This window comes from Tachypleus tridentatus, chromosome 8, assembly GCF_004210375.1.
Source record: "Tachypleus tridentatus isolate NWPU-2018 chromosome 8, ASM421037v1, whole genome shotgun sequence".
Taxonomy (NCBI): domain Eukaryota; kingdom Metazoa; phylum Arthropoda; class Merostomata; order Xiphosura; family Limulidae; genus Tachypleus; species Tachypleus tridentatus.
Window position 1 is genome coordinate 128,267,932 of NC_134832.1, and position 134,723 is coordinate 128,402,654.

Genomic DNA, 134,723 nt, shown 5'->3' on the forward strand with positions numbered 1-134,723 from the left:
GACGTATTTATAACCAAGTTATACTTCTTATTGTTTTCTATCACTGATCGGTAATTCCTGTTTCACTCTGCACTTAAGCTTTGTAAAGGAACAACACGTTGCTATAAAGAAGCTAATTTCAAGGTATAATAATAAAATCATACAGACTATAATTTTCTGAGGCACAGCATGGCCAGGTGGATAAGGCGCTCGACTCGTAATTCAAGGGTTGCGGATTCGAATCCCCGTCACACTGAAAATGTTTGCCCTTTCAGCCGTTGAAGCGTTATAATTTCGTCAGTAAATTTCAGTATTCATTGGTAAAAGAGCAGCCCAAGAGTTGGCGGTGGGTGGTGACAACTAACTGCCTTCCCCCTAGCCTTACAATGCTAAATTATAAAACGGCTAGCTCAGATAGACCTCGTGTAACTTTACGCGAAATTCAAAAACAAACATTTTATTTTCCTAATTACTGCTAAGTTAGTTATGTTAGTTATCACAATTAGATTCCATCTAGGAACATACGGCCGCAATCGCTTGCGGGTTCTTCAACAAGTATTTAAGTGAGTAGGTTGTTAGCCGATTGCACTGAGCGGTCCCTAATTTAGCAGTGTAAGACTAGAGGGAAGGCAGCTAGTCATCACCACCCACCGCCAACTCTTGGGCTACTCTTTTACCAACGAATAATGGGATTGAGCGTCACATTATAACGCCACCACGACTGGGAGGGCGAGCATGTTTGGCGCGACGCGGGCGCGAACCCGCGAATTACGCGCTTGGCAATGCCAGGCCTAATTACTGCTAACTATTAACAATACTTTAAAAAAATGGATGCTATATTTAAAACTATGTTATCACAGTGAAATTGGTTGGCATCATTGTTTTGGTTTTTGAGCTACAGCGTAACAAACAATAACAAGAAATTCAAACGTTTTGCTGTCATATTTACAGATATTCCCGGAACTTGTAGATATTGTTATAAGAGGAAACACTGTACATTATTATAAAATTATGATGACCTGTTGAGGATATATTTAATATACTTCGATGAACGGTTGGCCTGGCATGGCCAAGCGCGTAAGGAGTGCGACTCGTAATCTGAGGGTCGCGGGTTCGCGTCACGCTAAACATGCTCGCCCTCCCATCCGTGGGGGCGTATAATGTGACGGTCAATCCCACTATTCGTTGATAAAAGATTAGCCCAAGAGTTGGCGGTGGGTAGTGATGACTAGTTGCCTTCCCTCTAGTCTTACACTGCTAAATTAGGGACGGCTAGCACAGATAGCCCTCGAGTAGCTTTGTGCGAAATTCAAAAACAAAAAACAAACAATCGATGAACGATCCTTGCCATTCCTACATTGGCAGTGCTACCGCCTGAGGCATTTTATTCAATAAAGAAAAAAAAAGTACAGCTTAGTTCAAGCCAAGCTTCTTAATTTCGAAATGACGCTGTAACGTAATATCATAGAGTGTTCTAACATCGTACTCTTGTTAGATTACCTAACAAGGAAATGAATAACAGGTTTAAAGAGTTGAGAAATAGGCAAGTATAGACAATAATATACATATAATGTAAAGATTAAAGATAGTTCTTTTACTAACAAAAATTTCGACTATGAAGCTAACCTTTTACCAACGAACAGTGGGATTGACATGTGTATAATGTGATGACATTATAACACTCTAACAGCTGAAAAGGCGAACATATTTGGTGTGACAGGGATTCGAATGCACGACCCTCGGATTACGAGTCCAGAGTCTTAACCACCTGGCCATGCCTAACCCACACATGGTTTGGAAACATGCGACGTAGTTGAAACATTAAACACAGCACTTTAGTTGTCATTTCACCTAGGTTATACATTTCTTTATAAATCTTCTGGAATTTGAACGAAAATAACATTCCTCGCGTTAATCTCTTTAAATCATCAAAATAAAGCTCACGTCATATCAGTTATGTTAGTTATGGCTGAATATAGTAACAAAATTTAAAGTTAGAAACGACACCATGTTAATTACAAAATTTATTGATTACCAGATTCGTATTAATTGAGATATGTTTGGAAACGTTTGCTTTGACTGAAGAGAAAATATTTTGCTTTAGGCCTAAATCGGAATAATTAATTTCGCTGGCCTGTTTCGGTATCAATTTATTACCGGCGGCAGAACTCTACGATTGACAGCGACAAACAATATGATGTTTCCCCTCTCACGTATATGAAAATAAACTGTTCACTCGACAAAGTGATCAACAAATTATATTGTCCCTGCGTACAGCAGGTCAATTAAATATGTATTATTACTTTACGTTATTAATGCACTCGCAATTTATTAAATCAACTTTTTGCAGTATTTATTTATAGCAAAATTAGCACAGTGTGTACTTTTCGGCATATTTGCCTATTTTTATTCGAATCTTCTTTATCCTATTTTTGTCAATTAGAGATGCGTAACATTAATATTATTTATATGAAAACAAAACATTCCCCCTACCAGTGTAATCCTCTCTCACTGTGCAATAAAATTCTTTCTTTTCTTTTATAAAGTGCAGAGTAACTTTACAAAAACATGTGAACGTTTTTAAATTTAATTTAAAACGATCGAAGTGCATTCTGGTTAAAATGTTTATTAAATTTACTTAATCTCATATTGTAATAAAAAAGTTGATATTGTTGTTTTCACACATACCCATGATAAATTATTGTAAAAATATATTTTCGTGCAGGTGGTTATCTTGACAAAATAAAAAGGATATTTATGAAAATACAATATCATGAACGAAATTCCAACGAAGTTAGCGTCACTTATTGACGTTTTAGGTACTAAACATTTGTATTAAATTCCCTTTTCGCTTCCACCCTCTAGTGGCATAGCGGTCAGTCTCTTTCTGAGGGGGGCCTGGCATGGCCTAGCGCGTTAAGGCGTGCGCTTCGTAATCTGAGGGTCGCGGGTTCGCGCCCGAGTCGCGCCAAACATGCTCGCTCTCCCAGCCGTGGGGGCGTTATAATGCGACAGTCAATCCCACTGTTCGTTGGTAAAAGAGTAGCCCAAGAGTTGGCGGTAGGTGGTGATGACTAGCTGCCTTCCCTCTAGTCTTACACTGCTAAATTAGGGGCGGCTAGCACAGATAGCCCTTGAGTAGCTTTGTGCGAAATTCCAAAAAACAAACAAACAAACTCTTTCTGAGGACTCATAACACTAAAACCCGGTTTTCAATACTCCTGGCAGTCACAGCACAAATAGCGTATTTTGTAGCTTTACGTTTAACACTAAATAAAACTACTTTCCTGAGTAATTAATAATATTTGATTTCTTTTAATTTCCAAGGGGAGAATATCTTTCAAACGACTTGCTTGTCAGCTTTTATTATATTTTTCAATTTCATCAACACTGCCATGCAAGAACTTTAGTTTAAGTGTATTGAAAACTTAAAATGTAAGTCTGCAAAATTTATTTCGTTTTAAAAAATCTTTTTAAAAAGTGTCGAGAAGGAATTTTTCGAAAATAGTTAAACCTTTAAGGGCAAATAAATTATAATAACAACGAAAACAGATTAACACAGAAATTAAAGTAGATTAACATAAGGAAATAATAACCAGCGAGATAATAGAATGTTTTAACACTTTCTTTACGTTGAGGTAAAGGGCCTACGGTATTATGACATGATATTTGTTTGTATTATGTGCATTGAATCGAAGAATTAACGGAAAATAGTCTGACCTTCTTTCCCTGTATTCCCGCTGTACTGAAATTGTCTTGAATATATATATAACGTATCCCAAGGGAATCCCAGGTATTTTAACAACTATATTAAGAATTGTATAGATCACATTAAAAATTAAAAAGTCATGTGACTACGAAATATCTCCAGCAGGATATATATATATATATATATCCATGTGTGTGTGTGTATGTGTTGTGTTTTCTTAGAACATTTGTTCGGAAGATCGGTAGAGGTCAGTAGTGAACAACTGCATCCCTTAGAGAACTGTGGTAAAAAAAAAAATAGAAAATTTAAAGATCTTAATAAAGCATGACTGTTATTTCAGGACGGCTGGTATGGATATTAACACTTTTACTAATAAAGTAGAGACAACGTTAAGTTAATCTAAGAAGGTCGAAACGTTATATTCTGTTTTATTAGTAAAAGTGTTAATACTCATACCAGCCGTCCTGAGATACATTTTTACTTCGAGGTCTCAGACTTACTGCTGAGCCACTGGGGAACAACTGTTGTTTAGAGAAATTTAGTAACATATATTTCATATACCCAGTATTTGGTAAAGTTTAGTCAGTTCTTCCATCACCAACCCCCACCCCGAAATATTTCTGGCTACTTCACGGGGAATATATCATGAGAGTTCTCTTACATTCACTGCTTTACTGCTACAGCTGTAATTTTTCATTTAACTTAACCACAGACCCGGATTTTAGCGAGGTAAGTCAGGTAAATTTATTACTGATTCACAGGAAACTAACGTGTTATACTATGAAATAATAATCAATCTATTTTAGTGGTTTTAAAACAATGTGGGAAAAAACAAAATTATAGAAAAATTACCAAAAAATATTTATATGGATTAAAATAACACTTCTGCGTTTGTCAAAAGGTTAATTTTGTTTGACTTCGTACTATACTCAAAGAAAAACCTAGAACTCGACAATATAAGACGAAAAACTACACCGTTAATAAGACATTTTGGTAACAACTATTTGTTTGGTTTAAATTTTGCATAAATTTATACGAGGGTTATCTGCGCTAGCCGTCCCTAATTTAGCAGTGTAAGATTAAAGGGAAGGCAGCTAGTCATCACCATAGGACGATCATATTTTGTGCGTCGGGGATTCGAACCCGCGATCCTTATATTATGATTAGAGTACCTAAACCACCTGGTCTCGCGAGGCCACCGATGTGTTAAATCTTAAACCCTACACAAACCTTATCTATGCCTACTGATTATGACGTTTCTTCGTGGTGGTCTCTTGTTATGACTTCAAACACGGTTCATATTCAGTGTTCTTGAGAAGGCGCTTCATTCTTCAACGTAGAGATTACTCATGGTAGTGAACTGTGATGATCATTTAGGAATACAAAAACCTGACTTTGACTCTTTGAGAATAATTTTTTATTCGACTCTTAGTGATGCCTGTTTTATTACAATAGATTCTGGTCAGTGAACTGAGTAATAATTTACTGGCAACAAATTCTATCGATGGCCCTTTTCACGAAACATTTGCTAACACCTGGTGATGGCACTTGAGCATGGAACTTGCTAAAGGAACCTGATGACGACACCTGGTTACGGCTTCTTGATTATGACTTTTGGCAATGATTATTGATAATGGCTCATGACTACTAGTGGTTATGACTGGCAATATTGGATAACAATGGTTTAATACAAGATAATGACTCTCATTGATTATATTTGGAAATGACTCTTAGCAGTTTCTCATATGTCTGATAATTATCCTTGGAGATTGTATTTAGCAATATTTTTTGGTAATGACTCTTCTCAGTAACACTTAATGTCGACTAGTGATGCTTCTTGTTATACGTTGTGTTGATGACTTCCGGTAGCAGAGTGGTATGTTTGCGAACCCATAACGCTAGTAATCACGTTTCGATATCCGTGGTGGGCAGAGCGCAGATAGTCCATTGTGTAGCTTTGTGCTTAACTACAAAAATCAGACTCCTGTTAAAAAGACGAAGCCCCGAAACTCGGCGATTATAAGTGTGTTTATTGAACTCGATTTTGATAAATTTATTAGCGACTTGAGATTATAACTACGTAGAAAAATAAAACACTGTACAAATATCCGTAGTAATTATAATAACACCAAGTGTTTACAATAAAAAAAATTAACTAAATCTACTATATGAAGATAACAGGGCTTTTGTTTAAAACTTAATTACAGTTAATTGCATTTATATGTATAATATTTGATATTTCATATAATTCGTATGTCAACTAGAATCACAGGGGACTAAGCATTGCCTCCTATGGCTGAATACGAGTACCAAATCGATTAGATTATAAACTATCTATAAATTGTATCTTTACCAAAACATGCCTTTAGTACACATTATCATGAAGCTATTAATCATATTAATTCCTCATAGGTTTATAATAGTAACTTAATAACCATCAGCGAATATTCAGTGCTAAGAAGTATCGGTAAATAAATATACACTTTTATATTGTAATATTAGGGTTACACAGAAATTCAGCTAGATGTCATAACGGACCACGTAGATAGACTAAGAATAATCTGAAAGCATTCGTCATTTCTACTGCAGTAAAATGGCTTCAATGCAGGAGTAAAGTAAACGTTTAAATAACTGCTTAAAAAGCATACCTTACAACTAACAATAATTAAGGCAGTTGGGATTATGCCTGCTCCCCAATGGCACAATTGTTCGTCTGCGGACTGACATTGCTAGAAACCGGATTTCGATACTCGTGATGGGCAGAGCACAGATAGCCAATCGTGTAGCAACAAAAAAACTTGGTTATGCCATATAGGTGCATATATGCGGCAAATATTAATTTAACGAAAGAGCATAAATTAACTAAACCATAAACTACGCAGGTACGTAATTTTATTTATTTCGCGCAAAGCTACTCGAGGGCTGTCCACGCTAGCCGTCCCTAATTTTGCAATGTAAGACTAGAGTGAAGGCAGCTAGTCATCACTACCCACCGCCATCTCTTGGGATACTCTTTTACTAAAATAGTGCGATTGACCGTCACATTATAACGCCCCCACTGCTGAAAGGGCGAGTATGTTTGGTGTGACAGGGATTCGAACCCGCGGATTAAGAGTCGAGTGCCTTAATCATCTGGCCATGCCGGGCTTGGCACGTATGGTAAGTTAAAAATAAAACCATCAAAGTGAATAAGTCGTATTTACACGAGAACAAATAAAGAAAATTAGTTTAACTCACAAAATAAATTTACAGGAACAAAAAAAACGAGCTTGTTCTATTTGTTGTTTGATTTTAAACGCAACGTGGATATCGAACTCCAATTTTTATCTCATAAGACTTCCTTAATTTTACCGCTAAACTACTGGAGTCAGGGCTTGATCCGCTTTCACACGACAACCAAGATAATGTATTTTTGTCTTCCTACTTGTTTCGAATTGGTACACAAACTGTAAACTTTTCCACAACACATGTTTGAGTCTGATCGGTGTTACACCCTGAAAAAAAAACCTTCAAACGGCACACATAAACTTAACATTCTTCACGTGCCAAACACTCACTATGTGTCCGAAGTTCAGGTGTGTCGTGAAGCAAATTACATTTTTGGTATCATCAATTTCTTGAGCTTATCAGAGCTGGTAAAGCATTTCCAGAAACAGATGATTGATTACGAGATGAGAAACCATACCCATCTATGTAGCTTTCAGACAAAGGAATGATTTTTTTTTTAGTCATCGTGACAAAGTATTCATTGATCTAGATTTTTATTTTTTGCGCATAGAAATCATTGAATGACAGAAAAATCTGAAATACCTAGAAAAAAAAAGAGTCGAATATATGTATAGTTAATTGTCACTCAACCAGTTAAGTAATTAGTTCTTTTTTTTTTGTTCGAATGATTCAAACCATCTGCATGATATTTCCCAAAATAATATAGACAATAGATAATGAAATACTCATAATATGGAATTTCCAAGAAATTATAATTGGCAAAAAAAAACATATAACAGAACATATGTTCATATTCTTCCTTCTATTATTTAACCAAAGGTTAGAGAGCCATTGACGTTAAAACTGGGACTTTTTGGAGTAGGTAAAAGAAATCTCAGTCGCTATGGATTAGTAGGTTTGGTCAAAAACATAAATGTTCAGTTTTTGAATCTGTTCGGTTCCATGTTCACGTTTGCAATGTAATTAATAAATGGTTAACTTCTTCATTACAGTAGAAATGGGCCTGGCATGGTCTGGTGGTTAAGGCACTTGATTCGCAAAATTGCGAATTTGAGTACTATCTCAGAACAAACACGCCCTTTCAACCGCAGAGGGAGAACGTTATTTGCGCCCTTTCAACCGTAGAGGGAGAACGTTATTATGTGACTGTTAATCTCTCTCTTCGTTTGCAAGATAGTAGTCTTAGAGATGGCAGTGAATGCTGTCTTTCCTCTAGTCTACCAAATCTAAATTAAAGATGGATTACGCAGATTTTTCTTCAGTTGCTTCGCGCGAAATTCAGAAACAAACAAACAAACAAGCGATGGAAAGGATCTAGATCTTTAGGAGGAAGAAGTTTAGATTGAACCTGACTCTGTAAGTTGGCGCAAAACGCGACCATACGCCGATCAACTTCCTGACCACGTGTTTATTTTTTGGGTGAATATTTTCTAATTATTTTGTTCATATATTATTACAATGTTGCGGTTTCAACTATATATTTTCAAAACACTATTTATGGCTTCATGGTAGAAGACGTTGTTATGTGACGTTATATTCATTTATCTTTTAGTATCCCGCAAAAATTGCTAGCGAGAGATTTTTTGGCTTACTGCTTTTCAGTTACTTGGTTTATATATCTTGATAATAAAGCACACTTTCCAACTATCTAGTATTTAGAACGTATTTCGAAAAAATCTTTGGGGCTTTTGTGGCATTTATTACTTTTATTTTTTTTAGATAATACGGAGAGAAACTTCGCGTACACGTGAAAGAATTGTTTATTCTGCTTTTTCTTTAAGCTTATGATAGAGAAACGATGATACACCGTCTCATAAGTAAAGCTATAAATGCCAAAGGTATCACAGGATTTACTGAAAACTTCTGTGAAAAGAGGTTATCCTGCTAAAAATATATAGTATTCACATGTCTTTGTCGTGTGAACTACACATTATATAACATAACTACTAGAAGCCCTGTAAACTCCTCTGAAACGCGTTTTTTGTTGTTGTTGTTTTTTTGCGACCAAACCAAAAGTAAAAATAATAAGGAAATAATGATGTGAGTATATTTTCAGTAAGTGTTACGGTATAATGTTCATTTACAAAAAATAAGATATGCCATGTCGTATCCCTATGTACGACTCAAAGCAGTGAAAGGATTAAAATTAAATAATTCATTTTGGTATTGCAACGCTTTAAACTAGCTTCTTTCTGTGTATTTTTTTTTACCTCTCGTGCAGCTAACAACGCTGTAAGTAAATAGATATACGTAAACCGTACATTATGAGACATTTTTCTCGAATTTAAACCGAGAGAACGTGAATTTATGAATAAGATATTGTATAAATATCGACTCGTGTTACGCGTAAATACACGTGCGTATTGCATCTGGGCTAGAACATCAACTGATCGTCAATTACTTGCATCATCTTTCTTACACATTCGTTGGTGTCGTTTCGTTTAATTACCCTCACACATAAAGTTCCAAATCTGGTAATTAACTTGCTAATTTCAACATACTTGGAGGTCTCTTATAATTCACAGCGACACCTGACATTCAAGGAGGGAAGCTATAATAATGCCAACTCTAGAGAATTATTTCCGTAATTAGTGAAGTGATGTACTAGATGACACGTTGTCTCACTACCTACACTAAATATCGCCTGTTTTATCGGCTTTTTGTTTTCAAGTAATCACCGAATTAAACAACGCGCCCTCAAATGCGCGAGATAAAATATTATTATTAGAACTTTTAATGATACCAATTAAAAACATAATAGTAATTCCAGTACAGAGAAGTCGAGACATGTATTATTGTCATCTCAGTAATGTATTTTACATGTATAGGTGGATGTGAAAGTTCTGCATCTGAAACACATTAGGTTGCTCTTTGAATAGCAGGAACACTAATGGATTCGTACTTTATAATGTATATAGATTTATACTATAATATGTAGAACGTTTGACTGTTAGTTCGGGATATATGCTATCGACATGCACTTGTTAAGCTAGTTGAAAGCTCAACGACAATATTTAATACCCTTGCTACACCAGAAATCACATAAACCTAGGAAAGGTCTATATTTATAGTGTATAAAGTTATAAAAACAAAAAATCTCAGTTAAGAGTTTCACTATGCAGCGTTTTGTGAATATGTTCTTCCCATTAAATATTCCTGCCATGCTTTTAAAGTTACCTTTGATACATTAGCGAACACAGTGCTTACACGTCTAGGAAGTTCTCGTATAAAGTATATTTATATACTGAGCGCCATTTTGATTATATACATGCTTAGCTTTCAACTTCACTTTGCTTCTTTTTGAATACGTATTCAGGCTTGTTGCACGCAATCTTTCTTAGTTTTAAGGTGTGTGGTGCAAAGTAAGCTAATAACATTTGTCACTGTTTCGGATGTCCTTTTGTTTGCTTTTATTTTTCTTATATTTAATTAGTATAATGCTTATTATGTTACATTGAGACCAATCAAAGCAACTTTTACAACGAAAGACAACATTTTCAAGGAAGAATTAACAAGAAGCTTTTGAAAAACAGTGTCAGTTATATTGTTTGTTTGTTTGTTTTTTGAATTTCGCACAAAGCTATTCGAGGGCTATCTGTGCTAGCCGTCCCTAATTTAGCAGTGTAAGACTAAAGGGAAGGCAGCTAGTCATCATCACCCACCGCCAACTCTGGGGCTATTCTTTACCAACGAATAGTGGGAATGACCGTCACATTATAACGCCCCCACGGCTGAAAGGGCGAGCATGTTTGGCGCGATGGGGATGCGAACCCGCGACCCTCAGATTACGAGTCGCACGCCTTAAACACTTGGCCATGCCGGGCCCTGTCAGTTATAAGTAGTAGAGAAAATCACATACAGGTATATTCGTCAAGGATTATAAATCGTTTACAGATCTTTCGTTACAAACTTTGATTTGTTGGAAGAAAGTGTATTTAAATATAACTATTGAATTAGCCCCCCAGTGGCTCACCGGTGTGTCTTCGAACTTACAACGCTAAAAACCAGGGTTTCGATACCCGTGGTTGGCAGAGCACAGATAGCCCATTGTGTAGCTTTGTGCTTAATTAAAAACAACAACAACTATTGAATTCCAGCACCTAGCAAAAGATTATTTTCCTATGTTATGTACATACGTATGATGAATGCAAGCGCGACAGGCGAGTATATAAGAGTAGAGGGTCTAATTAAGTATTTACGTATTCGAAACACGTAATTATTAAGTATATTCTTTGTTAATATTTATCGTTAACTTGTGTATAAGTAATATATGGTTTAAAGTAGGAAGTTGTTAATTACTTACTTGTCAAAGTATTTTCGTATTTCGTATTTACTTTGAAACCAAATATTTTTTTATTCTTTTGATAGGCATTATACGACAAAAATAAACTAAATGCAGTGTTTCATTGAAAATTCGGTGTTTATGTAAACAAAGACAGAATATTCTGTTTATCGCTTTCTATCTAAAGAATTTTAATTAGTGGCATTGAAAAAGAAAAACACCTAAAGAAAACATAACTGTTTATAGGAGAAGACAACTGTCAAATAACACACTAAAACACGTTACTTTATTACAAGTAACAGCTTTTATTGTAAAGAAGAATATTTTCAGAACAGGTACGACGTTTCGATCACCAGTACGACCATTTTTTGACAGTAATTGGATTTTTGTTTTCCCTCAGTTCCGTAAAGGTTTTATTAATCAATATTCAACAATCTAACAACGTATTTAAATTTTAGACTTGATCGCGGCTACTTTTCATGTGCATATCAATTTGAGTGAATTGACAGATTATTTATTTAGGGCTGAAAGGAAAAGTAAAACAAAATATGAATAAAAACATGAAAATATGGAATTTATCATGTGAAGTATTTGCATAACGTTAGAAATGCGCGGGAAATAGGAAACAAAGACAAATACGGAATGTTCCTGGGTATTTCTTAATTATATGATTTCTTTTACTCTTCTGCTGCTAATGTTAGGTTCATCCTGTAGTATAGTAACATTCTGTTGAGAAAAAACTCTTCATGGACTTGAGAAAGCAGTTTCTGATTTTCTCTTAACTTGATCTACAAGTTATGTCTTGTTTTATCTATGTAATATATTGGACTTAGCTTGTGTTTAATTTTTATTCTAGGAGTGAAAATAAGTCTTTACGTTATGTTAAGTTTATACTTATGTGCTAGACTTTTCCAAATTTCTAATAGAGGTATGCTAATATTTTCTATACCTGGAATAGTGGTAGTGATTAGATTTCCTTTATTTTTTAAGTTTGTTTGTTGACTACTTTAGTAAAAAACTGGTTCGCGTTAGTGAAGCATTGATCAAGTGAGCAACTCCATCTACGAAATGTTTTTTTTTATTTTGGTATTAAAAATTATAAATATTTGTGGTTGGCAAAGCAACAAGAGAGAAAAAGTGTTAAAGTGGATTTAATTCTTATAAATTGTGTTTTAACTAATAAAAATAGTATTTTGTTGATGATGCTTTTTGAGTTAGGCCTATAAAAGATAAATTTTATATATGGTTTTGAAATGAAATTTAAAATACTGTTTTAATTAAATATCTAATATAATTAAAATAAAATTAGCTTCAAGTGAGACTGCTCTTGTATTTGTTTTCACCATAACAAAGTTGGTTGAAAAATATTACATTGGTCAACAAATTCAAACTTTTCTCTTCTTTCTTTATTATAAGAAAATATTTTCACATTAATTCAACATGCTGGTTACAGTGAGAGTATATATTTGAGTGGCACGTATCGTTTCTGTGAGTTGAGCTAAGGATCTTTTCTTATATTACACTGAGGAGTTTCAGGGTTCTTAAGAAATTAAATTATACATAACAGAAATATTACTTGTTTTGCTTTATTTGTGCTAAATAGAAATATTTTTATTATTTTATTTTATTCATAAAAAACGTATTTGAATTGTAACTGTGGCCAGAATATCTCATGCAATGATTTTCAATTGTAATGTGCATCAAGGTTTTCTCTCATCAATTCCAGCAATAGTCAGCCAGCAAACATATTTGGATTCCACTTGCTCTGGTAACACCTTTCTATGGCAACAATGTCTTGGTGAAACCTTTTACCATGCTCATTACTAGCTTCACTAAGATTGAGTGGGAAATAATCTTAGTAAGAATGTAGAAAGTGGATCTTCAATGGCATGTTGAATCTCGCTATTTTATAAGTTATCCCTGTCATACATACCATGCTTGCCCTTTCAGCCATGGGGCGCTATAATGTTACGGTCAATCCCACTATTCGGTGGTAAAAGAGTAGTCCAAGAGTTGGCGGTGGGTGGTGATAAATAACTGCCTTTCCTCTTGTCTTACACTGCTAAATTAGGGAAGGCTAGCGCAGATAGGCCTCGTATAGCCTTGCGTGAAATTCAAACTAAACCAACTTTATAAGTTTGAAGTATTTTCTTAACTTATTGTTTGGAGTTTGGAGCCCGTTTATTTTTGAACGCATTCCATGTAGCACATTCAGTTTGATTCAGGGCTTCAACAAAGTCACTATCATCCATCATTTCTCTGATCTGTGTACCAACAAAAACACCGTCCTTTATCTTGAAATCACTTATTTTTGTAAGTTTTTGTTTGAGATATATAAATCCATAACTTTTATAAAAGATTTCATTGATCCCAATTCAATGTGAAGTGGTTACAAGTAAATGGTATTTGGACAAACTAAAGGAAGATAATTTACATTTTTTTTTTTTGTCCAGGAATCAAACTGAGAAATGATGAATCAATAAAGAGTAGCCATTGATGTGGGTTATGTTTCAGAGTCATCACCAAAGCATTTACATCACTGCAATGACCCAAATTTTTACTTCTAAGGATAATGAAGACGAGGTTTTCTAACAATTTTTGAAGATAGCAGTCTGAGTGTCCCTCCAGTCTATACTTTAAATACGCTTAACATTCAAAAAATATAAATGCAAGATGAGATCATTTAGTTAAATTTTATTGATTACATGCAGTTCAGTGGATATAATTGGCTGTACTTCTTCACCTGAATCTATTAATATATCCAGGGACTCATTTACAGAAGAAGTATCTTTTAATGTCCAACTTTCCGAAAGCTTTGATATGAGAAGATTCCCGTTATTAGCTTCTGGCCTCATTGCAGATGGAAAATTTGAAAATTCAATGTTTTTCTTGCTCTAAGAAGAGAATTAAGAAACATTAATGAAATAAAAAAGCAGTCTGTGAGGTGGTCCTTTGTTTCAACCAACTGCTATGCAACTTGTGTAGTTAATCTCAGAACTTGGTTGAATGATAATCACAAGTATTTTGATCTCCAACTTTACAAAAGAAGTACAAATCATATGATTTTTATTAAATAAAACATGTTGTTTTTCTAATATTTAGAAGAAAATTATTCATATATGTAACAGAGTTAATATAAAGGGTTTTTGTTGTTAGAAATAACAACAAACTGTAATTAAATATTTAGCATAAATATGTATACAAAAGAACAGAAGCTATATTGAAAAACTAGAAATAACACAAAGAAAAAATAGTTAAAAACTATATTGTATTTTGTACAGAGATCCTGTTACTACTTTGAAAAACCGCTTTGATTTAATTATCGTCCATAAAATTGCATTAATATACACTGTTCATAATAGAGATAAACTAAGATAGGGCCTTGTAATTATTCCTCTTGAATATGTAGGGAATAATAGAGAGCTAATGGACTGCCAAAGGGTTAAATAATCCCTACCCTTTGCGAATCGCCCTAAGTCCAACTCACTCGACTGGTGGTATCTGGAATAGTCCTTTCTCAGAGTCATGATTAAAGACCATTGACGGGCCCAGCAGAAAATCGGTGGAAAAGGTGAAAGAGATAAGACTCCAGAAGACAACGGTTGCTTGCAAGCGAAGTATCTTTTGAGAAGAGAGGTGTAACCTTTATTAATCTCACTCGACAGATGGCAAGAGCAAACTACTGCTGTAAAAAGCCAAGAATAAACATGATCACACACTGAAAACACTTTCTCGACAGCAGAGATGGGCGTTGTACCTAGAAAGAGACAGAGGGGGTTAAATTAAGCTTCAATACAAAGTATTATACTCCAAATAACTCGACATTATTTACAATTTCATTGCTTATTGGTGCACAGCACTTTCAAACACTCGTTTAAATTGCTTCAACCACATCTTTCACTCAGGACTCAATTTCTGAACTGTATGCTTCAGAATGCGTTTATGCCCGACATGGCTAGGTGGTTAGAACGCTCGAATCATAATCCAAGGGTCACGGGTTCGAATCCTCCGTCACACCAAAAATGCTCGTCCTTTCAGCCGTGGAGGTGTTATAATGTGATGGTCAAATATATATGTAAAAACGGCTAGTTTGGGTTGAGAAAATTTTTACGTAGAGGAGCGAACAACTCTTCAACCTACTGACGGTGACCGAAAAAGGTCGAAACGTTGTTCGCTCCTCTACGTTAAAAATTTGTTTCTTTGTTAATGCTTCCCTCCAGCCGTTAGTTTAAAACAATGCATTCTAATCAAATAATTTTTCATATTTTTCTCAGGAACTCTGAAGCCTACAAAACTCACTTATTGTAGACCATTATAATCGGTATTGAAATATATTATTTAAAATTGATATTGTAATTGAAAGAGTACAGACAATGATAATTTTGTTTGATGTTTCTCTCATAAGATGCTTTTAGTATTTTTGTTCATTATTACCCAATATTTTCTTTATTAGTAATTGTGTTGTTTTGAAAATCTAAATACAGGTGGCATTCAATTTGTTTACATACGGCTGTTAGATTATGGGAATAGGAAGTGAAAGTGGAAGTTATTTGAAACAACGAAATTTATCGCAGTGTCATTTCTGTTTTCATGTTCTGTTATTAGAAACATTAAAGAACCCATATTTTGCATGATGACTATAAATTTTATTGACTACTTTTGGGTAAGTATCTAAGTAATATACCCCTTGTTAGTGTTAGAAAATGTATAAAGTATGTTACGATATTAGTAATGTATGTATATAGTCTAATTGTTATAGACCTAACTATTTCAAACATTTGCGAATTCAGATTTGTTTTAAAAAATTAAAGTTTCATTAAACTTACTTTACTGTCGTTGTTATGGTTAGTAGTGCTAGGATAGCTTATACAAAAGTTCAAGTGTAATTACTGATTAGTTATATCTTACATTTGTGTAGTTTTCCCCTCGGTAGACTCAGCAGATAGCCTGCTGTTCCTTTGCTGTAAGAAACCAAACACACACACATTTAAGTAGCTAATCTGTTTCACCTTTGGAAAAGCCAATCATGAGTATGAGAAGGACAGCTTGAAAGTGTTTCCTTCAAGGTACTGTCACTAGTATTAGTAGTGACAGAGATTTGATACTGAGTCTTAATATTAGTAATAGTGGTTAGTTCTAATAAAGGAATCAGTGAAGAGATTACTCTTCCTAGGTTTACGTAGAGCCAACTAGAGGGGAAGGAATAGAAGTGGACACTATTAAATCTCAAGTTGAGAAATTTATATGGGATCAAAGCAAAAAATTGCCTATTCAATTTTAATTTTCCTGTTTTTCAAAATTTTCAAAAGACAGTGTAGTAGTATCACTACTTAGTTACAAAACCATTCATATGTTAGGGATATAACAGTTTCAAGTTTATTGAAATTTATTCCACCTGGCAAACAGAATATCCCACACTGCTAGAAGGGTTTATGTATATTCCATTTATCCTGGCTTTCTTCTTGAGAATTGACTTAGCTAACTTACTTGAATGTTTTCAAGAGTAAGTTTATAACTTTGGCTTGGACTAATACTAACCTTTTGTGATAATTATTTATCATTTAGATGGATGTAGAAGTTTTTTTTTAATTTTTATTTCTCTCTTGTGTAATTAACATCCCATCAATTTGGTATTGTTCCATTGTATTACATGATATTCTTGTTTTCCATTATAGGCTGTTGTAAATATATTAGTGCTATATGGTGTTTCATATTTACTGTGCTTTAAATTTCAACTTTTGTTGGTCTTTCTCCAATGTATTGGAGTCCAGATTCATAGAGTATATAGTAAATGGTGTTTATGCGCTCCATTTGGTCTTGAACAGGTTTTTGTTTACTAACACAAAGACAATAAAGACATTCATGTACACCTACCATGATAAAAAGTAAAAATTTAAACCCATCTTCTATTTTTGAGGAACTTGTATATTCTCTTCACAAAATCCAATAAAATGCTGGCTTCTGCTACTGAAGACAAATTTAACATTTAAACAGACAGAATAAGTTCCAATCATGATAGTTTTTCTTTTCTATTAGTTTTAGAATACAGCACAAAGAAATTGAGAAATCAGAGACTATTATCCCATAAATCCATTTATTAATATTGTAAACTTCATTAGAATCACCTCTTGCCTTTTCTTCTGAAGGGAAAATAAGTTAAAAGATCTAAAGTTATCCATATAAGATAATCAGTGTGAGACAGACACCTAATAAGTTTATTTTTTAATAACTAGTTAGCTCAATAATACTTCCTGATAAACTCGAAAAAATATATTGCCTTAGAAAAACATTAATATATCAAGTTTGTTATGTGAATGTTCCTTGTATTTTTAACAGTGTTTTATACAATCATGTGTATTTCTAGAAAACAAATTTTCACTTGAAATGAAAAAAATAAATCTGTAATGTTCAAATTGAGTTTTGACACTTCAGTGGGAATAGCACAGGTAAAACAAATAACGGCAATATTTTGATCACTTGGATAATAGGAATAATCAGAAACTGTGATTATAATTAGTTGGTTGTTTTTATGGTAGTTGATTTTATCATAATTTTGATTAATCAGTTGCTGGAGCAATTGCAAACAAAAGTAATACAGTTGATTTCAGTTAGTTGATTATTTCAGGTATCTGCAATTTAAAAAAAACTTCTTTTTCAAAGGGTAAAATGCTATAAACATTTACATGTCTTTCTTAAAAATATCTATTTGACCCCTCACCATCTTATGAGGTGAGGCTCATAAAAATCTAATGTAACTTTTATGATTTTGCTTTTCTTAAACAATGAACAACAGTACCAACTTTTGTGCTCAGCCAGTCTTTATTAGAAAGATGTAAGCTTAAAAAATAATAACACAAGAAAGAATGAAAATAATTGTACACTCATATAAGCCCAAATAATATTTATTTGTAGAGCAATAAAAGTGACATTTTGACCAAAGGGTCTCCATCAGTAGATAAAAAATACAATCATTTAATGATTAATAATAATGTTTACTTCAAGAAAGCAAACCAAGAAAGTTTAATTCAGTTCAAATATACTTGCAAAAATTAAGATCATATTTTTTGTGGATGAAATGTGATGAAACAAAAAGATTAGTATTTTTTTACTTTTTATTAATCTTTCATTAATATCTAAATACAGTCTTATCATATTTCTGTGCTATTCCTGTATAAAAATTACTTATCAAACTATTCACATAAATCACTTACTTTAGAAATGAATTTGACAGATCACTGTATATTTCATCGTGATTTCTATCAGCTTTTGTTTTTATTTTTGTTCTTGCTCCCTTTTAATTTATGCAATTTTATTTTGTATAATGTATGTGGATTCCACATCATTGATACCCACATTTTCTTATACATTTATTTATTGTATACGGTACATTAGTTACCTGTCAAGCTATTAGATAGAAGTTCTACTTGAAAAAGTGATGTGATGAAGTGTTTTTACCTTTATTGTTTACACTGAATTCAGAGGTCATGTTAATGCAGAATTCTGCAATATATATGTAGGAAATTTTAATAAAATATAAAAATACAAAAACAGATGTAGCAAAATCTACTGGTTCAAAATACCAACTGTTGTTCATGTAATGCAACATGAAAAATGTTCCACTGCTCCAAGTGTCTTTAAAAAAAATGACATGAATGTACATATGCAAAAACCAATGGAGTGAATTAGCCTTTTGTTATGCCACACACTCCATTTAAATGTTTATATTGTATTGTCACCACAATAAAATCAATGTTCTCATTATAATTGTGTTTTTTTATTATTCCTTATGTGGTTTTAAAACTATAATTATTAAAACTTTTATATCACAGAATATATTAATGCTATTTTAACTTTATTTGACAGATTTAAGACTATATGATGAAATTTACTAATCACTAGATACTATCTGTGATAACAAGAAAACCCACTTGTAGAGAAAATTACATATGTATTAAACAGAAAAAGTACTATGTAGAGGAGCGAACAATGCTTTGACCTTCTTTGGTCATTGTCAGGTTCACAAAGAAAGAAAGAGGTAACTGACCACTAGCTGCCCATATGTTTGATTATATTTATTAATATAGGCATAAAGGTGTTCCTTTGTATTGGTTTATTTTGGGCTTGAGTTACTTCTTTCTTTCTTTGTGAACCTGACAATGACCAAAGAAGGTCAAAGCATTGTTCGCTCCTCTACATAGTGCTTTCTCTACCCATACAGTGACCCGACATGACCAAGTGTGTTAAGGCATTCGACTCATAATCCGAGGGTCGCAAGTTCGAATCTCAGTCACACCAAACATACTCGCCCTTTCAGCCGTGGGGGCGTTATAATGTGATGGTCAATCCCATTATTCATTGGTAAAAGAGTAGCCCAAAAGTTGTCAGTGGGTGGTGATGACTAGCTGCCTTCCCTCTGGTCTTACACTGCTAAATTAGGGATGGCTAGTGCATATAGCCTTCGAGTAGCTTTGTGCAAAATTCAAAACAAACAAACTCTACCTATACCAGTCATTTTATCCATATATAATTCACCAAGTTCGATGTTATTGTAGTGAAATTATCTTTTCTTTCATGCAAAAAATACTGATAATTTAATTTCTGTGTCGTATGGTTAACCTTTATAAAACATTACAGCAATTGCCATGGAGGAGTTAAACCTTGTTGTTAACTTATTTTTATTTCTTCCTTAATGGCATTCAAACTTTGTAATATAAATTTATAATTATTTAAAGTTTTATAGAATTAGTATTCTAGTCTTTATATTGTTTTATTTTACATTTATGCAACTTGAATTTTCAAAATACCAAGTTTTGCTGCAGCTAAGTGTACATTTGCCTAATGATTAAAATTAATTATGATTTTTCATTTCCCTTGGTTGATTAAACTGCTTGTTTAGAAGGCCTTAGAGATTTTGTAATCACTATTCAAACATCTTTTTCCTTATGAATCTCATCTAATTTCTCCCTTTCAAAATTTTCAGCAACTTTTATAATACCAAAGCAGCATTATTTGCTAGTAGTAAAGCTAATATAATTTTGAACATATTCAGACATATTTTACACAACTTCAAAAAATAATTCTCTGCCTTATACAAATCATTAATTAGATCCCTCTTTCAAAATACTGCATACAGTTTTAGTCTCCTCATTTCAGAAATGATTTGTTTGTAAGAGATTAGAAGAGGGATAAAAGAATGATACTGGGAATAGGAGGCTTATCTTTTAAGAGATAAGTTCTCTAAATTTATTTTCTCATGAGAAAGGAAAGGTAAAAAGCAATCTTGTTGAAGTTTATGAGATTATCTAGATAATTTATAGGATAAAACTTTTAATTTGTTTATGTTGTATTCTGAAGATAACAGGATTGAAACTTAATATTTGCATATGACAGGCTAGATAGACTTCATGAAAGACAGCTATATTTTTATAACAAAAAACATGGTAATTTTGAATTGAAATGCTGTAGTCAGTAGTGGAAGCCAGCATTTTAGTGGAATTTAAGAAGGGAATTGTTGATTTTCTGAAATATAAAGGATAGATTTAAACTTTTGAGAAAATTTAAATAGCAATAGCACCAACAGATTATGTTGGAGAAGAAGAGCTAAGTACCAATGGAAGACTCAAGATAGAAATAATTAAAAATTAGTGCATTAATACATTTATCATGTAAAATATTACCTTTATCTAATTTTTATGCTTTCATTGATATCTTTCTTTAATTTAAAACAAAAATCATGCAAAAGTACTCACCAAATGTTAATGTTAAGTTTTAATAAAGCCTCAAATTGTTTTATTTACGGATGTCATTATTAAACTGTTTGATAACTGTTGAACTTCCCTCTGAAAGTTCTTTAAATTCTGTGCACACTATCCAAAATGAGGATTTGCAAGTTTTAAACAAGGTTATAAAACTTACTTTCTTTTAAATTCATAATTGTTATAAACCTATCTAAAAACTCTTTACTTTTTTTTTCACCTCAGCTAAACACATAAGCAGATTTAAAGGTTCGTTGGTAACAATGCCTACCTCTCTCTTCCCACAATGCCCATACTCCAAGCAAGATGCAAGTCATTTCTTAGTGTATATAAATTTGAGTATTACTACTGAATATGAAAAACACTACTGTCAGTTGTAGTTTATTATATTAAATACATTATAGTGTAATACATAATTATGTGTAATTTATTTTTTGTTTCCCATTTTACATTTTTTTACTCAACTAAAGCACAAGAAGTAAACATTTAAAATGGATTTCAAAAACTACCTGTAAAGACCAACCAACTGTTATGACTATATTAGAAATGATGTTATGTATGAGAAATTGGTTTCAGAAGTTAATAGTAAAAAATACTTAATTCTGCCAAAGAATTGACTTTTAGTTAAAAGGAATTTTATAAATATTTACAATAACTATAGACTGTGATAATGCACAGTACAATACATTTACAATAACTATAGACTGTGATAATGCACACTACAATACATTTACAATAACTATAGACTGTAAAATGCACAGTACAATACATTTACAATAACTATAGACTGTAATAATGCACAGTACAATACATTTACAATAACTATAGACTGTGATAATGCACAGTTCAAAATATCTACAATAATTATACACTGTGATAATGTAAGTACAATATATTTACAATAATTATAGACTGTGATAATACATAGTACACTTGTAGTGATGTTTATTTTAGATCATCTTTTACTTGTTATTAATATTGTAGTCAGTATTATTCATTATAGACTGGAGATGTAAAACTTATTGTTTATAAAATATACAAAGAAAAATTCCAAAACAGTACATGTACTTAATATATTTATATAGACAATAAAATTTCTTTTACTAACTTACTATAGTGAAGTTATTGTTTTTTGAAATAGAAAGTATCCATAGTTAGTTTGCTTGTCAACATGGAAATCCTTTGAAATTTTCCATAAGTTGTACAGCTTCATAGATTAAGAAACTTAAGTTTTTGTGTGAATCGAAACACTTTTTCTTTGAGTTTCAAACATGTTCATTTGTAAAGTAGTTTTGCAACAGTCTACAGATACGTGTCAAGTGTCTCACTAATTGGTATAATGTTCATTTCCCTTGCAGGGTGAGAAAAATGATGGTTTTGAAGTCTTGTACAACAACATGAAAAATGGCACCTCAGATTGTAAAGAGTTAGTGGAATTCTTTAAAGAGAGGTAAAGAAGGTTGCATTGCATTCTCTTGTAGTGATATTATTTTAAACTGTTTAATAGACTTCTTATCTAGGGGCACTTTTCTGAAAAGAAAATATTTATATCTGAGGATTACATATATCCTTAGAAGGTTAAACAGATTGTTGAAAACAACAATATACAAATGTATCTCAGAAAGGCTGGTATGGGTATTAACACTTTTATTGATAGGGAGAGAACAACGTTTCAACCTTCCTAGGTCATCTTCAGGTTAAGAAAGAGAGAGTTTGAATGTGACCTATGATGGACACATGTCTTAGGAACAAGAGTATAAACCGCTACAGGATTGTAGGGTGCATTGCAGGTGGATGCTAGGTTATTAAATAGTATCGGTATAAAGGTGTTCTTTTATACTGGTTTAATTTTGGTTTTAGCTGCTGTATAAGTAGGGCTTCTATGATTTTGCATTTGTTTATATTTGTTTCCCTACTTAATATCTGGGTTTTTTCTATGGTTATGTTGTGTTTATTTGACTTGCAATGTTCAAAAACGTGTGAAGGTGTTATTTTATGTTCTTTGAATCTAGTTTCCATTTTTCTGCTTGTTTCTCTAGTATAGAAGTCATGGGAGTTGTTGCATTGTAAACAGGAAAAAAACTAACTAAATAGCATTTCTTAATCACTTAATCATCTTAATCTCAAAATCACTAGAACTAATACACAATTCAAAAGATAAATCCACAGAAAAATCACCCATACTGGATTATACATTCCCTGGGACTCAGCATATGAAACAAAACAAAATCTCAACATGTTAAGAAACTAAATAAATACAGTCACAAAACTTTGTTCACCCTATAAAATTAACAATGAAATCAACAAAATAAAACAACACTTCATCAGCATCAAGAAATTTCCTCAAGAAATCATAGAAAAAATTATATGCACACAGCTAGACCAACAAGAAAGAAACAACAATAAATCCCAAGGTACAACAAACTACAAAACCTTACACTACTGAACATCATATGATCCCAACATCAGCAAAAAAATAACTAACAATTGGAAAAAAACTTATAATAAAACACAACATTCCAGTAAACACCAAATTTATTCAAAAACCAGGTACAAAACTAAAGTCCATACTAAGTAAAAACTATATTGACAAACACAACACCAACATAATTTATAAAATACAATGCAACAACTGCCATGACTTATGTATTGAAGAAACAAGTAGAAAAATGGAATCTAGATTCAAAGAACACAAAAAAACACCACACATTTTTGAACACTGCAAATCAAATAAATACAACATAACCATAGAAAACATCCAGATATTAAGTAAGGAAACAAATGTAAACAAACAAAATCAAAGAAGCCCTACTTATACAGCAACTAAAATCAAAATTAAACCAATATAAAGGAACACCTTTATACCTGTACTAATTAATAACCTAACATTCACCTGCAACTCCCCTACAATCCCATACACTCGTTCCTAAGACGTGTCTGTCAATGGTCACATTCAAACTCTCTCTTTCTTAACCTGAAGGTGACCTAGGAAGGTCGAAATGTTGTTCTACTATTATCAGTAAAAGTGTTAATACCCATACCAGCCCATCTGAGATACATTTTTATTTCAAGTGGGTTTCTCATCATCAAGAAAAAGACACAAAGAGAATAAGTTTCAAAAACTTCAGAAAATAATATAATAATTCTTATGGCTAGTTAAATTGTTTGATATGAACATGTATTTTGGTATCTTTCTTGGTAGAGCACTGGCCTTAGAATCACCAATATTAAAATTCATACTAACAGCCATCTTATGTGACTGAATGGAAAAAAATAAGTTGTGCTTGAATTCACAAAAAAAGGAGAGAGTAGGAAAGTAAGGATTGTTTTGTTTGTTGAAGTGTTTTGTGTGTCAAAATACATTCAGTGTACTACAACTGCATAATATTTTCATAACGTGCATAATTAAGTGTAGTGGTTTATTATAGCTCCTTTCTACATCTGAATCAGTCTTACTAGATACAATAAATAGATAACTGTAGTTTTTGAAATGCATTCTAGGTTATTTGAAGAAATAATTTAATGAGATCCTGGCTTTGTTTGGTGACTTTCTGTACTTTGACAAATATATATTAATATTTTATTTTAGTTAATGTGTAGAGCTCAATGTCTTGTATTGTTGCTCATTTATATTTGTGTGCAGTTATGGAAGGGTACAAAGTATGCGTGAGTGTTTTCTGATAAAGATATAAATTTCATAAACTATGTTATATCTGAAAACTAAAAACTCAACTAATTTCAGGATAAAGATTTCAGAATATATACCCTCACTTTCAGTGAATGACCTGTTGCTATTATCTTCTCTGATTGGACAGTCTTTAAACATTATTAATGGAGCAGCAAATTATGTATTAGCCTTTTTCCCTCCATTTTGAAAATACTATTCTGATAAGGTATGATTCTTACCTCCTCTCACAAGGTTATGCATTTTACAAACCTTGCTCCACCCCCCAAGTTGGAATTACACGACCCATGTGACTCCCTCTACCAAGTCCTCACTTCTCGTTTGGCAACATTTGATTTTCTAGATGCTTTTTCATTTATTTCTGTGTATTTCATTCTGTTTTCCTCACAAAATGGTTTATTTTAAATTTTGTTTGATATTTTCAACTAGATTTTTTTTTTGTACTTATCAGTTGGTTCGTGTCACTTTATTTCTGCACTTGAGATTTGTGAAATGCTTCTATGTGATACACTTTGAAGTTCACCTCACCACTTCAGGAGTCACAATGGCGACTAGTGTTTTATGGGCCTCAGGTGTGGACAATCCAATAATTAATTTTTTTGCTGTCTTGCATCAAGAAGACACATGTTACAAGACCCAACCTTTCTTCCTGATCTTTGCTACAGCTCCTACTGAAACTTCTGAGCATTTGCTGGCTGACTAGGACTTTATTAATCTTTTTCTGCATTTAGAGTTCAGCAATCATTCCATTCCCAACCTGTGAACTGTCTTAGTCCTGATTTATTTTCTTGGAACTTCTGTCTTAGGTTTGTGTCTTTTTATTCCTGAAACCTATTTCTTTTTCATTTCATTCTCCATTTTACATGTACTTTGCTTGTTTTATCTCCTCCCTGATATTCTGGTTATTGCTGTTCTGTTAACCTACTATTTTCATGAGGATAATAGCTTTTACCAACCCTCCTCCTGCTTATTGTGAGATTCTAGTTAATCTTATGGGTAGAGGTAAGTACCTATTATGAATACATTTTTGACCATGTGCCTACAAATATCAGAACAGTTTCATGGAAGAACAAAGTCTTGATTGTTTGGATAATTAGTCTCTTGAGTCATTCAGTGTGCTGTTGATAGTTTTAGAGCAAATAGGATTTTAGTTTGTATCTACAGAAGTATTGAGTACAAGACTAAATAAATTGTCATTTTATTGTATATACTATAAGTTGGACCACATTTAAAGAATTGTGTTCAATCTTGGGATTCTTCTTTTAGGAAGGACATAGAATTGTTAGGAAAAAAAATCAGAGTTGAAAAATTTCTCATAAGAGGACAGGTTAAGATCTTGAAAAATGCTTTCTCTTATAAAAAGAACAGTTAGAGGTGATATGACTGAGGTCTTTAAGATTGTTAATGGAATAATTTCCAAGACAATGCCTCACCTCTTCACACTGAGTAACTTTATTTCTTGCACATCTGCCTACAAGATATGCATGCTGTTAGCCATGAGCTAACTCCCACCTAAACAATCCTGTGTATAATGTGAACTACCCTAATGGATGATTACATCTTCTTGTGACAGTGGTCTACTTGCAACACAACGTTCTTGCACAGAAACTTCCCGTAAGTGTCCGTGCTTCAAATAACAATATTCTTTTTCTAACCTTGTCTTGAACAAACATTTTTTTTTACTCATGATACTTCAGTTTGTGAGATTTGCTATAATTAAAGAAATTTAATTAAATTTTGGTTTAATTGTTTCTTTCATTACTACATTATGGAAAAACAAACTCCATTATCTAATAACAGTAAGTTCTTCTTTGTCTTGATCATGATCAGAGTGATGATGATTTTGACCAGCTAATTCTCTCACTAGAATTTTCTTTTGTTTCTGCTTTATCATTTGAAGAAACTCCTCAACTTTCTAATCTTTCTGTAAAGATGATTTCTCATATATGTTCTATTCATTCACTTTTTCCTGTGTCCTTTGTTTCTTCTGTTATCTACTGCATGAGACCCAATCTAATGATTACTATGTCTTTCTTCCTTCCCCTGATTTTAGGTTCTTGCAGAATCATTTTTGGAATGACTCTTCACTGGTACTAACATGCCTTCTGAACTCTCTTCTCTTCACTTACAGCCATTCTTCTTTAAATTTCCTTGGTTCCCAATTTTTAGAATCTTTTTTTTTTTACCTGCTTGAGAGGAAAAACTTCTTAACTTATATTTTACTGTCTAATGCCCAGTTTTTGTGCATTTATCCTTCTGAAATGAATACTCACTTCCACAACCAGAGAGCTTCATTCCTGTCCAACTTGTGTATTCTGCCAAAGAGATTTGTAAGCCACTTGATTTCACAGGAAAACACATGAATTTGTACCACTGTATGATGACATGATTATGCAAAAGAACCCTCCACCAGTAGGAGTGTGACACACCTACATGCTTAATGACTCCCTCTACAGTTATACTAATAAATCTTCATTCCTTTCTCAGCACTGTAGTGCACTAATGTGTTTTTTGAAGTTGCTGAAATTTGTGTTTGTAAACTTTTACATGATTTCACATATTAATGTCAATATTTCTGAAGCCAATATGAGTGAAGAATTACCTCACATTGAAGAAATTAACATCATTTCTTCTGGAAGTTATTTTCCTGTAAAAGACATAATGGCCATCTTTTATGTGATGTAGTCCATTATATAGCTGGGAGTCCTTGTTCCAATCCCTACCACTCACTTTCATTCCACAGTTTCATGCCTGAAACTTATGAGAACAAAGTTGGCCACTGGAATTTATATTTCTCCATTTTTTTGTTTCTAATACCACTCCAAGTTCTATGTCCAGTAAACCATCCATTCTTCATTTCTCATCCTATTTCCATCCAGTCTAATTGCCAGTGATCATCTGGATCTTTTTTCCCTCTCTCGTTTGGTTCCAGTCAGTTGCCTTTCACCTCACATCTTATCCTGCATATTCTCAACATCTTGAGAGAATGATACTGAGATTATGAGAGACTTGACCATCTTGAGTTCATAGCCTCTCCCTAATTTTTCTCTCCCTTTTTTCTGTTTTCCTTTGGTGTGGATTCTTGTACGTGGTGAGGGGACCTCCCAGGGAAGGTTCTGTTCTTTCAGTTTACCTCCTCTGGGATTTAAACATCCACCGACGTGTTTGCCTTTTGTGGTTACCTGTGAAGGGGAGGATAGAATCCTGGTGGTTGAGGGGTCCAACCCTAGCACACCACTTTCATCTTGAATTCCTGTAGACAGATGGCCTTAGGGTGCCCCCTTGGGTCATTTGGCTGGTCCACTTGGGCTAAGTACCAGTGTTGGATGTTCTCAACAGGTGTTGTAAACATTATATCAGATGCTAGTGTTTGGATATAGTTCTCAAGAAACCCTAGTGTTGCTGCAGTGCCCTTGTTTGGCATTGTAGTGCATCCCCTCATAGGGCTCCATGGTAGGTGGGGTCAGTGGGCATTGAAATACCCCTTTTTTTTATCATGGATCTTCCAAATAAAAACTTAAATTCTGAGCAGCAATCTTCAACATCTGTAACACCTGTTGTACCTCGTTTTATTATCCTGCATTCTTTTTCACACAAACCTTTAGGGCAAATGTCTCCCTTTATCATTCAGAAGGGGCTAGAGGGACTTGCTGGCTCTCCAAAATCAATAAAAAAGCTTTGCTCTGGTGACATATTAGTGGAAACATCCACATCTCAGCACGGTGAACTCCTCTTGCATTCAAAGGCAATTGAGGATATATCTATTGAAGTTACACTTCATACTACTTTGAATTCATCATGAGGAACTATTGTTGAGATGGATTTTAAGAATGTCCCCAAGTCAGAGATTCTCACTGGTTTTTCCAACCAAAGAGTTTCTGCAGTGAGGCATATCTCCACTTGCAAAGATGGAACTATGATGCCAACCAATGTCCTCATTCTGACATTTACATCACCATGTCCACCTGCTACCATTAAAGCAGGTTATCTTAATTGTCGGGTATGGCCACACATTCCAAACCCTCTCAGATGTTTCCAGTGTCAGCGGTTTTGTCACTTGAAGACATCTTGTTATGGTTCCTTGATGTATGCTTATTGCAGTGGCAAGGACACACAATGTCTATGAGTGTGAAACAGACCCTCATTGCTTCGATTGCAATGGCTCTCACCTGCCATACTTTTGTTCTTGCCATAAATGGTTGGAAGAGAAGAAAGTGCAGTGTTTGAAAAACAATTCAAAATATCACTTAACCTGAGACTCAAATGTTGCTGTCCACCACTTCCTCTCAGACTTATGCTGCTGCACTTCATTCCAATACTACAGTGGGAGTGTAAATGGATCTCTCTGTGCCTCCAAAAAAATCATTCTCAAACCAAATGAAAAGACTTTTCACCTCCATAGTTAAAAACATTGATGAATTAACTTCAACACCCATCTCTATCCTTAACATACATTCCAGCAAATCCCAAGATTCACTTCCTTTGCTTCAAGGTATGGGCATTTCCTTGGGTACATCTTCTTCTCCCACCCCAAGATGCAAAATGATCATTCATTCATGTCCTCAGTAACTGGAATCCTCTTCCAACAGCAAAGACCTGTCCAGTCAACCCAGGGCAAGATCCATGGAGATCAATAGACCTCCCTCGAATAAAGACAATAAAGAAAAAAGATGTGATCGTAAACAAAAGGGTTCTCCACTCAATTTGCCTACACATAAAATAAAAATGCCCACCTTGATACAATGGAATTGTCAGGGTTTACATTCTAATCTGGATGACATCAAAATACTGATTACTTCCTACCATCCTGTATGTCTTTCCTTACAGGAAACATTTCTGAGACCTGCTGATACAGTCGCCTTTCAGTGGTTTTCTTTGTACAGAAATGACAGGACATGTGACAGATGAGTGCATGGAGGGGTGGCACTGTTAGTTGATTTGCATGTGTCAACCCTGTCTTTGCCACTCGACACACCCTTGGATGCAGTAGCCATCCATGTTTCCTTGGGTCATACCATCACTGTTTATTCTCTCTATCTATCACCTGGAAGAACTATGATCAATCAGACCTTGCCTGAGAGCATCAATGAAAGCTTGAACAGTTGCTGCCTCCCTTTTTAATCCTGGGGAATTTTAATGGACATCATCCCCTCTGGGGAATTGCTAATATTGATAGGAGAGGTCACTCTTTAGACCGTATGCTCTCTGATCACAACCTTTCTCTTTTCAACAGCAATTTTTCTACTTACTTACATGCACCTAGTCAGTCCCTTACTGCTATTGATCTCTCAATTTGCTCACCTTCACTATTCTCTCATTTTTCATGGAGGGTTGACAATAATACACGAGGCAGTGATAATTTTCCTATAATTTTGAGAGACTGGCCATGGTTGATGCCACCTGGCCTGCGTGCCCAGGTGGAAGGTGGATCAAGCAAACTGGTCCTTTCTCACTGCTCTCACAGAACTTGATCCTGCCATTGACTGTGTGGCAGCAGTAACTGACTGTATTATATAAGTAGCTGCTCATTGTATTCCTAAAACCTCAACATTTTTTTCATGATATCCTCGTCTGTGGTGGAATCTAACCTGCCACATGGCATGGAAGGCTCAAAAACAGGCCTGGGATACTTTTCGTAGGCATCACACACTCTCATACCGCATTGCTTTCCGACAGGTCCATGCACATGCATGGTGAGTAAGACATCAAAGCTAAAAGGAATCTAGGATTAAGTTCATAACCATCATGTCTTCTATCACCAGTTCCAAAGTCATATGGGACAAGATTTGAAAGATCAGTAGGCAATATATAATTCTGTCCCCCTCTTGTTCTTGCTTTCTGATGGCCAGGAAGTAGCTGATGCCTAGAGCATTGCCGATACTCTCAGTGAAAGCTTTTGCCAGGTATCTAGCACTTCTGATTTTTCCTCCACCTTCTTAGCCATCAAGACTCAGGCAGAGCAATCACCTTTTTCCTTTTGAGCTGATTGTCTCTGTGACTATAATTGTCTGTTTACACTGATGGAACTCAAATTGGTCTGGCAGTACATCAGTTGGACCTGATGATGTACACTATGAAATGCTGTGCCATCTATTTCCTGCTTCTCTTGCTATTTTTCTGATTGTTTTTAACCAGATCTGGCAGGAGAATGTTCTTCCTGATGCCTGGCACCAGGCTATTGTCCTACCTTTTTCTAAGCCTGGGAAGGAACCAAAGATTACTTCAAACTACCATCAATTTGCTTTGATGACCTATCTATGTAAGACCTTAGAGAGAATGGTTAATGCTTGTCTTGTTTGGTTCCTCGAATCAAACAATCTCCTCTCACCCACCCACTATGGATTTTAACAACAGCTCTTCACCGTGGACCACCTGATATGACTTGAAACGTCAATCAGAGAAGCCTTTCTCAAACAACATCTTGTATCAATATTCTTTGACATTGAGAAGGCTTATGATACTACATGGAGGTATGACATTTTGCAAGACCTCCATGCATATGGGTTACATGGCCATTTGCTCATTTTTATTAAAAAATTTTTAATGGACACAAGATTCCAAGTTCATGAGGGTTTGACACTTTCCCATTCTTTTCTACAGGAACTTACAGTCCCTCAGGGCTGTGTTTTGAGTGTCAGACTTTTCAATATAAAGATTAATGCCATCACTGAACCACTCCCTCTTACTGTTGCAAATGGGCTGTATGTTGACAACTTTCACATCTCATGTCAGTCGGGGAAAATGATATATATTGAGCAGCAGCTACAGACTGCTCTCAATCATTTACTGAAGTGGACCACAGCAAACAGCTTTCACTTCTCTCTCTCTAAAACTGTTTGCATGCACCTTTGCTGCCAACGGGCTATTCAATCTGCTCCTAAACTTTGTATCAGTGAAGTTGTGCTGCCTGTGGTTCCTGAGACAAAGTTTTTTGGGCTTATCTTTGACAATAAGCTGACCTTTATACCACATATCAAGCAGCTAATTGTACAGATCAAATGTACAAGAGCACTGAACGTTCTCAGTGTCCTCTCTTCCACCACTTGGGGAGTGGATCAGTGTTCTATGTTAAAGACATATTATGCCCTTATTCAACCAAAATTCAACTATGGATCACCAGTCTGTGGCTCTGCCAGGACCTTGGCCTGAAGGATACTGGACCTCATTCATCATCAAGGACTTCGACTCTGCACTGGGACTTTCTTCACTTACCCAGTTCAGAGTAAGTTAGACATTATACATTTTTTTTTAATGTGATTCCCTTTTAAGAACCAAAGTACATCTAGTTCGATTTAAAATTAGAAAATGGTTGTAACATCAAATAACTCAAAACCAGGACTGGAAAGGCCAACTTCATGTGACTAACGCTGCTGTTTGAACTACCCATTAATCATTGTGGCAAGTTATTATTAAAATTTTGCTGTAAGTATTTTAGAACTTTTATTACTTTACTTTCTGAAAATGGCCATAATGTTAAATAACTCGGAACCAGGACTGGAAAGTCCAACTTCAGGTGACTGGTGGTGGTTTTTGAACTTACATTTTTGTCTTCCTGTTAGTTATGATAATTACAATTATGCTACAGAAAGTCCTTTACAACTTGTATTGCTGTAGTTTTTCTCTTACTGCTGTAGACTAGATATAAACATTGGTCTTAATGTTTTTTTAACTTTATATATGTAAAAACTGCTGGTTTGGATTGAGAAAAATTTTATGTAGAGGAGTGAACAATGTTTCAATCTTCTTCGATCATCATCAGGTTCACAAAGAAAGAAAGGTAACTGACTCATGTTTGAAGATGGTTGTGTAATTGAGTGTTGGAATGTGAAGGGTGTGCTTAGATGTTTAATTATGTTTATTAATATAGGTATAAAGATGTTCCTTTGTATTGATTTATTTAGGGCTTGAATTGTTGTATAAGTAAGGCTTCTTTAATTTTGCATTTGTTTATGTTTGCTTCTTTATTGAGTAGAAACACAACATAACCATAAAAAACACCCAAATACTAAGTGCAAAATTTAATGTGGTATATACTGTCTCCTCTTTCTCTCCAACTATCTCCTCCATTTGAATGTTTTTTTCATTTCTGTAGGAATTTTTACTTCTGCCTATGGTGTTTTTTCAATCCATTCTCCATCTATAGGTAAGTGAGTGAGTGAACAAAGAAACACTTCTCATCTCACAATAACTATAGGATCCTGCTAGGTAACTAGGGTTGCCTTCAAGGAATACTTATCCAAAATTACATATCAAGTCAGGATAACAGTAAGTGATCATACCCTAGCTTTACAAGTACCCACTGTGAAATGGAATGTTCTGCAAAATCACTTGAAGTTCCCTTGTGCTATTTCTTACTCTACTTATATGTTCAGGCTAGACTGTACCCATTCTATGGATTATTTTGAGAAAGCCAGAATTTGAGTAGTGTTTCTACCCAATTTCTGGCTTGTGTTTGTAAATATAGGGTTTCATAGATATCTGTTGCACTGTTTCCAATAAAACATCTTTCCAGACAGAGAGACTGATGAGAACCTGGGAACATTCTCAAGGTTTTCCTTATGCAGATTTTCTCTCCATGTTGAGTGGAGTACAAGAGATCTTTGCCACTACACCAAGTTTGAGCTGTTGGGATAGTATACTCTCCAGAATCCTCACAAATTGGGACCTAACTACTGGTGCTACAACAAAGGGTACCTCTACAATGAGAAGTGGGGTTCCAATGACACCAGATCTGCCCCATATAACTCACTATAATACATTACAATTACATTTGAACCACGGACACCTCTGTTTCCATTTCATATAGTACTGAACACACACACAGTGTGTAGAAATTGATGGTCAAGTGATGATGTATATGTTATGATGTCTCCTTCTGCAGCTAGCATGGGGCCTATAGAGAGGATGACACTGGTGTTGAGGTGATCACATTGTATGTACCAGTGATTTATTGCTCACTGATGCCAATTGCAAGAGAAGGACATTATACTGAATCATGTCTGTAACACATACACCCTTGTGCAAATTAATTGAAACAAGATGGAAAATTATGATTTTTTCAATTTTTTGCATTTTATTTCTGAGAATCCAAAAATTACTAACAAATTAATACATGATATGACCACCTTTATTTTTCAGAAGATCATTAATCCTCTTTGGCATTGAGTCCACAAGTTGACTGCAATCTTTACTAATTTTTGGATCACAGTACCACACCTCAATTATGGCCTCAATTAGCTTATCTTTTGCAGTACAGTCTTTTTCCCAAAGTCTTTCTTTACAAATTGCCCAAAGATTTTCAACAGGATTTAAGTCCAGAAAGTTTCCAGGCCAGTCCAGCACCTTTATTCGTGTTGTAGTTCTAAAATTCTTCACAAGTTTCAATGTGTGGCATGGAGCCAGATCTTGCTGAAAAATGCCAGATCCATCTGGAAATCTCTTTTTCAATTCTGGAATGACTCTTCTCTGCAAAACTTCGATGTACTGTGGTCCTCGCATCATACCTTCTATGATATGTAAGGCTCTGATGCCATAGTAGCTGAAAAAGCCTCAAAACATCTTCTTCAAGGGATGTTTTACAAACTGATTGATGTGAGATTCTCAAAGTTTCTCACCTGGAAATCTAGGAACATGCAGACGTCTTTGACCCTGTACAAAGAAATGAGTCTCATCACTGAATAACACCTTCCTCCATTGTTCTTGCATCCAGTTCTTGTATTTCAGACCCCATTAATACCATTTTTTTCTTCATTGAGTTGGTAAGAAGTTGTTTTTTGACTGGTCTCTTTGCCCTTTTAACGTAATTTCGAATGATGTAATATTTCTCAAAATTTCATCATATATCCCAAAAATAAATTGACCGTACTGCAAAACACAGCTAATGATGCCATCTGTGTGAAAAAATGACTGTTAAAGGAAATCAGAGGGTCCAGTGAGTATACACTGGCTGCCATGCTGAAAATATTGTAAAATGGCCATTTGTTTTAATTAATTTGCACAAAGGTGTATTTAAATCTTTGTTTCACCATCTGTTACTAGAGGTCCTTTGTCTGACTTTGTAATAAAAGTATGTTACAAGAATGAGCAGAATAGGTGATGGCCATCTGAGAACTCACACACCAGCTGTTAGACAGTTTCTACCTTGTGTGCTCAATTCCTCTATCATAAGAACTCAAAGATTCAGAAACCAGTTGTGTAAGAGGAGTATTTCTAGTTATGTATCATGCTCAGATGGCCATTACCTATTCTGCCCATCCTTGTAACATACTTTTGTCTTTTTTCTTTTTTTTTACCTCTTCTTTCCTTCTACATGGGCAAAGAGTATACCTTGGATGAGATGTGATCTTTGATGGGTGTTCCCCTATGAAGCCCCTGGTATAGGGTGTAACATTCCATAACATTTCTTCAGACACTCTCTGAAGGGAGCTAATGTTGGTAATTTTTGCACCAGTACTTCTATCATCTCAACATTTGATTTTAGCTTTTTGCATGCAGAAGTGAGTATTTGTTATGGAATGTAACATTTTCCTTATCTAAAAATGTGTTTTTGATAATTGCTCACTTATTCACACATTTTTATCCATCCTCCCCACTTTTTTTAATGCCCATTTATTCTTTGCCACATTAAAGAATGAGGATTTGTGAGCATGAATGTATAGGGGATTATTGTCTGTTGTGGTGTGTCACACACCTATTGGTAGAGGCACAAATTCATATGCTTTCAGTTGAAATCAGATGGGAATTTTCTGTAACAGAACACACAAACTCAAGAGAAAAAAGAAACTCTTTGTGTGGATTTAAATATTGATCAGAAATATTTCAGGTAAGCAAAATCTTAACTTTTTTCACCATCCTTTTACATTACATCTAATTTCTTCATCTCATGTCTGAAGCACTTCATTGTACTTCTGGAAATGTTCCTGTCTTCTTTTTTATAATTTTATCCCATACTACTTTTTCACTCTGCCCCATCTTACTTGGTCTTACTGTTGTTGAGACTTGTTGGGTCAGAATGTTCTCCTTGATGTTTGCCTTCCTCCTTTTTATCTCTGTGATCTTTATCTTGAAATTTTCAAAAGTGTTTTTGATTCTCTTGATAAATAGGCTGAAGCCAGCCTGTCAGTAGTCTCCATTGTCTTCCTTAGTTTCTTGTCTTTATCTACTTTGCCCTTCTGTTCATTACCTGCTCCATCTTTACCTTCCCTATCAATTCCAGTTTTCCATCCTTCTTCTTGAGTTCTTCTCATCATGTTCTTTACCTCTTATCTCAGTTGGGCTCAGCCTTTTTCACTTCACTTCCAACCAATGGAATTTGCACTTCTCATTTGCACTTTACAAATAAAATTATTTCAGCTTTGAAAACTCTGGCCTCTCTGGAACAACTCATAGGTTTCTGTTGGATTTGTTCTCAGATGGGCACACCTCTCCTTTCAGAACTAAACTTCCACTCTTTTTCACCTGGGGTGTTGTCCCTTCATCTTCATGTGTGGGATTTGTCTAGTTTACCAATCTCCAAGGTCAGCTGCCCAGTCCTGTTGCCTTCAACTTAATTTGTCTATCAAATAATTGCATAACTCTGGAATAAGCAGACCACCTTAGTATGGTACTACCTTTCAGTCTTTTTCACATTGTTGTTCAACCATGGTTTGTGAATATCCATCATATCTGGTTATCAAATAATTTTGTTTACTACATTTCACCTTTTTTTCATTAACAGGTGTTTTCTTCTTCCATCCACTTCATCTTGTTCCAAACCTTCCTTGTTCACTGACCTCCACACCAAACCCATATCTGACTGGAACCTTAATGTGGTTTTGTATTTTCCTGCATGTGCCCTATTCAAACTGTTGACTTCTTGTTTTTTATATACAATCTTTCTCTCATGCATACTACTTCTCTTTCTCACTTGTGATTGTTATTCAAATGTCTATGCAATTAGTGCTTCCTGCACTTACTCTGACCACATTTTCTTAATCTATCCAGACTTGGTCTTTGTTCCTAAAACTTTAGCTGTGCATGAGAAGATATTTTTTTTTCTCTCCTGTCTCTCTTTTTTCTGTTTCTCATATCTAAATTCATTCATACTCAAATTATCTTCTATATACAATATTATTTAGCACAAACCTTGTCTTTTCTTCATTTCTGCAATTGTTTGTTTCTGCCTTTGAATCACATCCACTTTAATGTAGGAATTTCACTATTCTTTACAGAGAGGTGTAGTATTTCCTTGAAAGTTAACAATTCCCTTACCTGAAAATGTATTTCCAATAGATACTCATCTCATCACACCTTCCAACCAGTCCTCCCAATTTCTGTTGCATTTTGTTCTTGTTTTGGCTAAGAATGTAACTATAATGAATGAAATCATATAGGAAAGTTACTGTGCAAGGAGATTATGTTGCCCTACTATTGGTGAAGGGCTGTTGTTGCTAGCACATCTAATGTTAAATGTGATTTTTAGGTGGTAGTTAAGACAAGATTAGTGACATACAAATCTCATAAGCAGATGCTGAAGGAATGAAATTACTGTGTGTGTTGAGGTGTATGTACAGGAGTTACAGGAGTAAAACAAATGTAAACATTGATGCATTTTCTTTTATTTTGTGTGTGTATGTACTTTGTAGTGAGATTGGTACGACTAAGGATCACAAATAAATTTTGACAGGCTAGAATTAATTTTCCCCTAGCACACTTATTTTTCTAATAGTGTTGGAAAGAGTTGTCTTCAGATGTGGTGGATGCAGTAAATTTAAGGGAAGACTTATGTTATGTTTTGTTGCTTTAGTAGATGCTTGGTAACATTTACTTATCAAATATGTAACATCTGTTCTTTATTTATAATCATAAAAACATACAATGCAAACAGTTTCTTGAGTGTCCAGTTTTGATAACAAGTATTATATCAATTTTGTATGTATTCTAAAATAACATTCTTATTAATATTTCAATTTAAAGCAAAATAAATATTACAAAGATAATTCTGTGTAACTAATCAACCAGATAGGTTAAGTTTATTTTTAGTTACTGTCATGTAGTATGAAAGATCAACATTTAGGGTTGAAAAATAAGTGTAACGAAAAGAAACATAATACTTACTATAGTTTTCCAAATAAAATTACACAATAATCTTCACAAACAAAGTGTGAAATTTGCCTTATTACCAAAAATGATACACATATAGACTTTTGCAATACTGTAGTCCAAAAAAACTTTTTATTGAAAAGATTGTTAGTGTCCATATAATCTCTAATGACACATTCACCATAGTGCTTCTTATCTTTGCAATTGCAGCCAGCAGATGCACATTGTCAAAAGATTTGAGTATTTGTAAAATCATAAAAACAAGTTTGTATTAGTGCTTGTTATGTGGAGACATTGTGCCAAGTATTCAAGAATAGTGATTCAGACTCAGGATTTAAAGATTTTACTTTAAACAGTTTGTAGTTTTGAATATCAAATTTAATGTAGAAGTAAATAGTTTTATATTTCCAAACATTTCTGAGTTTGCATGTAAAAAAAATCTTTAAAAAATCACAAGACTTAGCTTCTTGATCATTTTATTTCAAAAAGTGTGTTTAAAATACTGAAAATGGACAAAAAGGAGAGATAATTTTCATATATGCCTTAGGAAGAGAGATAATTAATAAAGCATACCACCAAAATGCAACATTTTTAAATTATAGAAGTGTGCATTATCATATCATAAAATATGGTCTAAACTGGCTGTAAAATATCATTAAAAGTAAAAGTTTCTTACCATATATTATATGTATCCTAACTTCTATATAAATATTTGTGTAAAATATGCATATCATATTTGGAAAATTATAGTGCTGTGATATATATTTTAAGATATATAGTTTGTTCTTGAATTCACCTGCCAATCAAATATTACAAATTAATATTTATATAGAAGTAATTATAAGGTATCAAATTCTTCAAAACATATTTATTATACTATTTTGACAAATATTATGTGACCATATAAGCTATTTTTAAATAAATACAGTTCTGATGTTTTTGTACAAAACATATTAATACATTTTTCAATCAGACAAACATTCTACAATGAATATAGCATGAATTTTCTTTTAAAATTTATCTTTTTTGTAATAAAAAAACCACTAATGAATTTGAAGGAAATTGATATAATTTAATACCAGAGATATAGTGGGTGTTTAGCTGGTGAATGATGCTGCTGGTATGGCACTGATGCCATCAGTTACAGTTGGATAGCATGATATCTAAATCTACTTATAATTCCCTTGAACAGGGGCTGAAGGTAAATAAAATATGATGGCAACAATAATCAGTAAGTAGGACACTTAATGTACTTAGATGTTTCTTATCATTGAAAACTATTTTAATTTGGGACTTTCAGAAATTAATGGTAAATTAAGACTATAACTCTGCTTTGTCTGTAACTTCATGTGCATGTATAGTGTACTTTTTCCATAATAATTGAGTTTCTTGAATATTTGGTTCAAGATTTATGACTATCTTTTATACCTAATTTAACATAAGATGTATTCTTTGAATAGGTTATTCTAAATTTTTTTTATCTAAATGGTTTATTTTGTGGTGAAAAAGAAATTAGTGTGTCTGTGTGAGAGATATGGTTGGCAAGAGGCCATAGTGAATAAGGTTTTAAAACACCTTTGAATATCTTGTCATAAATATCTTTTGTCAACTTTTTCAGACATTTGATTGTTTCTTCATTTTCAGGTAGTTTATGAACAGCTCTGAATCTATATCTTCTTGGTTGATGGATCTTGTGTAATCTGTTTTTCTTTTGGGTAGGGTTTCTGCTCTATGATTTTTATATTTTTCCCATTAACTGACAGAGAGAAGAAGAAGGAAAATAGAAGTATTAAATATGAAACAAAGGAACTAAAATAAACAATTTATGAATTAAAACAAAGGGACTAAAACTCATCAAAACATAATATTTAAGGCAAGATGTATTATTAGTGAAACTCTTCAAATTAGTGTAAAGCTTTATACGTATTTTCATTAAGATGTTAATTGCACCACTGTTATAGGTTTGTCATAGAAGACTCTAACTCAAAAGCATTATCCAGACTTGCTAAACATGCTGGTAGTGGATTAACTCATGGGTGAGTAACATGTGAAACACTCACTGTTTTATTTTTGTTCTCACATTGTGTTTTCTACAATTTTGTAATGGAAAATACACATATAAACATAACAGTATTTTCTTAGATCTGAAGTATGCATAGTTAATGAAAATCTGGAAGATTTATTTGTTTCCAGGTAAAAAACAAACAGTTTCTGACTGGTGCTTGCATCTGGAAGTTTTATTTATTTTTGTATTTTGAAATTTCTACATCAGTTTCAAATAGTTTAATAGAAGTACTACTTATGCAAAGACTTGATTGATTATAAGTTTAGTGTTGCCAAATGATAAGATTGACCTTGCATTTGACATCAATATACATATGTTATGTATGTAAACTATTTTAGTGCTTGAACATCATATTATTCAGATTCTTCATAAAAACATTTCTCTCACAGGTTTCAGCAAATCTTTAAAATATAGAAGTTGTTTTATCTGGCATTATTTGTTTAATTCTATGTGCATGGGTGGAGGTCAGAAAGTGTGTTCCACTCTCTTTTGCAGAGTACTATTCAATATAGTATTATGTATTTGTTGTCATTTACAAACTATTCATTTTAACTTACACTGGTGATGTAGTGACAGTTTATAGTACAGGATAGTAAATATGAGATAAGTATACAAATAGTCCTAGATTACTCAGTAGACAGATTAAGCACATGCTTGGGGCACCAAAAAATTGAGATTTTCTTTTTCAAATCTGATATTTAAAAGAAAGCATCAAAGTAGTCGTCATGGGAAAAAATCAAGAATCTGAGTCACACAAAGGTTCTCAATTTACAAACATGTCTTCAGTACAAATACTTCCAATATTGTAGTCATTATGGGAAAAAATCAAACCTTGTTAGATTTTCTTACACCACTACTTACTCTGCTCCCATTTTTGTTTTCTTTTTATTACCTCTCTTCATGTAAACCAGATCTGCATTAATTGGTATAGAATTTATAAAGTATGTGTGTTTTCAGAGTATACTGTTTACAATTCTGTAATTTAGTACCACTTTTGTTAGTGGAATTATATCACTCATCTATGTGGGATCATGGAATTAGTGAAAGTAATAGATGTTACACCATAATCTTTTCAGTGCTTAGGGCCCATAAAGGTCCTAATCTGGCCTTGTATACAGAAATACTGAACAAAGCTGTAGATGTGCATTTTGGAGGTTCTCAAGTTTTTGCATGTGCAATAAGAACACCATATCAAGTATTTTTATTCTTCCCTTTCCATTACTTTCCTTTCATCTGACATATTAGAATCTCAGTCAGACAAAGGTCCTCAATTTACAAACATGTCTTCAGTACAAATACTTCCAATATGGTATGTCACCTCCATTCATATAAATAGTTCTCTTCCAGTGCTGTTCTTTTTATACAAGACTTGTTTGTACACATGCTACAAGCTGTTTCATTTCCCATCATGTGGAATTCACTGATTCCAATGAATCTTTTATGTAGATCATCATGTGACAACCCTCTACCAATAAGAATGTGACATATTTTCTTGACAAATGTGACTCCCTCTATTCATTTTTACACAACATCACTTCTTGTGTTATGGTGTTTGGTTTGTGCTCTCTTCATGTGTTTTATTTTAATATTTTTCCATATTTTTGTATTAATTTCTTTTAATAGGTATACTCTGTTATACAATAGTGATATATGTAACTTGTTGAGTTATTACAAAGTGAAATTATCTTTGCTTAAAAACATAATACCACATCCATATGATTATTTCACTACATAATTTAAAATTTCCACTGTATTGACTACTTCATTTTGACTTTCTTTATAGTTTATATTTCTTGTCCTTAATTATGCTTAATTTATAACCTATACTTCTTACCATTAATGTCATTTGTGAGGTTTCCTCGTGGGAGGAAGCTCATCCGATGTGATATCAATATTGCTTGCTTTCCTACTATAATGACTGGATCCATTTTAAGATGACCAAGATTTTGTTAATTTTTCTTCCTCCTTTATGGACCTCAACTGCAGAATGTGTCAGGCCTATCTACTATATTTTTTGACATATTTCCCTGTATATTCCTCTTCTCATGACATTGTTTCATGATGATCTTATTGTCTCCCTTTTAAGATTGGGTGATTGCAAGTTTCACCCTGTATGGGATGATACCTGTTATTCATTTTGCCTTAGCTTACCATCAGGCACACTTTCTTCCTGATTTATGTCAATTGCATTTCTGTTAATCCTATTCATTTGGTCTCCTAACTATTCTTTTTCTTAGTTTTGGTTTCCTTTATTGACACTCCTGCAGTTAATATTTACCTTCAATTTCCTTTCTTCAGTGTTCCACTTATATATAAGGATTTTTGCAGGATACCTTCTCCTTCTTCCCTTCATGTTGTGGTTATTTTCAATTTAAGATTGTTCTTTCCATACACATATTTTTGCTTTTAAGATCTTCTGTGGTTTAATGATGCAGTTTGTTTATCATCCACTTTGGATTTTTTCTTAATTTTTTTCCTTCCCTCTTTATACATATGTGTTGGTAGTTTAACAAATCCCCTGTGACTTTGGGTTTACTGCTTTCATTGCTTTTCCTGGATTGCTTCTCTTCTCTGATGCTAATCTCCAAAGATGGAAGGTGTGTTTCTATCAGTAGGAAGCTTTCAGGATAATGATCTCCAGTGGAAAGATCTACTAACTGTCATACCCAGACATCCCAAGGTGTTTTAGTTTACATTTTCTTCTTGTTTAGTTTGACTGATCCTGTTTCGTTTTGACTTGTTGATGGTGATGGCTTTTATTACTTAACAAGAGGACACACCTTCTTGTTCCCTTTCAGGTATGCAAGGGATTTTTTTTTTTAACCTACACACCTGACATATGTCTCCTGGAGGGTCATGTTCCAGGACTTTGATCTCATTACTAATTGAATTTCCAGTTCTGATACTTTCTTCCTTGGAGAGACCTCAATCCTCCTACATTTTGGTGAATCTACCTCCTGGGAGCTACTCTTCCATGTGAAGCTTTTTAGACTTTTCTCACTTCCTATTTAGTTACATCCTTTGATTTTGGTCTGTGGCTCAACATCCTCTTCCCCAAACTGTTGTGAAGTTCGGAAAGGTTTACAGTAGTTTTTCTCATTCTATTAGTCTTCTTCCCCAAAGTATTGAGCATCTATGCTATTCCAATTCAAGTCTTTCTGACTGATCTTTCCCAGATGGCACTGCTTTGATTTTACTTGGCTGTTTCAGCTCTATTTATTTCATTTGTTCTAAATCAATTTTACTAATGTACATTTGAGTGGTTAGTATGGTGTTTTTTTTTTTAATTTTTAATTTCTTACCATCTTCCATGTTTCTTCTCAGTGGGAACTGAATGACCTTCTTGGTACAGTACATTTCGTGGATTGTTTCACTCTTTTTTTATGTTTCTTTCCATTAAATCAACTTTCTTTCCCTTCCTTCCTTACCCATTGGGTTTAGATTGTGATTTGATTGGTGATTGTCTCCGTGTCTCCTTCCTATCTTCACTTCCCAGTGTTTTCACTCCTTTCATGCACCTTCCTTTTTCTTGCATAGCTACCCTGCCATCAAGTGGAAGTACTCTGTCTGTTTAACACTGAGACTACATCTCGTACTTTCACCTTATTCTATGCTGTGGGTTGCTGTTTCTTCCTTGTCAGGGTACTGTCATCCATCTGTTGCCATAATTCACTCTTTTGTGAGATAGTGACTAAGTTACCTTTTTGTATATATAACTTTTCTTTTTTGGGAGCATGTCCCTCTCTTTCACACTGGATCTTGCTCTGTGGTGTGTAGCATCTGACCAAATATTCTTTAAATGCTTAAATCCATCCTGTAAAGCCATTTTAATTTCCATATTATCATTTTATAGCAGTACAATGTGCATTGCAGGGATGGGATGTTTCTCACAAGATCATTTATGGGTTTATCCTCATGAACCATACTCACCCATAGACTACATGGGTAAAGCAGAAGAGGATAGCTCTCCATTCATGCTATGCCTTATATTGAGTAAATTGATATGGTCTACTTTTAAAAATATGGTTTTGTGGTCACCTATTGCAGTGTCTCAAGTGCTGTCTTTCTTCCAGACTCTTCATTTCATTTCACTCCCTCCTTTCTTCTTGTGGAGTTTGAAGAGTCCTTACCACTTTCCTGTTCCAAGCCACTGAGGTGGTAGACCATGGAGGCATCATTCTGAATAGGTTAAGGAAATACAAGTAAAATATAGAAGTGATTAGAAAACTATTCACTTGAGAGTATGGTTATGGTATTCTGCTGATGTAAATGATGGGATATGCCAGAAGTTGTCTGGTAATGATCCATTCCAATCTTTCTTCATTGATTTATTACCTCAGTCACCAGGATGATACCTATTTTACATCGCTCTTTATTCATACATTGTATCTTTTGGGAGCCACATGCTCATTATTCCCATCATTTCATGTCATGTTCCAGGTGCTGTCACTCTTGTTGTAAATCAGATTGCTGTCCAAACAGCATTTATGTGGGAGAGCAGTCACTTGATCCTTTTGTTTTACAGTGGTTTTGACTTCATTGGAGTACTCTCTCACTGAGGCTTTTGCTACATCCCTTAACCAGAAGTTGCCTTGCTTTTGGCCTACAATTCTTCATTTTCCTTTTCTGGGACCATTTTCAAAAATAGAAAAAGGTGAGCAGGGCCACTGTGTTTGATTCACTAAGTATTATGATAGGTCAATGAACAGAAAAAAAAATGAAAGGTTTTTATTTTATATTCTAGCTGTGTCAGTATTGGTAATTTGAGTTCCTAATTCATACAAAGCTATATATTTTTGTATTTTTACATCACAAACATCGAATTTGAACCAGTGCTGCATTCAACATACCACATGCCAGACAAAAATTAACATTTACATGTGTGCATTTTTAACATTTATTTTTAAATTAAGAAATTAAATAGTATATAACATGAAAATTTGAATTATTATCTACAGTTTTATACTGAAGTTGATGAATTTGGAATATTAGTCAGCAAATGCAGTGACATGACCTTTCATTTGTAACTCATATGGAAAGGGTTAGTGAAATACAAACAAAATATTAAAATTGTTATAAAACTATTCAGTTGAGAGTAGAGTGGTGGTGTTCTGCTGGTATGGAGGATGATGATATCCTCCAATATAAAACATAAAAACAAATCAGAGTGAGGCATCAAAGCTGCAGTTCACTCCTTTGATTAGGATCCATTATCCTTTCCCCACATTGATGTCAGTTCCCAGTGGCTGGATTTTGGATTTAAAGTATTGCAGATGGCTATATTCCTCCTTTATTTAGACTCCATTATTATTATATTTTCTCCCTATCTACTATGCCTCAAAATTTATTCAGAGGATATTAATGTGCTTGTAGTTGTTCTCATCAGTTTTGCTTTTGAGGGAGATGGCTTTACATTATGTAGGCATCTTTTTGGTATCAGATGTGTTCCCAGATTGATCTGTCAATTCATTCTATTCATATGTACCTTGTTCATGAGTCAGAGGGTATCATATATTTTCATGTCTCATGAATTTGAGATGAAAATGGTAAGATCCTTTTTTTTACCCTCAAATATATGTTAGTTTCTGGTGGCCTGGATTTTGATTCCAGTTGGCTTGTCAGTTGTATGATCCTCTTACCTACTCTCCAAATTTGTGTGAGTACCTGGCAGCCAGGTTTTGGATTGTAGCTGATTTGCCAACAATATTATCCTTCTTCTATCCCCATGTGGATGTTGGTTCCCAGTGTCATGGAATTTGGATATAGTTGATGTGTCATGTTACATTCCATCATGCTCTAGCCACTCTACATCTTAAGGGTACATTCTTTTCATTTTACCTACTTTATAATTTTTTGAGATTGAGTTTCATAAAATTTGCATGGTTTGGATCACTTTCCATCCATAGTTCTTTTCCAGTTGGATGTACTTTTCTGTTCTCACCTCATATATACAACATCTTTCTATAATGGACAAAGAGTACATGACTCAGAAGTGGTGTGGTTCCCTTCATCAGGTCTTAGAATTTGGCTATCTTGTCTTAGGAAGTGTCTAAAGGACATTTTCAAAGGATGCTTTTTTCTTTCCCTCACTTGTTCAGTGTGGGATTCTAGCTATTCATTTTCCTGTGCTAAAAATGTGTTTCCAATAGCTACTTATCTCCCCTCGCTTTTCGTACCCTTTCTTCCTACTGGAAACCAGAGCTTGCATCTCCTCTTTAGGACAATTAGTGATTTACCCTTATCATGATCAATCTAACCATGGATAACAGCAGAGAAATCCTACAACGAGTCTCTCCCACTTGCAGTCTGTGAAAATAATAATAATACAGGAATAACATCAAAAATGAGAACATGAACTTATTGCAGAAATACATATATCAAACAAATGTTTGATGTAAGATATGCAAGTGTGAAAAAATAAGGACTGAGAAGTTAAATTAAAAGATTTCTTCAAAGTGAAGAAAATAATAACAATGAAGAAAGCTCACTTTGGCAGTTCATTAAAATCATGATTCACAAGAAGTGCAGTGAAAGAAAAAAAATCTCTGAACATGAGTATTACTAAAGGAGAAGTATTAGTTTGGTAGATTTGAATAGAGGAAGAAACGTGTCGTGATAGTATGTTGCACTCTTAATGGGGGAGGAATGATGCATGATGATTTGCATGAGAGACACATTGGAATCGATCAAATCTGGGGGGAATAAGAGACTTGTGACATGCATAAGGTTTTTTGTTTTTTTGCATATAAAAGACAGCACTAAATGACAATATCTATATATGTGAAAGGATGTAAGTATCTAAAGGAAATATATTTTCAGTGTAAGAAATGAAACATAATGAAACCAGATTATTAAGTTCTTTGTTCTTTATATTCAAACAAAAAATGTCTGCTGTTTCTGTGAAATGTAGTACCAAAAGTAGAAAGAAATTTTGTTCTTTCTTCTTTACAAAAAGCATTAGTTTGTAGAAGAATTGATGGATCTTTTAAATATGCATGTAGGTCATATAGTACTCGCAAAACTTGCCTGAAGTTTGTTTTAAGAAACTCTATAATAGTCCTGAAAATGAATGATTCAGTGTTAAGTAATATTTATTTGCATGTATATTTATTATTATTTTTTCTTAATTATATCCATACCTTATGAACTTGATGTGACCTGAGAGAAAACTTGTTTCTAAACATCACTGTGAATTTTCTGAAAGGGTGATTTTATTTGCAAGATTACTATTATGATAACACTTATTAAGGAGTGAAGTTTCATAACTGTCACAGGGCCAACACTTGAAGGTCTAATTAGTTTCTGTGGTAAAAGTGCACATTTAAATATGCATTTCAATGGTTTGGGGAATGTTTTTTAAACATATTTTCCATCACTTCTACACATGTGACTAATTATTTATTGTCTTTTAACTAAAGAACATTTGGTCCCTTATGGCAAATGGTGAAGAGCTCAGCAGACAAACTGTCACACCTACACAACATTATGGTTGAAAGATTACAAGGACTTGTCAAAGATATCAACCATTACTGTGAAGATCAACAAAAAAAACACAAACAGGTAGGAATACCAGTGTTTTTTTTATTAATCTCTATAAAATTGAAATTTTAATTGTGAAATATTTTGAATAAATTATCAAAGTGCACATGGATGCCTGCAGAAATGTTCAGATGGTGGGAGGGGGGAAAATAAAAATGTTGGACCCATCTTCAGAGTTTTGCCATTACAGTCAATGGAATAGACAAACTTCCACAGTCATATTTAATGGCTTTAATGTTTATAAGATTAGTTTCATCTGTACTGCAGACTTGCAGCTATATGTACTCCATTACAATTAGACAACTGTAAAAGTAACTTGGACCCTAGCTGTTTAATTTAAGTCATTTTGAATATTATAATTTTGAAATAATTGATTAGTACAGATGGACTCCCTAAAAAGAATATACTAAGTAGTTTGAGGTTTAAAATACATTTTTGAACATAATCATAACAAAAAACATTGTTTTGTAAATCTTAGTTCTTTTTACAGAATTAGCTTGAGTATTTTTTACCTCATGATCTGATGTCTTCCAATGAAGTAAATTAGTAGCTTGTAAGTAGGTTGCCAAAAACTGAAGTAACTTGCTTGTAACAAGACCATTACATATGACATGACCCATGACACAGTGTTGCATTAGCAATTAAGGTGTTGATACTTTTATGGGTATGATACTGGCAGCAGGGTGACTTCAGCCATGCTGTCTCATGGGATGTCTGCAAGACATCATCAGTCTCTTTGATAACCTTCTGCTGGTATTAGCAGAAACAAACAAAATAAAAATAAAAAAAAATTTGTGGACAACCATGGAAGTACATGTTTAATTTTCAAAGAAAACATTTTTGTAAATAGTGCTTTATAACTTATTGTCTCTGAGTGTTATATCATTAGGTGTTAAAACTTGAGCTGTCTTCACTGCCATAGATTTGTCAGAACTGTTTCTTAACTTTTATCTTTTATTCTGTTTCTGTTGTAGGTGAAATCCAAACAGATGGGAACTGTAGATGTAATACAAGCCTTCCAACATATTGCTGCCACTGTGTTAAAAGTAGGATCTTTGATAAATCACTTGTATTAAGTGATTGCTGTCAATTTATGTGTGTTTGCTTTTTTTATATCTGATTTCTGTTCTTGTATAAACATGAATTGAAATTTTTCAAGAAAACAAACAACATTAGTGATGGTTTTCTCTTTTAGAAATGAAGATCAACAAAAGATTTACATATACAGCTATCTAAAGTTTTACACAGTTGTAAAATAAACAATTCATATATTAATAGCTTAAACAGTTTGAGATTCTTTTAAAGTAATTAAGCAATATTTCAAATGATATGTTACTCATCCAGTTAGTAGTTCCACTAAAAAATAATTATCATTTTTAGAAGGTCTCAAATTTATAAAAATTAACCCAATTTTCCCCCTTTTTTAACTGTGATGTTTCAGTTGAAATTATTAAACAAATCTTTCATTTTTAGTTATAAACTTTGTAAAAATGTTAGTTTAAAACTTTATAATGTTAAAGAGATTGATGTATGTTTTTACAAAGAGTTACTTTTACTACAATTCCTAATAGCACTTTAAATATCTTGCTATTTAGTGAAACTATTGTTATACAACTGTCTGTTTTATTGAAAGGTTGTAGATATATAATGAAGTTTGATGGAGTATATATGTATTCTTGCATCACAAATAATTATGGCATTTAGTGAGTTATTTTACATTTGTGATCAAGATTTTATATTTCCAGTAATAAAACTCTTTATACAAAAGCTATATACACATCCTAAAGTTTTAGAATTAAAATCAGAGTAAATAGTGTGAGGTTTTTAGTATACAGAGTTTTGTTATGTAAGAAGGTTATTAAAATGTGTTATATCAAATATAATGCCAAATGAAGTTTGTGGGTGCACAGTACAGTCAGCTGAAGAGCTTTGGTAGTGAGCAGTAAACTTCAACATCAAACATGTTTAATATCTAAAGCACAAAACTGAAATATTGTGAAATATTGCTTTGTTGGAAATTAATATTGACTCAGTAAAGAATGATATATGTACAAATTTTTCCAGTATTTCTCTAATATCTCAGTCATGATTGCTACCTTGCTACCATTCTTAGAACTACAAATTTATTAGTTTGTCGCATCACTTGATTACATTTGATATGTCTATCTACAGTTCAGTATAATGAAAATGTAATGAAAATATTATGTTTAGCTGTTTGCAGTGGTGTATTTACATAGGGGCAAAAGGAGGCTTAGCTCCAGAGCCCATGGTCTTAATGGGAGCCCATTGATAATTTTATTATATGTAAAATTACATCGGGTGTAGGGCCCAAACAACCTTAAATCCACCACTGGCTGTTTGCTTACATGTATGAAAATTTGAGACTGCTTCAAATATGTTTTGGAAAGAAGAACTTAACCTCATCAGTTGATAATTCTTTCAGGCCAAAGAAAATTGTTACAAAAGATATATTGAAGTACAGAAACTTAGAGAATGTGGTGCATCTAAAGAGCTTGAAAAAGTAGGTTATATCTAAGTTTGTTTTTGTAGACTAATGCTATGTGAATTATGTCTCTGAATTTTGTTGTGTTGTTTTCTTAATAAATGTTAATTGTTTCTATATGGCATTAAGCTTATTCTAAGCTGAATATTATAATTGAATTTCATACTTGTCTTAAAAATCAGAGTTTAATGTTTGTTCCTGGGTATTCATATTTGGGAAATTAGTTTAATATTTAAATATTATTCTTTGTACTAAATGTGAAGTAATGAACTGATGTCATATTAATGGGGTATATCATTCTTAAAAAATCCATGTTTGTTGTCATTTAGAATATATATATATATATATATATATTGGTTATTAAAAACAATTTACAAGGTTGTATACTGTTTGTGTGTATATACATAGATAGTAGTACTTGGAGTAATAAATATGTAAAACATGAACTTAACATCAGCATATGTAAATGGGAAAGAGTTATCAGTAATCACAAAGTAACTTAGTGAAAAATTTAAAAATCTTAAAATTTAGTACAAATATATGCTAAGAAAAAATGTGCAGAAATAAAAATAAATTAAAAAAAAGTACACAGCCTGTATTGTCAATGGTACACCAACATGAGGGAGAATATGTTGTTTCACAACAGATGAATAAAACTGAAATTATTAGAAGACCAGATTCAGGAGTTTGTTCTTACAGCTTCCTGAATCTAACTACACATTCACTCTCCGCAGCTAGCTACGAGAATGGTATTGTCTACTAATAAAATCAAAAGGTGAATAAATAACCCAACCAAAACCCAGTCTAAAGATTTCAGAATAGAAATGAATAAGATATACAATAGAAATTAAATATAAAATAACAAAGATTATGATACCCAGCCATAGTTAATAAAAAGCAGACTTTATCTCCTCCCTTGAATATAAAGTATAAAGCAGATGAAAAGAAAGCTGACAAACAGTAAGGGACTATGCAAATAATGAAAGTCAGAAATTGTTTTAAAAAGTGCTATAAGTATAAGAAAAGCATATGCCAGTATGAACATACTGAAGTATTCTTCTGTCACCTCAAAGTTGGTCATTCTTATCCTATTTTCCTGTAAATGATATTAAAATAAATTAATTTTAGAACAAAGATGAAAAGAGAATATTATATCTGTTCTTAAGACTGTAGAACTGAAAATTTTACAGAAAATGAATGCTGATGTGGGAAGTGAAATCACATGGTACATTTAACATGTCTCTATCATCTTTGAACATGAACCAATGCCATTTAAAAGTGATAGAAGGTCAACAGATTCAACAATGGGAAAAATCTTTTCAAGTATCAGTTATGTTATCTGGATGGGAATAAGAAATGTATTTATTTACTACAATATTCTATTCAAAAATAATCTGTAGATTTTGATTATGATAGAAATGCTATAACCATTAGATTTGTGCTTTTCAGTTAATAATTTTATGTGGAATAAAGTATTGAAATTTCTCATAGACTACCATAAATTTTTTCATTTGTGAAATAGTATCACCTTTAATAAAGGTTGTAAGGGTTACACTATTTACAGAAGGGAAATTGTGTACATAGAATCTAAAGCATTTTCTTTTGTTATAAATGTTTAAATTCAAGTTACCATTGGTGAATAAGATATCTAAGTCAAGAAAATGATGAAAAGTTCTCATTTCATTGGTCATATTAAGTTCTAGTTCCACATGGTAGATAGAAGAGATTGTTGTAAGAAACTAAGTCATTTATATAACAGAAAGTAAAACTATTTATCCAGATATAGTGACTGTAAGATGAATAATTGATTACAATGAAGGAGATTTATCAATGTTGATATGTAGCTAGAACATGTTGGAATTAGTAATTGGTGTTTATGAATATTATGGTTAAATTCAATTAATTGCTAAATTAATTTATTAAATACTTATTAAATAAGTATATAGAAACTAATTTGTTTTGTCTGTTGCCAAGTTTGTTTGTTTTTTTTCAAATATCTTGTATTACTTTTTGTGCTGCTGACTTCTGTCCTAACCTTGCCACATATGTATTTCTACAGTATGACTTGCTGTAAAAAACCTTTTAAGAACATGTTTTTTGTTCCTGTAACTTTCTTTTTTACAAAATAGATTGTTTGTTTATGTTACTTTGAATGACTCTTTCAATCAATGATGTATTATGTACATATTAAGCAGATGAAAAGAAAGCTGACAAACAGTAAGGGACTATGTAACTAATGAAAATGCTAAAGTAATCTCTTAGTACTATCAGACTCCAACAAGACAATTACTTAAATAATTTTGTTTCTATTAATGGTGTGTGAACCTTTTCATATCAAAATGATTATTCACAACCTATGGTAATAAGCTACATATTTGTTCAGTTTGTTTCTAGCTATCTTATTATAATTACAATGAAATGCAATGATCTGCCTAAAATGGACCTTTTCTACAAGGGTTACATTACTTTTTTTTTTTGAAGAAAGAATATCTCTTATGTTAAACCATATAGTGGAAGAATATTTAACCACTTTTTAATTAAAATGAACTAGAACACAGTAGTGTTTGGCAGGTGTGGAATTATAAAGATAATATATATGAGTTAAGACATAAAAGCATCCCTCATTGGGACAACAGTAAGTCAACTAATTTACAGTGTTAAAATCAAGGGTTTGATTCACCTTGATGGACACAGCATATAGCCCAATGTGGCTTTGCTGTAAGAAAAACACACAAGCACAGACATAAGAGCTGAGTTTACAGACTTTTCCCAAAGCACATAGCCAACCAGAAGAGCAACTGTGAAAACTGTCTAAGTGTTATCTAGCAGCATGTTACAAATTAAAGCATGTGTCTTTTTTCATATGTCAGGCTTTTCAGTAATACAGTATTTCAAAATATGGTACTTAGTATGTTGGGAAAATTTTCTGAAGTATTTATGATTGTGCAGTAAATGTAAGGAAAGTGAAGGAAAATGCTAAAGTAATCTCTTAGTACTATCAGACTCCAACAAGACAAAGAATACTGGCACTTGTCCAAGTCGATATGCAAAGTCCAAGTACACATTGAAATTTATTTTGTAGAATTTGCATGAATCTGACATCAGGGGTTCAATTCCCCTTGGTGGACTCAGCAGATGTGCTTTATGAAAAACACACACCTACACACATATCTCGCATCAACTCCTGTGCCTTTGGGTTGCTCAAATATTTCATCAAAATGTATCATTTTCTCAACTGGTGTATTTTCGAAAGTATTTAAATAGGAAGGACAACATTGAACAATAGTTTCTTGCAGTTGAAATTGCACTGCAAAACAATAGTCCATAACCAGAAACATAACTCAGAACATTGTTGATGGTGGAAGAATGGACAAAAGTACTTTGGCACTTATCTTTATACTATAATCTAAGATTACTAAAACCATGTGCAGAAAAATCAGTGTTACATGAAATTTTAATTTTGTTAGTATTACATGCATGTGGCATTGATGTTACATGGATCTTTTATTAATGTAGGTAATGAACACAGAATTTCAACAAAACACTGTTTAATTAATAGTTTGACTATATCTTGAAGTATTTTTGTTGTGTTTGTTTTAATTAAAACTAATATTTTGTGTATTTTAATAGGCAGAAACAAAGCATAGGAAAGCATGTAAGTACATAAAGGTTTTTTTTTTTTGACAATGTATATGCTATTATCTGTTTGCTATAATCTATCAGAACCTTGTGTGGTCTCACTCACACAGTAAAACAAAAAGTACTCCTTATATAACATTATCAAGAGGCCTTACCTTTAAAATACTGAAAGCCTTCGTTGTTGACTTTGCACTCATACTGTTACAGTATAAAGTAATCAATAGAGTGAACTAACTGAAGGTTCAGAAAATTTTATATTATATAATAAGTTTATCTTTAGTTCAGAATCCTTTCTGAGTTTGCCATGAATAAAGAGTTGAAACAGAGAATTATCAAAACAGCAATCTTCTATCAATGTTGTTAACACCATAACAAAACAAAGGAAGTCTTTGTGGTGGATGAGCTCAATTTGTTAGAATGGTGTTGAGAAATGTTTAATTTATTTATCTTACAAGTTCATGTAAGTCGTACACAAAATAGAAATGTACAAAATTAAAATAACATAAACAAATCAAAATAAAACACAAATACCTAACTTCTCAAAATTGAGCTTAAAGCAAAAAATGTTAAAGTTCAGATTTATGATCCAGTTAAGAATTTATTGCAAGAGAAAAACCAGCTTTAAATACAAATTCACAATCACATCAATAAAGCCAACTTTGCACATGTTTATTGTAATCATAGTGCAAGAAAATGGCATCTCTTGGCAAGTATCAGATTTACTAACAGAAAATAAAAAAGGCAAACATGTATTTCAAAATGTTATGAAGTGTTTTACAAGAAAAGAAAGGGCTGATTGCTAATTAGTAAATCTACATCTCACGAAAGATGAGTTATATCCAAAGTGAACTGATAAAAAAAATAGTGAACTTTTAAAATTTTTACATTCACTGCTTGCCAATATCTTAAGGCCAATGAACATAAAGAAAAATATGCATTTTGTGTTGTTAGACTCAAGTACTTATTTGAGTAGAGCTTAAAAAGATCAAAGTAAGAAAAGGGGAAATGAAAATAAAAAACGTTTTTAGCATTTAATAGGGGAAATGTGAACACTATGAAATTAGCCTAAATAGTAGCCTAAAGACCTTACTGGCAGAATTGTCGAGCTACAAAAACAAGGTATCTCTCAACGTGCCATTGCTGGTGAGATTGGGTGTAGTAAAACTGCTGTTGCATATTTCTTAAAAGACCCTGAGGGATACGGAACGAGAATTTCAAGTGGTTGGCTCAAGAAAATTTCACCGATGTTGAGCAGGAGGATTCAATGGGTTGTCCAGCAAGACACCAGCCAATTGTCAAACCAGATTAAGGCCCTTATCAATGCAGAATGCAGCTCAAGAACAATAAGACAGTATCTACGAGAAAAAGGCTTTAAAAGCCATAAACGTCTTTGAATGCCTCCTTCCACACCACGAAACAGCTCAGTTAAACTTTGCTGAGAAGCACCAAACGTGGGACGTAGAAAAGTGGAAGAAGGTTTTGTTCTCTGATGAGAAAAAATTTAACCTGGATGGTCCAGATGGCTTCCAACATTACTGGCACGATAAAGATATCCTACCAGAGATATTTTCTACTCGACACAGTGAAGGAGGTTCCATCATCATCTGGGGTGCTTTCTCATTCCATAGAACAATGGGGCTTCAGGTTATACAGGGGAATCAAACAGCAGCTGGCTACATTGGCATGTTGGAGAAAGCATCCTTATTTACTGAAGGCCCTCGCTTGTGTGGAAATGACTGGATCTTTCAGCAGGACAACACTGCAATCCACCATGCCTGCAGGACAAAGAACTTTTTCATTGCAAATAACGTGATTCTTTTGTACCATCCAGTGTGTTTGCCCAAACTGAACCCCACTGAAAATGTTTAGGGGTGGATGGCAAGGGAAGTCTATAGAAATGGACATCAATTCCAAACAGTGCATGATCTTCGTGAAGCCATCTTCACCACTTGGATTAACATTCCAGCCAGCCTTCTACAAACGCTTATATTGACTATGCCAAAATGAATGTTTGAAGTTATTCGCAATGACGTCCATGCAACTCACTACTGAGACCTCTTGTTGGGCATTTCCTACTCTGTTTAGGACTTCTTTTTGGTATGGTCTTAAACTTTTGACCAGCTAGTATTTAAACTAATTTCATAGTGTTCACAATTTCCCTATTACATGTTAAAAAAGATTTTTATTTTTATTTTCCCTTTTCTTATTTTCATCTTTCGAAGCTCTACTCAAATAAGTGGTTGAGTCTAACAAAGCAAAATGCATATTTTTTCTTTATTTTCATTGGCCTTAAGATTTTGGCTAGCAGTGTATGACCTGTATTTTGATCTAACACATTATACAGCATTGTACCACACCATTAACATTACAATGAAGAGCACTTATCACCCATAATTCTACACATAATACTTATTCTGATACAACTATTTGTACCACTATTGGAAATTTATTTTGGACATTTTACTCATTCAATTTGTCTTTAACATACAGGATGATCTTGAAGCTGTATTGCCTCTCTGCTTATTAAACATTTTTGTACTATTATGTACAGACGTTCATAGTAGGTATCACCATTGTGTGGATGCTCATGTTGTATAACACTTAACATTTTATTTTCTTTTTGATTAAGCTTGATTTTTTGCTCAGGTCTGTTCACTTTCAGAGCAGGATTTGTCGACTAGCTTTAATCCTAAAGACATTTACGCTTGTCTCATTTCTTTTTCTCCCGATTCTGTTGTATTTTCTACGTTTTACTTATTTCTTTTACACCTGGTGGTGCTTTTGTCATGTAAAAGAGTTCAATACTTAAATCTGCTATTTCTTTTGCCTTTTTGTAAGCTGTTGTGGATTTTTTTTAAATTAGTTCTGTATTAATATACTAATGCACTTCTGAAACTTTCTCTCAGGTTCTTGAACTTCAGCCTGGTTGTAGTGGAGGAGTCTTCCATGTGTTTTTAATTTCACTCATTCTCTGTTTTTCTTCCCTACATGCTATGACTTGTTTTGAGACTTTGTTTTTGCGACAGTATATGTACATATATATAAGTATATAGCCCTCCCTTTCTAATCTGTCTTTGTCATCATATGCCTGTATGCATAATCATATCATTAGCTCATCTTCTTCTTGTACTTAATATTGATTTTCATCAATCCATGGGTAATTAAAGTAGGTTTTTTCAGTTCACTTTTTATTGCTCACTCACATTAAGTTAACTGCCCTTTCAGTTTATTTGGGAATTTTTAATTAATTTTTTTCAAGGAACTATTCAACCATTCTATATTTGACTTTACAATCCCTTGAGTTTAGGGCCTGTTGTCTTTGGCTAGAGGATATCTTACAACCTGGTGTGTGGACAAATTCAAACGTATTTTTCCTGCATTTTTATTCCATTGTATTACTGTCTCTCCTGCTTATGGTTCTAGTTTGCCCTCTCTGGTTATTCCTCTTGATAAATTGAATCACTCACAGGTGATGTTTTGTGTATTCAACCTAACTGTGGTTAACTATTTCAGTGATTTTTTAGATTGGGAGTGATTTTGATTTCAAAGAACAAATAAAATAGTGACTTATGATACAGTCTCTTCTTTTGTATCAAAACAACATGTATGTGAATTTAACCAGTCAGAGCAGTTGAAGAACACAGAGAAGACAGAGAGCTACCCTAATTGGAAGAATGCCTTATTATAAGTCTACACTATTATTAGTTCTTTCTCTAAGGCTGATACATAACATTTATTCTACTTGGAATCCAGATCCTTGAAGCTTTTCTCAGGTTTTGACTCTGTTTGGTTACATCTTTATTGTAGTACAAGTCAGTGGTGCAAACATTTTTATGGCATCCCTTTATAAACATGTACTTTATCCCCCCCACCCCATGTAACCTACTTGTGCAAATAATACACTTCATTCTCCCGTTTTAATTGTTTTTATGATATTGTATATTAATAGTAATGTTTGTATGGTAGTTTCTAAAACATCTTTATTTTTAAATTTGTACTTTCAGATATATATGTATGCTTGTATATTGCCCCTTATACCAACTCTCCATGCCATTCTGGTGGGACATGGCTTACAGTTTGTGTACCATGTAGTTAAATTATTATTTTCTTCTTACTCTGTAACTTGTATCTTTATAATTTTCTGTGTTTTTATTTTCAATATAAATTCAATACTATAGTGTGTAGTCATAAATTCTCCATTTTTCAGGATTATCAATTACATAAATGTGTAGTCTGCAAAGTTCCATAACACTGTCCTTGATACCTACTCATCAAAGATGTAATATTTTAAGTTGTAGCATACATAAACATATTAAACCTGCAATATTAGTTTGTGTAATACACCGTGTGAAGATCTCTCACTTTTCACTCATACTAATGTAAAGTTTTGTTTTACAAAAATATCTTGTAAGAGTTGTACAGAATCACATGTGTAAAACATTATTGTTTACATATGTTAAACAAACGTACGTCACAGGAGCTTTAAAGCATTACCTGTTAAAACATAATATATCAAACTTTACTGTTTAAATTGCTGACACAAACATCCTGTACAGGGCTGTACAGTTTTTTGCTTAGTACCTGTACTAAAACAAACATGAAGGACAATCATTGAACAATTGAGTGTTGAACTAACCATTTTAACCTGAGAAACAGAGGATATTTCTTTAATTTGAATATTTTCATTGAAATTTACAAAGATTGTTTCCACTTTATTATATTTTAATGTATTTTTTGTATATTAACATATCAACAGATATATATTCTGATTAAAAATTTAGCAGACAGGATCACATTCAAAAGCTGTAATGGTTTTCAAACAAGGCCCCAAACTTGAGTGGTCTCAAATAGTTCACAATTCTTCTTCAAAAGAAGATATTCTTCTGAAGTCACTTCCAAACTCCCATTGCTTTGATGAGTTGTCTCAGTATTACCTTAGAGAGGATGATTAATACTCATCATGTTTGGTTCCTTGAATCAAACAACCTTCTCTCACCCACTCAATGTGGGTTCCGAAGACAACGCTCTACGATAGACCACTTAATTCGCCTTGAAACATCAGTTAGAGAAGCCGTTTTGAAGCGACAACATCTTGTTTCTTAATTTACAGAAAGCTTATGATACAACATGGAGATATGGCATCTTGCAAGACTCGTACAGATTGATGACAATTTCCTACTTTTTATTAAGCATTTTTTAATGAACTTCCAACACCAGGTTTTGATTTAGAAACTGTGTGCCTTTGTATATTTCTACCACCAATAGGGTGTTCATCCAGATCCAGAACTTTGTATTGATGATGTTGTAATTTTGTTTGGGCTTATTTTTTTTGTATACCAGGTCACGTTGGTATTTGTGGGAATGAGCTAGCTGACAGAGCAGCAAAGTCCATCTGTTCTAGCTTTATCACCACCGTCCCTGTTGCATACATGGACTCTGGTCCAGTTGTCAGAAACTGACTATACACCAGTTGGCAGTCGACTTGGATTGGCGACGAAACAATAAGGTTTTCAAATCAAGCCTTCTTTAGCTCTTTGACCATCTTGTTTCTATGAAGATCAAAGGGAGGAAGTTGTTTTGGCTAGGCAACACATTGGTCACAATTTTTTAACTCACCACTTCCTTTTATCTAGTACTGATGCACCAGTGTGTGGCACTCAAGTCACAATCGTACATATTTTATTATCATGCCATTGTTACAACCAAGAACGACAACGCCATTTTAAACGTATTTTTAAGGTGGGTTTGCCCTTGACATTAGCCAGTGTCATAGGTGATACTGGCCACCTCACTCATGTTTTTACATTTTTAAGAGTCATTGGTCTTTTTAACTTACTTTAAGGTTTTTATTGGACTATACACTGTTTTTGCATGAATTCTTTTACACATTTTAATTTTATTTTGACCTGAACCCAGGACTGGAATGGCCAACTTCAGGTGACTGACAGTAAGTTTGAACTTAATGCTTCAGTCTTCCTGGCAGGTCTTAATTTTACATATTTTAAGCTTTATTTCCATATACCATTATACTATACTACATTTTGTTTGGCATATATAGCCTAGTAGCTTTGTGCCAATAAACATGAAATATCTACCTACAAACCACTTACAAAACTTAGGATACATTTTATTCTTACATTATGAAATGTACATTATATTATTTACATGTCATAAAATATTGATTAAAAATTAGTGTTTTGTTAAGCTTTTGCAAAAAAAAACTGCTGTGAAGGGTGATATATGTATGGAACATTATGGGCTTCAGCACCCACATTTTGCTATCCGATTTTATATTTCTTTTTATTATTTTTATGAATTTTTATGCAACTGGAGGTTAAGACTAATAGAAGGAGTATCCCCACCAGAATATTGGTCTTACTTCTGCCCAAAACCTTAGGCACGTTTTATATTGCATACAAGAGCTAGTACCCTAGGGATCCTTTTGATTTGTGTGTGCCTTTGATTTTTGTTTGGGCTTATTTTTATTATATATATATTTGTATGAAGTAATATTTTTAAATTTACGAAGGTTATGAAATAAATATGTTAACTAATTAAATGTAGTTTGATGTTACAAACTGAACTATAAGTTATACTTTATAATACTCAGGTGATGAATATTGCTCCTGTGTTAAAAGATACAACCAATTAAGAATAGAGTTTGAGAAAAAGATGGCCCTTGCTTGCCAGGTAACAATTTCCTTTATATTTGGTTATGGAGTATTTACTATTTAGAAAGAAGAATTAATACAATAATAATTTTGTTTTATTCAATGCTTCTGTCGTGTATTTTTTTGTTTTATTTTTAAGTAAAAACATTATGTAACTTGTTCAAGTTAGTATGAAGACAAAACCACAAAATAATACAGTTTGTGTTTTATGAGAAAATGTTATGCTTTATAATATTTTTAAAATGTTCCATTTATCTATTGTGTTAGCCTCCCACAGAGACCTTTAAAAACCTATAAATGTTTTAAAAGTATATAAATTTGAAAATAAATCTATATTTCTGACAAAAAATATTGCCACAAAATCTTACAGTGCAGTTATGGTATTATCATAATTTTTCAATACAGTTCTTGAAAACAGAATGATTGTACAGAATTTTAATTTGGAGGAACAATTCAGACTTCTTTATCAGCATTATCAGAACTTACTTGGTAAAATCATAATACACAATGCCATGGATTTTTTCATGGAAAATATATAGGTGGATATAAAAAATCACATTTATTATTAGTCAAATATAGATTATATATACATATATTTAACTGTATACTTTTGTTCTTTTAAAAAAGGAAACTTCAGAAGATTTTTTTTGCTATGGCTCACTGGGAGACCCAGTTTTATTATGGTGTTTTATTATCCTATCATGCTATACTTCAAATGTTATTTTATTTTTACTGAAAAACAGACACACAGGAAAGGTTCTAATAAAAGGAGTATTTGTCTCAAAGTAGTGTGTTCCATTAGAGTTATTATAATTTATTGTAAATGTGTAAAAATTCTGTTTTTATTAGATCTTCCAGCAAGTAGAGGAAGAACATTTACAACAAATGAAAAAATTCCTTACAAAGTACAGTCAGGTGCTTGAAAATTGTTACATACTTATGGGCCAGGTGAGAATAACTACTTTGTAATTTTGTGTGTTTATGCATTGTGTTCCATATCGTTATTTAATACTACAAATACTATCTTCTTGTCAAATATACATTTTAATAGAAAATTGAAAAATGAATTTTGTTTTGAATGACTGACACAGGCAATAGGCAGATTTCAATTCAACTTAAATAAACATCTCAAAACTCCCATCAGTGTTCACAAACCTATGCTTAATCGTAAGTCATCCAATGTTTTCTCTAGAGTTTAGATTCTTAACAAAAAGGTTAATAAATGAAAACCAAAAAAGCCCTTTGATCAGGGGAGTGCATTTATTTATTTTAATTTCTTTACTCCCTTATTTTAAGTTTGTTTGAAGATGTTACATTTTATTTTTATTATTATGAATAAAAAATGATAATGTTTTTGCACACAGTATTATGTTCTTTCAAATTGAGATGAATTTTTCTGCACATGTTCCCTTAACCTGTTTGAAATTAGTGACAGTAAAATCATATTCACTGCAGTTCACCTGATGATGTCATGTTAATCTTGTGAAATGTTTTATAGTCTTAAAAACCTTTTACTTTGTTGTTCATAAATAAAAACTGTTAGTTTTTTTGTATATATTTTTTGTCTGTTTTCAAAGGTAGTTGAAATTGTTTCAGATGTTTAACAGACATTACTGTTTAGTAGTAAGTTCATATATTATCATCAGTGGTTGAAAGTTACTAAACTGTTATTCCACTTTTATATCAAATTAGTCTTGTTAGAATTTTCTGTACCTTAATTTCAATGTAACTTAATATTAAATGTTTTGTTTTATTTTATGACAGTATCTAACATTGATTTGTTTCTATGCGGTTACCTTGTCTCTTATCAATAATAAAACAGCAAGGTGGTAGTTATTTTCTTTCTGCTTCAGATTAATTTGGTCTTCTTAAAACGTTCATGAACTTGAGGACTTATAATGCTGAAAGTCAGGTTTTTGATACCTATATTTTGTAGAGTACAGATAGTCCATTGTGTAGCTTTGCACTAAACAACAAACAAATGTTCATGAACTCAGTTTGACTAATTGATCTTGATGGTTAGAGTAAGTGTTATTTCTTAAAAGATAATTTTGTGTTTATAATTTATAGAATAGGATATATTAAACATGTTCATTTCAACTTATCTAAGAATGACATTTTAATGAATTATACCTATAGAATAAATTTCAAAATTCAAAATAAACCTTGAGTGAAAAAAGTTGATTTTTGTTTTTTATCATGTAATCATTAGTATTTTTGATGTATTCACAAAAAAGTTAACTGATTTGAAGTAACTTACATGCAGTCTTGAAAACTTTTAATTTTCTCAGGCAAACTTGGAATTCAAACAACAATGTAATGAAATTGATGTTTCAAGTCTGTTGGAACAGTTTGTTAAGAAAAAAGGCACTGGCATAGAAGTCCCTGGTAAGTTGGATTTATATCAAATTAATGATACTTCTAAAGAAATATAATAATAATTTAATGCAAAATTCCCTTCATCATTTATTACTATAATTAGAAATAAATTATCTTCAGTAGATTTTTTGTTTTATGGCTTGATACTAATTTTAAATCAGTGACACTTCTTTTTTTCTAAAAATGTTATCTCACATCTACCTTGTTAAAAGTTACTTCTGTCATGTATAATCTCCTTTAAAAATCACTTGTATGTGTATTTCAACAAATTATTATTGATCCATGTGTTAACATTCTCAATATGAGTTGGGTGAATTTGACTGACTACATGACCTCTTTGTTCTCATCTGAAGTTTACATAGATTTAATAGGACTAACTTTTAAAATAGTATACATCTTCATGAAATTTGCAGTCTTTCATATAAAAAGATCATACTTTTTAGAATTTTTAATAAACTAAGAAAAAAAAATGTTATCCATGAATATGTCAAGTATTTCAGTGATCCATGAATATGTCAAGTATTTGTTTTTCATAGTTAATGTGCAAAGTAATCTTCATGTTAAGTTTATAAAACTACTTTTATCTCAGAAATTTCTAATTCCATTTATGTAATCTCTAAAACTTCCAAATACATCTCAGATGTTTTGTTTTTAGTAAAACTTTATCAAATTGACTAACCTTGTAACCACCAAACAAAATTAAAATAAATCTATATTACTTTCTTTTACTTTCCAGAATGACTTTAAATGTAACATTACATTTGTTTATTCTAAGTAGTTTTAAACTCATAATAGTATATATCTGTTTGGAATTAAGGTTTATTGTTTTATGGCCTTTGAACTATGTCTAAGTACTATTCACACCATTATAAGATGTAAATTACTCACATTATGCTATTGACTTTATTACTAGGCCCGGCATAGCCATATAGGGCACTTGAGTTGTAATTTAATGGTTGCAGGTTCGAATCCCTGTCTCATCAAATATGTTTCTCTTTTAGCCATGGAGAAGTTATAATGTTATGGTCATGATATCTAACTGCCTTCCCTCCAGACTTACACTGCTAAATTATTTATGGGTAGTGCAGATAACCCTTGTGTAGCTGTGCACAAAATTAAAAAACAAAACAAAAACAACTTGCATTACCCATGAGCTGCTCATGTGCATGCCTTGTGAAACATTTTTATTATATAATTATTAATATTTATGTTACCTAATCTAAGCTCAACTAACCTCAATAAATCCCTATTTGTAAAGTTCAGTTTCTTTTGTTACCTTTCTCACACTGGGGGAAATTGAGGATATTTTTAAATATTGCCTTATAAAACTGAGAACTTGAAATTTACTTACTATTAAAATATTAATTATTAACTATTATTCTATACTGTTCTAATTGGTATAATGTAAATCAAAAGTATTTGAGTAAAATTTTGAGTGTAAGCCATAAAAAAGGTTATGACATGCACAGCAAATAATGCCTGCACAAATAGGGTTAATTACAGAAAGTTATAAACTTTAATTTTATGTGATGTGTAATATGAATAAAGACATTATTGAATTCTATTGAAAGCAAGAAATGACATAAATCTTCAACATTTTAGCTTTTTTAAAAATTTTGATTTTACTGTAAGTTTATTCTTATTGGCTACTTTTATGTTTAAAACTAGTTGAATGTCTCTAAATATTAACAACTCTCTCTCTCATTCAATGTTCAGTTTTTAAGTCAAGGTTGTTGGTACATAGGTATATACAACTGTAGACTGGTTGTCTTTGGTCATAAGGTTTTTATAACATTATTATGATTTTTCTTAAGGCCCAGTTGAAGTGGAGGCATTTCATTTATCTTCTGATCATCATTTCAAGATGCCAGATGGCGCTAGTTTTAGGAAAGCAAATAAATCAAAAATTAGAAGTAGTAAAAGATTTTCAATACACACAAAAAAGAGTGGTGCTGTTTCTATGACAGACTTGTATCATACATCAAATAAAGGTAAAAAAATGTGAAATACTTCTCTACTTTCCTATATAATACTTTGTGAAATACTTCTCTACTTTCCTATATAATACTTTGTGAAATACTTCTCTACTTTCCTATATAATACTTTGTGAAATACTTCTCTACTTTCCTATATAATACTATATGAAATACTTTCTTCTCCTATATAATACTTTGTGAAATACTTCTCTACTTTCCTATATAATACTTTGTGAAATACTTCTCTACTTTCCTATATAATACTTTGTGAAATACTTCTCTACTTTCCTGTATAATACTTTGTGAAATACTTCTCTACTTTCCTATATAATACTTTGTGAAATACTTCTCTACTTTCCTATATAATACTTTGTGAAATACTTCTCTACTTTCCTGTATAATGCTGAATACTTCTCTACTCTCCTATATATACTTTTGTGAAATACTTCTACTTTCCTATATATGCTGAATCTCTACTTTCCTATATAATGCTTTGTGAATACTTCTCTACTTTCCTATATAATACTTTGTGAAATACTTCTCTACTTTCCTATATAATACTTTGTGAAATACTTCTCTACTTTCCTATATAATACTTTGTGAAATACTTCTCTACTTTCCTATATAATACTTTGTGAAATACTTCTCTACTTTCCTATATAATACTTTGTGAAATACTTCTCTACTTTCCTATATAATACTTTGTGAAATACTTCTCTACTTTCCTATATAATACTTTGCAATTAGTAGATTTCTATCCCCAGTTTCAAGTTTCACTTCTGTTATTTGTAAGTAAAAGTTTTTGCTTGCTGATATAAAAGGATTGTAACTTACTCCTACAAATAAAACTATATGATATCTTACTTATAAACACGTGTTTTTCAGTAGTAATTTAGTTTTATCTGTTAATTCCTTTGCTTCATGTCTGTATTGTAGCTGAAAAATAAGTCTGAATTTTAAATTGCATGTGTTAATGTAACTAATCATTTTGCATTATTTTTATTAAGTTTTTAATTTTTGAAATTGCTTATATATTCAAACCTGTTTTTCATGTATTGTGAACCTAAATAGTTATCCTAAAGGGAGTTAACACAAGGATGGGTACTAATATTACCCTTCAAAACTACTAAACTTCAGACAGAAAATTTCACATGCCACATGATAATAAACTTTATCAAGAAATAGCTTGAATTTATCAACCCTACTTTGAACATATGTTGTTTTTCTTTAATCTTATATCTAGTTTTCAGTCCTAACAGTTTGACTATAAAGTCTTACCTTTAACATTTGGACATGCACCTACACCTCATGTTCTAATGAATCTTTTGATATCTACTGTTTGATAATTTTGCTGACATCGGTTAAAATTAAGTGTGTTGGAAAGTTAAATGTAAAATTAATTACATCTTAGATGTTTGAATAAAGTAATGTGTGAAAGTTGTATAACTTCTACCATATAAAGTAAATAGATTATACCAAGAGTAAAGGTATGGTAAAGAATGGTGAAATAAATGTTCTCTAATTAATGGTCTTATAGATGTTAAATAGTTAATGATATATTTTATGTTTGATTTGTTGATACTATGAGAGTTAGTGAAATTATCTAAGAATAAATTTTAAGTTATGTGGATCTATCTTTTGTCATCATTCAGTAACTTAGTGAAAGATAGTACCTTTGCAGGCTACACTTGTTCAAGACCTGCATCAACATAACATTATTTAAAGAAACCTTCAATGGAGTCTTAAATGAGTGAACACAATTACTTCTACATTTATTGTAGAATTTCAGTATTAATTCCTAGAAATCTATTCACAAATGAATCACTCAAGCTTTATTGCAATAAATGTATTATATTCAAGTAGCTTTAGAAATTTAATATACTGTAAAAATTAATAAGAAATCTTTTAATTGTTTTCAACAACTTTTGATTATATTTTAGTGACTGTTATGCATATTTCATTCATTTCATCTGTTAAGTTTTTTATTAGTGTTATTATTTTGTAAGATTTCTGTTCATATAAAGGTACCACATATATATTATGAAAATCTCTTAATGTAGTTTGTTTTGTAAATGTACCTTACATTTTCAACATACAGATAATTAATATATTACAGATAATGAAAGCTCTATAGACATTTCACCTTCTTCCTCCAAACCGAACCATGCATTTTCTGTGGAAGATATAACTTCTACCAGCTCTACTCCAACTCGTATGAGTAGAAATAGTGCTCTGGCTCGTACTGCTCTCAGAGCTTCCAACTGTAAGTAACTTTTGACACATGTATTTACTAACCACAAAAATAAGACTTCTAAAACTGAAATCATTCAAAAGATGTATACATTAACACCATTTTCATATAAAATTTGTTCTGGGGTTGAATTATTTCAAATATTTTTAAAACCAGTTTTATGTAGATCCTATATTTTGTTGCAGCCTTTCTTCCTAAGTTGAGTCTCATTTCTTATAGATGCTTGAAATGTGTCTATATCAAGGTAACTTGTTCTCAAAAACTGTGGTCTTGAATCTAAAAAAGTTTTTGTTGGTTCTTACACTTTTTTTTTTAATCTGTAGCATATTGATTAGTATAGTGGACTGTAGATATGAGGTTCCACAGTTCTTGTTCTATCAATGCCAAAATATAATAGGGCTCTGTGCTCTGAAAGCATAGATTCATTATAAGAGTGAATTTCAAATGTCACTATTTCGGTAGAGTAGCTCAAACATTGGTGGCTGACTAGTTCCCTTCCATCCACTCTAGCACTTCAAAATTAAGAATGGCTGGTACAGGTAACCTTTGAGCAGTTTTGTGCAAAATTCGTCGAATGACATTAGTGAGAATGCATATTTTTTTTTTTTGGCTCTAAGTTATTTTAGAGTTATTAGCTGATTTTTCTCGTATGTTCACTTCATCTCACATCTTAAGTACACAGCTTCATTCGTTGATTTTCTATTTTCTCACGTATAAACACTTTTTTTTCCTTGGTTCTTTTCACACTTTTGGTCAATCAAACTGTGTTAAACTTGTAATTTAGTATATTTTTACTACTGTGTTTAATTTTAGCTTCATCATTATACTTTTGGAAGACAAGGAAAGGGGCCTACTGCTTAATTTATCCAAGTACAAATATTCGTCCAATCATTGGTTGCACATATTTATTGTATTTGAATTTGAATTTCATTGTTGGGCTTGCATGTTTGAGAGGGTGTTCTCACTTATTTCAAGTAGTTTCATTTATTAGAGAAATGCTAGTTTTTGAGTCAAGTAATCTTTATTATTTTATAAAAAGAAAACCCAGTTAGAGATGTTGTTGTTGTAATTAAGAATTTATTATAAGATAAAAAAAACATCTAATTAATTTTCTTAATGCAAATGGAAAATTTTGTTTTATAATACCATCTGCTTTTGTCACTGCTATTAATATTCCTATTAGTATTCCTTATTTACATTTTATCATAGAATACTTTTTATTCCCCAAATATTGTTTCTGTGCCATTATTGAAAAACAATGGTGGGAAAAGTGTTTAAGTTAATCTATCAATTTAACTTTAAATTGTTTTATAGATCTTAAAAACACTAATTGTGTTTCACTCATGGTTCTACTTAGAGCTAAAGATCTGAGCTCCTTATACCACTTACTGCAGATTGTAATTGTCACATATTTCAAGTAATGCTAAGAGCTACTCAACAATAACATTAAGTAAATTTATATTTTTATTCCTTATATTATGTTACATTTTGAAATGTGAATGATAGTGTGGTTAGTTCCTGACAACATAGCATAAAATATCCTTCTTGTAAAATATAATTTGCCATCAACATTATTCATGCCAGTTCTCCTGTAATTTCAAAAATGAATGTTGAGCTTTACCTGTATGTGCAACTTTTCGAACAGGAGATAGATGAACACTCAAACAGGCACCACTGTTCTGTAACAGGTGAGCTGGTGAAGCCATTTGTTTGACTTTTTACATGTCACAACTGAATTTATTTAAATTTCAGGAAGTCAGTCATGTGTAGCTGAGTGAGCACATAGGCTGCCAACTTGAGGAATTTATATGTGAAACAAAAAATTGACTCAGAGGCTGTGGATACACACAATATACAATAATCTTTTTGTACACCTCTATCTAATATATTGATAAATTCATTAACATCATATATACCGAAATCATCTGGAAAGAGTTCTGTATCAAACATACCAAAGTCTTTGTTTTGCTTATTGAATTGTTTATTAAGTAAATCTTCTATCAGATTCTTTTAATTTGACACTGTGGTGAAAAAATTATCCACTAAATTATCATGTGAAATATATACCTATATAATCCAGTTTTAAGAAGAATCCAGTTATAGGTAGAGAACTTACTGAATCATCATATGCTAAATGAATAGAGGAGATATCATTCAAAACTTACAGAAAGTTTGCTTGTATAAATCAGAACAATGGCCATCTTCAATAACAGGAACACTGGAGAGAACTGGTTTAGGGTTTTCTGTCTCAGGAAATGTTGGAGAAGTCTGATACAAAAGTTTCAGCTTCAGGAAACATCAGGGCAAGCTCCTTTTCAACCCCAAAACATGGGGTTTTATTACTTTTTCAGAATATTCTTGTAATACTTCAGTAGCCCACCAGGCCCATACTACATGTAGGTCCTTCATCTAATTGGTTAATTATGTTGATTCAGTGTCTCCTTGAACCAAAACTGAACACTAATTGAGTGTCTATTTTCATGTATCTCTCCTCTTTGTTGATCATTTCACTAAAGTAATTAGTGCATTTAATGTAAACTTTCTGTAGCTTTTCTCATCTTTACAAGAATGGTTGCCTATATGAACAATTGATGTTGTAATTTGTCACTGTATTGCAATCGACTTATTACATGGCAGTTCCTTGTTTGGAACAACAACCATCTTTATGAAACTTTTATTATACACTTGTTAAGATGCATCTTCTTGCTGCAATACATAAATGACATGCATAGGAAATTTAATTTCCTCTCCTAGAAGTATTTGTAATGTCGCTAACAGTGCCTGAAATGCTTAAGTTTGTATTATGTATTAAGATGTACACTTGTTCAAGTATATACAATTCTTGAAGCAAATAATCATATGTGTATTACTTAAGCAATGTTAAAAACTTTACATTTCTTCTACCTTTATTGGAATTAAGAATAATGTTAATTTCACTTAGTTACACAGATTACCACTGTGTTGCTTTGTGCAAAATTCAGAACAAACAAACAAAACTTACATAGTTGATAAAGTGATTATTACAGTATGTATCAGTTCCAGCTTATCTTTTATGTTGCTATGTTCTCTGGAGATACAGCTTCAAGTGATAGGTATAAAGGTAATCTACTGTGTTTTAATTATTCAGTTTTTGTTATAGTAGTAAAACATTTTGTATTTGATGTTATGCTTCATGTAGTAGTGTTTTTTTATATAACGTATTTGTGAGTTCTGCTACCATGGCTTATCACTGAAGCAGTTCAATAATCAATTAGAACTGTTTATTTAAGAAAATGTAATAAATTATTCAGCTGTTGTATCATATCTAAGAATATATTTCTTTTGTATTAACAGTATTATTGAATTAGTGCAAACTGAGAATGTTTCAGTACAATTTGGTTACATTTAAGGAGCTCCTTTCAGCTGAAATTACTAATTTTCCAAGAGTGTTACATGTATATTTTAAATTTTTATCACAAGAATTAATAACCAAATTATTATTTTACACGCATTAAATGCATGAACAATGTTATGTTTTTGTATATATAAAATAGCATGTCAGTTTAGTTTGCTTAGTTTTATATAACACTGCATGACAGTTTTATTTCGGAGTAAAAGAAAAAGGAAAAAAAAGAAAGAAATGCTCAACAATCATGAACACACAGCTCAAGATAAAAGTGTTATGTAAGTGCATGCTCTTTTTATGTTTCTGTAAATTCCTAGGATTTGTTTTGATATAAAATTTACATTCTGAAGTAAAATATTTCTTCTGTACAAAATATCAATAACATCCAAAGAGAATAAAGTTATATAAGTTTACAATATCTAGAAGTTTTGGATTTAGTTTGATTAAAATGTTCTGTATTTAATTTTTCTAAAGCTTACATTAGCAGATTACTAAATACACAAAGATCAGTGTTTTTTCTTTTTAACATTTTGGTGAATAAGACTTTTTGGTTATACTTTCACTGCTAACGTTGTTATTGAAGCTTTCAGAAGCTAATGAATAATTTCTAGAGTATCAAATGAATGACCTTCCTGACTTCCAAGAACAACAAATTACAAATATCTAGATAATTTTGTAGCAAAATGTTTTTCAAACAAATCATTATCATAGTTAAAATTACAGCAACTTTTTCAAATATAATTTTACATGTTTTCATATTTTTAACACATTATAGTAAATTTTCCACTTGTTTAATTGTTACTGAAACTAACCTAACAAATGCATGTTTCTTGAGTTAATTTAATGTAAGTGTGGAAGCTTATATGTTAATTTTTTTCTGCAAACAATGAAAAGTATTAAAGATCTTGCTTTGGCTATTCAGAGCAGATAAAGTCTCAGACTCTGAGGCTTGACTGTTTTCTGATAAAAATAAAAATAATTTTTCCCCATCTTATAGTTGCCAACTTTTCACTCTTCTGCAGTAATGACAGTTTTTCTGCTCTCTGAACCATTTTCATGAAGATAAAGTTGTAATGTATGTTTAAAAAGAATGCAAGATTTGGCTTAATTAACATCTATACTGACATCTAGTGTTAACAATATTATGTTGGTGTTATAATGTTACAAGTATTGCTTAACCATATATCTTCAAGAAAGGATAACTGGTAGAGATATAGTGAAGTTTAATCTGACTTGTTTTTTATTTGAAGTGGTAAATTTTTGTCAGATTTTTCTTTTCTTTTATGATTCCAGTATGATTAATTTGGTAAACAATATGTTTTATTCACATGAAATTTTGTTTGATTCATATTTAATCTGTTAAGATCCTATGCATGCACAAACAGTGATTATTGTTAATAACATATAGGAAAGATTGGCATAAATGCTAAATATCATAGTACTTGAAGGTTTTGATCACTTGGTTTGTTTGTTTTTAGTAATAGTATAAAATGGTACATTAAAAATGGTTTGAATTCTTATAATAATTGTAATCTTCATATGTTACAGTGTAAATGGTAGACTTTTATCTCCAACATTACAAGTAAGTTGAAAATTTTTAATCAGATTTATGTGTCTTATATTATGTAGTGAAAGACAAATTCAGTATGCAAAAATATGAAATTAGAATCCATCAAAACTTATATATTGGTGTTTTTCTCAACAAAGTGCTATGCTATGAAACATATTTTAATTAATAAAAATTTAACAATAAAAAAAATATTTTTTTAAATTTTGGATAACATTATGTTTCCAATATGTGTTTTTATTTATAAATATGCAAAGTATTGTGTACAAGAGTAATTGAAAAATATATCATAGATGTAAAAATATACATTATTATTCTTCAAATTTCATTTAATGTATCTAGTATTATAATATTGCATGTAACAATATATCAAAGTTGATCTAATTAAATCATAATTACTCATAAAACTAATTTTATTTAGTCTGCTCCAGTGATAGATTCAGAAGGTTACACCATCAGGCCACCTGAAGAACCATCAGAAAATATCCTTTATAATAGTTTTCTTCTTAGATATAATTTAACAGATAAACTATATTTAGAAATAGAAGCATTTATTTTTTTCATTATGTATAAGTATATTTCTCTGCAGACTTTGAGTTTGGTGTGATCAAATAGTTAGTATATTCTGACTGTAAATCCAAAGGTCTATGGTTCACATCCCATTCCTGTAAAAACAACTTCTGCAATTTCACAAAGGTGCTGTTGATGAATTGCCTTCTTTATAATTATCATCAAAATTAAGGAAAGTTGTGCTCATATAACCCTTGTGTGGCTTGATTTGAAAAATCTAAATAAAAACTATATTCTTAATGAGAAATTATCTTAAATGTGTCAATGAAAATTTTCTTAAACAAAACTAACACAAGATATATGAAGTGAAAAGCTATATTTAAAATGTCATATTACATTTTCTTCATATCAGTTTTACAATACAGATTTGACAGTCTCAAGTGCTGTTGCAAAGCTGTTTCACTCTTCTGTTTAAAACTGAAATTTTAATGAAAAGAAAGTTCACATCGACAGAAACAACTTGTGTTTGGTTGAATATTTTCAATTAAAGTAGATTAAACTCTCTCTCATTTCTTTGTATGTTCTTCATCAAAAAATCAAATTCAAACAAATTGCATTCTTATACCAGACAAAATGAAATTGTACATAATCTATAAGTACTGTATGATGATCCCATTTTGTTTGTTTTTTTCTAGTTCTTGTGTGTATAAGATATACACCAGTCTAATTTTAGGTGCTTAGTTTTAAATTGATTATTCTGTCATTGTAGTTTCTGTTTAAAGTAAATGCCAGTAAATATATGTTCCACTTGTGTTTATTAATTTTGTATAAATTGGTTAGTAGATTACATTATTTATTAATTTAACCTACTAATTGTTGATCCATCAACTATGCATTATCATTGTTGAGTAACAACTATGTTGTTTGTGTGACCTTAACTAATACTGTACAGGACAAAAACAGTTTCAACTCAAGCTCTGAGACTGAATCTGGTAAGATTGCAAGGTTTGCTGTGTGATGCCTATTAGCAAGAATCCACAATGTCTTTTTTTTTTAATGGGAAATACAACACTTTAAAATTTTTATGTATACAAATATTTATTTATATATATTTAAAAAAGAGGCATGTTTTTAACTCTATCTGCCTGTGCATCTTTTACTGAACATTTCATGAGGTTTTAGTGATTTACATTCAAAATTTTAATAAAATAATTTTTGTTTACATTATACCAATTAGTATAACATCAAATAGTAGCTAATGATACATATTTTAATAATATATACAGTACTGTGCCAACGTTTTAGGACAAGAGAATATTTTGTCATTCTTTCATGCCATTACAAAATGGACATTTCAATACTATGGTTGTTTCACCGATCTTCATTGACAATTGAATAAGCCAGGGTGAGAATACTTATCATTCTTTAGAATTTCCATATACTTGTACCAAGGGTATGTCATAAGGGTTCTGCTTAAATGAACATGGTGATCAAATTTAGGATCTGAAATAACTGTTATGATATGCCATGCAGCTTCTTAACTGTATAGAAAGAAGCTATCGTATGATACTAATGAAAAATAAATCAGATTTATAAAGCTCCACAAATAAACTTTGATAAAAACATTGTTTAATCCTATATATTAACCTTTGTTGTCATGCCAAGGCCCACAGAGCATAGAAAATTGTCAGTAGAACAGAGAGTTTGTATAAAAGCTTTATGTGATGCTTGTTGGACTGTCCAACAGATTTCTGCAGACTTGAAATGCTCCCCAAACTTTGTAAAGTACACTGTAGATTATGAGACTGAGACAGGTAAGTTTGAAAATAGGAAAAGAAGAGACAGAACACCCAAACTCAATGATACTGATGTTAAATATCTTTATTTATGCAGCCTTTAGAACAGAAGGAAGACTACCACTGATTTTAAGCATGAAATAAGCTACCATATACCAAATGACAGAAAAGTGTCCAGATCTACAGCATATTTTAAGGAGACTCAACCAGTTGTGCATCTGTGGATGAAGGGAGAAAGATACCTCAATGCATAGCACCTTCCATAAATCATGGGGATGCAGTGTGATGATTTAGGGGTATGGGGTATATTTTGCTGATGAGGCAACAGGAGATATTTGCAAAGTAAAGGGAATAAAGGACCACTGCAAGTACCATCAGACACTGATCCGTAATGTAATACCCAATGATTTAGGTATTATTGGTAAATAATTCTACTACCAAAAAGATAATAACCCCAAAGACTCATCCAACCTATACAGAAATTACTGAGCTAAGAAAGAAGTTGAAAGAGTCATTTGAATGATGTTATGAACCTCATATAGCCATGATCTCAACCCAGTTGAGCAGATCTGGGATTTGATAGATCACAGACTTGACAAATTACATGATACTACCAAATAAACTTTATGGGAGTGTATTAGAGACTATTGAAGTTAAAATCCCAATTAAAACTCTGATTAAATATGTTACAACGATGTCTGAAAGACTGTCTGCAGTTATTAAAGCAAAAGGAGGACACACAAAATATTAACTGTGTGTTGAACTTGATCAATTCCACTGATTTTCCATTGTAAAAAGTATGAAAATTAATAAGGTTTTGATGTTCCACCTGTGATTTACTTTCCAGTTTTCTTTGAAATTAGTCTGAAAACAAGTTATTGACTTTGTTCTAACTCTCTTGCACAGTACTTTAAGTTTTTAATTTTATAACCAATATTTAAAACAATCCTGAATTTCTCCCAGTATGAGAAAGGTGACAAATTTTATGCAAGAATCCCATTTTCTCTGTTTCATTCACCATCCATCCAATAATTATAAAATTTAACATTTATTACTCACTAAAAAATTGTCATTGCTTAGACAAACCATAAGTTTTATAGCTTTCAATTTTATTTGGTTACAGAAATATCAAATAGAAAATTAGACCCCTCTTGCCACAGCTACCAATCAAATCCTCTCTTTCAGAATTTGTTAATAGTTCTCTCTTATCTTTTATTCTTTATTATCTATAACCAGTAGAATGTCAAGGTTTTCATCTATCAAATGATGTATTATATTACATTGTAATGTGGAAAAAAGATTTATAAATTTCTCTTTTAGTAGAAGCTTTATTGCCACTCGAAAGATAATGAGTAGCTTGGATAAATTTGTAAGGTTTCTGTTGCATATTTAAAAAGCCAGAAAAATTGTGGTAGCTAGAAGAAATTGTCTGCTTTTTGCATATTATTATTTTATGTTTTTTGGTCCATTTCTTACATAAATAAAATAAAATTGTGCATTACTTCCATTAGTATAAAAAAAGTAGGGTTAAGTACCATCAACAGTCAGCAGTAAAAAAACACAAAAAGACAGGTAATTAATTTATTTTTTATTTATTGTTTATCTAGTTTTATAAAAATAACTGAATTATAAAAATATGGATCTCTTTAGGCTAGTTAAGGTTATATTGGTAAACTAAATAATTGTAAAAATGTATCATGAGGCATGCAGGAAAGTAGCTTGGAGTAGATGGTGGGTAATGACATTCAGTAGCATAATATGAACTGCATATTTCCCAAGTTATATATAACTTATAATGATGCATATAGTAGTTAAACATGATTCCAAGAGCAATAAAACAATAAAATTTAATTATAAATACATGTATAATGTTACTAGTTTAAAGCTACTTAGGATAAATAAATGTAGTTTAATGTTACTTTTGAAATTATTCTAGAATAAAAAAAGGTAATTTAGATTTATTTTATGGTGTTTTTTCCTGTTTGTTTTTTGTGGTTACAAGCATTTACTCACTCATGTTTAGCAACTATGAGGTGTTTCTTTTTTAAACCAAAAATTAAATCACTTTATTTTTTATGCCATCAATAGTTTTCTATAAACTTCAGAATAGAATTACCAGATAAGATAAAAGGGAATTTTAAAAAAAGGTAATCCAAACACTTTCATTATTAGAAGTGGACTCTAGAAATTCTTTTTCCAAAATATTTAGTCTCAGTAGAAGAATGATTTCATTTGCAATACTTCTCTGAGTGTCAGGTGTCTAGTTTTCCAAAATTGTTACAGAGGTCTTTACTTCTCTGATAAATAATTATGTATATCAAAGATGATTGTATCAATAAAGTAAAGCTTTTTAGAAATTATTTACTTAAACTTTCTCATTTTACTGACTAAAATTATTGATGTGAGAGTGTTATTTTATAGCTATTCTTTCAACCCTTTCTTATTAATCAGATGAGGATGACAAAAGAAATAAGATCCATGTAGAAATCAAACCACTGAAAAGTGGAACTCCAATCTGTGCAAGTATTGATGAACTGAAAGCAACAGTTAGTATGATCTCTTTATCTGCTACATCTCGAAACACAGTAAGTTGATATCCTCTTTGATTTGTTTATATTTTAATTGTAGTAAACATTATTCCATTATTAAACTAGGGTTTATTCTTCATTAAAAAAAAAATTAATGTACCAACTGTGAGCCTATTTTTTGTCTAATAACCAGTTTTTTTGTTGTAATAAAGGAAAGTGAAAGTACCAGTGTTATACTGAAGTAGTTTTTAATTATATTTTTCTTGTTGATGAGCAACTTGAAAGGAATTTCAGGATAATTATAAAAATATTGCAATATTCATTAATTTCTCAGTATTTCTATAATTCCTTCTAGCCATTTAGGAATATTTTGAGTTTTCCAGAGACTTAAGGGGCAAGTTTATCAGTTTTGTATTTCTATTCTAAATATCCAAGTAATCATGTAACTAAAACTTTTCCTCTAGTCTTCCCACATCCATAAACAACAAAAATGTGACAACTTAGTAGTGAATGAGTCAATGAAGAGGTCAAAATCTGTATCTCATCCTCTAAGGTAAGCCACAACCAAGCCATTTAAACACACAGTATAATCCAGTCCCATTAGGAAATTTGCATAAGTATATCTGATCAACTAAGGCAAATCAGAACTGCATGTATATCTCATCTACTTGGTCCAAAATTCTATTTCATCTTTGAATTATGTTACATAAGTATATCTTATTTACTGAAATAAATTACAGAAATACTTTTCATCTACTTAGATAAGTCAAAAAATATATCTTACAATCAACTGCACAGGTAATTCACTAAAGTAATCCAGAGTTTCTAATTGGAAGAATTAACTACCTGCGTGTCACATGACAGCTTATCAATGTGAAAGTATAGTTCTTTACATAGGCTTCACTTTTACAATGAATCTGACAAATGACAATTTAACATTTTCATGTACTGATGCTATCTATTGGTTTAAATCAGTAGTACTTAGCTCCAAAAGAAAATCTTAAAAAATAATAACTCATAAGAAACTTTAAAAAATAAGTGTATTATTTTTAATAAAAACTCAGATACAGGTATTATGGAAATTATTTTGTGATGTTAGCTTAGTAATTTATGCTGTTGTATCTATGTATGTACACATGTATAGGGATATGTAAGCTTATCTCCCATTACTAGCTAGTTAGTTTTTCTGATAATGGTAGTGTGGTCACAGCTGTTAAAGCATGGTATCCAACAAGTTTGGAGCCATATTTAAATACTAATTACATTATATTTTTAGTTTATTTAATTTTTGCACAAGCACCATCATTTACCCTATTTGTATGTCATTTATCATTAAGTTATAAATATGTATGTTATCATATTATGTAATTTGCTAAAATTTATGCCATTTACCAAGGTAATTCACAAAAGCTTATATAGTCAGAGAAATAAAATAAGGGATTTTCTGTCAGTAATGGAATTATAGTTTCTACAAAACAATATAATATTCTCAACAATAGAAGGGTAAAGGTTTAATATTTGCATCTCATTCTCTCAGTTACTAAGTGATTGTTACTTTAAACCTAATATTATGTTTCCCTTGTATTGCTGTAGTCAAGAAAATGTTGAAGCCTTCAGTGTATTTGAGGAAAGTCTATCAAAAACTGTGTCAAAAACCAATGCACCATGTGATCGAGTTCAGAGCTGTTATGGTCATATTGACCTTATTCATGAACAAGACAAAGAAACAAATTCTACAGACAGAAACTCGGGTATGTAGCATCTGAACATTACTTGTGAAGTAGTTATTAGGTGATATATAAAGTGATACTTTCAGTCTAGCCCATCTTTGATGTTGTGTGTCTTATGGTTATGATTAGGAATATAGAATAGTCAACAGAAGTGTGCTAGAGGTAAAACACTGAATCTGTGGTTGGAGTAAGTTCTTTTAAATAGTCATATGAATGGGATGGAATTAATATGTAGATTAATTTAAGCATGATACATTTTTAAAGCTGTGATAGGACTTTTGTGAACCTTGTTAATTTTCAGAAGAGGTGGCGCTACTTGAACTTCCTATTTCTAAACATGCATACCTCTTCTCACACAACAGCTACAGCTAATACTGGACTATGATGGTTTCTTTCTTTGCACATCTAAGCATTGGTCTTTCCTCACTTGCTCCAGTCTTTTATACCCCACTTGACTGCCCCAAGCAATATTTATCTTGTGACACTTTCCACCTACATTAGTGCACCCTCTGTCCTAGTCCTGTATATAAGCACCTTGTTCAGGAGGAGAGTTTTCTTATACTGCAACTGTGAGAGACACTTGGAGCAATTTTTACATCACCTAGTTGATTTTTGTAAAATAAATATATATATATAGATATATTCTTTTGTTTGACAAGCCAATGTATGGCATGAATTCCCAGATTACTGTTTCAAGCACAACAGCCAATCAGACCTCCCCTATTCCACCTCTAATATCTAGCGTTGCTCAACAGTCAAAGGTCACTCTCAGATGAGGCTGTTTATGATCTGATTAGTAATGAGAATGAAATGAAGACATATATTTGGTCTGATGGTTTTTGTTGTTTTTTTTCAAAGAGTCTGAGACTGCTTTTGTTGGACAATCCTGGACATTTCATAGAAAATTTAAGTTTCTTTTCTCCAATGCCTTCCTTTACTATGACAGTTTCTCCTGAGGCCAACTTGGATCAGCCACACCCAGCTCTCTTTCTTCAGTTAGTTGGTCAAGTGTGTGTTATTTTGGGCTTTTCTCCAGTTGCTTTTTAGCCTACACCTTCCTTGATGGTGGAAAGTTCTGCAGGTCAATACTGAGTTCTTCCTTCATCAACTGATATTTATATTCATGCAGAACTTTACCACTCAGTTAAGTTAAGGCATTGCTATTCCAATTTTTTTACTACGTTTTGCAGAACAACATGCTAGGGTTATGCATATTTAGACTGTCAGGGACTAGACCTGATTTTGGAAATGTAGGGTTCTAGAACAGATCCTCTGATTAATTTGAACAGATCACAATTTTTTTGGATTTGTCCGACACTCACTATGGTTTTGAGTTGTTTATCATCCCTCCAGATTTTGTTGGAAGCCTCTTAGCAATCACTGCATCAATTTGATGATGAATTGGAACCTTTGTTGTCATCTGTCTTGGTATGATTGTCAGCTTTTGCTCTTTCTTTAGTTTCTTGCCTGAAATGTTGTTGAGTAGAGATGTCGTTGGAGGTCATTTATATACTTGTTGCTGGCCTCTGTAAGTTACATGAGGTCCCTTTCTTTGATCTTTGATTTTTGTGAGCATTCCAGGGCCTTTGGAATCATGAATGGTTGTTGCCTGTCTGCAGTCCTCAGTGTTGTCATTGACCTCTCAAATTTCCTCAGCTCTACTTTTATTCAAGTATCCCAACCCCTGACATTAGCTCCTTGACCCATTGGTACCCAGAATAGATTCCTCCTATATCAAAGAGGTTGCTCTACTCATTGAGAATGCAGCCAGTGATAATGATGATTACCCTACATCAGTGTGGTTTATGATGTTTTTGCTACAACATTATTTCTGTGTATGAAATTCCTCTACAACAAATCCATGAGTGCCACAGGTTCTTCCATTGGTGTCAGTCATTCAATTTGCATCTCTGTTGAGGTAGACATGATCCAATATCAAACACTCAGATATCCAAAAGCTTAAGCTTCATGCATTCACTCCTTCTCATGGCTTGGGGTTTAACTTCTAAGGTTGCTCTGTTTCTGTCTAACCTCTGTATTATTCCAAGATGTAAATTTATCAAAAGAAATGACACACACATTAACAATGGTGTCTAACAAGGAAATTGAACCTACTTCATCCATACATGTAGGTATTTAGCCAAATTGCATGAAACTCAATACAACCATATTAAAGAGCCTGAAATTTTAGCCTAAACATTTGTACTATTTGATTTAGTTTCACTATAATTTTTTAGGTGTGAAATTTCAAAACATTCTGTTGAGGATCATTGTTTGGTTAAAAAAGACATTAATAATAATTTATTTTGTCATAAAATTTCAGTTGCCATTTTTTAATTTTGATCAGAAAATTCCATTTTGATATTTCATCTTGACTGATATTAGTTAAAGTATTTATTTCGATATTTGTAACAGTCACTATATTTGTCTATAAATCATTAGAAACACAGGGAAAGCTAATAAAGGTTATTTATTAGTGACCTAAAATCTCACCTTTCACAATGTTGTCATTATTACTTTGCCAGACTTGGTAACAATATTATTGATCAGTATTATTTTATGTCTAATAAATTTATTGTTTAGTAAATAATTTATGTGTATGCATTTTTTGAATATGGTAAATTGAACAGTAATACTCAGTAAATAGGAATCTGAATATTTTGCTATTGGCTATCATATTCACTGAACATAACTAGTTTACTTGATGTATTTTAATTGGAGAAAATCTTCATACATTTCAAACAGATAATTTAACTCAAAAAGATTTTCATGAAAGAAAATAGCATCTAAAGAAATTATAAAAAAATACCTAGATTCATGATTTGTTCTTAAATCTTCCACACTTCCCTTTAAATTCCTTGTTTGTTCCGACAGGAGCTCCAACTAGTCATTTTCTCATAAAACCTTAAGTTGTTGCTTAAACCACTTTATTTACTTTACATTGACATAAATAGCTTATGATCTGCTGTATTCAATGGTATTTTGACTTGGCATGGCCAGGTGGTTGACTCATAACCTGTGTCTCAGGCTCAAATCTCCCCATCATCAAACTTGCTCACCTTTTCAAATATGGAACATTATAATGTGATGATCAATCCCACTATTTGTTGGTAAAAGAATAACCCAAGGGCTATTGGTGGGTGGTATTAACTAGCTACTTCCTTTTAGTCTATCACTGTTGAATTAAGGATGACTTGTGCAGAGAGCCATCATATATCTTTGCATAAAATTCAAAACAAACTAACAAATTATGTATAAACTATGTATGTAGCTAATTTCAAAACTATATTTCCTCAGTATTTATTTGCAACCTGCTATAACATAAAAGGGTTGTATTAATAATGAAATTTCAGTTAGAGAAGGAAAGTCAGGAAGGAAACAACACATTTATACTCTGGAAAGATAATATTTCATCAGCAAATATGGAATAGGCAGAAAAAAAATTTAAATGTCAGTTGTTTATAAGCAACACCTTTCAGAGCCATGCAACATATTCAGTCACATCCCATTTTATTTTATAATAACTTTTTTATGTTAAATATTTTTTCTCTTTCTTTCAACAGTGAACAGCTTTTTTTCAGCAGATGACATATTAAGCACAGAAAATAGCTTTGACCTGGAAGGCAGCAACACAACTGGACATGTAGATTTATTTGGTTTGTCCCCAGAACCACATGAACAAGTAACGTGTAGTTACATTTATAATACTTGATATTCTCAACATCTATTTCTGTGTAGAGAAGTGTGTTAGCTACTTATGTATGAAATTGGAGTACAATTTATTTTGTTCTATTCGAACACAAAATGTTACCTTTTCCATTATGAAATCAGATAGTGAAAAACAAAACAAAAAAACAGTATAATAGACATTGTCTCAAAGTCACTGGATAAATGGTTATAAACACATTTATTTACTTAAATAAATTAGGCCTATTAGCCTATTAGGCCCCACTTTTCGTAGGAAGGTTAAGCTTACAGATATCACATTAAGTTTTCAATGATTGTTTGAGGTGGTTTAACTGAGTTATGGTACTGAACATGTAGTCCACAAACTTCATTATGTAGAGTCCTGTCTGTGATCATCCTTGTACCATTTCAATCCATTCCGGTGTTCCATATTTCAATATTGTCAAAAAGCTGAAATGAAAAGAGAAACACCATTTGTTTAACATGTGATTCCTGTGACAGTTGGTATATTTTAATAAGTGTGTGAATGCATATATGTATAAGTTTAGTGTTTAAACATAAAACATGTCAACCAAAGTGGATATTTAAAAAAAAAACATTCTTCCTTACTGTGAATTGTTTGTTTTTTATCATGTACAACAGTTATTAGCAACGGAAAGCAAAAAGAGACATTGCAGTAAATTAAGTTTTATAATATCAATTTCATTTTTTACATTGTAAACATAAACTAAACTATAACTACAGCATTAAGTAAAGGTACAATTGAGTAGAGACTGAAAAGACTTGTAAACATGTTTATATATATTTAACCAAAAAACCAGAAGTAATCTTGATGCAAGTGGGAAAGAACACAAGTTTGTTTGGCATTTACAACTCTTTTTAGATTTATTATTAGACTTTGTTTATTTTTACAATTTCCAGGCTATTGTCAGTTTTTGCCATTTTCATAGATATGTCATGTCTGTTTTTTTCTTCAGGTTAAACAATGTATGCATAGGTCAAACAGGGCATCTTATTGAAACAAGAACTAAAGAACATTCTAGAAGATGGAAATTAAGAAAAATGGATTCAATATTTGCATCTTGCCTTATTGAAACTAAATTCTAGTTTGATCTGAAAAAAACATACCAAATTTTATATATCTGTGAAAAAGGTTGAAAACTAGATAGACTGAAAATTTTAGAAATAAATAAAAGTCCAAAAACAAGTCAACAGAAAGTTCCAAGTGATCATACCAACTTAAGTTTGTCTTCTGGGTTACTTCTGGTTCTATGTTTAAATATATATAAACAGTCTCTATCTGATGATGGCTTTACTGGTGAAACTATTTCCTTAATAACTAAAGTATTTGTGAAATATATAGTTATCTTTGTGTTTTTCCTCAATTCTGTAATTATGGAGTTTTACCAAGTTCCATCAGTTTCACGTATCAGTTATACAAACTATAACTTATATTCAGAGTAAGTTATAGGTACATTTGTTACATGCAATAAATATTGTACACTAAATAATTACTATGCATGGGAATATGATATTAGATTTCTAATATGCAATTTGTTTTTCGTAAACAGGTTTTCACATCAATATGTCAACCTGTAGATCCGAAACATAGCACATCTAATGCTTGTGGAGCCAGTAATGATAACTATAAAACTAACAGCACTTGTTCTATTCTACAACAATCATCTTTCACTATTGATGTATGCACCATAACGCCTATATCTGCAGTATTTATAGAGAAGGTCAATGCTTATTTCAAGGGTAGTGATCATTCAAGGTAAACTGAGACAGATTTGTGAAATATTTGTAAGTGATAAACTCCAGTGATATAGATAAACAGATTTCCAATTCTTCTGATAATCTTTTGTAGTACGTACGTGATCAAAACAGTGTGCAGATTCATAAATTTTTTAATTCAAAGTTGCTTACAATTTAATGAAAAAAACAATACTTGTGTATTACTGATTTTTCAATTAATTGAGCACTTTTGTTGCATGAAAAATTAATAATTTTCAAAGGTATAACATATAAATACTTTTAAAGTTGTTACAAATTCCATGTGTTTACTTCAATTTCTTCAGGTGTCACGTAAAGCTCTGTGGTAAACTGAAACTTGAATTTTCTGAAACAACTCTTCCTCTGTTGGAAAAACAGTCAAAATTAAACTCGCCTGTCTTGAAATTATACCGAACTGCTAAGATCACTGACATACACCCCAACAAGAACTGCATTATTGGGTAAATACATATATATACATTTTCTTTTTTTCTGTCACCTTATAAAAATATAGCTGTTATCTCTTGACATGTGATTACACTATGTAACAAATTTTGTTCCTGGATAGTATGTATTATTTCTTAATTGCTTATGTTTTAAAAGTACAGAAAATAGCCATTATTCCCTTCAAACTTTGCTTTTGTGACCTGGATAATGAAATTAAGAAATTAATCTATTTTCTATGTAAAAACGGGTAAATTTGTACATTTTCATTTACATAAGGTCTGAATAAAACAACATATGAATCAAGATTTATGTGTATTTATACTAAAGTTATACAAAAATGTTTAGAAGTGAGTAGTTTTTAAGATTTGTGACTGTAATGTAAATCACTTTCATATATCAGCCCCCAAATATACTCTCCCATCATGTTTTCGTTGTATGTTCCTTGGTAGTGATGTTCAAAGTCCAGTATATCTTGGAAGAAGCACTTGCCTTGCTCCTCTGAGTATGCTATCATGTTTTTCTTGAATTTATCAAGATGAGCATCAAGGATATGGACTTTGAGGAACATCCTGCAGCCCATTTTACCGTAGTTCTTCACTAGAGCCTCAACCAGTTTCACATAATTTTCAGCCTTGTAATTGCCCAAGAAGCCTCAAACCACTGCAACAAAACTGTCCCAAGTTTTTTTCCTTCATGCTCAGCTTCTTGGGAACTCTGTGCACTCCAGGATTTTTATTTGTGGTCCAACAAAGACACCAGCTTTGACCTTTACCTCAGACAGTTTAGGGAAGAAATCTCAAAGGTGCTTGAAGGATGCAGACACCTTATCAAGAGCTGTGACAAATTGTTTCATAAGATCCAATTTTATGTGCAGTGATGGTAACAACACTTTCTGGACATACACTAGTGGCTCACACTTGACATTGTGCCTTCACATAGAGAACTCAGTTTGTTGTGGCCAGTGCTACCTGTTGTAGTGAACTGTTGTGTCCCTGCTCTCCCAAAGGCAAAAATAACAGGGAAACTTGGTAAAGTCTCCTTGGACACCCATCAGGAATGCCACCATTTTGAAGTCTCTGATAACACTTTCATCTAACAAACCCCATCCTTGAGCCGAGATGTCAAAAACTCTGTATTCGACTTTGTTAGACCAAGATCTCTGATCAAGTCATTGAGGTCTCTTTGGTTGGGGTAGTATGGGTTTCTCTCACAAGCTGCACCTCTGAAATTGTAACCTGGATCTTCAACATCTTCACATGTTTCATGCAGAGACAGAAAAAAGAAACCTAAATGGTTTTGATGCCTTCACACACATATAATTTGTAGTTTTATACCTGTATAAAATCCAAACTGACACTAGTTCCCTGTTCATGAAAGGTTGAGTTGAATCAACATTTGTGCAGTTCAGGTACAAAAGCTCTCAGATTGTTCATTAGTAACCCTACCTCTCAGAAACAATCAACTAGTGTCACTAGGAACTCCAGATTATACAGTCAGACTTGACTTCATATTTTAAGTATACACACCATGTGGCATTTTTAATTTTAAGCGAATAAAGCAGTCAAACATGTTTCTATTGTATTTTTCAGAGTTCCTCAGTGGCTTTCAGGTGAACAGTTATCTCTTAAGTTAGACATGACTGGCATCTTAACAGTTTTAAGAAAACCAGATCAGCAGAAGTTTTGTAATGATTCTAATTACATGGTGGACATTCTTGAATATAATGTATGTATAACGTGTGGAATATGTCTTTCTACAGGATATGAGTATATAATAAATTACACTTGTATTTTTCGTGTAATATAATGACTATTCTTCTACTATATATTATTACTGTGGTTAAGTATAGTTTCTTCATATATGGTTGTTTTGAATGCATGTAAGTATATTAGCTGCAATGATTACTCTTCAATGCTGAGATTATGTAGTATCTTATGTTGATAGCAGTTTACTAACTATTTTCATGTTCTCCACTTTTTAACTTAACAAGGGTTTGTAGGCTTATAAATGTAGAAATCTCTCTGCCTAGAGATATATTAATGCTGATGTATATTGAACAGATAATTATAAAGGTGAATAATTCACTGATTGTACACATTTTTTTCCCATTATCTACTATAATTTAACATCATTTGTTAAGTGTTCCTAGGAGCAATAAATCAAATTTTGATTATCAAGTTTCAACAGCTAGGTAGTTTTAAACTTTTCTTATTTTTATAATGTTAATCTCTTGCTTTTGGAATTATTATTTGACATCTTTTTTATTGCTTTTGTTCAAATATTCTGTTGAAAAACAAGCCAGGATGTATATATTATGAATATTCCAAATATGGCATAATAAATTTCATTTACTTCAAAATAAAAATAAATTAAATTCCTATGGAGATTTAATACACTTTTATAAGCATCCTCCAGGATGTTCTTTCTGTTTTGGAAATTTTAAAATAAATTGCAAATTTCCATGCTTACCTTTCCTTAGAAAACAAAACACTACATTAATTTTGTTAGTGTTCTGTAATAATATTCTGAACATAGTATACTCTTATCTTTTTCAGTAGCTATTCTGACTTAACCAGTCTTCTGTAGCTGTGCCCTAGCATAATCATTTATCCTTAATGACCCGTGTAGATTAACCAGTATTCTGTATTAACCTTCCACAGGTTATTAGTTTTCTTTTATCGCCCTTCTGGATTCATCATCTTCTTTCGTAACATTTCAAGAACAATGTATTTTCTTGTAAACTATCCTGTTTTAACAAAGTTTTGTGTTAATCTCCTAGTATCAAGATTCTTTTTCTGGTAACCCTCATAGATTTGCAAGGCTTCTGTGTTAACCCTCCTCAGGTAGTAAATCTTCTCTGGTAGCTTCTTTTGTGTTAGTGAAGGTCCTATTTTGACTCTCCTATGATAATCAAGTTTTTTAGTAACTTTCTGAGGATGGAAACTAATTATACTCATGTAGTAGACTTCTAGTGTAGTCAGTCTTACCAAATAATTTTCTGGATAGCTTTATGAAGGCTCTGAAGATAATATCTGTTTCTGGTAATCATTCTCAGTTGACCAGCATCCTCTTGAATACTGAAGAACACTTCCTAATACATTGTGTAAAATTTAATATAATTTGTAAAATTTAGATATTAAATAACATTTCTGTAATCTGTTTATCATAACATAGATTAAATCCAGTCCTGGCATCAGAAATGCACCTCTTCATATGAGTGTAGGGTGGAAATGTGAAATGACAAAAACCGAACTTTGTGTTGAGTACAAATATAATCCATCAGCCCTCGCCAGTATGGTATCTATATCAGATATCTCGATATCAACCTCAATAAGTGGAGGAGTGACAAAGATGAGTTCCAATCCTTCTGCCCTGTGGTAGGATATAATCATTACTAAATTAATGCTTTAGCCTTTTAGCAGGACATATTCAAACTAATATAACACTTCTGTAGTCGACTCCTGTAGCAACAGATTGTGTTCACACTAACTTAATTTTTTTATCTTGTAATATATGACTCTACAATGTTGACTCTCCTGCTTTAAGTTTATAAGACTTCTATAAACAAGGTTCACACAAGTCATGAAAATCCTGGAGAGTCATAGAATTTTTTAAACAAACATTTCATTACTGGAAGTCATTTTTATTATTTATGAAAAACCATACCATTTTGTTTATCTTAGTTTTGCAAAATTTAATCACCAGTAAACGTAACTCATAAAATCACAAATATGTTGACTTGGTCATAGTTATTGGTAAGTAGGCTTTCAATTATCTACCCCTATCTGCAAACAAATAGATGTTATATAACTGTTATTGATATTATGTTGTTCACATTAAATAAGCTAAAGATTTATTTGGTTTGGCAGAATTGTTAAATCATAAAATTGATGATAGGTTAAAGAACATGGATGTTTCAGACTTTTTCCTCCTAATTCCTTCTACATTATAAACACTTCAAAAATAATTACCAAATTTGTATCCTAAATTCTTCATCAGTTATTACCTAATATTTTTTAACAAAGAGAGAGAAATGCAAATTCAAATGGCAACACTATAATAGAATGAGTATCATGGAGATAGCCTGTCAGCTTATACCTGATAAGGTCACCTGTTATTTATCCAGTAATTGATGGAGACTAGGATATTTTGAGTGACATTTTTGGATCCAGGCCCAACATGGCCAGATGGTTATGGCATTCAACTTATAATTTGGCGATCACAGGTCCAAATCTCCATCACACAAAACATGCTAACCTTTTCAGCTGTGAGAGCATTATAATGTGACAGTCAATCCCACTAATCATAGGTAATAGAGTAGCCCAAGAGTTGGCGGTGGGTGGTGATGACTAGCTGCCTTCCCTCTAGTCTTACACTTCTAAATTAGGGAGAGCTAGTGCAAATAGCCCTCATGCAGCTTTGCACGAAATTCAAAACAAACAAACAAATTTTTAGACCCAATGCTAAACATTATAATTATTTAATTATTAATAATATTATTTTATTTGTTTGTGGTATTATTAGTTTTTCTTTCATGTCTAAAACAAATAAAATTCTTAACAACTGATTCATGATTATAATTGTTTTTATTGTACCATGTGATTACTGACATGCATGACAACACCCTTGACAGTAAAAGACATTATTCAAGATGATTATTGTTCTAAAGATTATGTAAATATGGATATGTGTTATTGTGGACAAAAACTTACAAGTTACCCTTCCTTGACAGTTCTTCCTATTGTCAGGGGTCAATTGACACGTTATCACGTTTATAGACTTGCATTTAAAATTTTATCAAACTAATATTTTATGAATGTATGTCAGTAAGCTCAGTATCAAATTGTAGATTATAATTCATATTTTAATATTATACATTAGTTATTTCTTAATGTAAAAGTAAATATTTTTAAAAAATCTTAAATATTGATATTTGTGTGTCACATGGGATATTAAATGCAGTTTTGGTTTAACTCATATGTTTGTGATGTCCAAATACAAAGTTTATAGTTTCTTACAAATCAGAAACTCAAATCTACCAATATTGGCAACCTAGAATATAAAATAAGAACCTCCTGTATTTTTTATTTTCTAAGATATTTAATGAATAAACCAAGATGGCCCCTCCCATTCCTTTCATTTTTGGAAATACTTGCTTATACACAGCTAATTTTCTCTCTGAAATGTGTATAACCAGTCAAAGTTCAGAGTGTTCCCCACATGGTTCTCTGAACCTTTGTGAAGTTATTACATGGAGATGTATTCCTTTGGAAGGTAGAATTAAAGTGGAAAGGTGTGATATTCGTGGAGCTCATATTTTTGTTGACTCAGATATAGCTTTGTTGCTAAGCCTGATAAATTATAGTGGAATTCTGTGGGATTGATGTAATAATTTATGATTTTTTAAATTTCAAAATGCATTTATAAAACCTAAAAAAATATTTTATTTTATATCATCCATGTACAAAATTTGACATGACTTAGCTAATTATGGAAAGTGGCAAACAAGTACAAGGTTCACAAGTGGAAGAGATCAGTGTTTTCTATATTTCCATATTTGCTGTTCCATGTTTTAAGAAAAATAACTGAAATTTAAAAACTTGTATGTAAATAGTAATAATATATCTATTATAAACGAAATGTGACTATATTTTACAAAATATTGGTCCACTAGAACAAAGCCAAGACAGATCACTTTGTAAAGGCCAGTTTTATATTACTGGATATGGTAACACGAGTGCACATGTGTCATGTCATTTCCACTCTGTGATGTTAGTAAGACACTGCTGAAAGGGCATTAAGAAACTAAATATATATAGAGATGTATAATGACATGAGACTTAAGCTATTTACACTAAACAGTTGTGGTTTCATGTTACAATTTGTAATTGTTCTCAAGGAAAAAAAAAACAATTTATTTCTGTTCCCTAATCTTTATGGTAGTTATGCGGTTGATCAAATTAACCAAACCCATACAGGGATACAATTGTGGAAATAACAGATAAAGTGTGAAGTTTCTTTTTAAACTTTTCATAATTTTCTTGAGCTCATTAAGAATTTGTATGTGACATTTGACAATTTTATGATGCATAAAATTATTTTTAATGTTAAAATCAAAATTATTTTGGATGTTGGATAGTCAACATTTAAAAAGAAAAATATGCACAAACAAATAATTAATTAAAAAATCTTATATTTTGTGTAATGTTTACTGATAATCTGCAGAATTACATAAAGATGTGTACATTTTAAAAAGTTACAGCATAACTACTTCATGGTTACTTTGGGGGTTACAGGCCACGTGAAAACTGCATGTCCGTAGCAAAGAGGTTAAATACTTTGTTGAAATATAATGGTTTTATTGACCATTTCTAGTTCTTTGTTAGGTTGTATGTAGATATATGTAAAGTTATGAAATGTACAACATTGCTACTGTGTGCATCAGTAAGTGAATGGTTACAGTAACATTCAGATCTTTCCTCTGGTTGGTTGGTTGGTTGGCATGGTAACATGCCATTATGTACATTTCACAGTTCATCAAGTGAAAGTCTTCTTGTACTGTTGGCAAGTTGAAATATGTTTAATGAGTATTATTTGGGGTTGGTTACATGCTGAATGGAGTTTTAGCTTCAGCCAAAGCAGAGTATACAGGAGATGCAAGATTTCATCACTTATTATTAAAATAAAGTTTGCAAAAAAGTTCTGTACTTAAGAATTATTGCACCAGTGATCAAAACTTTGTACCTTTTCTAAATACAAACCTTACTTACTGTAAAAGTTGTAACGTATAATGAAAAAGTTGACAAAAACTGAATCATACCTAGAGTATGGTAAATGGTGAAGAACTTGTTGGTGTTTTGTTCAGTATTGCACAGTCATTAAGAATTTATTTTAAGAACTTGTATATATTCTTTTGCTTAATTAAAAATTTATTGATGGTTTAGGTGTTACTGTCATTGTTTGAACATTTTTACAGTTATTATATTTTCTTTAAAATATAATAAAACTTTAGTTTTTTTAATTGTGGTAGAGTTCACATTATGTTAAAATCTATATATTAAGAACTTGAAAATGTCAGTCTAGTACTCAAAACGTTCCTGTCCAAATCATGGTGATAAATTTTATGTTCTGTCAAAATAAGTCTTTTCATTGTATAATTTTTGAGCTCTCAAAGTATATTTTATGTCAGTTATCTTGTGACCTTCCACATAAATGAAAATTCATAAATCTTTATCCATGATTAACAAATTTCCTGTAACAGAAATAATTCTTAACATATTACTTTTCTTTAACCTTTATCCTACCACTCATAGCTCTCCTTGAGTTTATTTTCACATATTTTTAGTATTTTACCCACCTGATCAACAGGATTGAAGCTGTGCTCATAACATGACAGTTTTCAAACAAAGTACTTAAAGATAAAATGTATATTTATATAACAAATAAAACCTACTAACCAATCACCACTTTTCCTATCCAGTGCTTGCTCTTACACAATATATTGAATTTGAATGCACTTATCTAAATTAACCATTTGCATGAGACCTTTATATCTTCATGATGTAAATCAAAACTGAGTGGTTTTTCACTATATATTTCCACTAACTCAGCTATAGTCCCCTGGTGGGACAGCAATAAGTCTTTGGATTTAAAATGCTAGAATCAGGGGTTTGATTTGCCTTGATGGATGCAACATACATACAACAACTTGGCTATAGGACCACAGGTAACAAAATAATTATTCCTAGTGACAAGATAAACTACAGGATGAACAAAACAGTTTCATTCCTTCATGCTTTGGTAATTTTCTGAATAAAACTTCCCAACACTACCATGTAGGAACAGTGATGTTTTATTCACATTTTTTTCCTGCTCAGGTTAATTAGTGTCATACACAGCAATAGAAAGCACACTTATTGCTTTTTATAACTGATGCATGACCCTTACTTCTTGAAATTTTTGTGGAATCGTAACATTTTCAAAGATCTAAGCAGTTGTGATAAAATGTATGGCATGAAACATTACTTTTAGATAATTAAAATGAAATGTAAATGAAAATCACATGATAGCTGAAGTATGTCTTGTTCTCGCATGGAAACATTGGCAGGAATAAGGTTTAACAAATTAGTCTTTGCATATTCTAATACTATGACATTTTTTTAACATTTAAACATACTCCATTTGCATTAGAATTACCTTAAAATAATGTAATATCTCTGAATTGGTTACCTTGCAAGGCCCAGGTATTGCTTGGTGATTAAAATCTCAGATTGTCAATCCAAGAGTCTATGATATACCTTCTTTTATGCAACAAGAAAATCAACTCACATTCCACTGTTGGATCAAAAATGCATTACAAGAGTGACAGTCAGATACATTGTTTGATTAAAGTAGCCCAAGAGTTGGTATAAGTGCTGTTAATTAGCTGTCTTCCTTGTAGTCTGTAAATTCAGATTTAGAGAAGGCTAATGTAGATGTCCCTTTTGTAGCTCTAAACAAATATTCAAAACAACCAACCATTTGATATACTGAACTTGAATATTATCTTGAATTAGTTTATATTTAATAGGTGGGCCAAGTGTCACCTGATGGTTATCATGCCAGGTAGTTCTTCTGAAGTTCTTTTATTCATGCCCTGTTAGTGTAGTTTGAGATCATGAGTATATTTTAAAAGTTACGGTCGTATCCTTCTATTTAAACACATACTTCTTAAGTAGGTTTGCTCAAAATAAAAATCAAATTAATCCTTTAATGAAAAAGTTTTTAAATTATTAATTTAGCCCTTCATTTTCCCAAATTTTTCAATTATCAGCAACAACTGATTTGCTCTTTTCATAGGTCATTATGCAAGTTAATGGACATTTACAGAATACATGCTTTATACATTTGTGAATAATATAGGAAGATGGTTTTTCAAGAAATGGTTTTAGAACTTCATTTATCTTTTCCTCCTTCTAAAAAAAACTGTATAAGTTGATAAATTATATTTATAACTGTTATAATTTCATTCTTATAGTCATCTTGTTCTTTAAGTTTTTTGATATTACTGTATTTAACTATTCCACCTTGTATTACATATTATTATTTAGTAGTTAATATGATCTTTCTTTTAACAATTTTCTGTCGGCCTTTGGCTTTGCAGTTAGTTTTCTTTTAAGTATAATTTGCAATGTGAAAAGCTCATTAAACTGCAATGAATGACATTTTTCTCAAAGATGGAAAATAAACTTGTTCATGTGAAATTTAAAATAAGTACATACATGTATGTGTCTGCTTATTACATTTTCTTACACACACTGACAGACTTTTACAGAATGTGAAATGGACAAATAGTATTACTGTCTCTTCTGAGTTTTATGACAAATAAAGTGATTGTGCAGTTAAAAGTGACTTATATAATTACTTCAGGAAATCAGATTGTCAGCAGATTACCTGGTATATATCTGACTTGTCACATCATTCAGAAGGAGGAGGAATGGGATTGTTGCAAGCCACATTTGACCTCAGTTGGGGACCTTCTACACCCAGCCCAATTTTTACAAGCTTTATCTGTCAAAATACTTCTTTGTCTGGTGTTGAATTGGACTTGAGTGCAAACAGTATAGGCTACCAACTATCACAAGTTAACAATCATGTGGAATCAGGTAGGGTATTATTTGTCATATACTTTCTGTATTTGGTGTAGAATTGGTTTGTTTAGGTTACCAGCTGTCACAAGTCAACTGTCTTGTGAAATCAGATAGATTATCATTTGTTATCTTTTTTTGCTGTTTGGTGTGAAACTAATGTAATTAGTCTAGGTTACCAGCTGTCACAAGTCAACTGTCTTGTGAAATCAGATAGATTATCATTTGTTATCTTTTTTTGCTGTTTGGTGTGAAACTAATGTAATTAGTCTAGGTTACCAGCTGTCACAAGTCAACTGTCTTGTGAAATTAAGTTGGTAGTTAATATTAATTGCAAGCCAGGTAAGTAAGTTTGACAGAATGCTTTTCTCTTTGGTGTCAAACTAGGATATCACCTATGACAAGATAATCTTGGCAAGATAGGTAATTATTTTTGTCATATCATTCATGTTTAATCGTGTCATAATGTGGTACCTCCTTCACACTTCCAGTAATTCTTTACTTCAAAATATAATAACCTTTTTATATTTTATAAAAATCATGCATTAAGTTTTTATATTTGGTTCCTTATGGACTTCAGATCAGAGGTGTCTACAAATAGAACTTTATATCTGTTTCTTTTTGTCTGTGACAAGTCACTACTCAGAAGGTCTTTTTTTCAGTAGTGTAACTCAAAAGCTGGACTTGTTCATGATGTCAGTTAGAAGTCTATTTAAAAATGTTAATTTATATCCAGTAAGAAAATTACATGTTAAAACGTTGAATGCTGGCAAAACAAAGGAAAGAATAAGCTGGACTGCATTTGTTTCGAAATTTTCATATCTATTATTTTAAAAGCTCTTCTACCATTTTTTATTAATATTATAAAGAACTTATGTTTTTGAAAGATTGTGAATACAAACATACATACATACGTATATATATAAACATTAGTTTGTTACAACCAAAAAACAAGCCAAAATAAAAAATAAATAAAAATTAAAAAATGGTGTACTGATTGAAAGGATCCCAGGGTACAAGCTATAATGTGGGATATAAAATATAAAATGTACCCTAGGTTTTGGAGGTGACTGTAGAAGTATGACCCACATTGCAGAGGGTATACACCATCTGTCAGTCTTAACCTTCATTTGCCAGTCTCACATAAATAAAAATAAAGAAATAGAAATAACAGTTATAGAAATTAGGAGAGCGAGACCTGGGTGCTCAAGCCCACAATATCTCACATCTCTATCACCCTTCATTGCCTGCAGATAGTTGTGGGAAGTTGACTGCTTTCCAAAGTAAAGAAGAAAAAGGAAAAATTAATTGAAAAACAGGAATAAGAAAAATAAGGTACTACCATTTGGGGTAAGTAAGTTAAACAGACTTCTTGAAGTTAGCATTCCACCCCTCATTGTGGCAGAAAGGCACTAATTGGTAGACCAGTAAACAAATTATAATAGTATGAAGGGTCCCATCCAGTTATCTAAATTAACTAGTATAACTCCTAATAACAACCCATTAATTCTACTGTAACTATCATTCTCTAAACAAGCCTTTATGTGTGGCAAAGTGGGCATTACACATATAGTTTGTTTGTTTGTTTATTTATATATGATTTGGCTTGTTTTTGGTTATGAGAACAAATTTATTGAAAACTACACAAATCCAGATATTTTACTTTCCAGTAAATTAGAAATTAAAATAATTGATAAGGATATCAGTGGAAATATTTTTGATAAAAGAAACTATTTTGCTTTTCCAGTTTATAGTTTACCCTCTTGTAATAGTAATGTACCATACCCCTTTTGTTTTAAGCATTGCAACTTTGCAATTATCCAGATATTGTATAAAATTTGTAATAATTTACAGTATTTTATTAGTAATGTCAAAATACTGATACAAAAATTAATAGTTAATGTATTTAATAAAGAAACTTTAAATAAAATTGTTAAACTATTCTATAACAAATATAATAATGTATTAAATAAATAAAAATTAAAGAAATTTTACAAAAAAATTCTAATAACTATTTTAAGTTATCAATTGAATAAGGTAATTTAACAATTAGGCACTACTTTAATAAATAAATGGTGCAAGATTACTATTAGTATTTAATAAATATGTCCTTTACAATATCTACTGCAGAAACACAGCTACATATTGTATTTACAGGATCTGAAGTGTGGGTCTGTGTGCTTGAAAATTGGTTCTTTAGGACCTGAAATACATACATGTAACTAATCATAATCATTTGTTTTGTCCATAATTCCTAAAAGAATGTCTAACAGTATTTGTAATTCTAGAAGAAAAGGAAACTTAACATTTATTTCTGTCATCAGTTTTAATAAGTGAACCTATATTAAATTTTGTAAATCAATGAGCAGTTTTAAAATAGCCTTAGTGAAAGAAAGAACAGTGTATCATGTATTTAGTAGCTTGTACTTGATACTAGTCTTAGTATTTAAAGATGCTCACATCTGATATTATTATTTTTAATTAATTATCACTTGTATTTCTTCCTCACATTTGAAAGCCGAATACATATGTGAAGCTGAACAGAACATCTCCTTTGTATGAATCATCTCTACCTTAACAACAATTAAAAGTTAGGTTTAAGAAAAGTCACTATTGTCTATTGTTTAACAGGGTAGCTTCTCCTATTTGTTTGAGCTTTATCTTTTTATAATTTTTTATTATATTTTATAATAGGATAAAAAAAATTGCATAACAGAATAATTTGTCTGGATTAATGGGTACTAATCTTCCAGGCATTTCATTCCTTAAAATGATTGATATGTTAAGAATTTTGTAAAGACTACTTAAAAATACTTCGCACGTGATATTTGTTTTTGGTTAAATACTTACATAAATTGATAATTAAAAACAAAAGGAGTATTTTATGTCAGTATCATACAGGATGGTACAAAATCATTCCAAAATTGCTTGACAAACGAATGTGAGTGAAAATGGAGTACATGCCATTGTGTGCATGTTAAAATAACTTAAACACTCAGAATTCATAATAAATAAACTGTCATACGTTTTACTAAAAACAAGCAAAATTGGAACTTTTATTCCTGTTTCACAGTGAAATTCCATAGGGCATTGGATAAAATTTATCAGTTTTTATTGCATCATTGTTATGATGGTTTGTAATTGGTACAAGCGTAAATAATGTAATCATTACTTTTAACCTTAATGAACAAAAAAAATTAAACATCTCATGCATACTGACAATTTTGTGTAAAACTGCTATTCTTTCATGATTTATTTTTAGGGTATTATGATTTTGCCTTTGTTAACAATTGTGTAGTTTGTTTCTCTACAAATGCATTGCTGTTAACATGTGGTCTTATTTTCTGTTCAGTGTCATTTTCATACACTGTTATAATATTTTTGTTACACTGCCCACTTTTTGTCTACATTTAACTGTTTATGAAAGTTATGTTAATATAATATCCTCAGGGTACATGTTTTTATCCATTGATGATGATGACTGTATTAAAATAAAAATATTTTCATAATTTTTACAATTTTATATATGTCATGCTATCTGTATATTTACATAAATCCTTAAAGATATTTTTCTTAGTACTCTTTTCAATTGTTCTTTTTTAATTGGCCAGTATTAATACATAAAATATGTTAAGCAATTTAGCTATTTTCAGAGAATACTGTGGTATTAGTTTACATTTATATCAGTATGTATGTAGAGAACAGAGGGCACATTTCATATACCTTTAACTATTTATTAAGAGTATTTTAGTGTAATGTCACCACCTGACTATTTGTATATCAGTAACGTTCCTGTATATTACAGAATCTAATACAATTTAGAATAAATTGAATCTATTGAGCTTCAGTTGCTTGTACATATAGAGCTAAAGTTTCTTATGAGAAATTTTAATGCTATTTGCATAAATGGTCTTTATTATCACTAGACATTTCTTGTGAAACAGAAAGGTAAGATTTCAAAACCATATATAATATTATATTACACTGCACTTTAAGTGCTTTAGAATTTTTTATTTGAAATAAATTCTTTGCCACAGGATTTTTCAGACCTTTTAAAATTTTGTTACAAATGTATGTATTTTATCAACAAATTCTTAACCAATTCTTGCATAACTGCAACAAATGGTGTCAGATGTTGCATGACAATGCCACTTGATGAAATACTTTTTGCTGTACTACTGGCTAAAGTAATCAGATGTTCAAACAAAAATTGAGCTAACCCATCTTATTCACCAATATTTGAAGAGGTTAAACATTTTTTATATAACAAGTGTTTTAAGCTAAGGAACATGTACATTGAGTTTAGTTCTGTGAACCTGGGACTTTTCAATTTATTTCATACATGTAGTGTTTTGCTGGTTAATCTAAATATAACTTAAAGTTTAGTTGGAAGTGCATATTATCTCTTCAACACAGTTGCCTTTGATTTGATTTTGTGAATGTAAGTTAATTTGAATTAATAGCTTGCTCCATTTTTTTGTGTGAATATATGTCTGCTTAGTTATTACTTGATTTTATGGTTTGCTTGGTTCAGTAGCACAGTGATTATATTTGTTTGATATATATATATATAAACCTCCTTTCAGTGGGTACTCAATTTTATGGTGTGATTTATTAAGTCAATGGTTGTGTGTATTGATTAATTTAATTTTGTATGTAATATGTCAACTTCCTTAAATCAGTCATTAATTGATTGAATTTTATGGTGTGATTTATTAAGTCAATGGTTGTGTTTATTTTATCCATCATTTCAGTTTGTATCTGGTATATGAACTTTACTCACTCATTCCTTATTTGATTTATTGATTTTATAACTCAGTGGATATTCTTGTTTGGTCCATCAATTTTTGATTTATATAAATATTAGCTCCCCAAGTCAGTTATTACGTGATTTTATAGTTTCTTTGATATAGTAGCTAAGTGGTTATACTTTGTGAACCATCTACTTTTCAGTTTATTTATATATAAGCATTCCACTTGACCAGTGCAGAACTTGCTTTTCTAAATGTGCTAGCTAAGTTATTGTACCTGTTTGGTCTACTTTATGTTTACTGTTAATACTAGTTCCATTAATTAATCATTACTTAAATGTATAGTTTGTTTGATTAACTTTGTTTATCTGTTAAATTTGCACTATATATTATATATATGTCAGTTCACTCTTTCAAACAATATTTGTTTGACTTAGTATTGAATAAGGATTTTTGTTATTCACTCAGTTTTCATGTTTACGTTATATTGTATATCTGCTCACATGTTTATTCATTACCAGATTTAATAGTATTCACATTGTTGAATGTTGTATTTTCCTCATTCACCTTAGTATAAACTCACCTACTATTTGTTTTGTAATATTCATTGATTTGCTGTTCATTTAGGTATAATATATTTTTTTTAATTCTTCAGTTGGATATGATAGGTTTAGATTAAAGTGTGTTTAATAAAAATACAGACACTTTGTTTTTCTTTCTGTAATAATATATTACAGAGCACTATTGCTCTTGAGGCTAGAACAGCATGTCTAATGAAAAGCTAGTCACAAACAATAAAAGTTGAAAAAATATGTTTGTGATATGAAAACACAGGTGGTGTTACCTGAAAGCACACTAATGTAGGTTTTCTAACATTAACTGTTTTTAAAACAGACATAATATTATTTCAGTGTGCATGTCTTAGGGTACTCTTACATGCTTTAAAACACAATTTTAACACATGTAACTTTAGCACCTTATCTAGTCAAAGACACTTGGAGCACTACACCTTTTTAATGTTTAAGATAATAAAAAGAGTTGATTATTTTGTATGTGCATTTATTAGTAGTGCATTTGTTTTTAAAATATCTTTGTACCTTACTGTTTGGCTCATATCTATATTTATAAATATGTGTCAGTTTTAAAAAGTTTATAAGTAATACACATTTCAGAGTCTACTTTATTGCTTTCAATTCTCTTATGATTTTCGTTTTTTCTTGCAGTCAATTTGACAGACAGTCTTTGTGACTTCAGATTCTTTAAAATAATTGGTTTACTAAAATTATAAAATTAAATATTTCTTGGCTTGTTTCTCAATTGAAATAAAGTTTTAGAATTATGTATGAAAAAAGTTACAATAAAATATCTTTTTAAAAAAAGAGTTTAAGAAATATGTATTAAGATATATAAGTGTGAAATATATATGTGTGGGTATAAATTATTAATATATTTCCATATTATTATACAGGATTTTGTTACATTTTTGACAGATCTAGGTAATAACTATTACATGTTACTTGTGTATAACCTACAGCTGTTATTTGTAATTTAAAATACATCAACTTGTAAAGCAGTCAAGGCTACTCTACTGATTGTAAGTTTTAATTGCATCCTTAACACTGAATAGAGTACTAATCTAGTAATGATTAGATGTTCATTTAATTGAGTTTATGTTCCCTTTCTTGAATTACTGAGGAACATGTAAGTGAAAAAAATATTCACTACTGATATCTTAGAAAAGCAAGGATATAGGTCAGTGCTGTCACAAGTAGCAATTATCTTGTCCTTTGTTTAAATAAAACCCAACTGATAAAAAAGAGAAGAGAATTACTGTGTGATAATCACGAAGGTATTTAAAGGAACAACTACGATGAATATATAATAAGTTTTATTTAAATATGTAGCTGTAGTAGTAGGTTTCATGCTGTAATGTATAACAGATTTGACTTAGTAACATACAATAAGTAAATGAACCATTGAACAAATGATTAAATAAATACATTTAAGTTATACACGTTATCAGTTATTATCTAGTTATAACAGATTCATGACACACCTTGATGAATGATACAATGAATTCCACATCACATTTTGCTCATAAAATGCATATAAGAAAACCATTGTTCTAGATGTAATTTAACTCTTGAAATGGTTATATTCAGCTTGAAATTACATTTGCCTTTCTTTGAGTAATATTAAATAGACTTTAATTTTCCTTAAAGATTTACTAAGTATGTTCTATGTGTATAATATTGATTATAATCATTAATTCTAGTGTATTTGTGCATTAAAATGCATTTTCTTACAAAAATAAATTTTGTGCATGGACATTTCTATGAAATTATTACAAATTGTACAATTAATTTTAGCCAGTCATAATTTTCACTATAATTTACTTTTGTTTGATTTGTATAAAATATTATTTGTTGATTTAATTAAAATGTTGTGATTAAATTTATAAAACATAAACATAAATTTCAGATATTGTTTTATTATTTTTCCTTGTATACTGAGTTGAAAGCATCATTAAATAAAATAGATATGCGATACAAGTTTTGTGTCTTTATAACTTCTGATTTATGTTTAATTAACACACACACAAATTAGCTTACAAACCCATAGTGTTCGTGCCATAAAGAAACTTACAGGTTATCAAAATGGTAGTAAATAAAAATAACCTAAATGTTTTACCTTATTTTCCTATTGTAATAAATACCGTAATTCTTATGATGTATTACATCTAAACTTACAAAGTACAATTTCTTAATATATAATAGATGTGGTATTAAACCACTGTACAGATGATAATTTTAATATCAAAATTTTAATTCATTTCTCATTTAAAACTGTAAACAATGATATTTATATTCATATTTGTTTAACTAACATTATCAGAATCTTTTGAATGTTGTGGACAAGAGTTTACACCATTGTAATGCAAATAAACAGGACCATTGAGTCTCTTCTTACAATAAAAACAAAAATCAGTTTTACAGTTCCAACATTTGATGTGATTATTATTGTCAGATTTCAAGTTTTCCTGTCTACAGGTAGGACATTTCTTCACATCTTTTTTCTTCTCTGGCTTGTCTAGTAGCACAGCTTTAATTAAAAGATTATTCTAAAAGAAATACAAAAAGTGACAAATCATATTTTTAACTATTACTTTGTTTCACTTATTCTTGTTGTGCCTAATGGAGAATACAAAGTCTAACATCATAAAACAAACCACTCAGCATTAATCAGAATTTCTATGTAAGATAAGGAAATTTAGCAACTCAAAAAAACAATGTTTTATAATTCACTTGAGCAAATAAACTGTAAACTGGACATCAAAATAATGACACTGTAGAACACATTGGTATATCTGACAAAGAAGTAATATTACATACTAAAGACCAAAACTAAAGAAATCATATTAAAATAAAAAGTTGCTTCCTACCTTTGTAAGTTGACCTTCTTTGTAAACTGGCATTACAAACGTGTTACATTTTGAACTTGTATCAAAATGAGCATAAGAATTAATTTTCTTTCCACATCCCCAGCACATGGAAGTCTTACACTGCGAACACATGATTTTGTTGCAACTGAAATAAATAACATTTGCATTTTATAGAACATTATTCTGAAATTACTTTAACTTTTCTACTGCTATTATGAGATTTGCAAGACATTAAGAATATAACATCACTGTATTTGATAGTATAAATGTAAAATCAAATTTGGGTGTTATTTAAAGTCCACATCATAATGACAACTGCATAGACCACTAGCTGTCTTTTTTTTTATTATTATTAACAAATGAAATATAGTTAGCCTTAAAATTTCCAACTTGTTTTACTTCATCAAGTATTAGAGGAATCCACATACAACATCACCATGAGTAATTTTGTATTTCCTGTTACAGTACTCATTGTAAAGAACTGATAAAACAAATTGGTGAAACTATGTATTTTATCTGTAAAAGAAATAGCAAATCCCTACAGTAATTAGAGGAATTAATTTCTACATTGATTATATTTTTGCTTGAATTTTCTTACATGAATTATAAAGTTGTTAAGGATCCTGCTATCAACCCATAAAAGAGTTTGGCACAAAGGAAGCTTAAGAAAGTAATGTTTAACAAATAGGGTTTCTGTTAACAAATCACTTAAAATTTATTTAGGAAGTTTCAATCTCAAGATATATAGGATAATTATGAAAAAAAGATTCTACAGTTTGATACATCATATCAAATACTATAACGTATGAAGGTTAAAATTACACTGGAGTATTTAGAGTATCATATAAAATCACAGTTGTCACATACTGCCATTGTTTTGTGGATTTTTTTTCACATATTTTCCATCAGTATAAACGTGCCTATCCATCATAGTGTAATTCATTCAACAAACAAGGAACTGATAAATGTGTAGAGAGGTGAAAATAACTGCTACAATGATGGTGATTGCAATAAGCTGTGTACAAGCAGATCACTGACACATACTGCTATTGTTAAGTCAGCCATGCCATAACAGAACAGACCAGCAAAAGTTCGTGTTTTGTCACCAACTGTCTGAATTTACAAATTTTAACTATTCAACATTTATGAAGCATTTTGGTCAACTTTTTGAATGTTTACTTACAATCTCTATTATACTCAAGTACTGAGTACATGTTGACTTAGCATTGTAGTTCTTGGCAGGTCTGAAAGTTGATGAACAATCAATTGATACAGCATACTGTACTGTTTTTGGAAGAGTCCACATGCTTAAAAGAATTATCTGGTCAGGAAATAGTTCAGATGTAACCTTTCCAACACAACTCCATGATGCTTTGTTGTTAGAACAGTTTCTTAAAGAACCATCAGGACATGGCCTGCAAACCTTCCCAGTCACTGCTGTATAATACAAAGTAATACTTGCAACCAATGTGGTCGCTTACTACAGCACTGAAAAGTGATATACACTACAGGACTTGCCATTCTGGATACTTGTAACAAGATGAAACAGTTTTTGCAGGAGCACTTTCAAGAAGGAACCATTTCAAATCAAATTGTTTATGAAAGGCTAACTCATTAACTAAACACTAAATTATTTTGGACTAAAAATAGGGCTTTAATTTTCGAAATGCAGATCTTTTATTATTAGCATACATGCCAATTTATTCTCTGATTTTTAAAACAATCATATTAGAACAACTGCAAAGATATTACTTTCATTTCATAATTTTCTAACTCTTGTAACAAAACACTACAATCATTTCATTTGAGTTATTTTATCCATCAAAGATATGACTTGAATAGTTATAAATTTACTTTGTTAAGAAATATAAAAATTCACTGATCTACAATTTTTGAGACACATTATTACTGCAGTGATACAGGTTTATAATCTTCAGTATTTTTTTTATCACAGTATATATATACACACACACACACATTAATAATTACCTGTTGTTGTTTTTTACATCAAGGGATAGTTCCTCACATCTACTTGCTTTGCTAAATTTAAAACGTTTACTATACTAATTATTTCAATCAAGCTTTATTACTGAAAAAACTAGAAAGACCTGTACTTGAATCCACATATAATTATTAAGCATGTATAAAGAGGTGGTACAAGTAGTTCATCAACTAGTTTTTAAACAACATTGATATAAAATTAACTTTATAATGCAGCTAATTCCTTCTGATCATGAATTTTGTGCTGCCACTTTAAAAATATCTATATATTTAGTGAATTTTATGTCTCATTTTATTCAGGTCTTTCCACCCACTGGCACAGCAGTAAGCCTGTTTGTGGACCTATAATGCTAAAAACCAGTTTTTAATATCCCTGGTGGGCACAGCACAGATAGATCTTTATGTATTTTTTGTGCTTAACTATAAATATACAAAAATCAAGTATATTTGTCATCATTTCTATTAATTTATTTGTATAAGGATGCTATGTTTTAAATTTGTGATTTTTTTTAATTTTACTTTCCTCTTTATATAACTGCATAATCCAAAAAATTCAGTTAGCTACTTTTGTTAACTATGGTTAGATTGTTGAATTTTTTACAACCATATTAATCTCATTTTTTTATCAAATTCACTTTGTACAAAACGATTTATTGTATATTTATATCAAGTGACTTAAAAACTACACAGTATTAACATAAATATTTACATATTTGATTCACCACTTTATGGTTAATAATTTAATCAAAGAATAACGTTTTCTTTCTCTTAATTTAAGGTCTCCCAGTGAATCACCAGTAAGTGTACAGCCTTATAACTTATATCTGGGATTTTACTCCCTACAGTGGACACAATACAAACAGTCCTTTCTGTAGGTTTGTACTAAAGCACAAACAAATGCATTAATTCCTTCAAATCAAGATTCAAAAATCTTATTCATTCATAAATCCAAATCATTTCTTATCTTCTAAGATTTCTTCAAATACTTTAACTTGTTTCTCTAACATTATGACTTATTTTAATATAAAAGTAACCATCTATTTGACAATGATGAAAAGACATCAAAGTTGTCTGGTTCATATTCTTTTAAAAAGTTTCAATACTAATATGGTAAAAATAATTTTGCATTTCAAATTATTTGCAAATGATGAGAAAACATCAAAGTGTGTTTCCATATAAATTTAGAAAGGCAGTAAGATATAGAATGAGTCAAACAGTAATTTTTTCATTATGCTATTAGGTTTATGATCCATTCAACTGAAAAGATAGCAAGAAAGCAAAAATTACTTTTACTTTAATAGCTACCATCATTCATTGTACATTTTACTGTTCATACATTTGCAAGGTCTGTTGTTATAATGTTGGCAAAGAATCAAGCTGCATTAAGCCTAATATTTACTGCACTGAATGTGAGTTTTATTTATTCTGAAAAGCAAAACAACTATTTTAAAAATTAAACTGTTTCTCTTTGTGCATTTGCCTCTTAGAATAACTGTTTATTTTCTTTCACTACAGAATTTCTTTTACACTTTATGTGCTGTGAAGAATATTTTACCAACTCCTGTTAATTACACTCTAGACACTACCTAGAATGCCCTATCTACTGATCATGTTTTTTTTTGGGGTAAATCACACCCTAAACAGTGCCTGCAATGCTCTACCTACTCACTTTGTTTCTGTTTAGGTAAATTACACTCTTAACAAATCAGTATATTCTACCTACCCATCCTGTTTCTCTATAGATGCCTTACACTGTGGACACTTCTTGGTTGTCTTTAAAATACAGTAAGTTGATATTAACTCTTCATATTTTTTGGTTGATGGGTGGTTAGTTTCTTCCAAAGATGTATTCTTTAATGCTTCTTCTATACAGATACATCGTGTACCCTGCAAAAAATACAGTGTTCAAACCACAATATATCTAAAGTTAACAAATTAATCCTTGTACTATTTTTAAATTGTTTTTGTCAGGTACAAAATTGATTCTGTACTTAATTATGTGTTGTAAATGCTTTCTTTATGGTAATAATTTATTTTTTTACATTTACTTAATTTTTAGTTTTGTTTATTAAATTATAATATTTTTTTTTACTTTAAGCACTTTGCGAAGATTGTTTGTCATGTTATATGAACAATAGTTTATAGTACATAACATGTTTAATTCTTTTATTAGTTGTGGTTTCAGTTACCTTATTATCCTTATTTTTAACTGTAGCCTTTTGGTTATTGTCTTGTTACTCAAGTGTTACAAAAATATTTTTGGTAGATTGGTGAAAAGTTCATAGTAATGCACTCATATTTCTTTATTTTGTTTCACCATGAACTTAATTGTTGATCCTTTAGAATTAGTGTGTAATATTAATATTATTGCACAACAAAGTTTTTGCTTCTTGAACACTGTTGGCTGTCCCTTATAGATTTTTTGGCTGCTGATCACGAAAATCACATCCAAGTTTGCCCATCATGTACCATTTCATCGAAATCTTGGTTTCACCAGGACATTGTTACAATGGAAAAAACTATACCAGGACAACTGGAATCCGTCAATGCTTGCTGACTACTGTTGGACACTGCAACGTGATGCACCGGACATTGAATACAAACGAAAATCAGGAGCAAAACACTTTTAATTATGTTAACATAATAGCGTATTAGAAACATAAATGCAATTAAATACGTTATTGCTGGTAAACAGTTAACTGTCTATTTCTCAGAGTTCCTACGTGATGAAGCCAAACCAAAACTATATTTGTGCATACCCACCAGGTACCTATCACAATCAGCAAAAACTTTTCAGGAAGCAAAACTTTAAAAAAAAATTGTTGTGCAGTGTAATTAGTGTTTCATTAAGTTAGTAATTACTTTAACCTTTCTACTAGCAGTCACCTAACAGATAAGTAAACATTTATTAATTTCATTCTGGACTTTTAATAATTTAATTTTGGGTAGCAATTTTTAGATTGAATGCAACAGATATGCTATCTTAACATGACTCTTAAAGAAATATTTGATTGTTGTCCTTGTTTACAAAGTAACTAACCTGATGCCATGGGTTCCTGCAAGAGGTACAGAAAGCAAATGAGCATTGCAAACAAAAGGCAAGATTTAAGGATTCATTTTCATCACAGACACAGGGATTATTACAGCGAGGACACCACTCAACATCTTTCATGGCATCCAGAGTTTTATGTAATAGTAAATGTTCCCAGCGTTTTACAGCATCAGGCTTAAGAATTGTAGTGATAATACTAGTAGGTAGCTCTTCCTCACAGTCTGGTTCTGGGCACCTGTTTAGGTAAAGAACTATACTGAATATAATTACTTCTGAACCTGGTCTGTGCATATAAACATACACACACACAACTGGTCTATATTTACCTAATTACACAGATACATGAAGAAACAGACTTACAGAAAAAGTCTGATCCTAGGTAGAAAAAGAAAAACTCTTCTAATGTATTCAGCCAATATACCTGCTCAAATATATAGATACAACAGATTTATGTATTCATTGGAGACTTAGACATCTATATAAACTGAACAGAAAAGCTGACTAATTCAAAAAAAAAATCTGGCTTAATGTAATCAGTTCTCTACAGAAAGTATCCTTCAGTATTGTTACTCTTGGTGTAAATATATCAGTCTCAATTTGGGTATTTATACAAATATGGCAGAAAGGTATGCTTTACTATAATAAAGTTGGATCCAGATAGTTAGTCTAGCAGAACAGAAAGATGTGCTTTAGTGTTCTCACTTTGAATCAGGATATTTATGAAAATTGAACAGAAAGGTTTACTTTATTGTAATTAACTTGGATATGGGTGTTCATATAAATATGACACAAAGGTGTACTTTAGTCAGCTTAAATGTGGGTATATGTACAAATGTGATACAAAGGAATACTTTAGTTAGTCACCTTGGATGTGGGTACTTATTCAATGAGGGCAGATAGGTATACTTCAGTAGAGTCAGTCTGTATCTAGGTATTTTTACACCTAGGATTGACTTTTTTTTAATTGAAGACATACAAATACAGCATAAAATCAAATATAGTTTTTGGACTAAAAATGAAAATATAATCTGTAATCTATAAAAATCAAAAACAAGAACCACACAGTATTATGTCATAATCTATTGAGGAAGCATAAAAATTAAAAATATATTTACTGGATCAACAAAAGTTTTATACCTGAGGTTTTGAACTGTCCCTTCTTTCACGTGCAGTTCACAATAATTCTTAATGCAGCCTTGGCAGAAATGGTGTTTACAGTAAGGAAGCCTAAAGAAATTCTGTCCCAAATCTTCACCAAAACAAATGGTACATTCTTGAAGGTTCTGGGTGAAAAAATGCTGTTCCTTCTCCCAGTTGTACCTTAACAATAATGTAAGCAAACAAGAAAGAAAACAAACACAGTTTCAACGTTTCAGATATGAATACAATACAAGTAGATAAAGGGAATGAACAACATGAAATGAATGACAGTTACAGTGTTTCTGCCCAGGAATAAGCCAACAATAAGAAAATACCAGTTCAATGTTTAGTTAAGAATATATCATCAATTCGTGAAAACAATATGAAATATTAATTTCAAGTTAAATGTTAGCTGGCAAGTTCTAAATATTACCCCAGTACCAGTGTGAGGGAATGATAGAAGTACCCCAAATATACCCCTGGAAATGTGAGAGTCAGATTCTAAGATCTGATAAGGGTAACTACACCACTATTAAATCAGGTATACTCTCCATCCCACTATGAAATGGGGAGAAGATAAGGGCAGTAAAGAAGAGGAACATATCTAAGTGGGAGAGAATTGTCTCAAGATCATGTTCTGAAGCATATAAAATAAATATAACTCAATCCGAGGAATAGAAAAGTAGGTAAAACAGTGGATGTACCCTCAGATATAGAGTGGCTAAGGTGTGGTGGACTGTACTCAGTAAGTCAACTACATCCAAAACCGATACCACTTGGAACCAACATCCGTATGGGGGTAGGGTGAAGATCATACTATCTTCACCTCAGACCCAAGAGACTGGTGATTGAAAGTCACACTGTCTTTCAGGTATATTACAAGTATTAATGCTGAGCTATCTATCCAGGACCTAATATCTGGTATCAAAAGGATGTCTATCACATGCAATCAACTTTCCCAACTGGAAACTTACTAGAAACATCCACAAGGCAATAAAATCATCATATTAAGATAGGATGAAAGGAGAGCCAGAAGGACAGAGCCATAACAGCCCCACATACTACCTCTGTGACCCATAACATTGGTGGAGGAAGATACACAACCAAAATGTGTGTGAGGGCTTATGTTGATTGATTTTACTCTAAAACCAAAATCCAGCTGCAGGAGGCTGGTGAATGCTCTCAAGCAAAGGGGTGAACTGCATTTCTATAGACATATCACTCCTTCATAATTGTATATTGGAAAAAGGAGAACATTATGTCATTTACACCTGCAGAACACCACCTCCATACTCTGCACTGAATGGTTATAGCCATCTTTGTGTGGAACCCATTCAGGAGAGTAACTCTGTGGTCAACTATCCCAGCAGCTTTGAACTGGAAATTGGCAAGGACTTCCATACTTCATTATAAGAAAGGAGGGTGAAAAGTTGGTGAAGAGTCTAGGAACATCAACATCTGAGACAGTGCAATGGGTGATCATGAAATCTTATTTTGAAAAGTAGACCATAATGAGCTATTCATTACAGGCATGGCTGGGATGGCCAGCAATCCTCTTCTGCTTCACTGATGAAGCCCATGGGCAGTACAGTTTGGGACATGCATGTTTATGAAGCAAATATTGTTAGGTTATTCATCTCCAGATGGTCTTATGGAACACCCCATCTCAACAATGAACACTATAAAGCCATGAAATATAAAGTGTGAGTCAACATCATTGTACAGTGTGAATTTCAAGTTAAAGAATACCTGGCCAGGCATCTCTTGCAAGAGAGTGGGATCTATGTAATAATGAATGATGACAAGGCCTCTGAAAAGAAAATAAAGTATGAGTAGAAACATACCATTCAGAATTGTATCAAAGTCTGAGAAACAGCAACAGGTGGAAAGTGAAACCCCACAAAGAAGAATTGCTATATGATGGATAGATAATAGGAGATGAATATACTGGGTGTTGTCCACATGCTTGATTGTACAATTTCTTCCAATGGAGGATGAAGACAAGAAGCAAAGGAAAAGGTGAAACGTTTAATCTGAAACAAATTAAGGAAGGAATAATCCAATTGGATCAAAAGTCATATCCATTAGTGAGGGTTGAAGGTGAAAGATCATGAAGGGAGGAAGACTGCCAGAGGATAAAGAGTCTGGAACAGGTACCACAGAAGGAAGCCATGTGGTTAATATAACAATGACGAGCACTGACTGGACAGAGAAGTCTACTCAAATCCAGTTGATGGTAAAGATGAGAAATGGAAAGAAAGGAAACAGGCAAAAAAGGAGAGCTACCCTCCCAAGCCACAGAGGTCCTTGGGAGGAAGGAATGTCTAGATATAGGAGAAGATAGGTAGGATGATAAAGAGTATGTCACTAGCAAACAAATCCAACCATTGACATCACAGGCTAAGAGGAGAAAAAATATGTTTTAAGGTAAGGATGAAATACAGAACATGAAAAAGTGATTGAAATGGAGTTAAAATGAGGGAATGGAGCACCACATCCCAATCTGGAAGGGTAGGTCACTTGGAAGGAATGCATGATTAGGGTAAGAACAGCTGAAGTGAAAATTGTACATTATCTTGGAAAATGAAAGATATGGGATAAAGCTATCCAAGAACTCATGATTAAGGACCAAATAGCCAAATGAAAAGTTCTGCCACCCAAGCCACAGTCGGCTAGTCAGCAGGAAGTCCTCAAGTTCTAGACCAATTATGGAACACCTTCCACTTTTGCTGATACACCTTTATGGAAGAAGGATGTATAGAACCAAATAAAAAGAAAGCAGCAACTTAATGAGAGAAACTGGATGTCATTACCAAGGATCAGATAAAAGCCATGCACTAAGTTTGAGATGTAGGACCAACAACTTGAGTTGATAAAGGAGAAAGGGAGACAATGGAAGAGGTATAAGAGAAGTGAGTAACAGGTGCTGTAATTGTAGAAACCATGGCTGAGGTGGCTAGTAAGAAGAAATCACAAAGATCCAACAAATAGTGGTTTGGATGAGAGGGATAACATGATGAGGTAATTGAATAAGAGAATAAACTTAGAAATATTTGTAGGACCATTTTCGGCTGAAGCCATCAAGTGCCAGGGCCTGAGGGACCAGTGACCAAAAGAGAGGTAATTGTGATTGAGGCTCTAAGCAAATGTATCCACTTAGGGAGAACCCCACTGACTGCAAAGCTTCCTGAAAACAAGGGGATATAAAGACCACTCTATCAGTATATCCAGTTAGGGTTGGAAAGATGATTTGCAACAAACTTAAAAGCACCAAGCACATGTACACAATGTGATAAACGTGTTATGTGTGGGCTCACCAAGGTGACCCTTTGATGATTGGTATGTGCCATCACTGTAGAATTGTCTGGATGAATCATCACCAGACAATGTCAGATGAGAATAAGGAAGTGATTCAGTGCCCAGTGTACAGCTAAAAGTTCAGGAACATTGATATACAAAATGCTTTCCTCTACAGACCAGTGTTCCAAACCTTCCTTCAGGAATGCATCCATGAAAAGATACAGATCCAGATGTGGGGGAGAAATTGGCACACCTGCTAATGCATGTGCATTGTCCAACCACCAAAGCAGGTCATCTCACAGGGCAAAAGGAGGAGCAGTGGGAGTAAAAAGAGCATCTTGTGCAAGATTCCATGGATTGTGACAAGCCCACTTAGGGCATCTTGGATGAGCATGACTGAGAGGGTTCAGTGATATCATTGAAGACCACATCCCTAAAAGTGATAGGACAAAGAAAGCATGGTGAACCAACAGTTCCATAGAATGAAGTCTTAAAGGAGAATGCCAGGCCTGTCTAATATGAGTGTCTAATAGGATGTCCAAGTAGGTGAGATACTGAGTAGGGCTTAGAAAGGAGTTCTCCAATTTGATTAACCAGTCCACTTGAGAAGCAACTGAAAGGAGTCACCAAGAATGGCTTGCAGCAATGAAAGAGAATAGCTAATTTTATGAGAGAGTGCTAAGTACCACATCAGAATAGTAAGTTCCACTAATTGCTCAGATCTAATTTCCAGTAAGAAGAGAGTAGGCAAGTAAATTTACAGTAGCAGTTAGACATCAGTGGTTCAACCTCATAATGGTTATGCTATGCTGTTGTTAATAAGGTTTGCCACTCAGTAAAAGTATCCCAGCTCATCAATTCAACTGGGGTAATATTTAGAACTTGCCAGCTAACAGTTGACTTGAAAGGGAAAAACAGAAGGCTTGTGGTATGCATATATATGGCAGCACTGAATAATTGTAGCTAATTTTGTGACAGGGGATAAATGCATATTGAAAATACAATATTTCCTATGAAAATACATAGGAAAATTATAATGCTGCTTAATCACCAGGCTCATTAATCAATTATATTCAACAGATGGAGTAATAAAAAGAAACACTAATATTGATTAACTGATTATTTTTATGAGTTGTAACATTACGTTATCAAGCTCAAAAATAATAATAAGAAATAATGAAAATATTTTGACCACTTGGACAGTTGGTATAATCAAAATCTCTAATATTAGTTGCTTGTTTTCATGATGTTAATCAGTTTAGTCATACTTTCAACTGATTGACTATTTTGTATCACACTAATTTATTCAACTTATGCTCATAGATAATCAATTATACTAACTAATCAAATTATCAATCTTTTTGTAACGTATTATCACAAACCTGTTAGCCCTTAAATGGCACCCATCATCAACTGATGCTGCTACCTACAACATTCTCACTGTTTATGGGTTAATCAGTTTAATTGCATGCTTATATTACAACTTTTAATTAAGTATATACGATTTGATTTCCTAATGTGATACTAGTTTTGCTTTAGAATGGTCAAACATGCTATTTATTAATTCAAGAAATATTATTTTGTAAAAGGTGACAACTATTAACAACAAAAGCATTACAGGTGATTGAGAGTGATAAAAAAACCAACAGATTTCTGGAATTTCTGAAATTTTTCACATCTAAAGGCATAGACACAGTTAGGAAAGTGGGGGTTTATGTGTTAATAAGAGTTGCAAATAGACGTGCATGTAGCGACTATAGTGTCTACGAATAATTGGTTTTATATTAAAGCTAAAAATCTGTGAGATGACTGTAGCAGCACCACCACTCCTGTCTACATCTAGGTCCTGTAAAATTTATGTTTGGTTTAAACCTCTGAAAAGTAATAAATATGATAAACAACTCATGGCTGATACTTCTAGTTCTATAAAACCATGTGATGTTAACTACCAAAATCTTTAATTTTAGATGCCAGTTCTATATGTCACGCTTACCAATGAAACTTAAAATGTAAAAATTTTATGCACAACTTCCTGAAATATATAGATATATTTATAACCATTCTATCAACTTTCAGATGAATGTTGTTCTTTGTAAATTATGTTTATTTGCTGTATCTATGCACACTTAATCATCATCTTTAACTTCTCCACAACTCCTCTGTCATCTGGGACAACTCTTTCATCAACCACATCATCCACTGCTTTTCCTGAATTAATTTCATCTAGAGGATCAGTCAGGGTTACTTGATAGATGTTCAGGAACCTGAAAGTGTTAAGAATTGTAATTATTTATTGATTAATGAGCTAATTAAACTTCAACTGTTGTCATACAATTTGTAATATTTTAATTATTGTGTGTGGAAATAAATACAGTACTATTTCAGTAATTACTTAGCAGTTTTGTGGTATGTTTTTCTTTCAAAACATGTTGCCCTCGTTATGGTGCATATTTGGAATTATCATCATCAAATTTGAACAAGTGCATCATGGTAAGAGATGTTATGTATATGTGTGTGTGTGTGGTTTGGACTAAAGTTCAAAGCTGTGTTTCTCTTTACCCTAGATGAGTGGATACAAAAACAGATATCAGATGAATATGTAAATATGCTACAAGAATGTCTGAAAAGGGAAGTAGGATCTACAGATCAAATAAATACCTGATACTGTGATTCTCTAGCCAGTCTGTCCAGAAAAATATCATTGGCATTCCTTTCATTGTTTCCCATAGTTCATCCAGCTTGCCACATAAACTAGTAATCTGATCAGTGGTCAACCAAAGACAACAGAGACTGAAATGAGGAGGATTTAGTTGTGGATATCCAAGAGGTAGTGTTACATTCAGTTCTATAGGAGTGAGGTGTTGAACTTGAAAAATGGACTGCCATCTGTGACCTATTTATCAGAGCAAAAAATATAAAGATATTAACTTTGAAAAAAATGAAAAAGAAAGGAGCTAAAACTATTTTTATTTAGCATTTTTGAATGAATAAGCCATCATTTTAGTGGCATTGCATTATGACTTTGCCCAATTTTCTGAATAGAAGCTAAACTATTAAATAATGCTTTCTCCAGTAGATAGATCTACTAATGTTACTAGATACTTAACTTTATACCAAAGTAGATTAACAGCTTGAATACAAAACAACCACCTGGTGGTAATATTTGAAAAGTGACCTTATACAAACAGATCATTTCTATTTTTTGATAAAAAAAAGTACTTTTAGATCATTTTCTACATTAATTGTGTAAACCAATTTAAAATATTCTGAGTTAAAAGACACTTGCCTAATTTTCATCATGAGATTTTTTAAATAAAATTGTTGTTTTTGAAGTTACATGAAAACCAACCTGATGTTGTTCTGTAAAAACTGTGTTTAACAGCAGTGGCTTCTTTGGTGAGTGATTCTGAATCATTAAAGAGTGGATGCTTTGGTAGTTTGCAGTTAATTTCAATGTACTCCTGGTCATCAGGAATCTTTGGCTTTATATAAATCTAAAGTGGAAATGTTGTTGTGAATTAAATTCACAAACTCATAGGAAATATTGTGAAATGTATTAATATTGCACAAAATAAAAAGATAATGTTAATTTATGTTTCAACAACCCTCCTCTCCCTATCCAATATAGAGTAGCTTCAACTCTGGCAGTAAATATAGCATGAATACTGAAACCAATACCTGTTACTGTTGGTATATACATGGTTGAGTAAACTTGCACTACACTTGCAAATCAGCTCCAAGTGCAATAAGATTCTAGTGTTTAAGGATGTTCCAGGGCTAATATGGATGTTTCTTATCCTAACTATTGCCTAATATAATGTGAAATGATGAGTTATAATACTGAAAGAATCACAATGACCAATGTCTTGTATTTAATGGCTATAATGCACAGCTCATCTATGAAAAATAACTGATGCCTGTACAAAGTGGATGTCTAATCCCTTAACCTGAACTCTCATTACAATTCTTGGTGCTTATTTTGATGCTAGACATGTGATTCATTTCATCATGTGTTTAGTATTTTGCATTAAGTGGGTAGTGATTAATATGGTAGAATAGTCAATGTTCATGCTTGGGTTGATGTCAATTTTAAGCATATTACTTTCAGACTAAGATATATCAGGTATTCACACTCCCCACCATAGCACCTAAATAAACTTTTCTTTTCTTAAAGATCAATGAACATCTTTCATTATGACATTTTAAACCTATTTAGCTGGCTACAGCTGCTAACCTTTATAAACTTTAATGATGCATTGAACCTCTATATTTATAAATATGTGTATATATACACATTTTTATTTTTATTTTCCCTTTTCTTATTTTCATCTTTCGAAGCTCCACTCAAATAAGTGTTTGAGTCTAACAATGCAAAATGCAATTTTTTTCTTTATGTTCATTTGCCTTAAGATTTTGGCCAGCAGTGTATATGCATTATTTAAAATATTAATAATAATATTTTATGTAAATAAAGAATATTAGTTATTTTAAATAATTATGTTTTCAGGTTTCTAACAGTCAGTAAAGTATTTATGACTGTAATTTTCTTACTTGTTTCAAACAGAATTATTTTTCTAAAACTTTATCACCTATTAATTTCATTCACAATTCCTATAAATACTGGTATAATTTTACACAATTAGATTGCAATTTTCAGAACAGTTTGAACAATTTTAAAATAAAAGTAGTGAACAACTTGCAAAGAAATAATATTTGCATAAAAAAATATGGTAAATTACTTTAATGAGTTAATCTGGAATCCATAAGGGTCAATTTGCTTAAAATTTTCACTTTTTCTTAGAATATTTGTTCTCTATCATTTTGCAATAAATTTATTAGCTGATAACTGTGTTAAAATACAATACTAACTCATATAATATTTACATACAGTAAAGTGAAATCTTCCTATTCCATTCTTTGGTTGAAAGTTGATAAGGAATGTGGAATTAACCATAGTTTCTTGGAGAGCTTCCACCTATTAAGAGTAAAATAAAACCAACATAATGCTTCAATCCATGATAGATTTCAGTTAACTCTCTTCATTTCATAAGTTTTCCTCTTTCTCATTAATCTGACACAATTTTATAGTGATAAATAAAATTCACTTCTTTTTCTTTGAAAATATATGTACTTGGATAGATGAAACATTTTTTCCTGAAGACAGTATTCAAGTATTTAAAATGTACAGTTAACTGTTTTGAGATTATAAAGTTTATGTATGTAATATAACAAGAAAAAATTATTCAAAAGAAACCATCTACAAAGTAGTACAGAACAATTACAAAATTAGAATAGATCAGAAGATAAGTTATAACATAAAACGTTAATGTCTAATTCACACTCTTCTGCAGAGAATGCATAACAAACAAATTTTTAAAGAAATAAATTCATCCTTTTGATGTTCATGCAAAGCTTTGTTTGTTTGTTTGTTTTAATTTTTCTCAAAGCTACATGAGGACTAACTGCACTAGCCATCCCTAATTTGGTAGTGTAAGGCTAGAGAGAAGGCAGCTAGTCATCACCACCCACCATAAATTCTTGGGCTATTCTTTTATCAACAAATAGTGAAACTGACTGTAACATTATAATGCCCCCATGGCTGAACAGGTGAGCATGTTTGGTGTTATGGGGATTCAAACCCACAACCCTCAGATTATGGGTCAAGTGCCCTAACCACCTGGCCATGCCAGGCTTTGTGCAAAGCTACTTGAAGGCTACGAGTATTTTAGCTAACTATCCCAATTTTGGGATAGACAGCTTGTTAATACCAGCCACCACCAACTTTTGGACTACTCTTTTCCAACAAACAATAGAATTCTATTACACTGTGTGCCTGTGCCATTATGTAGGGATGATGCAAAAGCCATCCTTACCCTCTTGTTTGCATTGTTTTCGAAGGACATATATTAACCAACCCTATAATATTTTTCTTTTTTGAAAAGTTTTGTTGTACTTTTACGTTATAAGATTTATCAGATTGCCCAACAAAGTGCTATAAAACCACAATGTTTCTCTATGATATTGTACCCCGGTGGGTCAATGGCAAGTTTACAGATTTCCAACGCAAAAATCAGGGGTTCATTTCTCGAGATGAACACAGCAGATAACTCGAGTTTGCTTTGCACCAAAACAAATACGGATTTTTTTTTTAATCGGTAGTCTTGAGAAACGTAGCCTATATTTGCAATTTGACTGTTGAACCCACAAATTATAAAGTGAATATTGCGTTTTCCATCCAGTTGGTTTATCCTTCCCTACGTTTAGCGCGAAATTACATTTTTACGTTGTAACAATTCTGGGGCCTAAATGGAATACCTTCAAAAATAGGCAATGAACTTTAGAAAGTCAAATTGTTCATAAAGAAAAACTGAATATTTCTATCTTTCCGTAGTTACTCACCCTGTCTCTCAAAAACACCCCATGTCTTGCAGCTAACCAAATGTACATACAACATACTTGGTATCGCAGTGATATTCCCGAAGACAAGACCGTTGTTCATATCAGTAAACGTGTTATTTGTAATGCAGCTGTGTAGTTACAACTTAAGTAATTTTTATACAAACATTTGTTTAACCACTGAATCATTATCCCGTGGATGTGCATGTTTAAAAGATATACGTAATTTCTGCTAAGTCGCATATTTTTTCTAAAACGTTGTTCTCGTTGCTTTAGCGCAAAGCTAAATAATCCAGGTATCAGCGCTTTATCCACGGTAGGGAATTGTACCTCACATTTTTAAGCATGAATTCATTTTTTTCATATGATAAACAGAACAGCATTTTATAAAATGTGCACAACTATTTACAGCGTTGTGAAATGCTAACCGTTTTATAAAACGCACGACTTTATAAACATTTCATGAGATATATTTATTTTGAAACAAAACACACGATATGAACATACTGAATAACTTTCTATGGAAATTTGAGATCAGATGTTTACGTTTAGGCACAATGCAAATTTTTAAAACGTTGGCTGTAATTAATCAAGAAAAAATGCCCTAATACCAACCTGTAAACCTTTCTGGTAATTCGGAATAATTTCCGAGAAAATACCGAACACACTGATAATTTTCTTGAAATATTGGCCTTACTCGTAAAACAGTAATAATCAACTTATATTATAATTAGCTTTCCCTTATAAAAATTGGAATTTCTTATGTTAGTCGGCCCGACATGGCCAAGCGCGTAAGGCGTGGACTCGTAATCCGAGGGTCGCGGGTTCGCGCCCGCGTCGCGCTAAACATGCTCGCCCTCCCAGCGGTGGGAGCGTATAATGTAACGGGCAATCCCACTTTTCGTTGGTAAAAGAGTAGCCCAAGAGTTGGCGGTGGGTGGTGATGACTAGCTGCCTTCCCTCTAGTCTTACCCTGCTAAATTAGGGACGACAAGCGCAGATAGCGCTCGAGTAGCTTAGTGCGAAATTCCAAAAAAACAAACAAATAAACTTATGTTAGTTATAATAAATACAGTAATCAACTTGTGTTCAAACCACTCCCCTTTTTCAAGTGTTTAGTTACTTGTTCTTTATTTGTTATAATTTTATTTTCGCTATCACTGCATGATGTTGTACAATTTAATATTATATTAACATTCATCAAAACTAATTGAAAATCGTGTTTGTACTTTTTATTTTAACGGTTATGATTTATTCTTCCGATTCATCCATTCTTAAATCGCCCCCCGAGTGGTACAGCGGCATGTTTACGGACTTGCAACACTAGAAACCAGGTTTCAATACCCATGGTGAGAAGAGCACAAATAACCATTCGTGTAGCTTTATGTTTAACTATAAACAAACTTCCATTCTTAAATCAAGATGTTATTAAACATAAAATGCTAATAACAGTTCCATGATTCCAACAGCGGGAGAAAACAATTAGTTATTAATACTATACCTCAGATCTCTGTATTGCTTCAGTTTCTTCCGTAAGTTGAGTTTCATCTGCGACATCAGCGTTTGAAGAATGGGTTACCAAAGGACTTGCTGTCATCATTGCTTCTAATCTAACCACTTCTGGAGTACGTTTTAGTTCGTCTTCCACTTTAGAAACTAAAGTTCGGATTAATGGGTCCTCCACTGCCATTGTTGTCATGAGTTTAGCAACCTGCTATGTAAGTCAAACATTTTCAGTGACTGGATTATTATCGATTGAATAATGTTGGCTTTGTGGGCAATGCTATTAAACAAACTTGATTATTTACAAAGTGAATCTTGCTAATATATTATTAAAATTGATTTAAGTAATTAACCCTCGTTAAGATATTTATTGGTCTATAAGCCTGAATTAGAAATACCACCATTTATTTTTAGGCTTTTATATATAAAAAAAAATCGTATCGGCTAAAACTAGAAGTATTTCCACACGAGCTTCTTAACCTCAATAATAAAATAAAGGTAGGCATAGCGACATAATTTACATCGATCAGTTACCTACTTCCGAAGTTCCATCCATTAAATTAGTTCTTTATGTTTCGATTGTTCTAAAGGTAAATAATAAAAATTAAATATGCTAAATATTCATTTTAAATAATACAGGGAGATAACATATTATAACTGATATCTTGGTTTACGCAAATAAATATTTTAATTACATGCCTCATTCTTAATTTCAAAATTTTAAACATTTTATAAAAGTGTTATTATTTTTATCAACATAATGAAATTGACTGACTGTCCAGTTTGACGGATTGATAACGATAGATTTCTCTTAATCCTATTCCTAGGCTTCATAAACAGATCGATAAATACCTTGTAATTCCAGGTTTTTCAAATACAGTATTTTCACTAAAACTGTCAGTATCCAACAACCAACTGCAGTGTTTAGTACTAACACAGTTATTTGCTTGCACTCATGCCACGTGAATATACTTAAACGGTAAACGCAATAACGATCGCTATTGCGTAGATGTGTCTTCTGCTTTTACCAGCCGAAGTACACGTTAAGAACATTATAGTATTGCAAGCAATGACGAAATACACGAATATTGTCATAACAACGAGATATTACACGCGATGATGCAACGGACACAATTATAACGATTTTTTTTAATTTGCCAAAGAAATATTTGATCGCAACGCAAATTAACACTAAATAAGCTTCATTATTAGAGTTATTGCATTTTTAAAAACTTCACTAATCTAGTCCTTTAGTAATTTATAAATTAGAAATTTGTGTAATAATAATAGTTTTGCAGCTACTTTATTATTTTAATCCGTCGTTGGCAAAACTAACTGATGTGACAAATATAATGTGGTTGAAATACTATTATTGCAAACACTTCTAATTCTTGAAAATTCCTAAGGGGAGGATTAAGAATGTACAGGATGGCCCGTAAGACCCTATCCATATATCTTATGTATCCAATGTATCTGTGTCCTGTCCCTCATTCTCGCTGCATAATATTATGCGACGCCATATTCTGTGAGACATTTTCAAGTGTAGCTGGGCTTAAATCGGCCATATTTCTCTGAGAAAAAAAAAGAAAAACAATTTATAATACATGCGTAATTGAATATAACACGATAACATATGGATGGGTAGGGACTCACGGGCCACTCTGTAGTATTTAAAAACGTAATAAGCCTAATACTAGTGTCTTATGACAAATATGACTGTAACCAATCTTCGCCGGCTTGTAAAAGACATACATACCATAACAATTAATTAAACTTTGACGTGTATTAATAATTCCATTCTAGGGCAGAGTGCATATATTTTTACGATTACTGTTGTTCATATCGTAATGTATAACCTGTGTAGTAAACTATTATGCATTATCTTAATAAATTAGAGTTGCACAGTTTTGTGCATGGTTTTGAAGCGAAAAGCATTAATTTTTAACAAAGGTTAAAATCATTTACTTGTTCTCCTTTTGCAATTCTATGAGCTGTTAATGAGTAATGTATTTAACTCAACCTCCAATTATTTTGTCGTTTTTTTTAATACAGTTGACTACAGGTATTCCACAAGTTGCATCATACTGAGTAAGCAACCTTGCTCTTGGTTTGTTGTTGTTGTTTTGAATTAAACACAATGCTACACAATGGGCTATCTGTGCTCTGCCCACCACGGGTATCGAAACCCGGTTTTTAGCGTTGTAAGTCCGCAGACATACCGCTGAGCCACTGGGGGGGCTTGGTTTGTTACAAGACTCATTGTAAAGAAACAAGTGAAAACATTTAATAAAATTATTCATTTTCTTGTAAAACATATATATGTAGAAATCTAGAAGTAACGCAACTTAACTAGTTCTGTATCATATGATGTCATACCATAAAATAAAGAGACTGAAAGTTTGTTTTTATCCTTTTGGATATAGTTATGTCTCAGCGTCTTTTAAACTCTTTAAAGTTAAGATGTAGGGTAAACGAAAATTTATCGTCTAAAATTGTTTGTTTAGAATATCGCGCAAAGCTACACGAGGGCTAGCAGCGTAAGACTACAAGGAAGATAGCTAGTCATCACCATCCACCGCCAACTCTTTGGTTACTCTTTTACCACCGAATAGTGGGATTGACCGTTACATTATACTACCCCCATAGCTGAAAGAGCGAGTATGTTTGATGTGATGGGGATTCGAACCATCGACTCTCAGATTACGAGTCGAGTGCTTTAAACACCTGACTATGCCGAGCCTAGATGTTTTGAACGCAGGTGAATTATTTAAATGCGTGAATAATCGCTTACCTAAATGACGTCACGAAGCTAATAGGTCACTTGACAAACTTACAATCATGCAATCAACGTTTGGTGAAATAACCTATCTCTCTCTGTCTGTGCTTTTTATGTAAATACCAGTCTATTGGACGCTTATTCACTCATTTCATTTTGCTTTCCTGTTCTAAAGGAAAGAAAAATATAGGTCAATGAATAAGGTGGAGAACGGAAAATACGTGTGTCAGAAAATAAAACAGGTCGTTATTGATGTATATTGGCCAGCACTTTCTACCTACAGAAAGCGAAAGTGTACCAAAACTATGCCACTCATTTTCCTACAAGTTTCACACGTGTCAATAGAGCTACTCCAATTAGTGCACTTGAAAAAAACAACACAAAAAGCACTAAATTTAAGAAGTCAGATAAATAAACCGAATATTAATTGAATGCAATAGTACAATGAAGGAAAAGGTAAAATAAAGTAAATATGTAATGCACGCTTTTCATACAAAACTGGTAACCTTTGTTACAAGTTGCACTGAAATCTGTCTCAACTTTGAGGGCGTTTGCCTCAAGCAACAGCACAAATCGCTTAGTCGCTTTTCGCTAGTAAGGCCGAACAAGCAACCATCTAATACCAGGGCTCATTCATACCAGCTTAGGTACAACAGCACCAACACTGTTGAGACGCTATTGACATTAACAAATTGCCTGAGGAATGTTTTTACTCTGAACTAGATAAGGTTGGTTAAGTATTATTTTTACTGAATTTATGAGCCATTTTTAATCATAATTAAGGTAATAATTAACAATTAATGACCGGAGGTAAGGCAGTTAGTTAATACCACCCACCGCCAACTCTTGGGCTACTCTTATTACTGTCACATTATAATACCTCCACGACTGAAAGGACAAGCATGTTTGGTGGGACGGGGATTCGAACCTGTGACAAAAATACACCTATTCGTCCATTATGTATAGTCACTGTACTCTACAGGTTTAACTCATAGCCGAAGAAATGGCGCAACAGTCTTATGAGCTGGAATGAACAGACACTTGAAGAACATATGTGATCCAAAAATGTAATATACAACATTTTATTGCCAAGTTTTATGAGCAACTTTTATTTTCTTTTGTCGTTGTTGTTGTCGAGCACAAGGCTGCACTATGGGTTATCTGTGCTGTGTATACCATGGGTATTAAAGTATGGGTTTTAACGTCATAAGATTAAAAAATCACCGTTGATGTACAATTGTTTCTCAAAGTGCTTGTGATAAAGAAAAACTAAAATAACCTTCTAATAACAACGTAGAGAAAGAAGAGGTAGGCCAAGAAGCGAAAGTGCTAAGGGTTAGGCTTCGTTAAGCAGGTTTTAGTTAAAAGAGTTGGAACAAATTGTAAGCAGTGTTTGAAGTAGGGCGAGATGCCAGCCCATTTATTTTCAGGAGGACTCGAAATCATCTCGCTGTCTTTTCGTCTTATCACTGCAGTAAAAAATATGTGATCATACGATTATCATAAATTTAGTTAATAAGCCATAACAATTTTGTGTGAATATCTCAGATTGATACATATTAATCTCATATAAAATCATACACAAACCCACTAGGCTCTCTTTTATTTTAGTTTTCAAATTCAAATATTTCACAAACCATAACACTTACTTTTTTCTCCCAAGTTGTTGTACTGATTTTAATATATTTTTTTAAATCAGGTAATACTTTAGGTTAATAATAATAATGGAAATGTGTTATGAAATTGAGTTGGAAAAGGGAAAACCAAATAATTTCCAAACTAACGATACAGGTAATTCAAGAAGGACTGTTGGTTTATTCTAAGTGTGATTCCAGTTTGTATTATTATTCTCATATCATAAAAACACAGTAGATTTTCTTAGAAATTTACAAAGCCAGTTTTTAAAATAAATAATACCAAAACTTGAAGGAATTTATGTCGTGCATTTATTTACTTACTGGTTCTCGGGCTTCTTGCTAAACCTGTTACAGACTGAAAATGTGTTTTCTATATCTCACTTAATTTTGAACTACCGATGAGAGAAAAAATCCAAATATTTTGTCTGGTGATGAGCATGAAGAAGTTTGTTAATATGGAGCGAAATGGTTAGGCAAAGTCTCCACGAGGCTCAGCGATAAATCTATAAGATTACACCGCTTCAAGGTGGGTTTCAATATCCGTAATTGAAAGAGCACAGATAGCCCATTTTGTAGTTTTGCAACAACCACTCCAACATTAGGTTAAACAAAATCAATACTGATATTATTGGCGCCACTGGGGTGCAAATAATTAGCAAAGTTTTATCATCACGTAGGGGTGTGTGGGTTTAGTCTACCAAACCGGTATATAGATATACATACATATATAGATCATGAATCAAGGTGGTGGTTAACAATAGAAGTCGCCAATTTGTTCTTTTTTATTATTTAATATTGTTCCACCAGCCTACAGCAAATACGGCTGTGGCTGTTGTAATGAAACTTTAGCAGTAGTACTAATCGTGTCATTGCGCATTGCGTAAGATAAGTTTATTTGACTACCTAGCAAATAACAACAGCTATAAAATCGTTAACACATAACTGTTTTAATGTAGTCTGGGGTTTAGATGTTATATGGAACAACATAATCTACTACATGGATACGTATATAAATGTGTGCATGATGTGGATGTAATTTAATGTTTATATGGCAGGCATGACACATATATTATCTTGTTGCAACTGCATTGATGTCGCGTACAATTTATATACATTTTCCTGCCTTTTCGTACACGATGCTGTTAACAGGATCACATTTTGATGGGTTTTTTTTCCGTTACGTGAATGATTTTGGCATGTCACACAAACGTCTGAGCAGTATCTTACAATAGCAACCAAGCCCAGTTTCGAGCATTGTATCGGCAATCACGATAATGGCTGACGGCAAGTGATTTCGTGGTTGCGAATTTTATAGTTAATGCAGACAAAGTAGCCATTCTTGAAGCTGAGGAATTACAAAAAGCATGCAAGCTGAAAATAGTGAAAATTATAGGCGAAAGCGAGGCATAAAGTTTGTAGTTATATATTTTGTTTAAAACAATATTTAGTTTCAGATAAAGTATGCATCAGTAGCCGCCCACCAGAGTTTAGGGTCATCACAGGGGAAAAGGGTCTCAAATTTTCACGACTCAAACTCTTCCCGAAATGGAGGGGAATGGCAAATTAATCAATTCACAGTTGTTAATTAGTACATTTTTCACTCTGTAGAGTGTGTAGAATGTCTTTCTAAGAGGAAATTTGGCCAGCTGCAGCAAAACCGTGACAGGCCTTAATACGGCCAGCACAGATGAGGGGGAAAATACAATATCTATAAGAAACAATATAAAATGCTTATTTGTATATATATGCTATTTGCATTGAACGTATATGCATGCATCTATACAATTTGAAAAATTCATATGGTTGTCTATATAAATATACAGTTTTACAACTTAAAAAACTATAAATTCTGCATGTATATATATATAACACAGGAACTGAATTAAACAGGGGTCCCTCCCTTGAAAATGTTCCTTTGTCACATCTTCTACTAGATAACATAAATATGTGTAAAACTACATGTTTTTATAATGAACTCGACGAGATTTGTTAAACTATGATCTCAAATCCTAATTTTAATATTGGCTTTCATAAATACCGAAACTTTTCATGAAACGTGTGTTGGACTTGTTTTGTTATCAAGCACATAGCTACACTACGCGAGGATCTATCTCTGCTTTGCTCACAGCAGATATCGAAACGCGATTTTTAATATTATAAGCCTGAGATTAATCAATGAGCCACCAGGGGCCGGAATGGCTTGTAACACGAGTTACAGTTATTTCAAAGAGTTGATTTATGATAGCGTTAAATTAATAACACCACATCTTGCTATTTGCTATGCAAACCTTAAAATTACGTTGTTATTCTAATAGCCTAAATCTCAGAATATTTTATTTAGGTTTACTGAACTTCTGAGTAAAAACAAAAAAGTAATTAAATTTCAGTTGTTCTACGGGAGCAAATTTATTAAGATCTTACATTTCTATTGTCACAAATCCTTAAACCAGCAAGTGTAACCCACTTTTATAAAATGTTTATATTTTATACCTTGCAAGACCTTTGTTAAATGAATATAGAACCTTTGGAGTTCCAAAATAATGAGAGCGAGGTTATCTTTTATACACAGAAAGTTATCATATCGCTGTTCATTATTTTATACGAAATAACAATAAATAGATAAACTTACCTGTAATCTTATTCATGAAAGCAACTTAAGGAACTTTATGGTTTGAAAGGTTTGTTTTTCTTGTTTTTTTGGAATTTCGCACAAAGCTACTCGAGGGCTATCTGTGCTAGCCGCCCCTAATTTAGCAGTGTAAGACTAGAGGGAAGGCAGCTAGTCATCACCACCCACCGCCAACTCTTGGGTTACTCTTTTACCAACGAATAGTGGGATTGACCGTCACATTATAACGCCCCCACGGCTGGGAGGGCGAGCATGTTTAGCGCGACGCGGGCGCGAACCCGCGACCCTTGGATTACGAGTCGCGCACATTACGCGCTTGGCCATGCCGGGCCTGGTTTGAAAGAACTTTAAACATTCAATAAAGAAAAGTGATAGTGATCCAGATTTTACTAACGTAACTAAGGCACCTTAACTGAAAAAATTTGTAAACTTAACCAATGTAAATGAAAGAGTTCTAAAATCTCACGAAGAATAACAGATTTGTTTTTGTTTTTAATTTCGCGCAAAGCTACACGAGGGCTATCTGCGCCAGCCGTTCCTAATTTAGCAGTGTAAGACTAAAGAGAAGGCAGCTAGTCACCACCAACCACCGCCATCTCTTGGGTTACTCTTTTACCAACGAATAGTGGGATTGACCGTCACATTATAACGCCCCCACGGCTGAAATGGAAAGCATGTTTGGTGTGACGGGGATTCAAACTCGCGGTCCTCAGATTACGAATCGAATGTCTTAACCACTTGGCCATGCCCAGCCAAGCATAACAAGGGGAACTTTATAAAAGTTCAATAGAAATATATGAAATAATTCTTAAAAGCTCAATGAAACTGAAGGAGCTTGAAAAATTATATTGGCATATTCTTTAAAATTTGAGTTCGATGATTTATGGTCCATATCACATTGGCGTAAAAAGGCACGCTGCACTTTGGGACAATGGAGGATGCATTATAAAAGTAACGAGCAAATCCCACTTTTTACTCAGAAAATGGTAGACCAAGAGTTGGTGGTGAGCACTGTCGACTATCAACTTTTCTTCTAGGTTGTAAGTTCAAAATTAAGGACAGTTATGCTTGCGAAACTTTCAGTAACTAAAGATCGTTATTTAGAATATTCTTATCTTCAGCAGCTAAATTAAATCCGTTTCTTATAACAAACGTAGTAAACAGAAACACAATCTCGACTCCACCAATAATGTCAGTTTAAGAACGCAGAAGTATTTTGCACAAGAAAAGAAAGAAAAGTATATGGCATGAACTAGTAATTGGGAGTGCTTGACTCGCAACTTGTCGGTCGCGGGTTCGAATCCCATTCAGTGAACATGTTTGCCTTTTAGCCGTGGAGTGTTATCAAGTAATGATCAATCTTACTTTTCCTTAATAAAAGAGTAGCCCGAAAGTTGAGAGCCGGTGGTGTTCCCTGGCTGCTTTCCCTTTAGCCTGTCACGGCTAAATTAGGGACGACTAGCGCAGATAGTCCTTCTGTAGCTTTTCGCGAAATTGATCACAAACCAAACCATTAAGAATTTAGTCCCTAAAAGTGTCTTGGCCAATAAACGACGGAGCTCTCGAGTGGAGATAATAATAAGATAAATCAATCCTTTATGGCAAGTGAGCAAGTGTTTATACACAAATAAGGATCTCAGCATAATTTATAGATCTCTAATAATATTAGCCAACTAATTCCAGTATTTTTCGACGTAATTTTCCTTTAATCAATACTTTAAAAGATCGGTTACTGAGGTAACAGTTTTTTTCGCTGCTAATGGAAACATTCTCCTGTAGATTACGAACAGATGTAAATACACATAAAGTAGGTGTGTCCTTGTCGCGAATCAATTTAAAACAAATGTTATTTATTACATTTTCCTGTTTCTAATAAACGGTTTATTCTTATTAAAATATCCTCTTCGCTAGGATACATTTCATCATAAATAATATTTATTATAACCAAATTTCATAAAGTATTCAATTCAACTATTGGGCTATTTTCACGTATTTTACTCTCTCCACAACATTTCGCTAAGGATATTTGCTGTAGGGAATTCAAATGATTTTGCTAATTTACCTATTAAAAAGTTGAAACATTATCTTGAATATCAGTGCAGTGTCAAGAACTCATTGAGAAAATTTCTTTTGTAACATCATAAGTCAACACTGAACACTATGATAATTTTGTTCAGAAATTTATTCGTAATAGTTTTCAGAATGCCCAAGAAAGGGTATTCCAGAAGTTAGATTGTTGAAAGATCTAACCTATTTATAGTCGCCTCATCACGCTTGATTTTTTAAAACAGAAAGACTCATAAAATACAAAATGCACTTGTTCACATTGAATAGCCCCCCAGTGGCTCAGCGGCATGTCTGCGGACTTACAACGCTAAAAATCCGGTTTCGATACCCGTGGTGGGCAGAGCACAGATAGCCTTTTGTGTAGCTTTGTGCTTAATTCAAAACAACAACACATTGAATAGTTGGATTTCTGTCTGCCCGTTATGATTTTAGTGATGAGGATCCAAAGGAACCGTGAGGACGGTGTGCCTTGAAACCTTACAAGTGTAGTAAATGTTGTTATAATAATCCTAAAGTAAAAACATAGTGTAGGATCACTTAGCTTAGAATTAAATGCATAAAATTTATAACGACAGTAAAAACATCGATTCAATTTTAAACTTAAATCATTTTTAATTAAGCTATTTTCTGTTATATCACCAACGTTTTTAATAATAATGGAGGCTCTAAGTTAAAAAGTCTCGAAATATTTTTCCAGTTTTATTTAATACTTTCAGTACAAAAACTAACAACAACATTAGGTTATATTTTTGTTGCTAAGCGACAGGACATAAAACCCATTATTGGAACATATTGTTAATAAAACTGACTGGCGTTTTCATATAATAAAAGTTGATAGTCTTACTGATTTTTACCAATAATTATTTTTTAAATACGACACAAAATCATTTCATGAATAATCTAAACTTTGATTGGCTCCCAAAGGAAATTACCTGCGTTTAATCGCCTCGACTGCACTTTTCTGTTTTTCTGCTGGTCAAGCTTTAATTTGCAAAATTTATTGATTTCAGGAAGCTATGAAATGTGAGATTAAGGTATACTATGGGGTGGGGTTGGTAGTACTTCACTCGTCAGTTGTAACAGGCTATACGTTAGTAATTAATAACAGAGACAGCATTTGTAATAAAGGATCTCCATGGAAGTGAGAAACATTGTAAAGGGAGCTCCAAAATGAAATCCAAGCCAATCCTGAACAACGCCATAATCTGAAGCCCATGATGAAAAAACAAAATCTCTGACCGAGAAACATGTGGCGATGAAGCTTGCCTATATGTTTTCTGGTATAGTTAACAATACATTAATAAATACTTGAAGTTTAAAACGGTAGCTCACCAGTTCCAAACTACACCTGCAATCAGTAATTATTCTCATAAGATGAAACCCAAATGGGTTTTTTAAAATAATTGTTTTTGTTTTCCTAAAACTTGATAAATATCCGCATACATTAGAGGACATAAATAAAGTTAAAGGCACTTAAAACTTAACAGTCTTATAATAATGCCATTCTAAACTGGGTCAGTGTTAAGTTTTCGGACTTACGACACTGAAATCCAGGGTTCGATTCCTCGTGGCGGACAAGAGTAAAGATATTCCAGTAATTAACTTTGCTAGAAAATAAGGCATAGAGACACACTCTAAAATAACAATAGATATACTAGTGTAAGAAACAGTTTGCTTCGCAGGTTTAAATTTGTTACGTATAAAATATTATTTGTGTGTCTCAGTCATTGAATATCAATGGCACGTAAAAGTAATCTACATATACTGAACAGCAGCAAAAAATAACAACATAGAAACATTTCTAAATTTCGCGCAAAGCTACATGAGGGCTATCTGCGCTAGCTATCCTTAATTTAGCAGTGTAAGGCGAGTCATCACTACCCACAGCGAACTATTTTTACCAACGAAGAGGGGGATTGGCCATGTATTATAAGACCCCACCCCGGCTGAAAAGGTAAGCATGTTTGTTATGACTGGGATTCGAACGCCCTAACCACCTACCCGAACATTTTTGCTGCACTAAGTCAGTATATGACCTTGGTTTACATACTGTTCTTAGTACAACAGCGAAGCAGTAAGTTACAGTTATCCAATTTGATAAGCCTTCTACTCTTATTTTAACACGATCTTTTAATTTGTAGAACTAGTTTCCTATTATCCTATGCCTTCAGGCGCTATACACAAATATCTCAAGGTGATCAAGACAGTTTGTTAAAACAAGGTTGATGTTAGAAATAATGAGGTACAGAATTTCTTAGATCATTGCTGCCGAAAAAGTCACGTTAAACAAAGAACGTCGTGGAGAGTAATACCTTGAAGACTGGTTTAAAACAACTAAATAATAAATAACCAAAATAACTCTTTTTTTTTTCAAACAACTAATTTCGATTTTAAAACCGTCCTTTTATTTAAGTCTACGTACAATTAGGCCACTGCAGTATTCACTCTTATTTTTTTCTTTGTAATTTTGGAGAGAAAAACAGACAACAGAAATCTAACCATCTGCAATATTTCACGGTTATATAAAGTTATGTGACTCAATAGGTTTCACGAAACCCTATGAATACATTACAAGAGTGACAGTCAAATTTCACTATTCAATAAGACGAAAGTGGCCAAGACATTGACGATTGATACTTTTGATTAACTGTCTTCTATCTATATTATTACTTTCCATTTTGCCCCTGAAGAAGAAAAGCACTCCTTTCAAAATTGCTGTAGTTACAGGTTATTACATTCTTGTATTAACCTGATTTGTTGAATCTAAGTGTTTTGCTAATGTCATGACTTATAAATGAGGCGAAATTTAGAAAGCCAGTGTTTTCTCTTCCCAGTTACGAAAAATAACGAAAAATTAGATCACATGTGTAGCTCTTTTATTTAAAAAAAATCTTCGAATAAAATATAATTTTATTCTATGCGAATGGTGTGCGAATAGCATATAAGTCACTTCTTATATATATATACAACTACTTGGAGTACGTGTCCTCTGGACGGAAGTTATGTAAATTCATGACAGGTTATCTTAGGGCATAAATAGTTGCTTCCCTTGTGTGTAATTGTAAAAAAAAAATATCCATAAAAACTGCGAAACACAAAATATTAAATCTCAACTTTGTATTATTTCCACATGAACCCAACAAACCTTCATACCAAATCTGGTGAAAATCAATCCACAAGAGGTGAGGTAGTGGAACAAAACGTAAAAATGCTAAAAAAAAGAAACGCAAAATGCAGAAGCTGAAGTATCCGTTCTGGATAGAAATTATGTAGATAATGATTAATGAAAGGTTATCTTAAGACATGAAAAGTTGCTTCCTTTATATGGAATCATGAAATAAAATACTCAGAAATCTCTTCTCCACCCCATAGCAGGCAGAAGACCGTTATTTGAATTTATAATTCACAAGTTTTGTGGCCCGGCATGGCCAGGTGGTTAAAGCACTCGACTCGTAATGCGAGGGTTGCGGGTTCAAAGACCCGTCGCACCAAATATGCTCGCCCTTTCAGGCGTGGAGGGCGTTATATGTGACGGTCAATCCTATTCGTTCGTAAAAGAGTAGCTCACGAGTTGGCGGTGGGTGGTGATGACTAGCTACCTTCCCTTTAGTCTTACACTGCAAAATTATGGACGGCTAGGGCAGATAGCCCTCTAGTAGCTTTGCGCGAAATTCAAAACAAACAAACAATTTTATAGTAGCCTATAATTTATTTTTACGACGTTTTGGTAATTATATGCTTTCACTTTTTCAGAAGAACTTTAACTGTACAATCAGCGAAACTTCTAAATAAAATGTATATCATTTGCTACTTGTTAGATACACTCAACCTGTCTATAACTAACCCAATGTATTATCTTTATTTGTCGAAATAATTCTCTTTTTAATCAAATACATCGTCACGAATATTGTTTCGCTCATTTTAAGTTAACTATATTTATTATGTATATTTTACGTGTGTTTCTAGTTAATCATTTTTATTTCGTACATTGTATTGATTATTCAAGGTTAAATGTACATATCATGTATGTTGTTCGTTTATCTCAAGTTAACCGAATTCAATACTTGTATTTCATTTAAATAAGTTATGAACGTTGTATTAGAAGGGACATGGTGTGGCCTTGCGTCTTTGGTCTTAGACTGTGAAGACAAAGGCTTAAATGTGTTTCCCCTTTGTCGCTAAAAAAATTTGACGTTTAGCAATATGAAGCTGGGGGTGCGTTATAAGAGTGAAGGCGAATCATACTATTCTATTAGCATAGTTCAAGAGTTGGCGGTGGGTACTTTTACTTAGATACCTTTCTCAGTTTTAGTTAATTAGTTCAAAATTAATATAAGTAGCCGTTGTGTAGTTTTGCGTGGATGTCCGAAAAAAGTCAAGCCTAATCATAGTTCTCGTGCTTGTAACCCTCGTTAGTACAGCGGTAAGTCTATGTATTTACAACGCTAAAATCAGCGGTTCGATTCCCCTTGGGGGGCTCCGCAGGTAGTCTGATGTAGCTTTGTTATGAGAAAAACACACACACTATTGCTTGCTATTATTATCTTATAGTAAAGACTCCCCGTTAATCCAGTAATTAGAAAAGGATGGCACAACAAGAGTTAATCACACTGTGCTTAAAACAAAATATTTTTTTCTACTATTTCTTTGTTCGTGAAGATAAACAACTCTAACAATTACGTCAAGAAATTATTCATATGAAATGTCATCTTCATTTATTTAAAATCCATATTTATATATCTGTGGTTAAAAATTTCTCTCACAGTTAATAAAATGAGCACAAGAGAATTTATGATACAAATTATGTCCATCTAGCTCACAATTATATATCCCTAAAAGGAGACGCGTTGTTTTAAAAAATAAAAATAGAAATCCTGCAAGTATTTTTGAGAAAACAAATAAATCCGCCAAACACTCTCCAAATAACAGAGTTAAAGTACTGGACGACCAGGGTTCTTAGGAATCTTAATGTTCAATATGCATTTCGTGATGGTGACAGTACGGCCTGATTTGTAAATGATGTGTGACATTTCAGTCCTCACCAACTAGTGTTTATCCTGTTGTTTTCAGACTAACCTTCAATTCAACTCTTGTAAGTTACTGGAATAAAATTGATAAAAAAAATGTGAAATTTTTGAAATTAGTGATTCAACGGAATACAACGAATCCGGAAAAACCAGTTTATAAGAACCTAGCGACGAAATGTATTTTTGTTGTTGTTTATGAGTTGGGTTTGTATTTTACAGAAAATAAGCAAATTACTATCAGAAGTAACAAACGAAACGTAATTTTCTGATGGTAACGACCTGTCTGTAATCTCAAAATAATTCTCTTTTTCTCAGCTAACCAGTGACTACGTGAACGTAAGCACTGCTGGTACCAAATGGGGGGAAAAAGGGGGGGGAGTGGAAGATATGGGATTTATGGTTAAAGCTTACAAGTGATGTAAATTTGTATTACAATACTAGCTAGAAGATAGTTATGACCAGGGTTTGATTCCCTGCCGTCGACAAACCAGATAGCCCAATGTGGCTTTGCTGTAAAACAAGTGAGTAAACAATATAAGTAAATACCATCTGTCATTTTTAGTTTACAACTAAACCGTACTGCAACACCTCTGAAGGTTTCATTTTTACTTGTTTGTTTTTTTAATTTTGCGCAAAGCTACACGAGGGCTGTCTACACTAGCCGTCCCTAATTTGGTTGTCTAAGACTAGAGAGAAGACAACTTATCTTCACCACCCAACGAATAGTGGGATTGACTGAAACTTTATAACGCCTCCACGGCTGAAAGGGCGAGCACGTTTGGTGCAACGAGGCTTCGAATTCGCGACTCTCAGATTACGAGTCGAGCACCCTAACCACGTGGTCATGCCGGGCCTCGTTTTTACTTAATACTTCATTAGATGTCCATCCATACCAAAATGAGGGAAATACAAATACATATTTTCAAAACCGTTTACTGCAAAATAGCTATAACGTTAAATAGGAAATTACTTATCAGATTATCCCCTGTTGGTACGGATTTCACAACACTAAAATCAGGGGCTCGATTCCCCTCAGTGGACCCAGCAGATATCCCAATGTGGGTTTGTCATAAGAAAACACACACTCACTTATCAGATTGATTATTAGGCCAAAATGGAGTATCTTTGATGTGATACATGAATATTTAAATTACTTGTGAACATTTGTAGAAATGAAATCTACTTTGATCTACGGCTCAACTTAAAAAA

General features: G+C 32.3%; 3 protein-coding genes across 10 annotated transcripts; 2 read left to right on the forward strand and 1 right to left on the reverse strand.

Annotated features, from left to right (window-relative positions):
* Window positions 1-15,693: 15,693 nt before the first annotated feature.
* Window positions 15,694-72,376, forward strand: LOC143223463 (F-BAR domain only protein 1-like). Of its 3 annotated transcripts, XM_076451487.1 has the most exons (15): window positions 15,694-15,861; window positions 22,312-22,403; window positions 39,680-39,754; window positions 47,202-47,343; window positions 48,297-48,368; window positions 49,766-49,843; window positions 53,456-53,480; window positions 60,075-60,154; window positions 60,985-61,083; window positions 62,427-62,523; window positions 64,329-64,505; window positions 66,607-66,753; window positions 70,320-70,404; window positions 71,675-71,708; window positions 72,115-72,376. In XM_076451487.1, the coding sequence occupies exons 1-15, from the start codon at window positions 15,829-15,831 to the stop codon at window positions 72,298-72,300; spliced, it is 1,422 nt and encodes a 473-aa protein (XP_076307602.1). In that variant the 5' UTR covers window positions 15,694-15,828; the 3' UTR covers window positions 72,301-72,376. The 3 variants fall into 3 exon arrangements, with proteins under 3 accessions (XP_076307602.1, XP_076307604.1, XP_076307603.1); XM_076451489.1 differs by lacking the exon at window positions 70,320-70,404 and having other exon boundaries at window positions 72,115-72,214; XM_076451488.1 differs by lacking the exons at window positions 71,675-71,708; window positions 72,115-72,376 and adding an exon at window positions 71,124-71,666.
* A 692-nt stretch (window positions 72,377-73,068) lies between these two features.
* Window positions 73,069-100,891, forward strand: LOC143223464 (F-BAR domain only protein 2-like). 2 transcript variants are annotated; one of them, XM_076451490.1, is made up of 11 exons: window positions 73,069-73,195; window positions 76,451-76,584; window positions 76,992-77,080; window positions 78,121-78,278; window positions 81,821-81,939; window positions 83,516-83,721; window positions 84,026-84,181; window positions 85,757-85,892; window positions 87,342-87,544; window positions 93,576-93,811; window positions 99,768-100,891. In XM_076451490.1, exons 2-11 carry the CDS (start codon window positions 76,552-76,554, stop codon window positions 99,830-99,832), a joined length of 1,401 nt encoding a protein of 466 aa, XP_076307605.1. In that variant the 5' UTR covers window positions 73,069-73,195; window positions 76,451-76,551; the 3' UTR covers window positions 99,833-100,891. The 2 variants fall into 2 exon arrangements, with proteins under 2 accessions (XP_076307605.1, XP_076307606.1); XM_076451491.1 differs by having other exon boundaries at window positions 96,312-100,263.
* A 206-nt stretch (window positions 100,892-101,097) lies between these two features.
* Window positions 101,098-120,453, reverse strand: LOC143223462 (E3 ubiquitin-protein ligase RNF14-like). 5 transcript variants are annotated; one of them, XM_076451484.1, is made up of 12 exons: window positions 120,231-120,451; window positions 119,377-119,586; window positions 116,368-116,454; window positions 114,829-114,973; window positions 114,138-114,372; window positions 113,606-113,743; window positions 108,177-108,359; window positions 107,028-107,274; window positions 105,711-105,874; window positions 103,976-104,026; window positions 101,987-102,131; window positions 101,098-101,665 (listed from the first exon to the last, which is right to left on the reverse strand). In XM_076451484.1, the coding sequence occupies exons 2-12, from the start codon at window positions 119,572-119,574 to the stop codon at window positions 101,423-101,425; spliced, it is 1,836 nt and encodes a 611-aa protein (XP_076307599.1). In that variant the 5' UTR covers window positions 119,575-119,586; window positions 120,231-120,451; the 3' UTR covers window positions 101,098-101,422. The 5 variants fall into 5 exon arrangements, 4 of the variants coding, with proteins under 4 accessions (XP_076307599.1, XP_076307598.1, XP_076307600.1 ...); XM_076451483.1 differs by having other exon boundaries at window positions 119,377-119,589; window positions 120,231-120,421; XM_076451485.1 differs by lacking the exon at window positions 103,976-104,026 and having other exon boundaries at window positions 120,231-120,453.
* Between the last annotated feature and the right edge of the window lie 14,270 nt (window positions 120,454-134,723).

Coding starts and splice junctions, on each gene's coding strand:
- LOC143223463 (XM_076451487.1), top strand. CDS start 15,829: ATGATGACTATAAATTTTATTGACTACTTTTGG. Junction 49,844..53,455: donor CATCTAAAGAGCTTGAAAAA/GTAGGTTATATC, acceptor GTATTTTAATAG/GCAGAAACAAAGCATAGGAA. Junction 70,405..71,674: donor GCTCAAGATAAAAGTGTTAT/GTAAGTGCATGC, acceptor CATATGTTACAG/TGTAAATGGTAGACTTTTAT.
- LOC143223464 (XM_076451490.1), top strand. CDS start 76,552: ATGATCTCTTTATCTGCTACATCTCGAAACACA. Junction 85,893..87,341: donor TGGACATTCTTGAATATAAT/GTATGTATAACG, acceptor ATCATAACATAG/ATTAAATCCAGTCCTGGCAT. Junction 93,812..99,767: donor TAACAATCATGTGGAATCAG/GTAGGGTATTAT, acceptor TTTTTCTTGCAG/TCAATTTGACAGACAGTCTT.
- LOC143223462 (XM_076451484.1), bottom strand. CDS start 119,574: ATGACAACAATGGCAGTGGAGGACCCATTAATCCGAACTTTAGTTTCT. Junction 114,974..116,367: donor TAGGAAGATTTCACTTTACT/GTATGTAAATAT, acceptor TTTCCACTTTAG/ATTTATATAAAGCCAAAGAT. Junction 101,666..101,986: donor AAGAAGGTCAACTTACAAAG/GTAGGAAGCAAC, acceptor TATTTCTTTTAG/AATAATCTTTTAATTAAAGC.